This window comes from Gadus morhua, chromosome 4, assembly GCF_902167405.1.
Source record: "Gadus morhua chromosome 4, gadMor3.0, whole genome shotgun sequence".
NCBI classification, from domain to species: domain Eukaryota; kingdom Metazoa; phylum Chordata; class Actinopteri; order Gadiformes; family Gadidae; genus Gadus; species Gadus morhua.
In genome coordinates, this window is record NC_044051.1 from 29,107,772 (window position 1) to 29,231,269 (window position 123,498).

The 123,498-nt window shown below is 43.3% G+C and overlaps 3 protein-coding genes across 5 annotated transcripts; all 3 read right to left on the reverse strand.

Annotated features, from left to right (window-relative positions):
* Nucleotides 1-5,697: 5,697 nt before the first annotated feature.
* On the reverse strand, nt 5,698-25,885 carry LOC115541583 (OX-2 membrane glycoprotein-like). 2 transcript variants are annotated; one of them, XM_030353360.1, is made up of 6 exons: nt 25,716-25,885; nt 10,067-10,414; nt 9,031-9,342; nt 8,212-8,312; nt 7,683-7,731; nt 5,698-7,593 (listed from the first exon to the last, which is right to left on the reverse strand). In XM_030353360.1, the coding sequence occupies exons 1-6, from the start codon at nt 25,753-25,755 to the stop codon at nt 7,520-7,522; spliced, it is 924 nt and encodes a 307-aa protein (XP_030209220.1). In that variant the 5' UTR covers nt 25,756-25,885; the 3' UTR covers nt 5,698-7,519. The 2 variants fall into 2 exon arrangements, with proteins under 2 accessions (XP_030209220.1, XP_030209219.1); XM_030353359.1 differs by having other exon boundaries at nt 25,618-25,753.
* A 114-nt stretch (nt 25,886-25,999) lies between these two features.
* On the reverse strand, nt 26,000-59,270 carry eed (embryonic ectoderm development). 2 transcript variants are annotated; one of them, XM_030353357.1, is made up of 12 exons: nt 59,112-59,270; nt 54,915-55,067; nt 52,288-52,380; nt 51,942-52,007; nt 51,162-51,287; nt 46,558-46,639; nt 46,017-46,108; nt 45,425-45,558; nt 43,552-43,657; nt 38,188-38,346; nt 37,735-37,808; nt 26,000-27,065 (listed from the first exon to the last, which is right to left on the reverse strand). In XM_030353357.1, the coding sequence occupies exons 1-12, from the start codon at nt 59,232-59,234 to the stop codon at nt 26,939-26,941; spliced, it is 1,335 nt and encodes a 444-aa protein (XP_030209217.1). In that variant the 5' UTR covers nt 59,235-59,270; the 3' UTR covers nt 26,000-26,938. The 2 variants fall into 2 exon arrangements, with proteins under 2 accessions (XP_030209217.1, XP_030209218.1); XM_030353358.1 differs by lacking the exon at nt 54,915-55,067 and having other exon boundaries at nt 59,112-59,264.
* A 270-nt stretch (nt 59,271-59,540) lies between these two features.
* On the reverse strand, nt 59,541-84,059 carry pwp2h (PWP2 small subunit processome component). Its single transcript, XM_030353356.1, has 21 exons — nt 83,878-84,059; nt 83,450-83,562; nt 83,033-83,127; nt 82,102-82,201; nt 80,991-81,134; nt 75,707-75,842; nt 74,721-74,950; nt 74,217-74,360; nt 73,910-73,980; nt 73,499-73,635; nt 72,894-73,042; nt 72,156-72,303; nt 71,550-71,700; nt 70,501-70,681; nt 69,992-70,139; nt 69,292-69,400; nt 68,694-68,759; nt 63,152-63,370; nt 62,716-62,866; nt 62,008-62,082; nt 59,541-59,858 (listed from the first exon to the last, which is right to left on the reverse strand). The coding sequence occupies exons 1-21, from the start codon at nt 83,893-83,895 to the stop codon at nt 59,666-59,668; spliced, it is 2,778 nt and encodes a 925-aa protein (XP_030209216.1). The 5' UTR covers nt 83,896-84,059; the 3' UTR covers nt 59,541-59,665.
* Nucleotides 84,060-123,498: the final 39,439 nt, after the last annotated feature.

The following is a 123,498-nucleotide window of genomic DNA, read 5'->3' on the forward strand; positions in this document are numbered from 1 at the left end:
CAAACAAACACACTGGTAAAGCAATAGGAGCCTGCATTGGCTAAAGTTGTTGGGATGCACGTTATTTTATAACAGGCAGGGGCAAAGTTGTGCATTACAATGCAAACACGACAATAATTGGCACCGTTCTTGCGCACTCAGAAGAACATGAACTGAATAAATGCCAGGTATATAGCATATCGGAGACGGGCACACAATCAGTGCACTTGCAAATGAGAGCCTGCAGTATGACCGATCTTGTGACATTATTTAACCATCCATCTACAGCTAATACGATCAGACAGATACATCATTGATCATATAAGCCCACAACAAGCCCAACATCACCACCGCAGGTGCGCTCTCTCTCAGGTTTAGGCCCAGGTTTAAACGGCGGCGCAACTCTCGTGCCTCAGTACACCGCACGACCCCGAGAGCTGCCTTTATTCAAACACACACACACACAACAGAAAACACGGCACAACTGACCAACACACACAACACCCTCACTAATGGTCCCGATCACACTACACATCACAATTAACACACAAACAATAAAGAACCCAAACCCGTTAACCCCACTCAACCTAATAACACAACAAGTTATACAAAGACAATAAAACCCCTTTTCCCCAAACATTATGAATACCCAGACTCCCCAGGGGTAGGAGTCGCCACATTATTTATTAAGCTGAATGCTGAACATTCATAACATTTCCATGTTCATTTCAAGTAGTCATTTAAACAGCTTTACTAATTATTATTATTTTTAAACATGCCATCTCTTTATGGCAATATAACACAAGAAACACACTAAACTAAACACATAGTCCCTTGAAAGGAAGAATGTTAGGCAAAACAGCTTTATACTCAAGGCCGTCCCGTCCATCGAAACATGTTAACACGGCTCAACAACAGTACAGCCAGCGGGACTCACTCGAGCAGACAATAAAACTTCCTGCACACTTGCAGGAAGTATCACTAATTAGAAAAAAATCACAAAGCTTCAGTCCCTCTGAACCTTGACCGAAAGGTTGTGATTTTTTGAATTTTTAAGAACTACTTATCAGGAACAATAAAAAAACAACGAAGATCTTGATAATTTACTCCACCTTATTTCTCAATGCCTGCAACTTAGGTTTGAGCCGCTTTCTACGACGTCTTTCTGTTGGTGTCGGGTCAGCCATCTCTTCTTCGTTCGTTACCAGACTCCGGTTGCATTGTGGGATAGGGTAGTGAACTCCGTGGTTTACTTTGGCGGAAGCGCGGTAGCACCATAGACATCTCATAGTTATGCTGCTATCCATTTGGATGTACGAAGTGGTAAAGTCGCCAATCTCCCAGCTTTCTTGCGGCATTTCACTGAGGCACGCCCCCTTTCGGTCTTGCGTTCGAGTATTCTCTGCGAACCGACTCGGATCTCGGATCTGACGCCACGCCCACACTTCAAGCGTTTTATTATTTCGCTCGGTCGTTGGAGGAAAACATGGACGCCACCCGGAAAGCTGTTGTCGCGGTAGCATTGGCAGAGGACCAGGCGATCCAATATAAGTAGGCTATAGGCCATAGTCAAGTCAAGTCAAGTTTATTTATATAGCACATTTAAAACAACAGTAGTTGACCGAAGTGCTGTACACAAATACAATATATTTGTGTACATAGGCAGAGATACGGATGCAGTAAGGTATTGCAGTAATACGAGTGATTGAAATTACAATTTAAGCCACCAAAGTGGTCCAAGCACAATGAAAACAGTTCATACTTCAAGTCACAATGGGCGCAGCCATCTTGAATTCTGTCTCAGAATATCGCTCGGTCACCACTGAGTTCAACCGAGATGGCGAGATCGCCGTCCGAGGAAAAGGGGCGTGTTTGTGCTTGTCGCTAGGCAACGTCCTCGGACCTCCGAGACGGATGGATATTAAAACGCACCAGTAGTATCTCGTCGCTTTCAAAGTAGAGCGAGCAGATCTGTACTAGCAAACAAGATGGCTGCGCCCATAGTCAATGGGGATTGAGCTGTATTTTCTTTGTATTTGTACCACGTTGGGGGTTGTAATGTCGATTTTAAATCCTCTTACACATTTGATTTCATTGCTGCTTTAATCCGGTCACCAATTTATGGTCTTGCTTTGCGTGAAATTCAATGTAAAGTTGTGTTTTCAAGCTAGTTTGCCAAAGAGGCTATGTTGCTAATGATGACTAGCCCGCTACTACCCCTCGTGGCTCGACAGAAACACGACAGCACTTGTTGAAATAAAAATTGGCGAAAATGGCAAAATATTATTGCAATGTAAAAGGCTTGCAATGTTAATGTTTCTGTAAAGGCTGGCCACCATTATACACTGGATTATTTCTTTTTTCCAAAATAGTTTTCTTAAACTCGTCGGACACAAAGAGCAAACTGGAAGGCTAGAGCAAGGGAAATACGTCACGTTCTCGCTGAAGCTGGTCCAGCCGCCTACCATCAAAATGGATAGCAGCGGAGCATTGGCTGCTGGGACGCGAGAAATACGGCCGCCATCTTGGAGTGGTCAACCGGGAGCAGCAACAGCAGCAGAAACAGGATGCCGGGCTGTTGTTCAGCGTATTCCTGCTCAAATCGGCGGACCATCCACAATAGGAATCGGGGGATTACTTTTCACAAGCAAGATTTAACATTACCGTACTATTGGTATAATTGGTATTGAATAATAAAACACGCCAAACCATGTGGCCTTTATCATATACACGTATGACAAAAAACCGCATGAAAATTAGTGGCATTCAGTGAGGTATGATTCATTAAATGCGCTGACAGTTCATTGCTCCAGCCAAACGGATTACACTGAGTGGAGCGGATGACCACTCCAAGATGGCGGTGTCACGTTAAAATTGTACCGGAGGCGAAAATTGTACCGGCCTACGTCATCAGTTGTTTACATCTTTGTTTAATCGAATAGCAACAGGGAAACGGGCGATCGCGTCAAATGATGTAGGACGCGAATGTTCAAGAACCTTCCTACGTCATTTGACGCGATCGCCCGTTTCCCGGCAACAGACGATCGCGTCGTCTGTTGCTATTCGATTAAACAATTAAATACAATACAAATATAAAGTAAAAACAAGTGTTATCTAGCGATCCGTTATCTGTATTATGTTATTTCGTCTTTTGGAAACATGAGCCGAATGTTTTTTGCAACCTGCCCAGCAACAGACGATCGCGTCGTTTGTTGCCAGGCAGGTTGTCAAGATGTAAACAACTGATGACGTAGGGCGGTACAATTTTCGCAGGATGGCATCCTCCTATATTACAACCGTGTCGTGGTTCCACCGTCCCTCCGTGAAAGAATCCTTCGGCACCTCCATGCCGCCCACCAAGGAGCTTCTGCGTTGGAGCAGCACGCCCATGCCGTCGTCTTCTGGCCCGGGAGGTCGAGGGACATCCGGGCCACCAGGTATGGATGTTTGGACTGTAACCGCAATGCTCCGTCACAGGCAGCCACGCCCCCCCTACCATCCTCACCACCTTCCACTCCATTCGAGGCAGTGTTTGCTGGGTGGAGGTCCTATGCTCCACAGCAGGCACTGATCTAGGAGGCATGCCGGAGGAACATTCGAGCGATGGTGGTCCAGAGTTCAAAGTTAGCCATGCAGAGGACGAATGGGAGGGCAGACGTTGCGGTGAAGACTGCTAAGCGCTGTGTCCAACACTGGCCCAACTGGTGGTCTTGATCATGATCGCTTTTTGTGTGCCATGTTACAGTTGCGCAACACACCTGACCCCAACTGCAACCTCTCACCGGCGCAGATTATATTGGGTCGCCCCTTCGAGACTCAATTTCGTTCGTCAACAGACTAGAAAGTTCTCAAACCCTCATATCCGGCTGCTCTGGCATCAAGCATGGGCGGCGAAGGAGAATGCCCTTCGGACCCAGATGTCCCGCACCACTGAGTCTTTGAGGGCTCACTCAAGACCACTCCGCCCATTGGTACTTGGTGAGACCGTATTCCTCCAGAATCAGCAGGGCCCAAGTCCACACAAGTGGGACAGGTCAGGGGTCGTGGTGGAGTCGCTGGGTCACGATCAGTATCGGGTTAGACTTTGCGCAACCAGCAATTCCTTCACGGCTAAGCTCCAGCCACCCCCTATGCCTGGCAGCAGCCAACTGCCCTGTTGCCGCCACCCGCGACCCTGGACCGCCAGCCCCTGCCTGTCCACCCGGGGCCGGTGATGCCCCAGGGTGTCGTTTAACAGGCAGCAGATGGACCCTGTGACACGGCTTTGGATACCTCCCCGCCGGAGCCCCCTGGTGAGGCATCCTCTGGTCTCGGGGCCTGGGATGTCCCCGTTCCTAAAGGCGTCTGCCCGGATGAATCGCTTCCAGCGTCGCCGTCGTTGTCGCATGGCCCGAGACGGCCCATTGGTTACAGGACTGAGTCCGTTAACCTTGTCCCATTCATAGATTTCTGGACTGGGGGGGATGCAGAGTTTACCACCGATAGTATTGGATTACAGACCGCTGACCGGCTCAGGAGTCTGGTAGGTGCAAGTCAACTTACGACATGCACGTACCAACGTACCATCCAAATGGATTACAGCAAGACTCTTAAGAATGTGATGCTATAGTAACGGTAGTCGGTTCTAGATAGCAAGCTGTTTGCTAGCGAACTTTTATAGCTTACATTACTTTCTTTCAGAGGCTTGGCGTGCGACATTTGAACTGACGTTTAGCTTATGCTATCATATGAAACTAGGTAACCAAACGTATCTAATTCTAACAGTTGTGTCATGAATCCATGTCTAAACGGCTTAATGCTTATTGTAACCTATCTGCTAACTGTTTATGTGGTCAACGTTCTATGTGTTAGTTTATACAGCAAGAAGAAATACCAGCCAGAATAATTTCCAACCATTCCCTGAGGCCATGGAGAAGCCGGATTCGTTTAGTCTGTTTTTTTTAAATGTTTATGTTCAAGAAAACGTTTTTAAAATTAAAAATATATATATTTTTCAAAAGATGTGCTTTACCGCCATAACATTGTATTTACGGCAGTGATTTTCAACCAGTGTGCCAAAGGAGTGAGGCTGCTGGTACACACTGTTGCACATTTGTTTTGTTTGCTTGGAAGATCGTAAAATCAACCTGAAGAAATCTAAATTCACGACTGGACAGTTGACTCTTTCCCCTGCACTGCGTAAGATTCGTCCCCCCTGGTGCCTCAGTGGCTATTTTGATTACGTTGCTTTGTTTGATTTCTTAATTTTCAAGTTATTGTTTTATTGAGGACAAATCGGCACTACAATATGTATTATATGTACTGTGTTAGAGTGTCATTTTGTGTCATTTTGGTTGGTGGTGTGCCCAAGGATTTTGTAAATGTAAAAAGTGTGCCGCGCCTCAAAAAAGGTTGAAAATCACTGATTTACTGTATATGTATTTTTTATTTTATCTTTTATCAAACTTGATAATATATAGTAAATAATCATTAACAGTTATAAAGGACTTATTAACCTTAATAAGCATTGTTCCCACTTTAGATCCCGTACCTGCAAAATGCATAATTAGCAGTTTAATAAAGGATTTATAAACCTTAATAAGCATGGATCCCGCTTTAGATCCTGTACCTGCAAAATGAATGATTAGCAATTTAATAAAGGATTTATGATTAAGCATAGCAAATGCTAAGTAAAGATTTAACAATGACATAATAGGTAAGTTAGTAAGACTCAATAAATGGGTTTGTAATGCGTTTATTAATAACTATAAGAATCTCATTATTATATACAAGACCATTATTAATGTTATGTAGCAATCAATAAATAGTTAACAAGTTTCTTATAAGTGCTTATAAAAGTCTTATAATCTCACGATAGACATGTTTATTATTTTATTATTAACACTTATTGATATTCTTATTAACACAAGCGTATAATAAGGTCTAATTACATATGAACTAAGGCTTAATACTTAATATGAAGCGTTCATAATAATTTAAACAGTCACAAACAGCTCAGTCTAAAGGAAGACCACTATTTCAATAGAATCATTCAATCCTGCGAATGGCATAGCATCTATTTTATAGATCCAGCGACTTTCTTTTTGGTTTAGTGTTTTTGTCTATCACCCTTCCTAGAGGTAAGAGGCACATTATCAATCCCTATAGCGGTGAACAGTATGCCGTTAATTATCATTATTCGCCTCCTTTGAAGTGTCTTGTCATAGCATAATCAGTTTTCTATTTTTGCGGCATACCTATGTTCAGCGAGGCGGTCTTGTAGTCATCGTTTAGTACGCCCAACATAAAAAAAATCTCACAGAGAGCATTCCAAAATATAAATAACATAAGATTATTACGTCTCTAACTGATGTTTCTCAGAATGACCAAGGTACTCAGCTTGCTTCTGGAAAAAAAAAAAGATTGATTGTTTGATATGCAGTCTTATAATTTATGAAATGTTTACACCACTTAACTGTTCCCCCTAAAACAAAATGGTGGGTAGGAACTAGGGATGTAACGATTCACCGATACGAATCGGTGTCCGGTCAGATTAAAACAGATGCGACTACATCATCGTGGGCCCCTGAATGAATTTAAAACGACCAAGAATCTGCCGATGCAACGATCTAAACATTGCGAATCGGTTGAGTGAAGCTTTAGCCTGATATCAAGACAGCATTGTCCATTCATTTCATTCCGCTTCCATACGGATCCGTAAAACGAAACTTAAAGGTTGGGTATGGAATTCTCTTTTTTGGCCATTTTTGCAAAATTATTTGAAATCCTTATCATAACCCACTTACAGCCACTGAGTTAGAAGTACTGACATGAAAATTAAACAAGCCAATCATCTGTGGAACGGGCAGGGCTCGAAAAACTCCAGCCAATGATTTCCAGACCCACCGAGTGGCATTGGACAGTAAGTACGTCAATCAAACGGTCGTACTGCACTCCCCCTCCCCCGATCCAAGCGCGTGACTCCTTCGTGCACGTACTCAAAGCTTGTGACCCAGAGCAAGCTTCTGTTTGTTGTTATCCTGCGGTAGCTAATGGAGCTAGCTAACTAGCTAATGGCTCTCTCTCACGCATCGGTGTTCGCTCGAGCATGATTGCGCGTCCATGACATGGAATGGGTGGAGTCAGAGTCAGCGTTGGAGGAGAGGGGGTAGGAACATTTGAGTTGTGTATTTGCAAAATCTGCTGGCGTTTCGCAAATCCCATAACCAACCTTTAACTATCTATCAGATTGAATCATATTTATCAAATCGCACTGGATCGTTAGATCCAGTGCGATCGTTAGATCCAAATCGAATCGCATCGAATCGTTCCATACTCAAATGTATGGTCCCTGAATCGTATCGTAGCACATGTAGGCCTATCTAGATACGTATCGGATCGTCCTATAAAGGAGAGATGCACACCCCTAGTAGGAACCAATATCTTCTCAACATAACTATCTATTTAAATGTTATCTAAAAATGTATAATTTTAATAACAATAAAATAACAGTATAATTAAAATTAAAATTAAAATAATGCAAACAATGGGAATTATAAGGTTACACTATTTCTGTCCCTCCTTTCAATTCCATTTCTTCTTTCATATGACCGGCCGACTTCTTTCCACATAAACCTAGGGAAACAAATGATAGTTAGTATAAACTTCAACATCGTCCCAAACACTTCAAGTATTTATTTACAAATAGTCAAAGGTTAACTTACACAAGTTTAACATAGATGAAGACATAATCTGTTGTTTGAAAGGTATCCTCTGAAAAAATTAAAAAAGTAGTTTAAGTACAGGAAAATCCAGAAACATTATCTTAAGAAATTTTCTACTTAAGGTCCTGTATATCAGATTAAAGATTGATTATTTGAGAGCAATTTGTAAGAAATGGCCTAGCCATCCGCCAGCTATAACTGATAAAAATCTGACCACACGTGACTGTGTATGAGACCATGTAGGTTTCAGATGGCTCCTGGCTCGTTTCTGAACAATCAGGGCATGTTTTTTGTCACTAGTTTGGTTAGTCCCTCCTGCCAGTCAACCACAGGTGGTGGGTGAACTGCAACATTTCAATAGCATAGAAACGTAGGGAGGGAGGGAGCAGACAGAGAGGGGATGTTTCTTTTTATTATTTACTTTTAAAATCTTGCTCTCTTCTGCTGTTTTTTGCCCTTGATTTCTTTATAACTACTGAATCAACATCTTTCATAACAGGTATGAAAAGAAAATATTGAAATACAATACCTTCTTTCCTTTCCAGACCATTAGAGCCACAATGGCGATAGCAATCATGCTGCATAAAGATAATATGATGCCAGGTATCGTGCCAGCAGATCTTTGACTTCCTGAAAAGAAATACACAAGTCATCAATCTGACAATTATATGGAAGTGGATTAAATAGTTGATGAAAGAGGAGGTCTGTTCCCACGTTATTGGCGGCGCATTGTCTGCTAGTCAGCTGTCCAAGCTATCCCACGTGATTATCCATGAAAACAAGAGTGAAAGTGATTCTACTTCTCTGATACAGGATGCCGGGTGCTCACAGATGGAATAGTGCTAGTTTCATAGACGTGTTAGTGCATCTTCCATGTTTATTAAGATAAACAGGCAATCCTTTTTTTTTCTACCAGTATCCGCCAATGAGTTTGTGACCGTCTTGTGCTCCAAACTCAAAGTGCATCAAAATACCTTTTCATTTACATGATCATTGATGATGCTTTTATCCAAAGCGACTTTCAACCATTCCTTCATGCATTCACAGAGTCAAACACGCAGGGCAACAGCCAGCTCGTCAGCAGCAGCAGTCAGGGTGAGGCGTCTTGCTCAGGAACACCTCGACACTCAGGTAGGAGGAGCCGGCGATCGAACTATCAACCTTTTGGTTACCAGTCAACCTGCTCTACCTCCTGAGCTACTTCCGCCCCTTTTTTCAGGCCCTTAGACCCCATATCCCCCCTGCGCCCTCGGACTCTCTTCCCACAACCCTTCTTACATTTTAAGCCTATAGAGGCCATAATTACCCAATGTTATTGTGTCGATGGTGGTCCTACTATTCTACGTACCATTCTCCACCTCCTTGTCTCCTCCTCTGTTTAAAAGGGGGAGTAAGATCTGCTCCCGCCTCGGCCCGCTGGAGCCACCGTCGACCAGACAGCCCACCGAGTCCGCCGAGGCGGGCAGCACCAGGGTAAGCTCACTGCTGACGGTGACCGTGTTGTCAGTGTTCTCTACCCGGAGACTGGGGGTTTCTGTGGCGTTACCGATCCCGGCGGTGTCCCAGCTGATGTTTGGCGCTGGTTTCCCCGTAGCGGCACAGCTGACCACCAGTTCTCTGGGCTTGGTTTGTTTCACATCCATCGTTATGTTTGAAATACCTGGGTAAAAAACAAGGCAGTCTTGTTTATCTTGTTTGTTTATTACTTCAGAAATGGGTTTGGGTTGGGGGGGGGGGGGGGGGGCATGTGACTGCCCAGCCCTTGTGCATACCCCCCTGTGGCTATGTAGTCAAAAATTGGGCTGACATTTTATGTGTGTGTGAGAGGGGGATTGCTCCAGCCTGCCACTTGGCTTTGTTTTACTGCCTAGAGGATGCCCTTTATCTGCCCTATAATGAGTAACTTGCCCTGACGTTGGGCATGGTGGCAGCTTAGAGAATCGTGAATTGAAGACTACCTCTTCTTCTTTTCTGCGGCTTGAGAGTATTTGCTATGGAAATCTACGGTTCTTTTTTGAAGGGACATAGAGCAAAGGTGTACTTATGGGCCCTGTTTCAAGAAGCTAGATTACCAGGATATGTGTATTCAGGATTCAGGGAAAGGCTGAATTTTCGTTTTCAGATAGCGACCTTAGACTTATCCGAGATCAGTCTAATACCTAAACTTAATTATCTTTAACCCAATACCTAACTTAACCAGATCTAATCTCATACCCATCTCTTAGCATATAATTAAATTTAACCATTCGGATTTACTAATGGTTTAGGCTAGCTTTGTTGTAGATCTTTCATTGATATCGTCTATAGTAAGTTTAGGTATATAGCCTTGTTATTTGAAATTATGTTAAAAGACGGCCAAAAAAATGGAGATAGATGGGTTATACCTTGAACACTGAGACAGGTTTTCTGGATTTGGGAGCCAGTAGTGTAGACATTAAAGGTACATATGTAACACGCCTCGTCGCTCCATGTCACGTTCTTTATGGTGATGGCCGGGGCGGAGGTGGACGGAAGACCCCAATCGACTCTGCCCTGGAACAAGTCAGATATCACCAGTCCATGCCGCTTGCTGTAGCTCCCTATGTACTCAGGAGAAGCGTTGTTGGTCTTCAGTCTCTTCTGCACGTTGACCTGTGCGACGGCATCAGACCCCGGCAGCAGCCAGTTGAGCTCTGCGTCCTGCCCGAAGTCCACCGTTAAAACCCCCGCAGGGTGCAGTGCCTGGACGCCGGCTGTGTATCAAGAGAGTCACGACCGTCGGGTTATCATCACACTAGTCATGCTCAGAAAGTATTTGTGTTGAAATGTATTTCAAGTGTTTTACTTTTTTCATCCTGTCATTTTCGAATGACAATGACTCAGACTTTAATGTACTCAAAGAGGCAATTTGTGGTACAGCACAGAACACACAGACGCATCCATATCAAAAGCACATCAGACAAACAAAAACAACAGTCCCAGATAATCTATAGCAGCCATTATAAACGACATTACAATGCAGGCAGGCATTTGAAGTAAACTGCACCCTATGTATCCGTGTATATCACGTCCCCTAGTCCCATGTATTTCCCCGGACCCACCACTACCACACAGTAGCAGCGCCCAAGAATTATGATTGTGGGAGCTATCATCATATAATAATATAACAGATAATATGGTACGAATCAACCATACAACGGTCAACGTTCATCATCACTTATACAAATCTGAACTTTGATTTTCATAGTTCGGTTTTGTTACATATAAGTCAGTCCGCTGTATTGATAAAAATATATTATTAGATTATTGTGGCGATCACGGCAGTGGTCGCCGAGTGCCACGAGAGGTCCTGGGAGCGTCGGTGGCAGCGCTGCGACCACATCTTGTTTAATTGAGTTGTTGCCATGGGAACAAATAGTTTTTTGCTCGGTTGGTTCTGGTCCTGGGGCATCTATAGAGGGATTATCAGTCTACGTCACTCTACGTCACTCCCCGCTCTACGCGCATGTCGTTTGCAGAAAGAGACGAGAGCGACAAGAGCAGCAATCATGTCTTGTTGTGCGGTTGGTTGCACAAACCCTTTTAATAAGACTGATTAACCCATTTATTCTACTTCTTGCTTGCCAACATAATAAAACAATTCAAATACTTTAATAATTATGCTTTTTCTTATTCGTATTGCATGCTTATTAAATGTATACTCAGTTTGAGTTCATCTCCCTCAAAAAGTAGTCCCCTATTACGATCGATCAAACATGTTTTTGACACCTCGAAGGGCATTATCCCGCTTATACCGGTCATTTGCCAAAGAAAATAAATTAAGATCATTCATTTATATTTTCATGCGTTTTACAATCCAAATATAAAGTTTTTCACATAAATAGTGATCTGACGGTCTATAGCCTACTTTCAACATAAAGTGTACATATTTATAATTCGAAATTCGTCCTAGCCTTTATACCACAGATACGTCTAGGGTCTATAGCATATCCGCGTTGTCTGATTACAGTTTAATTCATTTTTCACAATTGACCAGCTCTCGTTTTGAAGAATAATCACCGCGCCATTTGTTTCAATGGGAATCGCGACGGTCTATTCTTTCAACATAAAGTGAACATATTTATTATTTGAAAGTCGTCCCAGCCTTTATACCACAGATACTATAGGGTCTATAGCATATAACCGCGTTATATGCCCATACTTTCATTTAGTTCGAGGCACTCTTCCTTCTGACAATATTAGGGCAAGGCAAGGCAAGGCAACTTTATTTATATAGCACTTTTCATACACAAGGCAGACTCAAAGTGCTTCACATATAAACATTGTCATACAATAAAATAAAATAATAGATAAGTAAAAGAAAAACATATGCAAAGAAATGGGTAAAATAGAAAAAGGCATTTTAGTATTAAAATAGAAAATAGAGGCAAAGTTAAAAAAGCTTTTTAGAAAGTGCAATGTATTTAAGATTTTAGCAGAAAGCTATAGCAAACATAAAAGTCTTCAGTCTTGTTTTAAAGGTGCTCAGAGTTGGGGCAAGTCTTAAATCCTCTGGGAGTTTATTCCAGCTATTTGTTGCATAGTAACTAAATCCTGCTTTCCCATGTTTTGTGTTTACTCTGGGGATAATTAACAGATTGGTCTCAGAGGATCTTAGTGGTCTAGAAGGCTGATGTAGTGGAAACATATCAGTTAAATATTTTGGGCCTAAACCATGTAGGGATTTATAGGTTAGCAACATGATTTTAAAATCAATTCTCTGACCTACAGGAAGCCAATGTAACGATTTCAGAATTGGTGTAATATGATCAAATTTTTTGGTCTTTGTTAGAACTCTAGCAGCAGCATTCTGAACAAGCTGAAGCTTCCTCAGAGTTTGTTTTGGGAGACCTGTGAGGAGACCATTGCAGTAATCAAGCTTACTAGTGATAAAGTTATGTACAAGTTTTTGTAAGTCTTCGGTGGACATGAGCCCTCTAAGTCTTGCTACATTTTTAAGGTGATAATATGCCGATTTTGTAACTGATTTGATGTGACTGTCAAAATGTAAATCTGAATCCATGATAACCCCTAGATTTCTGGCTTTGATTGAGGTTTTCAGGGACAGAGAGTGAAGGGGTTGGGTTACTTTAAGCCTTTCCGTTTTAGAACCAAATACAATTATCTCTGTTTTGTCCTCATTTAGTTGAAGGAAATTTCGGCACATCCATTCCTTCACTTGCTCAATGCACTGGCACAGCAGATCTATGGGCCGATAGTCATTTGGTGATAGCGATACATAGATTTGCGTGTCATCAGCATAGCAATGATGGTCAATATTGTTATTTTGCATGATTTGCCCTAGTGGGAGCATGTAGATGTTGAATAAAGAGGGTCCTAAGATCGAACCTTGTGGGACTCCACATGTCACGTTGGTTGATTCTGATACAAAGTCGCCAATGGAAACAAAGTAGTTCCTATTTTGTAGGTAGGACCTGAACCAATTTAAGACAGTGCCTGAAAGCCCCACCCAGTTTTCTAACCTTTCCAGAAGTAATGTATGGTCTACAGTGTCGAATGCAGCACTGAGGTCAAGTAGCATTAGTATTGAGGTTTTGCCAGAGTCTGTGTTAAGACGGATGTCGTTTACAACTTTAATAAGGGTGGTCTCAGTGCAGTGCAGGGGTCGAAATCCTGATTGGAAGGTGTCATAGCAACCAGTTGATGCCAGGAAGTGATTTAGTTGCTGGAGGACAACTTTCTCAATGAATTTACTTATGAAGGGTAGATTTGATATTAATAATAATAATAATAATGCATTTTATTTATAAAAGCGCCTTTCAGGTCACTCAAGGACACTGTACATCACACACAATAAAACACACAATGAAATATATTGGTCTGTAGTTGTTAATAATAGTGGCATCTAGGCTCCGCTTTTTTAAAAGGGGTTTAATAACTGCAGTTTTCAAAACTTTTGGGAACTTGCCTGACTGGAGAGAGTTGTTAACTATCTGCAATATGTCTACTGCTAGGCAGTCGAAAACATTCTTAAAGAGGTTGGTAGGTATAGTATCAAGGCAACAGGTGGATGGCTTTAGTTGTGTCACAGTTTCCACAAGATTTTGAGAGTCTATAACATCAAAGCATGCCATCCTTGCCACGTAATTTTTGCCTGAACAGGGTGGTAGTCCAACATTTTTGTTTGACGTGGTGATATTGACGGCGCGTCTGATACCTTCAATTTTATCAATATAAAAAGCTGCAAACTCATTGCATTTCTGCGTGGAATGGAGATCAGGTGGAATTTCTGTTGGGGGGTTGGTCAGTCTGTCAACAGTTGCAAATAGGGTTTTTGCATTATTAGTGTTGGTTTTAATGATATTGGAGAAAAATGTTTCTCTAGCATTTTTTAAGTCTAAATTGTAGGCACGGAGGCTCTCTTTATAGATATCATGGTGAATATGAAGTTTTGTTTTACGCCAGATGCGTTCAACCTTCCTGCATTCTTTTTTCTGTGCTGTTACCGAAGCAGCTTTTCTCCAGGGTGCCTTTTGCTTTCCAGAAATCGTTTTAACCTTATAAGGTGCAATGACATCTATGACTTTCAAAATTTTCAAATTAAAGTTTTCTACAAGATCATCAGCAGAACATGGGTTTAGAGGTGGTAGCAAGGAGATGGCCTTTTTAAAAAGTACATTAGAATCTTCATTGATATACCGTTTTTTGACAGTGTTTGATTTTGTCTGTATGTCGGGAATAAAAGATATGTTAAAGAAAACACAAAAGTGGTCAGACAAGGAAGGATCAGTCACAGAGAGATCAGAAACATTGAGGCCCTTTGTGATAACCAGGTCTAGAGTGTGCCCCTTACAATGAGTAGCCTCTTTCACATGTTGAGACAGTTCAAATGTGTCCAAAATGGTAAAAAGTTTTTTTGCACACTTGTCATTCAAATCATCAGTATGAAAATTGAAGTCACCAGTTATAACTAGACAGTCAAATTCTGTGGAGATGCTAGACAATAATTCTGTGAAGTCATCGAAAAAAATTGCAGAATATGTGGGTGGCCTGTAAATAATTAATAGGAGAACTCTGGGGGAGCATTTCAATACAGCACTAAGGTATTCGAACGATGGAAAATCACCAAATAACATCTGTTTCCCCTGAAATACATTTTTAAATATAGCAGCAACCCCTCCACCTCTTTTTCCAGATCTACATGCATCAAAAAAGTTATAGTCGGGAGGAGCTGTCTCTATCAGAACGGTTGCACTGTTATTTTGTTACAGCCATGTTTCAGTTAAAAACATAAAATCCAGTTTAGAAGTGTTAATAAAATCATTAACTAAAAATTATTTGTTATTAAGAGACCTCACATTAACTAGAGCCATCCTGATGGTGCTGTTGATTGGCTTTAAGGTTGTTTTTGGTTTGGAGGCAATAGATATGAGATTTGTGAGGTTAGCAGTGTGTCTAAGTTTCCCTTTGTTTACTCTCTTAGTGGTTACAGCATGAATGCGAAAGTTGCCCTGCTTTGACGTAGGCAACCTTGGGTTCAGCAGATTATGAGAAACTTCCTTTATACTGTGTCTACGGCTGAACCCTTTTTTGTCTCAGTAATACTCAGGACTACTATCAGTACGGTGGTGGGGGTGGGGCGCCATCCTCCTTGGTGTTAGCAGCCTGCGGCCATGACGTGGCGATGCTATCATTGACACAGATGCAAGTTTGATGCCAGCATATTCCAGTTTCTTAAATTCGGCTGGAAAATCGCAAAGGGAGTCATTGGAGCCGGAGTTGTTGTTGTGGCTATGGGAGAGATGAGGCTGGAGGTCATCGTCGATGGGGGAATGCAGAGGAGGGGGGTGGCCGTTCCTCGCCAAGCCAGCATCAGCGATGGGGGAGGGCACAGTGTTGATGGCGACGGGCGGGCTGTTGTCTCTCTTCAAGGTCTGTGGGCTGTCTGCTATCTGTGTGTCAGATAGTGGCAGAGTAGTTGTGTGGGGGAGGCTGTAGTCTCGCTTCTTCTCAACCTGTGCTCTGATTGTGGCCTGTGCGTCAGACCATGGCAAGATTGTGGCCTGTGCGTAAAGCGAGAAGACAAGATTTTCCCTCAACAGTTTTGAGCCTAACCTGTTTGGGTGTAGGCCATCTGCTCTGAAAAGATATTTGCGCCCCCAGAATAAGTTGAAATTGTCAATAAAGTCCCTTCCTCTTTCATTGCAGACTCTGGAAAGCCATGTATTCAGTGCAAGTAGACAACTGAATCTGTTTATTCCCCTGTCAACTGTTGGTATGGGTCCACTGATGGAAGACTTGATGTGTATTTTGTCCAGTGTATCCAATAGATCAGTGTAATCCCTCTTCAGAAGTTCTGACTGTTCTCTTTGAATATCATTAAATCCTGCATGCACAGTAATCTGTGAGATTTTGGGGTTTTCCAATACGATTTTGGCTAGTTTATGGTTGATATCACTAACCATTCCATATGGGAAGATGCATGTTTTGATCTTCTTACCGGTTATATCCTTGATAGTTGAGTCTCCTATAATCAGAGTGTCTGGTTCATCTGCTTTCTCTGAGATGGGCCCTTGTTGGACGGTGGCAGACACATGCGCAGCCCGCCTCCGTGGCGACTGGTTGTTCCGTCTCTGTCCGCACTGTCCGTCCGGACGCATCTCGGGGCTCAGGGGTGCATCGGTGGCAGGCGCGTTCGTGGACTCTTGAAGTGGCAGGAACCGGTTCTTCAGTGGCAGGGTTGATTTGAGTGACGGGCTAATCCGGCTGATACATGTAACTTTAGCTTTGGGTAGCTTAGCATTTGGTGTTGAGTGAACTTGTTGATTCACTTTGGTATGTTGCTTTGGCTTAGCGCCGACTTTGAGCCAGTGAGACGCAGCTGGAACTGTCTCTCTCTTGTCCAGCTTCGGGAAGGATACAGTGTAGCTTTGATCATCTTGCTGTATCTGAGTGAGCTCAGCAAACTCACCCATCGGCACTGTATCCTGTGATAGTCCTTTGCATTTTTCTACTGCTGCTAGTCTCGTTTCAATTAAAGCCAATGTCTGTTTCAGTTTGGCGCAGTCTGTGCATTTCCCAGTCTCCGTGCCTGAGATATCCGAATACAGAGGCATGTTGGCGATAGGAAAGTCCAAGGCTTTATCTGCGGTCTGATCCGGGAGTAAAAAGTGCCAAAATGTATTGTTGAATCGAGCGATTGAGGACGACGGAAACAAACTATATATTGTTAGGTAAATAAAATAAGATAAAGTAGATCTGAACGATGAATCAAGTAGTTTTTTCCAATGCCTCTTTTACACCCCCCTAGAGGGGAGTCAAACACTCCAAAGATAGAGTGTAATTTTGACTAATTATAAACACTAATTTTGACTAATTAGTGTTTATATTATATCAGAACATCACAAGTTGAGCAACTTATCACAGAAAGCGATGGCATATTTTAGGTTGTACGTTTTAAGACAAACACATCGCAATGGAACCGCCGACGACCCATGTACGCTACAACATTCACGATAATGAACTACGAGAGCACTTAAATGCCTACCCTAGAAAGCACATTTAACTGTGACTGATCCAAAACTAAGGAAATCCTTTACTATGCACGGACTCAGTGAGCACAGCCTCGCCATCGAGAGAGGCCACCACAGGCCTCTCCAGCAATTTCCGACTTGTAGTCTGTCTTAACAGGGGACATTTGGCGGGGGGAGGCTAAATTGCCTGCCAGAATACAACCCCCCCCCCCCCCCCGCCAAATGTCCCCTGTTGTGACTTCACGTCTGAAATTGCTGGAGTCACATCCATTGACCTGAAGATGTAACCCCAATAAATTTGAAGTGTCTCCGACTTTGCAAACAAGAAATAGGAGGGGGGGTTGTATTCTGGCAGGCTAAATCGGCTGGATATTGAAGTATATATATTCAATATACACAAAATATATATTGGATATATTCAATATATATTGAATATATCCAATATCCTTCACTCTCTCGATGGCGAGGCTGTGCTTACTGAGTCTGTACATAGTAAAGGATTTCCTTAGTTTTGGATCGGTCACAGTTAAATGTGCTTTCTATGGTAGGCTACCAAGCAGGGCTGGACTGGCCATCGAGCATACCGGGCAATGCCCGGTGGGCTGGCAGGCCTTTTTGGGCCGACGAGGTTTACTTTTTTTTTTTTTTTTTTTTTAATGGACCCGGCCCGGCCCAGCCCCGTCACACAGCCGAGGGCCGAGGTCCGTTCCTTCCCTCTCGGTCGTGCGGGCTGTCAACTTAACCTGAAAGTTCAATAAAACTTTGGCCCAGGCCATAACTCATTATGATTGGTTGTAGGCTGGCCCTGGCCCTATCACACACACAGCAGAGGGCCGAGGTCCCGCCCCTTGGGCCTCGGCTGTCAATCAGTCACGTCACTAACTGACAGAAAAATGGAGAAGAAACGTAAAGGAGGCGCAGTGAATCTCTCTCTCTCTCTCTCTCTCTCTCTCTCTCTCTCTCTCTCTCTCTCTCTCTCTCTCTCTCTCTCTCTCTCTCTCTCTCTCTCTCTCTCTCTCTCTCTCTCTCTCTCTCTCTCTCTCTCTCTCTCTCTCTCTCTCTCTCTCTCTCTCTCTCTCTCTCTCGCCACTTTGACTTACTGTGTTTTAGTTAGTGGCCCCCCTCTGGCTGCAGGCGGACACCCGCTCGTATAGACGGAATGAAACCGTCCACGATACAACCCCCCCCCCCCCCGTCAACAATCACTGCCCGGGTACGTTCGTTTGTTTTTATTTTTTTCTGGTATGTTTTGTGCCTCTGCATGTCGTATAAATAATCATAGTGGGCTGCCATGGCCAAAAAAGACAGGGCCATTTTTTGGTCCCAGTCCAGCCCTGCTACCAAGAGGTTGTCAAAATGAATACGAGTAAATAACATAATGCATAAATGTATTCAGTGACGGCTGGTGGTGATTTTGGGTGGGTGGGCTAACGAATGCATTACATTTATCAATACTTCACAGGGCTCCAGACGCCAAGAGGTCACCTTTATATCTCTGTTCATAACTTTCATATAATGTGAACGATTTTTAAACAAGAATAAGGTGTAGAGAAATGCGTGTCTTTATTTGAAGCACAATTATAAATAAAAGAAAAATAAGGTGTTTAAAGTGCTTCACTGAGCTGAAATCGATTCGAACTAAACCATTTAGCAAAATATAATTTTTTTTGTGCTTAAAGTATTAAACAATTAAAATGTTGACCGGTCTCCCTTTGCGCAAAATGCGGCTGTAGACGATCACACACTCTTTGGTGGAGACGTCTGTGTCGCCGTCAATCATGAAAGACATGTATGTGGCGTTTCCGACGTTCGCAGCTGTCTTTTGCTTTAAGGTGTCGCCTATTACCGCAATGAATTGTGCACATGCCATCTCATTGCTATGCGTCGGGTTGACCTTTAATCCATTTTTCTTCATGAGAATAATTTCGGATTTAAATTTGGTGAATGGCAACTCCTCTTTGGCAATGTTGAATGCAACATTAAATTTGATCATTTCCGATTCCTTAGAGAACCTTATTGTTACCATAGACATCTTATATGATAGACGGAGCATCGAATGCTACCGCCTACTGGCGCTGACGAGACGCGGGGCCGCCATCTTGGAGTGGTCATCCGCTCCACTCACTCTTTTGCTTAGCAACTATTTGAATTCAAGGGATGATATTTGAATAAAATAAACTTACATCTGTCAGCTATTCATCAATAAAATGTAAGGATGATTACCTTAAGTACATTATTCACAGTTGGCCTTTGAATGTAAGATGCCAACAGCAACTGTCCCCGTAAAGACACCCATGATAAAAACTGATATGCTAGCTTATGATGTTCACCGTTATCAATGCTAATGGATAGGGATTCAAATGCCCTGTATGCCGAATAACACATTTAGAAAGGACAATATCACAAAAACAACATTGAGGGAAAAATTACCTATTCAAACTGCTAACCCAACTCACACACACGTATGAAATTGTTAGGGTGTTTGTGACAGTCTTTCGTTTGTTTACATCTACAGCCAGCTGTCATGGCATCTTACATTCAAAGGCCAACTGTGAATAATGTACTTAAGGTCATCATCCTTAAATTGTATTGATGAATAGCTGACAGATGTAAGTTTATTTTATTCAAATATGATCCCTTAAATTCAAATGGTTGCTAAGCAAAAGAGCCATTATAGCAAAAAGTGTTGCAACTGTCCCAGGTCTCCTCTATTCAATCAATCATTATGTATGACTGGCATAGATAGTTTCATAATTACTCACGGCAACTAAGCGGAAAAAAACATTCCACCCTGTGCTGTTTTTAACTGACTCCAAGTGACCTGCTGCAGGTTACGGAAGAGGATTAGGGCCACACATGTAAAAAAAATTAAGTTCTGACTTTATTCTCAGAATTCTGAGAAAAAAGTCAGAATTCTGACTTTAATCTCAGAATTCTGAGAATAAAGTCAGAATTCTGACATTAATCTCAGAATTCTGAGATAAAAAGTCAGAATTCTGACATTAATCTCAGAATTCTGAGATTAAAGTCAGAATTCTGACTTTAATCTCAGAATTCTGAGATTAAAGTCAGAATTCTGACTTTAATCTCAGAATTCTGAGAAAAAAGTCAGAATTCTGACATTAATCTCAGAATTCTGAGAAAAAAGTCAGAATTCTGACTTTAAAGTCAGAACTACGGGTATCTGTAAGGACCAACCTCCGTGGGAGAGACACTTTGCTTTATGCAGTAGGAGGAAACCTATGGAAGTCCAAGAAAGCCACAATCCGGCCCTAGAATGGCGCGGTAAAAGTGCACGTCCCATAGCCAACTCACCAAGCTCACCAAGTCCAGTATTCAGAATTCAAAGCATTTATTCACAAATACGTTCTATTTTTTTGACAAGCGGAGCCGACAGTCCTGTGCAAGTATGCACATTAGCCATGTGCGCCAAACAGAAGATAGACGCAATGTATAGAACTGATTGTTGTGCATTGTTGTGGATATGTAGGCTGGTTAGTTGTGGTTGTTTGTGGTCTTAGTGAAACAGCTTTGCCTTGGAGTTGGAGAAGTTGGAGTGATTGTGTGAATGTGCGAGAGAGAGCGCATCTGCCGTGGTGATGTTGGGCTTGTTGTTGGCTTATATGTGATCAATGATGTATCTGTCTGATCGTATTAGCTGTAGATGGATGGTTAAATAATGTCACAAGAACGGTCATACTGCAGGCTCTTATTTGCAAATGCACTGATTGTGTGCCTGTCTCCGATATGCTATATACCTGGCATTTATTCAGTTCATGTTCTTCTGAGTGCGCAAGAACTGTGCCAATTATTGTCGTGTTTGCATTGTAATGCACAACTTTGCCCCTCCCTGTTATAAAATAACGTGCATCCCAACAACTTTAGCCAATGCAGGCTCCTATTGCTATACCAGTGTGTTTAACGTGTGTGCGTGTGTGTGTCTGTGTGTGTGTGTGCGTGTGTTTGTGTGTTGTCATGTAGGCTATAGATATAGATTGATTGTCTTGGCTTGCTTGCATCCATGAAATATTGTAATGTTATGGCCTAGCTGGCTACTGCATATCGAGAACAATCTGGGGATGAGGGCATCCCCGAATATTGACGGGTATTTCGAACACTGCCATCTCAATATATAGCCTAACATATACAAATATATCAGTGTACTAGACACAAATGTATTTTCCACTAGCTAGTGGTGGTCATTACATTGTAGTGAAACTAGTAAAGACAACACAGCTTTATGTTACGGCGAAACATGGAGGCACTGCAGCTCTAGTCTCGACAATGCGTTACTCTAGTCTGGTATTTCTCTTCACTGATTGGTTAGACAGCCTTCAAACTTAGTGGTCAAGCAAAGAAGAGGGAGGGCTCGTTCTGCATACCTAATAGCCGGAGTGAATAACTAATAGCCGGAGTTAATAACTAATAGCCGGAGTGAATGACTAATAGCCGCGGCTATTAGTCATTCAAAACCGTACGGAATTCTTGCCAAACCGCACAGGTTTTGCACTTTTACCGCGCCATTCTATTCTTTCCATAGGTTTCCTCCTACTGCATAAAGCAAAGTGTCTCTCCCACGGAGGTTGGTCCTTACAGATACCCGTAGTTCTGACTTCAAAGTCAGAATTCTGACTTTTTTCTCAGAATTCTGAGATTAATGTCAGAATTCTGACTTTTTTCTCAGAATTCTGAGATTAAAGTCAGAATTCTGACTTTTTTCTCAGAATTCTGAGAATAAAGTCAGAACTTAAAGGCCCACTATGCAACTTCGGGCATTTCTTCGCTGTTTTCTTGGTTTTGGCACGCACATTTCTCTACACAGCGCCCCCTAAAGCTTCGTAGTAGATATTTCACAACACTGTCGTAACAACTCGTTGACGTCCCTTCCCCATGCACTTCTACGCGAGCCATGTGCATTTGTTTTCAAAGAAGCCGGCGAATGCGCGGAGCCATGTCCGAAATAGATGTTCATAAAGTGTAGGCAAGGTTATACATTTTTAAAATGGTGTATTTGCATTGCAATAAACATAAATCCATCATTTTTTATAGTTGACGGGGAGAATTTATACCCTTGGTTATAATTATTTTATCTTAGGTTGAACAGAACAATCAGTGTAAGAGGTTTGGCCAACATAATAATCGAAATAAACAAGAACCTGGATTCGGGGATTCAGTCTGTATCTGGGGGACGAGACATACGAACAGCAAAACATCCATGGAAACAAAGGTGTTTATATGGTTGCAACCAAGCAAGCTAGAAACAAACAGGGCTCACAACAAAACGGTCGAGAAAACAATTTTTACAGGGCTCAAAAAAATGGTCGAGCAAACACATGTGTACAGAGACTATCAGAATCAAGAATATTACGCAGACAAAGTTCACCCAAGGGTACTTTCAATTTCAAAAGCAACACGGCCGAGTCGGCGTCTGATTTGCAGTCTTCTTTTTCTTTCAGTTCACGCTATTCCTGAAGAGCTTGCCCAACGTTTACTCGTGTCTGGCCTCTCTGTCGGTCTGTCTCCCTTTTCTCTACTTCTGTTCCTCCGACATTGGGTTTCTCTGTCTCTTTTTAGTCGGCTGATCTATGATGAATATAACAATCCATTAGTTACTTGTGTTTATATCGAGCCGGTTCCGTGTTTGTGGGTCTGTGCCGTAAAGCAATTCGTTACTGTAGTGACCATAGTAGTGACCCTTGCACAGAAGCATACGGCCGACATCTTTCTTTTTTCTGGGTGGAAATAGTAACATAGTTACGCCATTAAATGCGTTTATGGAAACATTTTTAGCGAGAAATGTGCATTTTACTTTCAGAATGTTCGCTCGGTGAATGTGAAGGACGTTTGGTTTGATAGTTATGACGAAGAGTGAACGCTCCGTTCACTTGCATGGACAGAGTCTCTGGCTGCTAAGCAACCTCAACGTCTTGGCGGACTATTTCTCTGCTGATCAACACTACGAATGCTGGAAACACACCAGACACACCATGTGAAGTTATTTAACCCGATTATCGTTATTTATGAGTCCTTAGCCCAAGTGAAGGAGTTCAAGTACCTCGGGGTCTTGTTCGCGAGTGAGGGTACTATGGAGCGTGAGATTGGCCGGAGAATCAGAGCAGCGGGGGCGGTATTGCGTTCGCTTTACCGCACCGTTGTTACGAATAGAGAGCTGAGCCGCAAGGCAAAGCTCTCGATCTAGCGGTCGATCTTCGTTCCTATCCTCACCTATGGTCATGAGGGTTGGGTGATGACCGAAAGGACGAGATCGCGGGTAAAAGCGGCCGAGATGAGTTTTCTCAGAAGGGTAGCTGGCGTCTCGGGATAGGGTGAGAAGCTCAGTAATCCGTGAGGAACTCGGATTAGAGCCGCTGCTCCTTTAGTTAGAAAGGAGTCAGCTGAGGTGGTTCGGGCATCTGGCAAGGATGCCTACTGGGCGCCTCCCTTTGGAGGTGTTTCAGGCACGTCCATTGGGGAGGAGACCTCGGGGAAGACCCAGGACTAGGTGGAGAGATTATATCTCAACACTGGCCTGGGAACGCCTCGGGATCCCCCGGTCAATGTGGCCCGGGAAAGGGAAGTCTGGAGCCCCCTGCTTGAGCTGCTCCCCCCGCGACCCGACCCCGGATAAACGGATGACGATGAGATGAGATCGTTATTTATATCCGAGATTATTTAATCTAACCCGATCTAAACTCTATCATGCACCCAAACACGGCGGCGTTTGGGTTTCCTACCTCGGACAACAATTGCCTCGCAACTGGCTGTTTATATCTAGCCGGTGCCATGTTTGGGGGTGCGTCTGTGCCGTAAAGCATTTTCGAAACTACAATCTGACTACATTTTTGAGGATACTTCCGCTGCGTCACATCCGGATTGTGTCGGTCCGAACAGATCAAGTTGCATATGCGCTTTTTCACTGGAGAGGCGACATGGGTAAATGACACACCCACCAATCAACCCAGAAATGGATGCAGAACCATCAGCATAACTCTCAACCTGCATACTTAATGTAATTTTGGCTAAAAAAGTTGCATAGTGGGCCTTTAATTTTTTTTTACATGTGTGGCCCTAATCCTCTTCCGTAGCAGGTCCTGGCTCCTCTACGTCCGCCATGTTTTAATTCCGTTCACGAAGCATTCGGAATTCAAGATCGGAGAGCGGACGCAATCGGACATGGTCGGAAATGGCATCGACCGTTTCAAATGGCGACGACCGTTTACGAGACGGAAAATTGCGGTGCCGGGTCAACGTCGCAACCAATTCGATTTTGTCTAGAGGGGAGTAACTGAGCGCCCCCTCCCGAATATAGCCTACAGCCCAGGTAGGCCTTGAACTGCGATTGGTCAGAAAGACGTAACAGCTAATGACAACATTGAACTCTCATGCAGGCTCGAACAGAGTGACACACAAACAAACACACACACACACACACACACACACACACACACACACACACACACACACACACACACACACACACACACACACACACACACACACACACTAGTTTTTCACCCACTCCGTATCCAGCTTATTCCATGCTTAAAGCACCCAGGCTATGGGGCGAGCTGGGGCTCTCATGTTCTCCCCTGCGGTGTATTCCTTGTCCGCATCCCCTGCCATCCAGTTGTCATACGATTCATGCAGACTGGTTTTGAACGGCTGATTCCATGGATGTAGCCTACTTTGCGTGTGCCGTGTTTTCCCGGCGATGTGGCTAAGGCGAAGCTGTATGGTTATGCTGTTGAGAGCTTAAATAAATGCACTATATAAGTTGACTATGAACAATTATTGAAGTTTAACATTTTCTTCAGCAAATTTGACAACTGACCGATGCAATATTGTAGCCAGTGAAAATCGCAAAAAAAAAATGAGACACTAAAATAATGGACTTATTTTCTCTAGATGTACCCTCTAGATGGGTAAATTAACTCCATCAATTTAGTATAATGGGATTGGGGACTGGGACTACTAGAATAGTTAGAATAAACTAGTTGTTTTTTCCGCTGCCTGGTAACCATGTCAGTGGTATGAAAAGGCCTAATACTATCAGGTAAAGCCGACTTTAGATGCATAATGAAAACACAATCATGTTTCTGATTTATGGGGCCACCACTATGAGAATTTTGGTCCCAGTCTGGCCACCCCTATAAAATTATTCTGGCTCCGCCACTAGGGCTACAGCTGTGATTCCTGGATACTGTTTAGCAGATAAAATAAGATAAGATTACCACTTTATTAATCCCCGGAGTGGACATTCCTTTGTTACAACAGCCAGCAGCAGTGGAAAACACAAGATACAATAGGCCTACAAAAAAAATGCAAAGTACTAATGAAAACAAAAATAGACGCTAAAGTGAAGGCAAACAGAACAAACAGGGAAAACAAAACAAACGGTATAAAAATATTATATAATATATTACCAGTAGCGTCCAGCTTTAAACCTCCAGCGCTGAGAGCCGTACAGTACATTTTTTATTCTTAATAAAATACTGCTTCAGGTGAGCGTGTTTTGACTCACCCGTAAGCACGGACACGATTAGGTACGCTGCTTTCAACATCAATGCAGTCTTGTAGGGTCTGTTCACTGGGTTTGTCACCGCTGGACCATTTAATATGGTTGGTTCACATCGCTGGAAATTACCGCCTCCCGAGAGCGAAACCAGTCATCAGAATGACGCACATTGAATGACTCGCGTTCTCTTTCTTATCAGGGGTTTGCCCCGCTGGCTATCAATTAAGTTATTCCTACCTGTTAGTAAGTTGGTCCTTCAAGAGGAAATGCCATTCGACAGAATACCTCCATAGAAAAATAGGTTTTATTTGAAGTCAAAATCACAGAAGATACATGTTATTAGTAAAGTGACACACAAGAGACAATGCAAAACATTGACTTTATATTGTATCATGAGGACCTCCAAGCAAAACATAACAAATTGAAAGCAATTGCTTGCCAACGAATGTAGGTGTGACAGATTTAAACACATGTTTGGAAACTCCCAAAACTTACTTCTGGATTCTAGAGAAGCAAAAGCAAAAGGGAAGCAAACCCATGACTAAAATACTGTGAGTGGAATGCAGGTCAGGCCTGAATGTCGAATATTATCAACAAATATTTCCTTTGCGTGTGACATAAAAACATTCCTGTTCTTCCATCATTCTGATAAACAGGAAGTCTCTTTGTGGACAGACTGATCTTCATGGGGTTGTACAATCAAGACGGAGGAGAATGAACCAGAGGACGTATTCAGGTTTAGCATAGTCTATTATTGCGTCATTGTTTGATAAAAAAGAGGGAGTAGTTTTACATGGTATTTGTAACTCTTGGGTGTATAGCGGTTGCGATTTGCTCCTTTCAGAGCAAGACGGTTGGACGCGTGTCTGCTAGCGAAGATATTCTACAGCAAATGAAAAAAACCGAGATGTACATAATGAAAGAAAAAGGGGATTTTATTGAGACAAACTCACCTGAACAGTCTATTTCAATAGCCAGAAAATGGGCGACCTGTGTTTAGCGCTCTGTGACGCGTAATTCCCTTTCTCAAAGGGAAGGGGGTACAGCCCCTCCCAAGACAACACTCATCCAGGGTCAGGTATCAGTTTGTTGAACGAAACATTTTTTAACACACGCTAAAAAATAACAACTGTTTCTGACCCATGGGGAAACGACCCCCGTGGCGGCTGCACAGGGCAGGGACCCTATGGTTGAACGGGTGAAGGTGGCAAGTGGCGGAGGGATGGAGCTCAGCGCTGGCGGTCCCAGCGCCAGATGGAGGCGTCGTCGCACACGGCGATCAGGATGCTGCTGTCCCGGCTGAAGCTGGTCTGGCGGATGGCCGAGGTGCAGCGGGGCAGGGTCAGGGTGATGCACCTGGAGAGAGACATAGCTGAGTGTCAAAGTGTCCCCGAGTAACACTCCTCACCCTGACTGCTCCTGAGCAGCTGACTGCTGTCGCCCTGCGAAGTTGACTCCGCCGTCGGTGTGTGAATGTGTGAATGGTTGTATGTCGCTTTGGATAAAAGCATCAGCAAAATCCCCAAAATGTAATTGCTAAATGGACTGACATTGACCAGGTCGTACACACATTCACACACCGACTGTGTGAACTGATGGTGGAAGGGGTCAACCATGTGAGGGGACAGCCAGCTCGTCTGGAACGGTTAGGGAGTCTTGCTCAGGGACATCCAGACATAGCCAGGGATGGAACTAGCAACCTTCTGGTTGCCAGTAAACCTGCTCTACCTCCTGAGCCATTGCGCCCAGGATTGAGGAAGCTGCCAAATCACGTGCAGTAGAAAAAATGAATATGATCTGATGCCCATAGACCTAGAAAAAGGACACCTGTAGTAGACTACTTCTACTTTCAGTGGAATCTCCTGAGCAACACCTCCCAAGGGGAAGATTCTACGGAAAATTTAAGTCTCCCACCTTTATCTACAAACTGAGTGACTCATTGGGTTCAATAGAAGCAGGTGGGTGAAACAGCCACTGTCTCACCATCTGATGCACGCTCGAGGGAGTGTGATGTGGGTTTTTACAATGTTCGACAACCACCCCCCCACCCACCTGCTTCTATTGAACCCAATGAGTCACTCAGTGCGTTTACATGGGACAGCTAGATCGGGTTAGCTAGAAGGTCACTTGCAGGCATGCAAACTGGCTCGGGGTGAAAAAGGTGAGAATGATGCGTGAGCTGAGAAAAACACAGACCCACTATAGGGTTCCAGGTTTATACTCCGGGGAGTTTTCTTTTACATTTTTTAATGTATTAGGGTTAGTCACAAGCTAAAAAAAATTACAGGACTGCGCACAATTAAGAACAAAGCGTTAATTTATTATGTGCAAGGGCAGCCCCAATAGGTACATAATTTATTACAAAATTAAGAAAGAATATTGAGAAGAATAAAAAGAGGTGGGAGGACAGGGCAATAGGAGTATGCCATTATTTATTTTTCTTCTTGGTCTGGACCAGTGTCTCAAGGGCCCGCTTTCGAGCGACTTCTCTCGGCTATATCGACTAGTATGTATCAACACAACTGGTGACCCGCTGAAAAATTCTCTTTTGGCGCGTTTCAACCGGAGGGTGCGTTCGGTTCGGTTCGCAAAGTTGCGGCACGGTTCGCGTTTCCACCGCCAAAAGTGGGCGTGACATGGGGATAAAAACAAACCGCGAGGTATTATTCTGGACAATGGACATGTCGCGTAAAACGTTAGCTTGGGCGAACAAGGAGGTGGAGCATGGACCTATTAAAGAAGACAATACTTTATTAAAGCATGCAATTATGATGTAGAACAAAATAAAAAGAAAACCAAGGTGCTTGCATGATATTGAAGCCTACAGCGATCGTTACTTAACTTGTGTGGTGGTGCCTTATCATTTGTTTACCCTCGTGTTGCCATGGCAACGCGATTGCACTCTCATTGGCTGAATCGATGAGAACGTTTTAGATAATATAAGGTCGCGGGGAGACGAAGCTATGTTCGTTTGTATGTTTTATTTACGTGACCATTTTTGTTATTTTTGTTTTCGGAATCAGTTCTCGTCGTTCACCTTCGGGATGTTTACGTAGCTGCCGCGGCGATCGACATCCGGCCAACCATGAGGGTACTGTCGGCGGTGGAAACGAGGCATTTAAAGGCTCCGCTGGGCTCACGCTTGGCCGTTTCAGATGGTAGGCGACTTTCCGCTCGCGCTGTCGGATGTCCGCGCGGCTTCGAACGCATGCGAGCGCATGCGTTCGACGAGCACGGAAGCGACAGTTCCACAGGAGTGCGCCCACTTGTCGTGCCGCCTGACAGAATGCTGCGCCTTCTCTCTGTCCACTCGCCTCTCCATTGAGAATGTATTAGCAGGCGCTACAAGGACTCCATGGCTGGCCATCAGACCCCCCCCCCCCCCCCCCCCCCCCAAAATGTTTTCTCAACGGATCTCCACGAATCACACAAGTGGTCAATTTTGTCTTCAAAACGGCGAATTTCGCCGAAAGGTGACTAGTTTGCATGCCTGCACTTGTCTGAATGTACATGGTCTTTCAGAGAATTGAATAATGGGCGGAGCATGGCTGACACCCCTTCGCTAGTTGGCGCTGTAGCCCTTTCAACGAGTGGTAGTAGAGCCACCGGCTGACCTCTTTACGTCACCAGCAACAACAAACTCAGGCGGTGTCACACTAAATTTGTACCGGCTGCCAAATTTGTACCGGGCGCGTCATCCATACGTAATCCATTCCAAACCTGCCTGTCAGCAGATGATCGCGTCGTCGGTTGCCGGGCAGGTTTCAAAAAACATTCGCGCTCATGTTGCCAAAGACGAAATAACATAATACAGTTAACGGATCGCTAAATAACACTTGTTTTTACTTTATATTTGTATTGTATTTAATTGTTTGATCAAATTTAGCTAGTAAACTGAGTGTTTAAAGCGGGTTTCAAAAAACATTCGCGATCATGTTGCCAAAGACGAAATAACATAATACAGAAAACGGATCTAGATAACACTTGTTTTTACTTTATATTTGTATTGTATTTAATTGTTTAATCAAATTTAGCAAGTAAACTGAGTTTTTAAAGCAGGTCAAGGACGAAATAGCACAATACAGATAACGGATCGCTAGATAGAAGGTTTGCGAATGTTCGTGAACCTTTCAGTCATTCGACGTGATCGTCCGTTGCCAGGCAACGGACGAAGCGATCATCTGTTGCCAGGCAGATTTGGAGTAGATTACGTATGGATGACGCGCCCGGTACAAATTTTGCAGCCGGTACAAATTTAGTGTGACAGCGCCATTCGAGAAAGTTGTTTTCAATAGACAGCTGTCAGTTCACTTCGGGTCCATGTCAGCCGGAGGAGTCCGCATACGACCGAGAGGACGGAACAATGGAGCGTCGGAGAAATGACATGGACCCGAAGTGAACTGACAGCTTTCACGCATACGGCAACAATCCCTTTCTCCTCCATGTGGCGTTTAAATCTGGACTTCAGAGAGTCAAAGTTCCTTTCCCCCCCAATTCCTCCTCCACCATGGCCGAGATAACCCTCACTACGAATCTTTGTTGTGGAAGTACCTGAGATTCGGAGAACCCGATACTCTAAGATTCATAATGTCAGAGAATATCCCCGTCGGTTCGGTCCAGGCGCAATGAGTAAAAATAGTATACACGTCAGATAAAAAAAACGTTTATTTTGATAGATGTGCCCGGAGTTACTAGTTTACAACCTCATTGATGACCAACGTTTAGGAAAACATGTACTTTTAATTCAGTCTTGGGTGAAATCGAAGCGTTGTGTGTACTGAATGCATGTTGATGATACACTTTTCGTATGGGGTAATGGCATGACACCAGCTTCCTTCATCTTCTGCGTCACCTTTTTAAATAAATCGCGTTTCTTGTCAACCATAAACATAAAGAAATAATTAAATATTTAGATTTATAAAGAAATAAGAATTGTTTATATATCTATGGCGACAACAACACGACTACCGTCTCCTACTTCCGGCACAAGTCCCCCGGCTACAAGATCTCGAGCACGCGCAGAACGCGAACAGCGATCAGCGATATGATGCTGGTTTACATGCAGGTAGAAAGCGGACTATGAACGAGTTATCTAGGTATTCTTATCTGATTTTGCTTGTCCGTTCATGTACCGATTTCTGTCCGAAGTATATCTGATAAAGGTGTTTACATGGATTTTCAATGTCCTGTTGAGATCTTATTCCACACATCTACTCTGCCACTATCTGACACACAGACAGCCCACAGACCCCCTCCTCTGCATTCCCCCATCGACGATGACCTCCAGCCTCATCTCTCCCATAGCCACAACAACAACTCCAGCTCCACTTTCTCCTCCTGACTTCACAGAATTATTGTCTAGCATCTCCACAGAATTTGTCTGTCTAGTTATAACTGGTGACTTCAATTTTCATACTGATGATTTGAATGACAAGTGTGCAAAAAAACGTTATACCATTTTGGACACATTTAAACTGTCTCAACATGTGAAAGAGGCTACTCACTCTAGACCTGGTTATCACAAAGGGCCTCAATGTTTCTGATCTCTCTGTGACTGATCCTTCCTTGTCTGACCACTTTTGTGTTTTCTTTAACATATCTTTTATTCCCGACGTACAGACAAAATCAAATACTGTCAAAAAACGGTATATCAATGAAGATTCTAATGTACTTTTTAAAAAGGCCATCTCCCTGCTACCACCTCTCAACCCATGTTCTGCTGATGATCTTGTAGAAAACTTTAATGTGAACATTTTGAAAGTCATAGATGTCATTGCACCTTATAAGGTTAAAACTAAAAGTCTTTGGAAAGCAAAAGGCACTCTGGAGAACAGCTGCTTCTGTAACAGCACAGAAAAAAGAATGCAGGAAGGTTGAACGCATCTGGCATAAAACAAAACTTCATATTCACCATGATATCTATTAAGAGAGCCTCCGTGCCTACAATTTAGACTTAAAAAGTGCTAGAGAAACATTTTTCTCCAATATCATTAAAACCAACACTAATAATGCAAAAACCCTATTTGCAACTGTTGACAGACTGACCAACCCCCAAACACAAATTCCACCTGATCTCAATTCCACGCAGAAAAGCAATGAGTTTGCAGCTTTTTATAATGATAAAATTGAAGGCATCAGACGTCCCATCAATATCTCCACTTCAAACAAAAATGTTGGACTACAACCCTGTTAAGGCAAAAGTAACGTGGCAAGGATGGCATGCTTTAATGTTATAGACTCTCAAACTCTTGTGGAAACTGTGACACAACTAAAGCCATCCACCTGTTGCCTTGATACTTTACCTACCAACCTCTTTAAGAATGTTTTCGACTGCCTAGAAGTAGACATATTACAGATAGTTAACATCTCTCTCCAGTCAAGCAATTTCCCAAAAGCTTAAACCCCTTTTAAAAAAGCGGATGCCTCTATTTTTAACAAATACAGACCAATATCAAATCTACCCTTCATAAGTAAAATCATTGAGAAAGTTGTCCTCCAGCAACTTAATCACTTCCTGGCATCAACTGGTTGCTATGACACCTTCCAATCAGGATTTCAACCCCTGCACACCACTGAGACGCCCTTATTAAAGTTTTAAACGACATCCGTCTTAACACAGACTCTGGCAAAACCTCAATACTAATGCTGCTTGATCTCAGTGCTGCATTCGACACTGTAGACCATACAATACTTCTGGAAAGGTTAGGAAACTGGGTGGGGCTTTCAGGCACAGTCTTAAATTGGTTCAGGTCCTAGCCTACAAAATAGGAACTACTTTGTTTCCATTGGCGACTTTGTATCACAATCAACCAACGTGACATGTGGAGTCCCACAAGGTTCGATCTTAGGACCCTCTTTATTCAACATCAACATGCTCCCACTAGGGCAAATCATGCAAAATAACAATATTGACCATCATTGCTATGCTGATGACAGGCAAATCTATGTATCGCTATCACCAAATGACTATCGGCCCCCCCGCTGTGCCATTGCATTGAGCAAGTCAAAGAATGGATGTGCCGAAATTTCCTTCAACTAAATGAGGACAAAACAGAGATAATTGTATTTGGTTCTAAAACGGAAAGGCTTGAAGTAACCCAACACCTTCACTCTCTGTCCCTGAAAACCTCAAAGCCAGAAATCTAGGGGTTATCATGGATTCAGATTTACATTTCGAAAGTCACATCACATCAGTTACAAAACCTGCATATTCTCACCTCAAAAATGTAAGACTTAGAGGGCTCATGTCCTACGAAGACTCACAAAAACGTATACATGCCTTTATCACTAGCAAGCTTGATTACTGCAATGGTCTCCTTACAGGTCTCCCAAAACAAACTGAGGAAGCTTCAGCTTGTTCAGAATGCTGCTGCTAGAGTTCTAACAAAGACCAAAACATATTACACCAATTCTTAAATCATTACATTGGCTTCCTGTAGGTCAGACAATTTATTTTAAAATCATGTTGCTAACCTATAAATCCCTTCATGGTTTAGGCCCAAAATATTTAACTGATATGCTTCCACTACATAAGCCTTCTAGACTACCAAGATCCTCTGAGACCAATCTGTTAATTATCCATAGAGTAAACACGAAACATGGGAAAGCAGGATTTAGTTACTATGCAACAAATAGCTGGAATAAACTCCCTGAGGATTTAAGACTTGCCCCAACTCTGGGCACCTTTAAAACAAGACTGAAGACTTTTGTTTGCTTTAGCTTTCAGCTAAATCTTAAATACATTGCACTTTCTAAAAAGCTTTTTTAACTTTGCCTTTATTTTATATTTTAATACTAAAATGCCTTTTTAACTTTCTATTTTACTCATTTCTTTGCATGTTTTCTTTTACGTATCTATTATTTTGGGTTAGGGTTAGGCACTTTGAGTCTGTCTTGTGTATGAAAAGTGTTGTATAAATAAAGTTGCCTTGCCTTGCCTTATTCGTTTATTTACCCAATTATGACTCTGCACGTAAACGTATCTTTCGTCATTTCCTGGTGAACGCTTTAACCTCTTCGTCACTCAGAGTATATCTGCACAACTACAAGGGCTATACGATTTAATCCTGGTACCAAAGGAAAGATGCACCTGTGAGATTATTGTGCAAGTGAAATAATTAATGTGGTTGTTACTTGCTACTGGGTCAGACTTAATAAAGTTTGAATACAGCATTAGTGGAAGATTTCATACTGCCTGAAATTAATTCAATGTTTTAGAGTGAATAGTACCTGGTGCATTATCAGTCGGTAGCCCTATAGTTACATAGAGCCATCGCACAACATCTGCTGGTTACCAGGGTCAATATTTGATGCCAATAAAGTGAGGTAGATCAAAGATAGAGGTTTTGGTTGATGTAGGTTTAGGTAGAGCCTGTCATTAAACCCATTGAATCATTAACAGTAGGCGTGGTTGTTTTGCTGCCAGTATCTCCCAATTAGGGTTGCCGCGGTATACGGTATTACCGGTGTTACCGGTGTTGAGGCCAACACCGATTACTCGGTGTTGCACACCGGCAACAGTTTTTTTTTGTAATAAAAAACTAATTCAGTAAAAATGAATAATATAATTATGATTAAGAAAATTAAAATGTGTAGAATAGGCCACAGTTCTGCTCTGTGCGGGAGAATTGGCGCGCCGAGAATTGACGCGCTTCCTTAGAAGACCGGTAACCATAGCAACGCCGGTAAACAAACCCAGAGAAGCCCAATCCCTACGTGAGCTCCCCCCGCTACGGCCATCCGGAGGTGCACAGAGCTTTTGGCTGTGAAATTATGATACATAAAATTATGTTATTCTAGTATAGAACGTTATAAGACGCCGAGAATTGGCGCGCTGCCAGCCGCTGTCACCGAGTGTGAGAGGAGAGTTGACGGAGAAGATGGCGGTTGACCTATAGTTTCAAAGTATATAATACCGTTTATACCGGTAATACCAGTGTTGACACGAGCGTATTACTCGGTGTGAAAATGTCCACACCGCTGCAACCCTACTCCCAATCATTGCTCTAAATTTAAATTGAATGTGTCCTAAAAATAATTTAAGTCTTCATCACCCATATATGTACGGGCACTCTCAGGATTAATGATATGGAACAGACTGGTCACGCGAGTAGGGATTGGGATCATTAATATTTATTGATATCGATACCATTTTTGATACTCAACGATCTTAACGATCCGAGTCTTTATCGATACTTTTCTATTAATTGGAGGAAATACGACGTGTTTTTAGTGATGAGGAAAATATTTGGGAAATAAATAATTGTATTTTAAATTAAATATGTAATTCTTAAAGGTCCCATGACATGCTATTTTATGTATTCTTTAATATAGGTATTAGTGGGCAACTAACACAGTATTCAAAGACGTTCCTGAAATTCAGCCGTGGTGCAGAGTTACAGCCACTCCGAGCCAGTCGCACATTGAGCTTCCCCCAAATGCGCTGTTTCGGTGGGCGTGTCAAGGAGGAGGGTGGGGGTGTGGCCCTGAGCAGCTTGCAGCCACGTGCGGTACCATGCGCTCTGTTTACAGTGGATGTATCGCAATGGCGAGGCGCACACAGCCTTTAGCCGTGTTCTGTAAATATTCTAGAACACACGGGAGTCCTGGAGCTCTATATCTAAATATTATCATATAGCCTACACAGATATCTATATCATATAGCCTAATATATATTATCACGGCCAAAAGCTGTGTGAGCCGATATTATGAATCTCAAACGACCGCGTTGGGTTCTCCGACGTTCCTGGTTCTTCAACGTCCACATCAATGTGAATACACACACTGTAACGCAAGTGTTGTACACTTCCTTGTTATTTGGATAACCGTTCTGCTGTTGGTGTGATGGCGCATAACACGTCGGACTCTCGTCTCTGGTATTTCTACAACGAGATTCGTATTGGGGGTTATCTCAGCCAAAGTTGAGAATGAATTGGGGGGAAGGAACTTTGGCTTTGACTCCCTCAAGAACATGAACCAGGACATGGAGGAGAAAGGGATTGTTGGCGGCGAATGTCTCCGCCAACCCCGCTGAGGGACTCCCGCTTGAGCCCCGCTGAGGGACCACCGCCGGAGGCGGAGGTGCCTAAGCGCTGCCCGGCAAAGATCCCTTTCTCCTCCTTGTCGTGGTTCATGTTCTTGAGTTGAGGGAGTCAAAGCCAAAGTTCTTTCACCCCAATTCATTCTCAACCTTGGCTGAGATAACCCCCAATACGAGTCTCGTTGTAGAAATACCAGAGACGAGAGTCCGACGTGTTATGCGCCATCACACCAACAGCAGAACGGTTATCCAAATAACAAGGAAGTGTACAACACTTGCGTTACAGTCCTGGAGCTCTATATCTAAATAATATCATATAATACATAGATATCTATATCATATAACATATTGTGTGCGCCTCCAGACGATATTATGAATCACAAACGACTTTGTCGGGTTCTGCGACGTCTCTGGTTCTTCCACTTTCACATCAACCTGAAGTCGACTGAACCGCGCGCTGCCTGCTGCCGGCTGCCCGCTGCCGGGCGATGGTGGCTCGCGGCAACCGGCGGCATGTCGCAGTTCATGTACTTCAGCGAGTCAAACCAAAGTTCCTTTCCCCCAATTCCTTCTCAACCATGGCTCAGATAACCCCCACGACAGTCTCGTTGTGGAAATACAAGACACGTCAAAGAACCGACAAGAAACACTTGCGTCACAGTGTGTGTATTCACACACACACATGTGCCGCTCGCACGGTCGAGTCTCATTGGCGGGCCAACGTCTCTGGGCGGGCCAGGCAGAGTAAGGGGAGGAGCTGAGATTCCTCATGACGTCATGAGCACAGACATTCCAAATCAGCGCGCTTGAGCCTCCGTTTTTTCCAAAGGCGAGCAGAACAGCTAGTGCTCGTTTTACACCAAACGCAAGTTTTAGCCACTGGGGGACCATAGGCAGGCTAGGGGAACTCATATTTATGTTAGAAAACCTCACAAAGTGAGATTTTCATGTCATGGGACCTTTAATACATCAGTAGTTTTAATTATGTATACTAAAATTATTAGAGCACTATAGGCTATAATTGTATTAGTAATACAGAAACCTGAGTAATACAGTATTACTCATGTTTCTCACCTAAAGCTGAATTTACCATTTCTCTATGTTACATTTGAACACGTCATGATAACCGTCGTTTTACTGAGCCAACCTCAACACATCATCACGCAGCACATCTGAAACTTTGTTTACTTTTTAAGATAACTAGCTTGTATGCTACCGATTATAACACAGATTACACAATTGGATTACTATTTTTAACTGACGGGATTATAGCGACAATGTCTGTGTGCGATTACCTTTCGTACTTTGAGTGGATGATTAAGACAGGCCCGTCTGTGGTGCGACAGGAGACAGGAGGAGACTTTTCAATTCGAAGACAGTCGAAGGTACTGCATTTGGCCTTTATTTGATGCACAATGCTAATGTACTTGGCCATTGAGGTTGTGTTCCCCCCTTTACAATAAATGATTTTCACCCTTTTCGCCCGTTCAGCCACCCTCGGGAGCAAAGTTTACCGCCAGACTTCACTTGTTTCACTTGTAATACATGTTTGCCGTGACGCGACTCGAGGGACACAACATTACGTTACAGGACTTTTTTTTTTTATAAATGAGCGACGGGACTCGATAGTGGTATCGATTAGCCCAAACGTTAATGATTTTCGGGTTTTGAAAAAAGTGGAACCGGGTCCTTGATAGAACCGGGTTTCGATCCCCATCCCTACACGCGAGGCATGCATGGTGTTTTTATCCATCACATGAGGCGTGTCTGGCTTTGCGATTGTACAAGCGGCGAGTACCAGATTAGATTACAAAAACAAGATTAGTACAAAAAAATGTCATCTCTGCTTTCAACCAATCACTCGAAGCGCTAGCAGCATTGGGCAGCCACAGTGCAGTATCCGTGGACCCACTGCGGCGCCAGGGCCATTGGCACTGCAGTCATGTACTGGACGTCTTGCTCCCTGAACGGTCGGGTGACACTTACTTGGCTTTGTGGGGGTCTTCCACCTCCAGGTCCCAGACGTAGAGCTTGCCCACCTGGTTCCCCAGTGCGAGCATCTGCAAATAAGAGGAGGATAGGTTGTTCATTAAGCAGAAAGCATCGGGTCCAAGCACAAATGGAATTGCCAAGATGGTCAAAGCCGGGCTAACTACAGGAAAAACAAATGATCTAAAAGGTTCATCATCGATAGTAGCAGAGGACAATTCCAAAATCCCCTTCGAGGTCCGACCTTCTAAAATAATATTTTAGAGTTAATATTTACAGAGTTTCCGACTTTTGGTTAATCTTTTTCTTTATTCACCTTTGACGGCACCATTATAATTACTAACCGTGATTAATGATCAAGCACTAAATTATGGTTTTTGTACCCCACAAAGGCAGCTTCAAAGTATGAATCATATCCAATAATAATATAAAAAAGGTGTGGATGCCGACCTTCTGCCAGAAGTCCATGGAGAAGCGCATGTACCAGATGTCACACTGGCTATAATCGAAGCGGCCCAGCACCGTCACATTGGACTCGTTGGCCTTGATGCGGTCGATGTCGTCCTCCATCTTGCCCGGCTTCCAGCACACGATGGCGTTCTCACATGACTACACACACACATACACACACAAACAACAGATGGGGACTCGGGTCACACTTAAAGGACAATTCCGGTATTTCGAACATTGAGCCCCCTTTCTTGTTTCAGGGTTTATACAGTTGAATTTACTACCTTTTAATAAAAAATGTAATACCATCACCATATTTTTTAATACCAGCACGACTTCAAGAGAGAGACCATAGGAGTTGGATTAATCAATATGTCACAACGGGACTTGGTCCATAGTTTTTAATCAATATGTCACAAAGCAGACATAGACAGAGAGTATCAGAGAGAGAGAGAGTTTTTGTGTCCAGTGTTGAAGTTAAGTTATAATTACCTCGTTAATATTGTTATTACAGTGTTAAGGTTTTACATGAAATAGTACCCCGTAGTAACGCGTTACACACAACACTAGCCGCGTTTACAAATCTAATCGGATCAGAAGTTTCCATGTAATCGGAATAGATCTATTCCTATCATGCAATCCGAATGTACTGTATATAGGCCTATGGCATAGGGATGGGCCAATAGTTGATTCTATCGACTATCGACGATAGATGGATTCCATCGTCGATCGTCTCAAGTTGCCGATAATAAGGCGATAATTATATTTTAATAATTTTTTTAAAAGCGCTGTGGTAGCTATTTTTACAACTTAAAAAGCCCCGCAAATTGTAATTGAAATTAACTGGCACCGGTGGAAAACATACCATGTAGTGCTGACCTGCCGTATTCACTCACTGCTGCGAGAGGAGAGGGGAGGGGCTCGAAACCTACCGGTCTGCTCGCACGGCGAAATGACATCACACCCCGCTGCACCATTTCTGGGTCACAGCTGTGGTACATGAGCCGTGTTCGAAATCGTTCCTTATTCACTCACTCACTATTCCCTATAGTGTTCATGATATAGTGCACTACATAGGGAACAAACAAACGAGAATTCGGACACTACGCTGAACATTTCTAAACGTAATTTGCGTCAGTAAATGCGTCGGGTATTTGTGTGACGCAGACAGATGCGCCCAGATCATGTAAACAAACCAGGCACTCTCGAGGAAAGCTGGAGGTTGTATTGATGTTGAATGTTACATTTCCTTGAACAAGGTTTTTCTTATTAATTTTGAATGTTACATTTTCTTGTTAAATCCCAAATAAATTGTTGATATTTCTAAACGAAAGCCGGAGACTCCATCATTAAATGTATCGCTTCTTCTTCTCCTCGGAAAAACACGACTGCATTGCATTGTGGTATATGGGAGTAACACGTAGGGAACATCATATGTACACTAACATTTGGGGTATTTTAAGTGCACTATCTATAGGGCATGAAATTAACCAGTGAGAATTCGAACAACACTACAAAATGGCGAGTACCCTATATAGTGCACTATATCCGTGATAGGGAACGATTTCGAACTCAGCTACGAGCTGTGTGTCATCAGCGTGTGTCATCATGACAGCGCCGCCGGCGCCGACGCATCGAAACTTAAATCAGCGGAGGCTCACGCTGGTCCAAGGGGAAGACCATTGTAATCGTTTTTAAGAAAAAATGAGAAAAAAAAAAAACAAAGATTTTTTTCAAAGTGATAAATTATTATAAATAATTAATATTATACAATTATTATAAAGTTGCCCCCCGATAGTATTGACTATCGGCGATCGCTAGGGGGCGCTATCGGACGATGGAAGCTTGTAGACGATTGCCCAACCCTACTATGGCATTTACATAAGTGGTAAGCTTTCGTTCGTATGTCTCTCGCGCACAACCGTCATGCTGGTCTGGACTTATATGATATATGTAAGGGATAATGTTATGGTACAGTACGCCAATCATTATCGGGTAAATAAGCCCAGACAGGGCGAACCGGACCGCGATGCGAACCGGAGGTGTCTTGCTTTGCCCTGAAGGGTATTATTTTAGATAATGACCGGCGACGTTCTATACATTATTACACGGCTCCTTTGCCAAAACAGCAGAGAAGTAGTCCGCCAAAGACGTTGACGTCACTTAGAAACCGGACGCACTGGGGTTGATGAGTTACCGGACTACTGACAGAGTGAGAAGAAAGACTTGAGTCAGGCAAAAAATCCACTTTCCTTGACAGTGGTCAAGTTCGGTATATAATGTTGCTTGCCAACATTATAAAACAATTCAAATACTTTACTAATTATGCTTTTTCTTATTCATATTGCATGCTTATTAAATGTATACTCTGTTTAATTTATTCTCCCTCAAAAAGAAGTCCCCTTTAATTACGTTCGATCGAACATGTTTTAGAGACCACGAAGGGCATTATCCCGCTTATACCATGGTCACTTGCCAAAGAAAAGGAACTAAGCTCATTAATTTATAATTTCATGTGTTTCACAATCCAAATATAAAGTTTTTCACATAAATAGGACAGACTTAGCAATGGGAGGTATTTTAGTCAGCTGAGCTATGAGACAGAGGGCTAACGTTACGGATTGTACATAATTCGAAATTCGTCCCAGCCTTTATACCACAGATACTATAGGTTCTATAGAATATAACCGGGTTTTCTGATTACAGTTTAATGTAACAGTAAGCGGACAACATCGCTAATTAACACAGCAACTACAAATTAACCACACAGAGATAACCATGGCAACCGGTCAAACAAATGTTCTTTTTGCGATCATTCTTTAAAGATTGATTCCTCCAGCCAGATGTCCGAAAATTGCATTTCCCCATTATTGTCTTTCAAATTACTTTGAACTAACAGAAGCGAACTCGCGAAGTGGGTATAACTAAGCCAGCCGGGTATATCCAGTTTGTTTCAGTGCACGCACCACGTGCCATCATTGATATAGCTCAGGTCCTACTCGCAACATAAAAATAAATCTAAAGTTTTAGTAATTTTAGGAGACAGGCCTGCACGTAAATTACACCAATTGAAAACTCATAGGCCTTGTTGGAAATGTAATACCTTGTCAGATGACGTTTATTACTTTTTAATGGCCTTAATTTGGGCTAATTTCATTTACTACCCATTAATACCTTTAACAACCCCGCGGATACCCTGTTATTTGTCCAGGATGAAATAGTGGTTAACAGCGAAATTTTGAATATTGGTCCTGTTTCAGGTATTTGGCTAACTTCAAATCGCCCCTGCCTGCCTTCAAATCCATTGAAACGGAAACCGGACCGGAAAGGGAAAGGGAAAGGAGGGCTGGTCTTTTCGCTCGGTTCTCCGTCAAAACAGTAGGACTAGAACCGAGCAAAACGACTACAACCAGCCCCCCTTTCCGTTTCCGGTCCGGTTTCAATGGATTTACAAAATGCCAAATAAAACACGCCAGAAACTGTATTTCGCTACAATACTTGATTAGGAACACCAACGAATATCATTAAAGGCCCACTATGCAACTTTTTTAGCCAAAATTACATTAAGTATGCAGGTTGAGAGTTATGCTGATTTCTGCATCCATTTCTGGGTCGATGGTGGGTGTGTCATTTACCCATGTCGCCTCTCCAGTGAAAAAGCGCATATGCAACTTGATCTGTTCGGACCGAGACAATCCGGATGTGACGCAGCGGAAGTATCCTCGAAAATGTAGTCAGATTGTAGGTTCGAAAATGCTTTACGGCACAGACACACACCCAAACATGGCACCGGCTAGATATAAACAGCCAGTTGCGAAGCAATTGTTGCATTCATCATGGATCAATCGACTGATAAGGGACCCAAGAGGCGACTGTTGGTGGAACAAAAGAAGAATGGACCAGAAAAGAGATCAGACACGAGTGAAAGGGGAACTATGCAACTCTTTTGGCTTGATTTACCTTAATATAACAGGCTAAGAGTCATTGCGATGGTTCTATTATACATTATTGTTCGTTGTTTCGACTCCCCCTTGCGCATCTTGGCGGTGAAAAGGAATATGTTTCTGCCAGCGACCCGCCGCCCACTCTCGCGGGAGTCTCGGGTCTCGTGAAGTAACGAATTGCTTTACGGCACAGACCCCCAAACACGGAACCGGCTCGATATAAACACAAGTAACTAAGGCAAGGCAAGGCAAGGCAAGGCATGTAACTAAGGGATTGTAACTAAGGGATTGTTACATTCATCATAGATCAGCCGACTAAAAAGAGACAGAGAAACCCATTGTCGGAGGAACAGAAGAAGAGAAAGGGAGACTGACCGACAGAGAGGCCAGACACGAGTAAACGTTGAGCAAGCTTTTCAGGAATAGCGTGAACTGAAAGAAAAAGAAGACTGCAAATCAGACGCCGACTTGGCCGTGTTGCTTTGGAAATTGAAAGTACCCTTGGGTGAACTTTGTCTTCGTGGTATTCTTGATGTTGATAGTCTCTGTACAAATGTGTTTGCTCAACCATTTGGTTGTGAGCCCTGTAAAAATTGTTTTCTCGACCGTTTTGTTGTGAGCCCTGTATGTTTCTAGCTTGCTTGGTTGCAACCATATAAACACCTTTGTTTCCATAGGTGTTTTGCTGTTCGTCTGTCTCGTCCCCCAGATAGACTGAATCCCCGAATCCAGGTTCTTGTTTATTTAGATTATTATGTTGGCCAACACTCTTACACTGATTGTTCTGTTCAACCTAAGATAAAACAATTATAATCTAGGATATCAATTCTCCCCGTCAACTATAAAAAAGGATGGATTTATGTTTATTGCAATACAAATACACCATTTAAAAAATGTATAACCTTGCCTACACTTTATGAACATCTACTTCGGACATGGCTCCACGCATTCGCCAGTTTCGTTGAAAACAAATGCACATGGCTCGCGTAGAAGTGCATGGGGAAGGGTCGTCAACGAGTTGACGACAGAGTTGTAAAATATCTACTACGAAGCTGTAGGGGGCGCTGTGTAGAGAAATGTGCGTGCCAAAACCAAGAAAACAGCGAAGAAATGCCCGAAGTTGCATAGTGAGCCTTTAACCACTCAGTGAGTTACACATTTCTGAAAACAAACGTTTAGGGTAGGTTTATGAATGCCCATAGCCACCCATTGTGACGCAGACGGGGGCGATTTGAAATAAGCCATATACCAGAATGGTTTGATTCTGAAAAATGTCGGTGTTAACCACTCTATTTCATCCTAGACAAACCAGAAAGGGGGTTCAATGTTCAAAATATTGGAATTGCCCTTTAAGTTGTCATCACATCATACCCCATTCCCCGTGGCAACGGGGTGTGTGTGTGTCGGTTGGGGTCCTCACCTTAGAGAGCAGCAGGTCTCCCAGCCAGCGCACACAGTCCACGTAGTTCCTGTGGATGTCTCGCGTTGAGAAGTCCGGGAAGTGAATCTTCTGCGACACGAATGGCCTTGGAAGAGAACGTGACAAACGACAAACCGTGAAACACACAGAGTCGTTGTTTGCAGTAACACTGAGTCTTCAGCTATCACTCTCCTCTGAAGCAACAGGTTAACAATCAAAGCATACAATGGAGACGCCAGGCACTGCATGACCTTGTTTCTCTTGAGGGAAAGTTATTGAATATGATGAGTAGAGGTGGGACAAAATATTGTTGCAGCGATGTAGCGTCGCCTTTTTTAGTGCGATACAAGATTGGATAGACTGGCGCCAAATATACATATTTTCCCAATTTCTCTATATTTTCTATTGCATATTTATTTTTGCATTTTTATGCTTTATTCATGACGAGTTAGACAGGCCCCAAATACAGATTTATTTGATTAATAAATAAGGCGCTCTAAAGTGATTTCCCTGCACCTCGAGGTGCGCTCAATACATGAATGAAGGAAACTTGAAGTTAACTTACCATCGACAAGTAACTGAAAAACTCTGTTTGGACCAAGAATAAAGACCAAAATCCAGCACTTTATCTTTTCAGTCGTTTTTTATTCATCGTTAACACTTGTATCATGATGCATCTTTGTAGGATTGTCTTACTGGTTATTATTGATTATTGCAGAATCGCTTCACGCAACATTATCGGTCTCGCGGGCCATGTATCGTGCCTTGTATCGTGATTCCCGCCCCTAATAATGTCCGTGTAGAACAAAATTAGCCGAGACTGGAAAGACCCTGTATTACCAGACCTCAGTTTACAGTCTGAGTGTTCAGGGTGTGGTGTGTTGTTATTTACAGCTTGTTGTTGTCGTTGTCTTCTTACTAGGGCTGTAACGATACACAAACTCACGATTCGGTTTGTATCACGATTTTTGACCCACGGTTCGATACATCCCACGATTTTTTGAAATTTAAAAAGCATTTTATTTAAACAACACTTATATACCAATTAACTTAATGTAACATTTAATAACAAATAATTTGGAACACTGAACAGATTTGAACAGAAAGAATACTATTAAAGTATAGCTAAATGAATAAAGAAATAACGTGTGGGAGGATGCTTTTTTCAACTGTTTGGTTGGTTTAGTCAAATATCCTTATTAGCACTACTTATTAGGCTATGTAGCTTAAATAATGACATAATCAGGCCGTATAGAATGCAACATGTTTAATAGCCTAACTTTCAATAGATGGAGAAAAACCTGAAGGTCATGAACGTCGCAATAACGAGGCGTTACGAGTAGCATGTGTGTGCGCCAGAATGGCAATGTGCGTATGCGTGTGTGAGTGACGTCAGCGAGTGAGTGGACGAGCGAGGAGAGCGAGCGGTAGCGCGTGTGTCTAGTGAAGAAGCGAACGAGTCCGGTAGAATAAAGTACCCATCCTGTCAATAATCGGTGGCCGCTTCATTCCGACCTATAAGCAGACAAACTGCCAGTCAAATCACACAAAACACTAGAGACAGGATCACACAGGCCCCCTCTGGATAAATGTCGTTCATATCGCATATGAGCACTTCGACGGCTGTGGAGAAATGCGATCCTCCGTAGCCACGGAGGATTGCAGTCGCATACTTACGGCATCGATAGGAGGGGGCGCTGTCAGCAGACTATTATCTAGACAAATTATTAGCAAATTTCAATCGGACAACTTGACCGCAGAGTTAGAAAGGGCGTATCGCGCTTCTGCCTTCTCACACCGCGAGACAGGATCGTGGCTTTGAGTATCGCGATTTTCGGTTTGATACGCGTATCGTTACAGCCCTACTTCTTACCTGTTGGTCTTGGAGGGGTTGTACTCGTAGGATCCCCGGATGGCTTTCTTCATCCTCTCCGAATCGATACGCCACAGCTTCAGAGAGTGGTCCATGCCACACGACATGATCTTCTCCCCGAGCAGGTCAAAGTCCTAAACACACACAAACACCACCACCCAAAATCAACCTCCTGTTTTCTGCAGAAAATTTTGAATAAATTAAAGCAAGGTGGTGGAGAACTAATTTCGACAACTAAAATGCTGGGCGTCAATGGTCCAACTTTTGACCACTTCAATAACAAATAAAGCCTTAACCCTGGCTTAATGTTCCTATTATACTCCACCAGTTGAGCTTCAGAGGACACAGATAGATTCAGACATTAATATACGTTCTTGCTTTCCTCTGACAGGTCAGAGGACCGGGTCCTAAAACGTGGCCTGTGAAGCTCTTTGAGAGACAAGGGGCTGAAAACAAATTACATTTACTTGTTTCCGATCTTTATAAAATGGCGGTGCTCCTGAGGTGAACCGGCAGACTTGTCCCCGGGGCCAGGGCGTCCTTACTGACGACGTGTATTAAGTGATTGATTGAAGGTTTGAGTGCTACTCACGGCACTCAGCACCTCGTCGCGATGGCCCTCCACACCGCCCAGGATGGCCACCAGCGTGTCCGTGTGGATGTTCCACAAGCGGAGGGCGTGGTCTGTGGAGGGAGAACACACACACACACACACACACACACACACACACACACACACACACACACACACACACACACACACACACACACACACACACACACACACACACACACACACACACACACACACACACACACACACACACTTTACAATAGAACTATTGGACCATGGCCATCCGATATCCTCGGCTTATTTCAGGAGGTTGAGCAACTTGTAACCGGAAGGTTGCTAGTTTGACGCATGGCTCCTCCTAGCCGAGTGTCGAGGTGTCCCTGAGCAAGACGACTCACCCTGACTGCTCCTGATGATCTAGCTGTTGCCCTGCTTGGTTTGCTAAATGCCCTAAATGTAATTTAATTGTGTATATATGCTTCTATGTGGAAATGGAACCATGGGGGTGGTTACCGTAGAAACAGGGTAACCGAGGGTTACCTTGGCGTGGTCGCCTTACCTTTGCTGACTGAGAGCAGCAGATTGGGGTCGCGGGGGTGGAACTTGAGCTCGTTGATGGCGTTTCCGTGACCTACATAGTGCTGGATGAACCACAACAGGGAGTCAGTGGTCCGCACGCACCTGGCCCTTCCAGCCTTGTTATGTCAACACAGCTGATACCGTGTCCTTACGTTACCTCATCACAGCACCGTTACTCCGGCACGCAAATGTATCCCACAGGGGGTTATCTCAGAGCCACCATTCAAATTGAAACCCAACACATTTCCTTAACAGCCTGGCCACAATCAGCTGTAGGGATGTAATGAGAACTAGGGATGGTCAACGATTGTTGAATAGTCGAATAGTCAGAGTCACGTACAAAACATTTTTGATAAATCACCGTTGCTAAGCATATGACCGCTGTCAAGGAAAGTGGATTTTTTTTTCTTTTTCCGTCGTATCACTCCCTAAGTAGTCCGCTAACTTATCAACCGCATCATCCTCGGTTGCTAAGCGACGTCAACGTCTTTTGTAGACTATTTCTCTGCTGATCAACACTACGAATGCAGGCAACAAATAAATTGTAAAAAGACACACTGTGTGAAGTCATTTTTTTGGCCAGTTTCCATATGCTTAAAGCCCAGTTCAGACAAAAGATTCACCTTGCAACGGCTTGCAACGGCTTGCAACGAGACGGTTTTAGAACGTCGCAGGGGCGGTGTGAACGGGTCGTTGCAAGCCGTTGCAAGCCGTTGCAAGGCGTCGCAAGGCGTTGCAAGGAGTCGCCAGAGATTGAACATGTCAAATCGCAAGGTCCAGTTTTAGAACGCGGCGATTTAACTATTCCTCTTCAGCCAATCACAGCACAGAACAACTTGTACGTCACGGCCTTACTCCGTCCCGGTACCGTACTGTCGTATTTTGTTGATGTATTTGCACTTTTAATCTTGCTGAATTCTACGACGAATAATTGTGTCCAAATACAGATATGAGGACGACAAATGACCTGAAAAGATTTGGTTGGGGTTTGTCTCATTTTTCCTGCATTTACAGTGGGGGCGCAGAATTCGACGGTGCGCTAGATTGATTGTGGCATCGTTGATTGCGACCTGCGTTGCTTGTGGACTCTGTGATGATCGCAGACACGAATAATTGTGTCCAAATACAGATATGAGTACGACAAATGACCTGAAAACACTTGGTTGGGGTTTGACTCATTTTCCCCGCATTTACAGTGTGGTCGCAGATTTCGACGGTCTGCTGTCATGAATTGTGACCCATCGGGAATTGCGACCTGCTGCTTGTGGACTCTGTGATGATCGCAGACATGAATAATTGTGTGCACATACAGATATGAGGACGACAAATGAACGGAAAATGCAATGTATCCAACAACGGGTAATCTAAACTAACTGTAAGCTCCAGCTATTTACTCCAATGCAGATGTAGTGGAGAATGACAAGACATAGTAACTCTAGCCTACTCTCAAGTAAAATAAAAATAAAACTAATTGCAAACCTAACTAATCGCAAACCTAACTAATCTAACCTAACCTACGCAAATGATGATGTTGCGGCTCTCTGCATGTGCCAGAGCGTTCACAGTTGCTATGGAAACCACCTAACGTCGCAGCCCGTTGCAGCGCGTTGCAGCCAGTGTGAACTGCCCAGTTTTAGAACGTCGCAGCCCGTCTCGCTGCAAGGCGTTGCAGAGAGTTGCGAGTTGCAAGCCGTTGCAAGATGAATCTTTGGTCTGAACTGGGCTTAAGACGTGTCCAGTTCACCGTCATGCAGGCTGTGTTCAGTAAAATAAATAGTGATCTGTTTTCGGTGCATGTAGGCCAGGCCTATTCAACTAGCGGCCCGTGGGTCAAATGCGGCCCCTCTTAGTTTTTTCTGGCCCGCAAGAGGTTGCATGCAAAAAATAAATAAAATAAAGGAGAAACATAGTTGCATGCAAATCAGGTTTTTGTGTGTAGCCGGTGATACTAGCCAGTATCAGTACCCCACAATCAGGAACTGGCATCACTTATTCTGACAAAGTTTGGCTCAACTGATATGTGTGAGTCTAGCTTTTCTCATATGAATGCCATCAGAACAAGGGCACGTTGCTCCATGACCTATGAGAAGCTGCATGAGTGTCTCAGGATGAGCCAAACTAGGCAAACAAGGCAGTGCAATCTTTCTCACTGACTCACTGGCTCAAAATGTCCCATATGTACAGTAGTTCTGTTTTGTGATGATTCAAACAACATTGTTGAATTCTAAATACGTGTCCAAAATATGTGAGAACAAAATCTTTTATAATGATACGATTAAAAGTGAAGAAGGAAGGAATGCGTCTGACAAGTTTATTCCATGTAGTAGCGCTATATATATTAAGTTAACACTACTTTAAGTACGATTTATTTGTAGCAATTCATTCACGTAGTTTTACTCGGTGTGGCCCATGAACCCCCAGTGGTTTTCCCTTTCGGCCCACTTGTTAAGGAGGTTGAATAGCCCTGATGTAGGCCTATCTGACTAAGCCCACTTTGAAATAATTTTGATGTTGAATGTTGGTGGCGCAGTTGTTGAAATAAACAAATTGATTTCATGCAAATCATAAAAGCCTCTCCCTGTGTCATTGTGTGTGCGTGTATACGAGGCGTGTGTTTGGGGGGTTCTTGATTGACCGATTTTCGGATACTATTCGAATACTTCTCAGCGAATATCGAATAGTATTTTTGCCAGAAATGCACATCCCTAATAAGAACCGATACTCCTGTATCAAGTAGATGCCAAAATATATATATATTTTTAAATTGACCACTATTTTTTTTTGAGTAAGGCTACTCCATTCTCTCTTTCTACATGTTTATCTGAATATTGTACCATAATTCAGTTCATGTTAATCGGAATTCAACTAGACATACTGTATCCTAACTGAATTAAGGTTTATCTGAATTCAACTAGACATACTGTACCCTAACTCAGTTCATGTTCAAATTAGATGAAACCAGATGTACTGCATATTAAATTACTTCATGTTAATCTTTTCACTAGAATTGCCACTGTCTGCCTGAGTAACACTAGATACATGCTACTTTCAATGCTCGATAACTCTCCATGTTAAAATAAGTCGATAGATACAGTGATGTTGCTAGGTACGCGTCCTGCGTCTCTGACGCATTAAAATCTGAAAGGACGCACTAAACTCACTATCCATGCATCCCGGGGACGCATCTCATTTTCCCCATGAAAAACGATACATTGTGAACATTAAACAACTCGTGTTTAATCACAGTAACTGGCCAAAGAAACCTTCTTGTGAGCAGACCGGACAACCGCTGTTTCAACCCTCTGCGCATCTACTGGGCGCAGACGTGATCCCCTGTACAAAGTATCGCGACATGCTAATTTAGCCGCTACCAAAACAACTAGCTCGTCACCGCTGATTTCATTTCAACAATTAAAAATACGAACTTCATAGTAAATAAACCCACGTTTCCACTGCTCGATGCTGTGCTCATTCGTGTCGATTATGTTGTAACGTTTAGGGGACGTGCTGTAATGAAATAAATGAAACATAATCCGGTGGTGGTGATAACTACATTGAACGGCAGCTGCCATATTGTTATGCCCAAACGGCGCCTGCGCATACATCGCGCTTCCAACGAGATCCCGTTTTTCTCGAGAAACAGGCAGAGAAGAGAGAACGCAAAAATGCCACCAAAGAAAAAGATGAAACCTATTGCAGGTCAGCAAACTATTGCAGCTGCATTTTCTGTCCCCACTACCTCTGCACTCCTCCCTGATTCTGATCAGCCTAGAGAGAGTACCTCAACATTGCCTGTACCTACTTCTGCCTCCCCCTCTACTGAGCCTGAGGCCTAAAAAAAATTTTTGTTTGGTTCCGGTTTCCGACCGACCCTGTCAATTTATGTGCGACCCAAATTATCTTATGAGTTTTATAAAAAAAAAAAATTTTTTTTTTTTTTTTTTTTAATGTAATTACGTTTTGGTACAGCACCTCTATAATTACGTTTTGGTACAGCACCTCTTCATTCTGTACAAGGATGAGCGAATTTTCTCGTTTTTAAATGAAAACAACCTACCTATCATTCGCTGCCGCTGGAAAAAATAAAATAAAAAAATAAAATAAATTCCCTACCTACCCATGACCTCAACTGACAACCAACAGGAACCAAACTTTTTTTTTTTTAGGCCTGATGAGCCCACTGCAGAAGAAGTGCCTCAACCTTCTACATGTTCCTCCCAAAAAAAGCGAACTTTTCTGAAGCAGTGGCTCACCACATACAAAGAAATAGAATAATAATAAAAAAGAAACACATTTTTTAAACTGGGGAGTCGGGACCCATTGAATTTCTCAGGGACCCACCCAACTCGCTACCTGTAGGTCCCGGGGACTCACTACATTGAAAACCTATCAACATCACTGTAGATATATAGAACAGAAGCAAAAGAAACTTTGGTCAAATGCAAGTTAACATACGTTACGCGAGAAGCATCGCAAACCAAACTTGCGATGTCACATGTGATGGAACCAACCAGGTGAGGCCTGAGTGTCTGCGGTGACCGGTACAGGTTGAAGCCCCCTCCCCACCACCACCCCAAAGCTCACCTTGATGCACTGCATGGAGATGTGGTTGATGATCCGGATGATTCCGCGGGAGCCCGCCACGGCCAGCAGGGGGTGGCTGGTGTTGGTGTCAAAGGTCCAGGCGCAGGTGTAGAAGTTCTCATCTGCCTTTGAGCGGGGGAAGGTCAAAGGTCAAGGGGAAACAGACCCCAATTCAGAACCAGGCGACCGGCAGGCAGAATTTTGTGATGCCAACAGGCCTATCACACACGCACTTCAGCGGTAATTGGGCGGAATGGTCATGACACGAGTCAAAAGGTCAGAAGAGGTGATCCTTGCTTAAAGAGGTTGAATCAAACCATACTTCCTCAAACACCACAAGACTCAAACCATGTTTATAAGTACTTGTAATGGTGACGATAGTCATAGTAACCTCTAGTAACATGTGGTGAGCTGTGGTAACCTTCGTAGCAGCTAGTGGCTCTTTTGTAAACGTATGTATTCTGGTGAAACCATCTCAAGCAGAGCTTAAAGGATGGGAAGAGCAACTGGTTCTGCAGTGTTTGCCGTCGTCTCATCCAGCTGATATTGAAATTACTTTTGAAAAATAATTGCTTTTCATAGATTAATCCATTAACAAGAGCTCCCTAACACCTAACTGATCCTTAAACATATATCTGAACTCACTGCAAGTCACTTTGGACGTTAAATGAGTGTATGTTTGCATGTTAAAAGACAAATAGTGAAGTTGTTGCAAAGAGTTGACTTGCATACGTACAAGGGAAACTAGACTAATGAACGAGTTTGCGGGTGAAAGGATACGTCCGCGTCAACGTAAGACTGCAGCAGTCGGACCTCTCCCTGAGAGTGGCACTCATACAGGGTCACCTATAGAGACGGCAGAGGAACAGTCAGTAAGCCAGGCAGAGAAACCATGTTCAGGTAGGACTTTCCATTGACATTAAACAGTCACATTATTGTAAACCACTTTGGATTAAAGTATCCACCAAAAAGTGTGAATCAAAAAAAAACACATGACTGAGAATTGGCTGCCAATTGACTTCATGTACTTAATAACCAACGTTACATTCTGATGCCACAACGGAAAGTACAACATTAAAAGTAAGCTCCAAGGTGCCCGCATCACGCCGTCTTCATCCCCACTCACCCTGTTGCTGCCCACGGTAGCGAACACCAGGGGATCGCCCTCCTTGCTGTGCCAGTTGAACTGAACCCCGAACAGGGGCTGTCCGTGGTCCTCCTGAAACAAAGACACACACGGAGGTGGGGGACTTTACACACATGCTTCTTTCTATGCTTTTTTTCTCAGATATATCCTGTGATCGTTTCAATGACTTGCTTCCCTAGCATGTAATATTGCCATCTGGCAAGAAAAAAGATACATAAAGTCTGATATAATCTGTAAAACGAAAAAAATTAGGACATCAAATCAAAATCACAATATGGAGATTATCAATACACAATATCTACATCAATGTTATTGATAAATGATATGATTCCATATAGATGCAATCATGTCAATAAGAATCCAAATTAACACCGCGTTGTCACACCAAAATTGTAGCGGGGGCGAAAATTGTACCGCCTACGTAATCCGCGAACAAAACATTACGTCATCGATCAACGCCATTGTCCGTTTCCAGGCAGGTTTCAAAAATCATTTGCGCTCATCAAGATGAAATTACATAATACAGATAACACTTGTTTTTACTTTATATTTGTATTGTATTGAATTTAGCTAGTAAACCGAGTGTTTAAAGTGTATCGTAGTCTAGCTAGCTTGTGTTAATTCAATTTAGATAGACGTCATCGTTCGACACTATCGTCCGTTGCCAGGCCGTATATAATGCATCATGTTTAATAGCCTAACTTTAAAATAGATGGGAAAAAACATGAACGTCTGATTCGCAATAACGAGGAATAGTGTTACGAGTAGCGTATGTTTGTGCGCGAGAATGGCAGTGTGCGTGTCTGTGTGAGTGACGTCAGCGAGTGAGTGGACGAGCGAGGAGAGCGAGCGTGTGTGTCTAGTGAAGAAACAAACGAGTCCGGTAGAATAAAGTACCCATCCTGTCAATCGGTGGCCGCTTCATTCCGACCTATAAGCAGACCAGCTGCCGGTCAAAGCACACAAAACACTAGAGACAGGGATCACACAGGCTATTTTTGTGCGCTTGGACCACTCTGGAAAAATGTCATTCACATCATATATGAGGACTTCGCAGGCAGTGGAAAAATGCAATCTTCCGTAGCCACGAAGAGCTGTCATCACAGAGAGGGCATGTCGTCCCAGACTTACGGCATCGATAAGAGGAGCGGTGTCAGCAGACTATTATTTAGACCGATTATTAGCAAATTTCAATCTGACAATTTGACCGGAGAGTTAGAAAGGGCGTGTCTCGCTTCTGCCTTCTCGCACCGCGAGACAGGTTTGTGGCTTTGAGCGTCGCGATTTCGGTTTCGATACGCGTATCGTTACAGCCCTACTGATTACATAGGCGGTACAATTTTCGCCCCCGGTACAATTTTGGTGATTAAAGTTATTATTAATCAGGCTTCCAAGTGGCTGCAATCACAGGGCTTCGCTGGAAATGCTGCATTGCTTCTTGTCACCTCACCATTATATGTAATGTCTAAATGCCCTTAAATGTAAATGTATTTATGAGCTACACATGAAACGTGTCTATGTACTAGGGATGGGCGTGAGGAATCGATTACTCGAGTACTCCTCGTTACAAATGAACTCGGTTGGTGGACAGGCAAACTCGAGTTTGCATATACACACACAAACAAAGTTTTCTGAAGCGAATGTATCAATTTTCTGTGCGGCGCCACTAACGCATGCCGTGGCGTGGGCACAAAGCAAATGAAATGTATCAAATTTCTGTGTGGCGCGTTCCGTGCCGTGTGCAGGCACGCCAAAAAAGCAGTTGAAGCAAAGCGCAGCGAAGAATTGAAATACTTTAAAGAAATAGCATATCATAAGGTGAAATGTAAAATATGCCAAGCGAAATCGAGCTACCAGAGTACTACAAGTACTATGCGGCAACATATGCTCCTGAAACACAACGGTGAGTTCGGGAAAGCAGACCCGCAGCAACCAAGTGTGTCGGCTATTTTCACCGCCGCAAGATGCAGCTGTAATTCCGGCCGTGTAGAGAAGATCACAACGCTGAGTATTTCCATAGTCCATTTGCTGCCGTTTAATTTGCAGCTTTAAATAATTTGCAATGGTTAGGCTACTTGTTTCGTTTTTTGTTTTTTTTTAACTGTTACAGGCTTGGTTCGACGTGATTTAAATTGTGAGACGCATATTTATTTTTGTAAGGAAAATGTGTTTTGAATGTTTGCAAAAATGAACGAATACTCTGATAACTCTGACTGTTTTGATGGAGAATAAGCATTACATGTTGGTTGGTAATATTGCCGTTCATCATCAGGCCTATTCCTGCTGCAGATGCGTTGCATTCTAAAAATAGATTCGATTAAACGAGTACTCGATTGATCCTCGAGGAATTCCTTCGATCACTCGAGTTTGGAATTTACTACTCGTGCCCATCCCTACTATGTACATTGCAAACATTCTATGTTAAAAAAATTATCTTATTTCATGAGTAAAGTGGCCAGTTGGCTCGAGCTTTCATCACCATTGAGAACTAAATTTTTTGTTGTTCAGACAGAGCTGGTGGCTGTGGAGCCCCTTCCGGTGACCTATACGTCCGCTTTTCCCCGCCAAATGCAAGGTTGGTTATCACATGGGTGACGGCTGCTCACCCTGAGGCTGTTCACACACTTGAAGGAGTATCTGCACTTTTTGGACTTCCACTTCCCCTTCCCCCAACTCCTCCGGCCCGGGGCGTTGGCTGTGTTGGTGGGCGTGTCTGGGCGCTCCACGTTGGTCCCGCTCTCAACGCTGACCGCGTCATCCTACCAATGGGGTTGCAGAGTTAACAACTGATGCCGTCCCGCAGCCAATGGGTTCAAAGCGTAAACAGTGATGGATGAGATGTCCAGCCAATGGGGTCAAAGCATTGATGGTGAAGGGAAAATCTTGCCAATAGGATCGTAACGTAATTGACTGAGATTTTCTTGCCAATGGGTTCGTGGAGTGGTAAAAACCAAGGGCATTGACTGGCCAATTAAATGGAAGTATTAGTGATGCCATCATCAAGTGCGAATGTTTGTGTGAAAGTGTTGCTGCTTGTTCTTTTTGTCTTGTCCTTACTTTTAGCATTTCGTTTACCATTTTCCCTTAGTTTCTACTTTTGTTTGTATCAGCACTTTGTATTCTTATTGTATTTTATTCATCCTGTTTTTTTCTAATGCTGCTTGGCTATTGCAACAAATGAATTTCTCCTAAAGGGGATTAATAAAGTTGTATCGTATATAATAATGACTGCAGCCAATGAGTTTGAGTGTTAAAGGGGTGATATTATGCGACCAGGTTTGAGTGGGATTAGCCATTGCATGCCGTTTGAAAATCTGCCTTTTCCCATGCTCTAGTGACATCACAAGTGGGCGTGTCCACATAGATGTATGATGGACAGATAAGCAACAGTCCACTGGGTAGGCTGGTGGACTGATCTATCCAGCATACATCTAGGTAGACACTCCCACTTGTGATGTCACTAAGGCACAGAGTAGGGCAGATTTTCTAACTGCTTGTAATGGCTAATGGCTGGTTCAGACTACACGATTCTCAGATATTCCACCACGATTTAACATTGTCGGAAGACTGGCCACACAACAAGATTCGAGGGTGCGATGCTCTCTACTTTGTATTATTCACGTTTGCAAGATATTTAGAAAATCTAAGGTTTAGAACTGACATAAATGTTTTTTACATTTGTCATAAAGGTTCCAGTAGTTTTTATATCTGCTCAATGCAGCAACTCCTCACAGTAGTTGCGTTGCACGTGACATGTGCAATACAAAGTACCCGCAGCAACAACGTAGCCTAGCAACAGAGCGTCAACAATGGATCCCGAGTACCTAGCACTAGGCATTATGCTGGCGGTTTGAGGTTTATGATAGGTTATGATAGCTATTAGCACTAGGGCCCGACCGATATTGATCTTTGAGTGCCGATGCCGATTATTTTCAGAGAAAAATTACGATTACGATTTAATCGGCCGATTAAAAAATAATAATAATAAAAAAAAAAGCATATAAAACATAGTTTTTGATACCTAAAATATACTTTAAACACTTTTGACGAATATGTGAATTGAATGCAGAACCTTTGAGTGTTTTAGAATACATTTACAGTCAAAAATGAGTGTAATGTAAAATGTAAAATAAATAACTAACTCACAATGTGCTGCGCTCATGAGCAGTGACTAACACGTGCGTGCTGAGCAGTATGGTCTCTAGGGGTGTAACGATACATCGATGTAGATCGATACATCGATTGATTGGCGAACGATCCAGCTGCATCGATGCAACGCCCAAACATCGATGCATATCGCTGTATTACACGCTTTTATTATTATACATCTCCTTTCGCGGGTGTTGGTGAAACTATTTCTGCGCAAAGCGCCAAGCCGCTCGTATCCATTCACCGGTTAAATGAGGCAACAGCGAGCACATGTGTGAGCGCGAGGATGTCTAGTTTCGCTTTGGGTTGCCAGATTGGGCATACGTCCCGTTCTTCCAGCCTAACGTGATTATAAGTAGCCAAATCGGGCTGAAAAATGTGCCTAATCTGGCAACACGGGCGGCTTATCTTTACAGCCAAGATGATTCCGAGGGATGTTTGTTTTTAGAAGAAAACTATCCACACAGATCGGTTGGGAATGGTCTACGTTCAAAATGAAAGATCATTACAGGCTCTTTAATTTAAGCCATAAAAAACCTTTGGCACCTAAATGCAATTATGTGGCACTTTATTATTTGTATTAAAAATGGATTGTTTTTGTTTTAAATATCCGGAAGAGCAAAGAACGGAGACGAAAACATTGCAGATCGCAAGCATGTCACATGCTTGCGAGACCTCGTCTCGTCGCCGACCTTTCAAAATCGTGTACGACTCGCAAATTTGTCTGCAACGAACGAATCGGGGAAAAATCGGGCTGAAATCGTGTAGTCTGAACCAGCCATAATCAGATATCATACCTTTAGTCAAGGATGGCATCAGCAGCAATAACAAATACAGTGTTTCCCCCAGTAAATGCCTTAGTCAAGGTGGTCAAGGAGCGGGGGGGGGGGTCTCCCTGGTTAAATTCAATTAAAAAGCTTGATGTCACGACCATTGTTGTGAACATCGATGCATTATTGATCTTTATTTTTACACCTGATGGAAGTATGTTTTCTTTCCCTACGAGAGTTTTCTACTTTGTTAATGCATAATAATTAAAAAAAAACAAATAATAAAAAAAAAATTGATAATTTTTTTTATTTATTTTATATACATTGGTAGTCAAGGCGGGGCCCTATTGTTGATAAGGCGGCCGCCTTAACAACACAGTGCTGGGGGAAACACTGAAATAATAACCTTCAATAGTACATCCAATGGGATTTAGTTGCTAAAAGGCATACATAATGTTTTTGAACAGCTAATTAACTTGGAGTGTTTTTAAAGTATGGCATCAAGTGTATCAATGCGTTAACAATTATGGCATAATTATTATGCCTCTACTATAAGGGCAGCTCTGGGGAGATTTTTAAGGTCCCACCATGGCATGCCACCAGGTGTGGTGTGATATGCCGGTACAAGCCGTTTTGGAAATCTGCCCCTTATGACATCACAGTTGGGCGTGTCCACCTAGATGTGTGCTGGATAGATCAGTCTACCAGCCTACCCAGTGGACTGTAGCAAACGTTGTACACCAATCCGTCACACATCTGGGTGAACACACCCACCTGTGATGTCATAAGGGGCAGACTTCCAAAACGGCTTGTAGCAGCTAATCACACCACACCTGGTGGCATGCCATGGGACCTTTAAGATCAAGATGGACATAGTTGTTTCTGTCCAAAGAACACCATCATTAAAAGGAAAACCTCCAAAGATAAACGAAGAAAAAGGACAGATCTAGGACTTCTGAATAACCATCACATTTTGGCATCCCAGCTTGAACGTGGTGTCTTACACTTCACTACACCTCATATCTCCTATCACTGTTTTAGTTTATATTATATATTTAGCTGAGTAGCCTACTGCATACAGCGCTCAACTATTGTTTGTCATAAGTTTTATTCTTACTTTCCTTTGTATTATTCTCAACAAACTTCGGAACCCATCTCCTTGCTCAATTTTTCATTCCATTCAAGACTCGCGCTTTTCTCCGATTTTTTTTAATATTTAATATTTTTGAAGATAATCTACTTTTTGAAATCCTTACTTTTTAACATGGGAGGATTGGACGTTTTGAACTTTTGTTTAAATCCCTTCACTTGATTTAAGCCATATAACGTTTCTTTATGTCTTAATCTATGTGGCTTTATAAAAATATATTTTAAACCTCACTTTGTACTACAGCACTCACCGCATTATCTTGTATGGTTGCTGCTATGTGACTGTTGAGGAGTCAAGCCCAAGAATTGTACTCCTGTGTACTCGTAAATTAAGATGAAATAAATTATTCAAATTATGTGTTAAGAAGTTTAATTTCGGCCAAAAGCAGACAGTAGTATACCTAAAGGAAACTGTACTGTGAAGCAAAGCCCACAACATTTGCTGGACACGCATGGGCACAGATGTGGATTTTATCAATGGAAACGAAAAAGTGTGCTATGAGGAGACTGCTAGCTGTTTAGCACACCCGTCTAGAGGGCTAGATGCAAATCCTTTCAAATCAAGCCATTTCGGCTAGCTAGCCGGCTAATTATGTAGCAGCATAGCCATTCAGTGAAGTCACTTCGGCTAGCCGGCTACCTAGCTCATCGGCTAACTACTTTAGCATTAAGCTATCTAAACGGGCGCTCTGTTGACAGCGTTAACCCCAAACACAAAACGACGAAGATGCTTACGTTCTCGTCTCCCGACAGATCGGGGTTACTGTTCTCATCGCTGCTCAACTTCTGTTTCTTTGCAGGCATCTCTTTTCCCGCCGCCGGCGAAGGGGACTCGACCATGTTCTTGTTTTCCCTCATTTTGCGCGGTCTCAGCCTCTTCCGCCTCAGTCCCCGCCCTTTCCGTCCGTGAAGAGGCTAGTGCAACGCCCACTCGCCCGAGAAATGTGAACGTTTTAACCGGCTAACTCGGCATTCACAGAGTATCTGTGGATACCATATAGGTCCATGGTGGAAACCTATTGTTCTTGAGTTTATTATGTTAACTTTTTTTTTATATTTACCATTTCAAATAAGGTTCTAAAATAATATAATTATATGTTGATATATACAATTCTAAATCAATTTCCTTTCAAATACTACCATTAAAATCCACACATTTGAACATACCCTTTTATACAATCTCTTTAATAAAAAACATTTACAATAACTTTCAACAGTCCAACAAAGCATTTTTTTTCAAATCAGGCATCGCAAAGGAATGAAGATGACTCGAGATTGGACCCAGCCTTTTACATAACCATGACGGTGTTTTCCATAGAGGCCTGGCTCATCCCTTCAAACAAATCCTCATCCTCCACCACTTCCTCCTCCTCCTCCTCCTCCACCTCCTCCCCCTCCTCCAGCTGTTCTGCGCTTCGCTTCAGTCCTCTCTGTTTCGACAGGGCCACTGCGTAACGGATTGTGTAAATGTTCCACTCGCATCTGAAAAGAGACAACAAAAACATTGTCAACGGCCGACGGAAATGTACCATCCATCCAGCAGTATTTATTAAACAACTTTGACCGTCTGTACCTTCATTTTGTTCTAATTAATTATGTTGCCATTATGCCACGCCTGACAACCAACTATTGTGTGTCAACATGAACTTTGAAGTCTCTTTGAACATTTGTAGGCAGAGCAATTGAGTTACATTTCACTCGCAATTATACTTATATATATTCTGTAGCTATGCCTATCTTTATCTAGAATCCATGTTTATTCTTAAAGTGCCGATCTGGGTTGAGTGCAGGGCATGGCTGCCCGCATCTATCAAAGCCTGCTCTGTACAAAAGTCAGTGGCGAGTTTTAGAGCACAACGGACAGCGGTATGTCACTGATAAACCTCCTGACTGCAGCATCGAGTGTACAGCACCGCCCCTTACGCAAACTTCCATGAGATCTGTCAGCTGAGGGGAGATTATTTTTTACACAATGCCGTTAGATGACTACGTAAGGGTATCTTGACTGCGTCAGGAGACTGTGGCCCTTCGCATCGCCCCCAATCAACGTCATTAAACACTGACAGCAGCTTTTTATGGGGAGAGAAACAACGGTGGTGGACCTTACCAAACGCCCTATCCATTGTATCGGCCTGTAAAATGAAAACAAAATAAAATAAAATGTATTTATTCAGCACATTTAATAACAAGAGGCACGGCGTGCCTCGGGAAGAAGCGCCCGACAGCAACCTGCTTTTAATTTGTCATCATATCTGTATCATGCCACTCGGTGCGGAATAGTGTTGGCTCTTTGCGCTCTTGTTATGCCACCACAGAGTCATATCAACCGTTTTACTCCAGCCACTTATCGTGCGGCCAGTGTCACAAAACGAATACCCCCAATTTGAGTGATCGATGACTTTTAAACTCTTAAACTCCTGCATGTTTCTGCACATGAACGACTTCATTCCTGTCAACGCTTCAAACTCGTTCAAGTTGCAGAAAATGTGCAACAGCTCCCCCTGGGGTCACACTTTTCAGTTGGTCGCAGAATTCTCTGTAAAATCCCCTCGCTCTCCTTGATTTACCGCGATCTAGCATCTAGGATCGATTGCTCTTCCTTGGGTTCCCCGATGTTAACGCTGAATTTCTTACATTGAATTTTGCAGCTGACTTTGGCATGTTGAATTTGGGGACGTTGAAAATATATAACTTTAATTTTTTAACGTTGAATATGTGATTTTGAATTTTTTAACATTGAAAAATAAAGCTGAAAATGATTTATTGAATATTTTAAGAGTTAAATTCAGAGGCAAAAAAATCCAGATACTTTACTTCAATGCATAAATATTCAGTGCTAAAAATTCAATGGCTTTTTATTTTAAAAATCCAATGACACAGATTTACTTCCATAGGCTGCACATCAAAACAAACCTAGGATCTAGGTTTGGCATATACTTGAGTCCAGCCTCTCGCATATGAACGCCATCAAAGCAAATCCTCATTCCTCTCTTATAAGTGATCCACTACAGAGTCTAACGTTGCAGTTCCTGCCAGGTCAAATAAGTAATTTCAAGTAACTGATGTTAAGAAAATAAACGCGGCCAAGTGTACCTCTGCAGTGCTTCAGCACAGCCATTCATCATTGATGAATTTTATAATAAATTAATTCACGCATTGTTGATGACAACATTGATACATTAGTGTCTTTTCACGATACCATATAAATGCTATGGATAATTAACATTAAAATGTAGCCACCCCTCTAATTTATTGTTGACTAATCTGTCCCTCATAAGAAACTAGTAGTTGAACCCCTGGCATACAGCAATTACTCTGAGTGAGGATGGCGCTCCACCTAGGGGCCAATAGGAGGCACTGAAGGAGCTACAACAGACACTTTGCAGCCCATGTCTACCAAGACATTCTAATTTCCAGATGCAGAACACATTTGTTTAACCCTTTCAAATTTAAACTGCTAAGCTTTACTAATATAAGCCTGTTTATATAAACCAAGATATTACATTAAGACTCTTGACTATGCCATGTTACGATAGTATACGTTTAACTGACAGAGGGGCATAGGTGGCTTTAAGGAAATTCTAGGGGTGGGTTGTGAGAAAGTAAAGTTGGTTGTGGGTTGAAGGCTTACAGCTTGGAGAGACTTTCAAAATGTCTCTGTAGACTCTTCTGTAAGGACTGGATGGTGGGCAGGATGGCTCCCGATCTGGAAGAAGAGAGAAAAGAGACACAAGAGTTAGCCAACTAGCTGTTAGCCCACTAGTTAGTCCAGGCCCAATAAATTAATACTTTATATTACTTTATAGTTCTATAAGTCTCAATGTGTTTACACAATATTGTAAACACATTACACACATACTGTATATACTATATGCACATTTATTTTATCATGGTACTTTCTGCTGAGACAACCAAGTTTCCCCTCTGAGATTAAAAAAATAGTACCATCTGTATTATAGGATGCTAAGTTACAATATGATGGCATAGTGCTGGCTACATTATAGTAAGTTCCTATATGTTAAGTTGCTATGTGATGGCTATTTGATAATAAGTTGTTACGTGATGGCTATATAATGCCAACTGGCTATAAGATGCTTAGTCGATTACGATGCTAAATTGTTACATGAAGCCTGTAGGACTATAAATTGGTATACATTGGCTATTTAATAGCTATGTGAGGCTTAGTGGCTTTATATTGCCAAGTTGCTCTGTGATGGTAATGTGGCTACATTCTGGGAATATGATGGCTACATGATATATGCTGGCTCAATTACTATATGCCGGCGATATGATGTCATGTAGCCCCAAGCTAGTGCTTCTCTTAAGGGTGAAAGGTCACCTGTTCTTGAGCTTCTGTCCGTGCAACAGCAGCAAGTTCTGGGCCCAGCTCAGGTAGAACTGCAGGTGGGCAGACTTCTCCAGACAGCCCGCCAGGAAGAACAGCAGCTTTTCCACGTACACGTCGGGGAGCGACCCACACACCACGGGGACTAACAGAAACACATACGGGCGCAGACACAAACATGTTAGTGCACACATGGGTAAGATGATCTGCTACCAAATCATTCATTTATTTTAAATAACTACAGTTAGAGTGGAAGGGTTCAAGTTGAATGGGTTAGGAGGATTCTAGGACATTGGGGTTAGGGGTAGGAGGGTTTGAGGGTCAAGTGTCAGGGTGAGAGGGGTCAGGGTGCGAGGGGTTACAGTGCTGGGGTTTAGGCTCGGAGCAGGTTTGAGTCCTTGGGCCGATGCTCTATTAGGCGGGGACTCACTCTCTTTGTGCGGGACCGTCTCCAGGACCTCCTGCGTGAGGGCGTGCTCGTTGAGACGGAACGCCAGCACGATGGCCGACGTCCACTCCTTGAGCCGCAGCTGGCGGCGCACGCTGGCGGGGGTCACGTCCAGGTCCAGGTCGTAGGGGTCGAAGATCATCGAGCCATCCAGAGAGTAGACCAGCAGGCCCTCCGTCGTCGTGGCAGCCCAGCTGCGACCTGGTGGCCCAGGTCAAAAGGTCTTCACGCAAGAACTCACACTTAATCCCGTCTTTGAAGAGCATCCGTTTTTTGGTCGATATGTCGTTACCAGCAATTATAGATCTTGTTTTCTACATATCATATCATGCTTTCTTTATGGTAAATAAATGCATTTGGGGGTAAAACTAGAGTAGGGTTACATGCCTGTATGTTAGAAATACCCCTTATTATTCTCATACTGTTCATTTCTGAAAAAACATTTCAGCATCTTTCAAAAGCTTTCTGTTTTGTATCAAGTCGCTTAAGGCCCCCCTCCCAAGTAGTCCAGTCTGCTGTGATTGGTCGAACGCATTGCACATGTGTTAGCAAATTCGTACCCCCCGAGAAGTTGTAAACATTGCAGGTAGCTGGGAGGCCCGACTCCTGCACTTTAGCAACGCCCACTGCACAGTCTGAGTGACGTCACACTGTTACGGAAGAATAGTTTGAGAGCAAACAAGCTGTTTCACGCACTTAACGAGGGGCGTTCTCGGTGGGCGCAAATACTCCCCCTGGCTCTGACTTAGATTTGACTAGCAGATATCAGGGTATATGCAGGAATCATAGAGATGAATTTACTACCTTTTTTACTACCTCCACAATATTTCTTACTACCAACACGACATCAAGCAGCGGGGCGGAGGGTATGCAAAGCACCACTTACTATAAGGTATAAATGTGACACTGCCGCGATCCCTGTAGCCCTAGTGCTGCTGCTGCTAGCACCGCAAAACAACGACATAGAGAGTAGAGGTCTTCAATCCCGTGGGACGCAACGCAAAATAGTGCAGCGCAGGACAAAAATTAAAGCTCATTGCGGGGGCGGGCGGGATGATAGAGGTGCATTTGCGGGTGCGGGATGATACACTGCACTCCCGCAAATCAAATATGAGGGTAAAGTAAAATATACTAATTATCATGAAGCCCTCATCAATAAGCAAACCTACTTTTCCAACAACTTTTACTTCATGGTCGAAGCAGCAGCTGATTCTTTTACCTTTCATTTTTCATTTAGACGTGCTGGTACTGACCTGCAGAGTTTTTATTTTTTTAATATGTGACTGTTTCGTGTTTCAGTTACTGAGGTATGGAGTCAGTTTCCTGCCATAATTCAAACCTGAAAAAAAAAGTTTCAAAGGCTTGTAAGTCTGGGTTTGAAAACTCAACACCTTGTAAAAAAGGTTTTGCAACACTGAAAAAATAGATTATAACCTGAAAAAAAATAAAACTAAAATTCAAACATCTGTAAACATGATTTTGTGTTCTATTTTATCTTCTTCATCATTTTCAGCAACACATTTTCAAAGTTCAAACAATTTCACCAGCGCATTTGCAGAGTTTCAAATCTGGCACTGTTCTAACGGTGTATTTCATTGTTGCCCGGTTTTGAAACCTTGTAAATGGGATTCTGCAAACAGGTGTTCATACATTGAGAAATACGTTTTGAAAGGTTGAATATTTAGTTTTAAAAACTTGTAAAGGTGTACGTTTACGACATTGCAACGTATTTTTTCAGAACTGACTTTTCAGAGATTTGAGCGCAAGCTTTGAGTCACGTGAATATTGGCAGTGTTCTGACGCCACTCGTTTTGAAACTCCTGACAGTCGAATCTGAAAACGTTCCTGGGGGCGGGACCATTTAGCTCTAAAACTATTGGTTGCTCTCGTCTTACGTACATTCCAATCACATGTGCCGTTCACCGGGCTGTTCGTGATTGACAGTGCTCTGCCGATGACATGAATAACAACGGGTTGATTTCGCGGTTGATTTTGATTTCCATTTTCTGGAACCAGAGTCTCATCTCCATAGGACGCGACTAGCAAGGACGCGTCCTAGCAAGGCTGCAGCCTTCACTTTGGGAAACAGCCATGGTTCCAGAAAATGGAAATCAAAATCAACCGCGAAAGTCACTTGTTATTTGTGTCATCGGCAGAGCACTGTCAATCACGCACAGCCCGGTGAACGGCACATGTGATTGGAATGTACGTCAGCCGAGAGCAACCAATAGGTTTAGAGCTAAATGGTCCGGCCCCCAGGAACGTTTTCAGATTCGACTGTTAGGAGTTTCAAAACGAGTGGCGTCAGAACACTGCCAATATTCACGTGACTCAAAGCTTGCGCCTGTGTGGTCAAATCTCTGAAAAGTCGGTGCTGAAAAGTCAGTTCTGAAAAAATACGTTGTAATGTCGTTAACGTACACCTTTACAAGTTTTTAAAACTAAATATTCAACCTTTCAAAACGTATTTCTCAATGTATGAACACCTGTTTGCAGAATCCCATTTACAAGGTTTCAAAACCGGGCAACAATGAAATACACTGTTAGAACAGTGCCAGATTTGAAACTCTGCAAATGCGCTGGTGAAATTGTTTGAACTTTGAAAATGTGTTGGTGAAAATGATGAAGAAGATAAAATAGAACACAAAATCATGTTTACAGATGTTTGAATTTTATTTTTATTTTTTTTTCAGGTTATAATCTCTTTTTTCATTGTTGCAAAACCTTTATTACAAGGTGTTGAGTTTTCAAACCCAGACTTACAAGCCTTTGAAACTTTGTTTTTCAGGTTTGAATTATGGCAGGAAACTGACTCCATACTGAGGCCTATTTAATGTTTTGTATGGTTGAAAACATGCAGGCTTACCAATAAATTAGTTACTAGGGGTGTAACGGTACACGTATTTGAACCGAACTGTCACGGTACAGGCACTTCGGTGCGGTTACAGAGGTGTACCGCGGTCCGTAAATGTGGCGTACATAGCGTTAATATGGCGAATGTAAAGGCTTGTTTTGCGGTGCGGAACTTAAAACTTGAAGTCGGAGTTCCCCCCGGACCGTTTAGACTTATTAGGCTCGGCTCGCACGTGCGAAAACTCCGCGTAGTAGCAGTAGCAGAGCGCGATCGCGACTGTGTGTGGATTGATGTCTACTAGCGAACTGAGAGCGAACTGCATGGCGAGCGACAACAGAAAACCGGAGCTTGAAGATGCCCCCCTGTCATTTAAATCCCAAGTGTGGGAGAACTTTGGATTCCAGGTTAATTATCACAATGGGGAAAGACGAGTGGACAAGTCGAAAGCTGTGTGCAGACATTGTTCAACAGCGATCGTCTATGCAAATGGAAACACTTCGAACGTGCACAAAATGTTCGCCCCGGTACAATTTTAACGTGACAGCACCATCCAGGTGTTACTGTCACCGCTGCGAAATGAAAAAAAGTTGTTCAAACCGTTCAAACCCAGCTCCCTACACTATTTAATCAACCCCTACACCTGTCTGGGAATTCAGAACGGACAAATGCCATCGCCAGGTCTATTGGTGTTTTCATTGCCTCTGACCTACGAGAGGCAATGAAAACACCAATAGATTATAAAATACATAAGCTGTAATTTAAGTTAAGGCTGCAGTTGCACTTTTATTGAATGATTGATATTTATATTTATGAGAACTTCAGAGCTTTAGAGAGCTGCAGGAATATTTTCTTTAAACCCTTAAAGTTTACATACTCTTTGTTTACATACCAGCTTAAAGAGCCTAGACTGAGCATTAACACTGGATTTTTCATTAATTTTATGTTAGGGTTATTGGAGAATTGCAGCAGTATTTTTTTTATATTTGTTACACATTTTATTTGTATGTTTCATACTGACAGCTAAAACTGTTAATTCGTTACTAATTAAACTTATGTTCGTTCTGTCAAGCAATCAGTTTTTTCACCATAACTTCAACCGTGACTTCAAAACCGAGGTACGTACCGAACCGTGACTGTTGTGTACCGTTACACCCCTATTAGTTACCAATACTGGTAGCCTAATGAATTATGTGCGCGCTCGTTTTTTCCAAGCCAATGGACAGGCCTTTCCTGAGACAGAAAGTAAATATCCATCCTTGCGGGCATTTGCGGGCGGGAGCGGGATATAATATCATAGATGCGGGCGGGAGCGGGACTTAAAATTACAGCTCTTTGCAGGTGCGGGTGGGAGCAGCAGCAGTGGGAGCAGCACTGTACAAGGCGGGAGCGGGAGTGAATATTGTGTCCCGCATAGACCTCTAATAGAGAGCTGCTCCCCCTTCGCACAAAGCCGCTGCTGGTGAATGCTTGAAGCGTTGTGTGATTTAATCGCTTTAATGCCGTTCCATGTCACATTGATCGTTTTTTGCACAACGAGCAAAAAGCTTCTCGGTCATTTCCCATCATGGGTCTTGAAATGTCGTGTCGTCAACCCATGTTTGCGAAAACTTGCATTTACCCATTCTCTCATAGGAATATAAACTCAGCCGTACAGAACCCTGAGGGGAAAAGGCGGAAAATGTTGCTGGTGTTACACCGAATTCTGCGACCCACCGAAAAGTGTGGCCCCAGGGGGCGCAGTTGCACATTTTCTGCAACAAGCACGTGTGCATTATAACAAAATATAAGATCATAAGATCTCCGGTGGGTCTTTCTTTTCTTGATACAAACATTAATTCTAAACAGCATTTTACACAGTAGCCTATAATAGGAAATGCTCAAAGGTAAATCAGCGGAATTTAACCATGGCTGTAGCTTTTTATGGGTAAAGAAGCAACGGTGAAGGACCCTACTAAACGCCCTATCCATTGTATGGGTCTGTAAAATGCCTATCAAATCAATCAAATGTATTTATTAAGCACCTTTAATAAAAAGGTAATTGGTATGGGGGAGATCTTATGTTTTATGTATGCTTTTGTCATGCCTGTCTACGCTTCAAACTCGTGCATATTGCAGTAAATATGCAACAGCGCCCCCTGGGGTCACACTTTTCGGTGGGTCGCAGAATTCGGTGTAACACGGGCGTCGCTATAGCAACCAGCGACGTCAACTCTAACGGCTACTCAGTTCAGGTCCTGTTAGCACCGTATATTGTATTTTTTAGGCTAGATGAAGTTAAAACATGTAAACAAAAAAATGGAAACTCATTTTATATTGAGGTGGTGGTGAAAAATGTACTACCAAGTCAATTTTACATTTTATTTTTTACTACCTTTTACTACTGCGCGGACACCCTGAGATAAGTTTACCAGACATAAAACAAAAAAAAATGCCTCTTATAACAGTCTTAAGCAAAGGGAAAAGTTGAAAAAGCATGATATCACCCCTTTAACGATCAACCTAATTGTGACCTCACAAGTGGGAGTATCCCTCAGATGCATGCTGGGTAGAATCTGACCAGTTGTTGATTGATTGGACAGAGTGGGCCCAGTCCACTGGGTAGGCTGTGAGCATCAACCATCACACATCCCGGGGGGCACTGCCATTTGTGATGTCACAACCATTACTCACCAGTCGGGGAGAACCGCAGAGAGCTGACCCTGATCTCCGGCTTGAAGTGTCTGGAGCTCATATCTCCTAGAGAGAGAAGAGAGAGGGAGAGAGACAGAGATAAATAGAGTGAGAGAGAGACAGACAATAGTCATGCGTCTAAATCCCACCAGTTTACACAAACACAGGATGATTTAAACATCCCCCATGCATATAACAAACAAACAGGCAATGAATGTTGGACATCATTCGACGAATATAACTGACTATATTATTATAATTTATATTGCAGTGTTCCATGCAAATAAAACAGTGCTTCAAATCAGAAATCTTGATTGTGCAATATCCCAGCATCTGAATTATAGTTAAGAGTTTTAAGTTATATTTTGAGTTAATTTCTGTGGATGCCTATTTTTCTATAACTATGCACATTTTTATTACAATGTTTTCGCAAATTTCTATTCTCTTTTTTTATGAAGTTTATACCTCTGAGTAGGGCACTTCTGAGGGTACACTTTCCCCGCGATCATTGAAGTACAAAATCTGATGTTCAGATTTTAGTTATTTTGAACTGAGCGACATGGGGGTTGGTACTTGAGACCCTGGGCCAGCCTCTCACCTTTCCTGACGCCAGGTAGGCTGAGCTGAACTCCGTCTCCGTCCCCTGCGCCCTCGTCCACCAGAGCCAGACTGCCGAACTCTGTCATCTTCCGCCGGTCCAGGAACTCCTGGAGAAGACAACCAGTTTAGATCAGCAGGGCTTCATTCAGATGCGACATCACTTCACAACCCGTTCACATTAGCTTCATTCAGACGTGACAGCATTTCACAACCCGTTCACATTAGCCTGATTCAGACGTGACACCAATTCACAACATGTTCATCAGCAGGTCTTCATTCAGTTGTGACACCACTACAAAACCCGATCCCATTAGCTCCATTCAGACGTCATATCACTTCACAACCCGTTCCCATTAGCTTCATTCAGACGTGACACCACTTCACAACCCGTTACATTAGCTTCATTAAGACATGGCACCACTTCAGACCCTCAGACTAGACCTACTGTGGCGGGCAGAGCCCCAGCAAATTGTGTCAGAAGTAAAGAAAAAATTCATCAATAGGTGGTCTCACTTAATGAATTAAATCATTTGAGGAGATGAGAAAAACGCTGGCAGTCTACGTAAGAAGAGAAATGTGTATTGATCATGTTTAGTTGAACCGATAAGATAAGACGGTAATACCGTATATTAATGGACCAGACATTAACAGTCAGAAAATGCGAGTAAATAGCAAAAGTCAAACAGACGGTACGGTACCTCCATGGCGTCAAACGACAGGTTGCAGGAGACCTCGAACTTCTTCATGAGGATCTGCTCCTTGACGTTGTAGATGCACACAAACCTGGACTGACCGCCTGCCAAGATGGACGCCCCGTCCGCAGAGTAGCACAAAGCCGTAAACGACCTTCAAACAGGAGGTAAAACGCCGTAAACCACTTTTATACTAGACAGAGGACACTTTAAACAGCTTTGAGACTAGACAGAGAACGCTGTAAACTACTTAGTGACTAGACACAGGACACCTTAAACCACTTTGAGACTAGACAAAGAACTCCTTAAACCACTTTGAGACTAGACACAGAATGCTGTTAACTACCTTCAAACAAGACACAGAACGCAGCAAAAGACAAAATGTTGTAAACGACATGAAGGACAGAACGCTGTAAATGGCTTTCAAATAAAAAAAACATCAGCGAGTTACGATGACAAGTCACTCTGCACCAGTTGCGGCCAATCAGAAAGATCTCTTGTGGGCGGGGACTCACTTGCCCTTGGCCGACTGCTTGGCAGTGATCTTCTCCGACTCCTTGCGGCCCATCACCAGGTCGTGACGCCCGGCGATGGAGCCCGTCTGCGTGGCGTCCTGGGGTACCCAGAAGGAGATCTCCCCGTCCAGAGTGGCCACAGCCAGCTCCTGTCCGTCGGGTCGGTAGGAGACGGCCAGACCTGGGGACCATACCAGATCACGCTCATGTTATTGGAACAAAGTGTAGCCGGCACCCATTCAATTGTAGGAAATTGAAAGAGGAAGATGAGTTAAAATAAAAACATAAAACATGTTCAATCTAAAACAGATATTTTTAAGAGTTAATAGCGTAAGCACCTTTTTAATGTTTGGACATTTCTTAAAAGTCAAAAAGTGAGTAGAAGCGCATTTGATTCTGTTTTTAACCTAATGCGACGATCCATGGGCTCTAATCGATTATAGACTAGAGTACATACAAATCGAATATAAACTTGATTAAATAGGAACTATATTTATTCTGAACTATAGTTTATCTATTAGATATAATCTAATGTAAACTAGATTTAATATGAACAAAGTGTTATCTGAACTACATCTAATTTGACCTGGATATAGTTTGTAAAGGGGTAATCCGAATGAGATTTAATCTGGACAAGATTTTAATATTCTGAAATTGATCTAATCTAGACTGGATTTTGAATAATCTAACCATGATTTCATCCGAAATGTTAGATCTAGTACAACCTGAACTAGATCTAAAATAATCTGAACGAGATCTAAAATAATCCGAAATAGATCTGAACTAGATGTAATCTGAACTACATGTTATCTGACCTAGACGTTATCTGAACTAGATTTAATCCGAATTTACGTTATCTGAACTTGTTCTAAATAATCGGAACTAAATTTTAATTAATCTGAATTCGATCTAAAATAATCGGAATTTGACCTAAAATAATCGGAACTACATTTTTAATAATCCGAACTACATCTAAAATAATCTGAACTAGATCTGAAATGGATCTGAACCAGGTGTGATCCGATGCTATCTGGAGGGGTGCACGGTACCGTCGGCGGGGAGTGGCAGCGTCTCCTTGGTCTGCCAGCTGTCAATCATGTCCCAGATGCGGACCGTCTTGTCCCAGGAAGCGCTGGCCAGGATGGACTGGACCGGACTGAAACACAGGCTGCTGACCGGCCCCGCATGGCCCGCCAGCACCTGACGACAGGCACACGTACGGTCAGAGAGCCTTATGGAGACTTCTATGGGAAGTCCCAAAATGCATTGTTTCCTCCCTAGATCCTTGACCTGACTGTAACCAACTAAACTTCACCAAATCTAGTTTAATAACCCGAGGCATTTCCTTCATTTTGATGAAAATCAGGAGCTTCAATGAAACATGCAAGCTGTTCGAACACATTTCATCATGAATAATGGTATATTCAATAAAACACTTTCTTGTAAACTGAAATGTTTGTGTTTTGCTGCATAGACAATTATACGCTTCTGATAATCCCATTGCACGGCCCCCGCATTGATTATTTCACATTGCAATGTCCTCATAATGCAAGGTCCACCAATTGCAGGACTTTAATACATTGCACAGAGCAGGGTTCCTCCCATCGCACACATTTGACCACAGCGCACGGCCTTCCCTGAGACCAGGGGCTCACCTCCAGCAGCCTTCCCGTCTGCATGGACCAGATGAAGATCTCGAAGGAGTCCTGGGCTCCGGCGCTCACCAGCTCACCGCTGAAATCGACGGCCAGGGAGGAGAACTGCACGGGGCGCGGCGAGGTGAACGTGCGGAAGTTGCGGTACCTGTGCACGCAGAGAGACGCCATCGTAACCGAGAGAGCTTATACATCCACTTCAGCATTCACCAATGTTGTTTTTGGCGGCCTGTTTTAAATTTAGTTTGAGTCTAGTCTTTGTGTCAAGCTGTCATTTTAGTTTATTAGTTTTTCGTCACGTTCTTACTCTTTTCAGTCTAGTCAAGTTTCAGTCGACTAAAAGTTTGAGCATTTTAGTCTTATTTTTTTAGACACTTTTTTGTAATGCAATTATATTTAACTCAGTCAATATAGTATAAGTACCTAGTAGTATTGACAAAACCAACATCTTATATTTTTCGTTGACTAAAGCAAAACTAGCATTCACCTCTACTTTTCCTCACTATTTATTACATTCTGGTGCCTCAAATCCTCTCATTCAATAATCCAGAGATTCTGATTCTGATTCCTTAACCATAGCCATTCATACCAAAGAAAGTGTTTGTTGTGATATTTGTACATCACACACACACACACACACACACACACACACACACACACACACACACACACACACACACACACACACACACACACACACACACACACACACACACACACACACACTATGTCCGTCACCTGTGGAGGTCGTATGCCCGCACCGTGCCATCCAGGGACGCGCTGACGATGACGAACCCGCTGGAGGTGAAGGTGACATGGGTGATGCTGCTGGTGTGCTCCGTGAACGTAACGAAGCACAGGCCGCTGTTGGTGTTCCACACCTTCACCTGGAGACGCAACGGGAACACAGCGCTCAGAGACCCAACAGTCTAGCATGCTATCAGACGCAACGCGGTCAGAGACCCAACAGGCTAGAATGCTAACAGAAACAATGTGCCAACGGATCCTAAAGGCTGCCACGCTAACGGACGCATCACGCTCAGAGAAACAATAGGCTAGCACGCTAACGGACGCAATGTGCCAACAGATCCAACAGGCTAGCACACTAATGGACGCATCGCGCTCAGAGATCCAACAGGCTAGCATGCTAACAGACACAACACGCTAACAGTTCAACCAGTTAACAGATTCAACACACTTACACAGTCAACCAGCTAAAACGCTCCAACACACACTCGACACAAGAAACACATTCGACAAGTTCAACTAAGACCTTTGGCAGGTGAGCACAATTGTGTTACAAATACGCTAGGTTACATGGTTACTACAGAGACAGGGCTGACCTTGCCGTCGTCGCCGCCGGTTACAATGTACTGTCCATCAGGGGAGTAGGCCAGGGAGGCCATGTTGTTGAAGTGACCCTGCTGCTTGAAAACGTACGACTCACTCTGCCACTCCCACACCAGCAGCTGGCCCATCCCTACACACAGACACACACACACACACACACACACACATACACACACAGAGGAGAGACATTAGCACAGACCCATGAGACACACATTTGCATATACTGTACAGATATGCACAAACACACTTCCATTCATAAAACACATGCAAATACAGATTAACAAACAAAATACACACAAGCGTTACATCCCACACACGTCAGCTCTCAACATGCACACACACTGCAGAACCACTACAGTGATTCTATAAAGTGAGATCTGCGATGGTAAGTCATGTCATCATACCCGAGCAGCCAAAGCCGATCCAGTCCCCAGAGCAGTTCATCACCACCGAGGATATCCTCTGGTCTGAAATACTGAGCGAGCGAGCAAACACAAACACACACACACACACACACACACACACACACACACACACACACACACACACACACACAGTTAATCCTCAACACATTTAATTATTCAAACAAAGAATACCTGGAACAAAGAATTCTGTATCCAACTTTTCAAAATCTGTGACACTTTTCTAAAGTGGATATTCATTCATAACTTATTGAGGTTGTTTGTGCGTGTGTATCCTGGGTGTGCGTACCTGAGGGAGTGGATGAGGTTAAACTCTGGGAGCTCGTGGAGGTGGAAGACCCCGGAGGCGAAGCCGGTGACCAGGATGTGCGTGTCCTTGTGGAAGGAGGCGCAGGTCAGGTTGTTGAACTCGCCCTCCTTGTTGAAGAAATGCCTGGAAGAGACAGAGGAGGATTTTCGGACTGGAGACCTCCACAGCTTTGATAACGCGCACTATGTTTGATTGCGTGCCGGTTCACCCTAAAAGTTTGTGATGACACCGAAAGAATGGTGAAGATGGTGCTAGTTTTGCATCTTTAGGACACACACACACACACTTGTCCAGTTAAAGTTATATGACAAATGTCAACGTGTTAAGTGTTTAAAGAAGTCTCAATCACCAAATCTTTAACTTGACGGTGTTTCCCAGTTCACGTTAATGTTTGTAACCATGACGACAACCATCAATTCTGCTATATTTCTCTCGAGCCAAAAGTGGTGTTTAATGGAGGTGCGGCCGGTCATCTCTCCTTACTTGCTCTTCTGCAGGTAGCGGACATTGTTGATCTCAGAGTCTTTGGGGCTGTCCGCTTTCCCCCTGATGACCTGGGCCCTGCTCCCGCCCTCCTCCGCTTCCTCGCCCTCCTCCAACGAAGACTCCTTCTCCTCCTCCTTCTCTGCCACCTTCTTCGTGAGGACCAGGCCGCTGGGCTCTGTGTCGCTCTCCCACACACACAGCGCTCCGTCCTGGCTCACCGTGTACAGCTGGAACACAAACACAAACCTTTCAGAGCTGTGTCTGGGTTGCACACCATTGCAAACCTGCACCGTGGTTTAGGGGCCGGTAGGAATTGTTCTAATAATAAATACACAATATATTTGGGGACTACAGCATGAGACAGCGGCCGTTAGGGATTTGAAGGTGGTACTGTGGGTGTGTGCGGCCCTTGTGATGGAGAATCCACATGTTGTTACGTTTTTCTTTATGAAATTAGAACACCCATTGTTCCTGATCCTCACACACTATCAACACAGGTACCTGGGAATAGTAAATGGTTCTCAGTGGTCAACTTTGCAAACACTTTCTTTTGCATACCGGTGGATCCAGCGAGCCAATTTTGGTTTGCTTTTCAGTTTAATGGTAAACCATATGCATGGACTAGGATACCACAAGTGTATTGTGAATCACCGGCTGTTTTTTCCGCAGCGCTGCACGACAATTTGGCTCATTTAGTCCTACCAGGAGGAAGTACGTTGATTCAATACGTCAACGACCTCCTGGTTTGTTCCCCTGACTCCGACGTGTGCGAACAGGAAACTATTGTATTACTACAGTTCTTAGCCAGTCAAGGCCAAAAGGCCAGTGTAGCTAAACTACAGTTTCTATTGCAAAAGGTAAAATTTCTGGGCCACATCATCACGCCGGACGGCAGGTCGCTTAGCGAGGACAGGATAAAGGCAATCCAAAACGTGCCAAAACCCATCACAAAAAGACAATTGATGGGGCTGCGGCCGTCTTACGTCCAGGCTTTCCTTCTCGAAGAAGCAGCCCACCACCAGGTCCTTGTGGCCGCCCAGTGAGTAGTAGATGAGGTTGGCCCAGCGCTCGGCTCCAAACACCCAGGTGGACATGTCCTTGCTGCCCACCGCAAAACACCTGCCGGGAACATACACGCCACATGGTTAACATATCCATCAAAACGGTGGGCGACAGCAAGAGATGTACGATGCTACACACCCGTCGCATCGCTTGTCGGAAGGATGACAAAAAGCACATTGATATCATACAACTCAAAGTCAGCTTAAAAAGTTGTATGAGGGGCGGTTCGAATTCCCCCCTGCTGTGTTTTAGTGTAGTCAAAAAAGCTATAACCTCATTCAGTATCACTGGCGCCGCAATGTGATTGTACATCACCTAATTGGCTACATAGCCAGGAGTAGGGCTGCAACTAACGCTTATTTTAATAATTGATTAATCTGTAGATTATTTTTTCGATTAATTTGATAAAAAAAGAAACATTTGTAATTGCCGCATCTTTATTCAGTGTAAAAACACCAGGTTATGCTCCAACGTCCCGAAACTATTAAAAGTAATATTAAATGATAAAAAAACATAACTGGGATAACACAAAAAAAACATACAATGTATATTAGTGCTGTCAAGCGAATAAAATATTTAATCGCGATTAATCGCATTAATGTCATAGTTAACTATTATTAATCGCAAATTATTTTTCTATGCTAAATATCCCTTGATTTTTTTGTCCCATAATTCTTCTCATTTTAATTCTCTTATCAACATGATGAAGTGCATCGGCTTGCCTTGTGCAAATGATTTTCTATTGATAACAACATTGGCATGTACTGATCAAAACAGGACGATACAAAAAAAGAGCCTGTAGTGCAAATAAACGACTGCTTTGAACAAATGTCATTTGAACATAGCAGTCAGGCTACTGCTTCTTTGTTTTGAGCCAAAAAAAAAAAAATTTTTTTTGAATAAAATAATTACGTTAATCGCGCGATAATTTTTTTAACGCCGTTAAATTTGGTTTGCGTTAACGCCGTTAATAACGCGTTTAACTGACAGCTCTAATATATACATATATATATATATATACATACACACACACACAAATACATACATACATACATACATACTAGGGATTTGACTTTTGCCCAAAAATCCTATTCGAAGTTTGTTATTAATGTTAATATTCCGATATATTAGAATATTTATTAATAATATTTTGACCATTAAATGCCCTCAGTAAGACCTGGATTGGACTTTGCGAGGTTTGTTTACCGGCATTGCTATGGTTACCGGTCTTGCGTGTTTCAACGGTTTATTAGGTTTCTAATAAATCGCTGTCTAATCAATACTTCGTTCACTGCCTCTTCCGTGGTCATTACAATGTTATGAATGGACTGCGTCGGGTTCTCTGACGTCTCTCCCTCTTGGCCTGCCCATAACAGGTTGGAATATTAAGGGCTGCCTAATATTCGTTCGAATTTTGATTTATTTTTTGATATTCTAATTATATTCGAATAACGAAGTTCGGAGTCAAAGCCCTCATACATACATACACACACACACAGTATATAAGGGATGTCCATGGTTAACCGGTTAACCGATAAGATCTTTAACCGGTAAATACTAGCGGTTAAAAAGAAATTTAATCATCTTAATTTCTCTCAGATGTCCGGAGATCGTAAATATTTATTGAAATGGACACCATTTTCGAGACTCCTTAACGATCCAAGTCTTTATTGATACCACTATTGATACTTTTCTATTATTTTGTTGAAATAGAACTTGTATTATTACTTTGATTGCTGATAAAATGATCATAGCTCAAGATAGGACGTTAAACAGATCTTAATTCCATCTTTACTATCTGTTTTATATTGCTGGGAAAACACGTTTTCGCCAAAATCTCAAATTTATTTTTTTGTGTGTTGCATTTGAACACATCAATCATACTACTGAGCCGACCTTAACACACCAAATTTTACAATGTTTGCTACTTTTTTTTTAACTTTTATATAGGGCTACAGTCCAGTGTTAAGATATGACCAAAATAAAAGCTATGGTCGCTCACACTAAAGCTCGCTGCGGACGTGCATGAACCATGAACCAACCTGTTGGTGGCTGGCTGTAAACAGTGCCGCGCACACGAGTGACATATCAATCACGTGACTCAACGAATCGATGACCAAATTCGTTGCCAACGCTTTTAGTAATCTATTTTTATCGATTCGTTGTTGCATTCTAGAACCTAGCTCTAGTCAAGATTTTAGAACCTAGCTCTCATCAAGATCCTAGAACCTAGCTCAAGTCAAGATTCTAGAACCTAGCTCTAGTCAAGATTTTAGAACCTAGCTCTCGTCAAGATTTTAGAACCTAGCTCTCGTCAAGATCCTAGAACCTAGCTCTCGTCAAGATCCTAGAACCTAGCTCTCGTCAAGATCCTAGAACCTAGCTCTCGTCAAGATCCTAGAACCTAGCTCTCGTCAAGATTCTAGAACCTCGCTCTAGTCAAGATTCTAGAACCTAGCTCTCGTCAAGATTCTAGAACCTAGCTCTCGTCAAGATCCTAGAACCTAGCTCACGTCAAGATCCTAGAACCTAGCTCTCGTCAAGATCCTAGAACCTAGCTCTCGTCAAGATCCTAGAACCTAGCTCTCGTCAAGATCCTAGAACCTAGCTCTCGTCAAGATCCTAGAACCTAGCTCTCGTCAAGATTCTAGAACCTAGCTCTAGTCAAGATTCTAGAACCTAGCTCTAGTCAAGATTCATAGAACCTAGCTTCAGTTCAGTTCAGTTCAGTTTAACTTTATTGTCCCGCGGGGGGAGCAGCTCAAGCAGGGGGCCCCAGACTTCCCTTTCCCGGGCCACATTGACCAGCTCTGACGGGGGGATCCCGAGGCATTCCCAGGCCAGTGTTGAGATATAATCTCTCCACCTAGTCCTGGGTCTTCCCCGAGGTCTCCTCCCCACTGGACGTGCCTGAAACACCTCCCAAGGGGCCGCTTGTACCCGCGATCTCGTCCTTTCGGTCATCACCCAACCCTCATGACCATAGGTGAGGATAGGAACGAAGATCGACCGGTAGATCGAGAGCTTTGCCTTGCGGCTCAGCTCTCTTTTCGTAACAACGGTGCGGTAAAGCCAACGCAATACCGCCCCCGCTGCTCCGATTCTCCGGCCAATCTCACGCTCCATAGTACCCTCACTCGTGAACAAGACCCCGAGGTACTTGAACTCCTTCACTTTGGCTAAGGACTCATTTTCTACCCGGAGTAAGCAATCCACCGGTTTCCTGCTAAGAGTCATGGCCTCAGATTTAGCGGTGCTGATCCTCATCCCAGCCGCTTCACACTCGGCCGCCAGCCGATCCAGTGAGTGCTGGAGGTCACAGGCCGATGATCCAATGAGGACCACATCATCTGCAAAAAGCAGTGACGAGATCCTCAGACCACCGAACTGCAACCCCTCCCCACCACGACTACGCCTCGATATCCTGTCCATGTATATAACAAACAGGACTCCCAAAGCTCTCGCTTTGGGAGTACAGAGATTGGATGGCCCTGAGGAGAGACCCCCTTACCCCATACTCCCGCAGCATCTCCCACAGTTTCTCCCAGGGGACCCGGTCATACGCCTTCTCCAGATCCACAAAACACATGTAGAAAAGATGGGCATACTCCCAGGCCCCCTCCAGGATCCTTGCAAGAGTGAAGAGCTGGTCCGTAGTTCCACGTCCGGGGAGAAAACCGCATTGTTCCTCTTCAATCTGAGGTTCGACGATCGGCCAAACCCTCCTTTCCAGCACCTTGGAGTAGACTTTACCAGGGAGGCTGAGAAGTGTGATACCCCGGTAATTGGCACACACTCTCTGGTCCCCCTTTTTGAACAGCGGAACCACCACCCCGGTTTGCCACTCCTTTGGCACTGTACCCGACTCCCACGCGATGTTGAATAGGCGCGTCAACCATGACAGCCCCTCAACACCCAGAGCCTTTAGCATTTCTGGCTGGGTCTCATCAATCCCTGGGGCTCTGCCACTGCGGAGATGTTTGACTACCTCAGTGACGTCCACCAGGGAAATTGACGACGAAACACCAACAACCTCGAGCTCTGCCTCCAACATAGAGGGCGTGTTATTCGGATTCAGGAGTTCCTCAAAGTGTTCCTTCCAACCTCCGACAACCTCCTCAGTTGAAGTCAACAGAGTCCCATCCTTACTGTACACAGCTTGGATGGTTCCCCGTTTCCCCCTCCTGAGGTGCCGGATAGTCTTCCAGAAACACTTTGGTGCCGACCGAAAGTCCTTCTCCGAACTTCTCCCACACCCGCTGCTTAGCCTCCGACACGGCAGCAGCTGCAGCCCTTCGAGCCTGTCGGTACCCTGCAACCGAGTCAGGAGTCCTCCAGGATATCATATCCCGGAAGGCCTCCTTCTTCAATCGGACGGCTTCCCTGACCACCGGTGTCCACCACGGTTTCCGAGGGTTACCGCCCCTTGAGGAACCAAGACACTGAGGCCACAGCTAGCCACCGCAGCTTCAGCAATGGAGGCTTTGAACACCGCCCACTCCGGCTCAATGCCCCCAACCTCCACAGGAATGCCAGAAAAACTCCGCCGGAGGTGTGAGTTGAAGATACCTAGGACGGGGGCCTCCTCCAGACGTTCCCAATTCACCCGCACTACTCGTTTGGGCTTACCAGGTCTATCCGGAAATTTCCCCCATTCCCTGATCCAACTCACCACCAGATGGTGGTCGGTTGACAGTTCCGCCCCTCTCTTAACCCGAGTGTCCAAAACATGCGGTCTCAGATCAGATGACACGATCACGAAATCGATCATCGATCTTCGACCTAGGGTACTCTGGTACCAGGTACACTTATGAGTACCCTTATGTTTGAACATGGTGTTCGTTATGGATAATCCATGACTAGCACAGAAGTCCAATAACAAATTGTCCCAAAAAGGGAAACTTGTCTTGCAGTCAGGTACACATAAAAACATAAAAACACAATATACACAAGGCTCTCGTCAAGATTCTAGAACCTAGCTCTCGTCAAGATTCTAGAAGGTATTTCTATTCAAGATTCTAGAAGGTATCCCTAGTCAAGACGCTAGAAGGTATGTCTAGTGGAGATTCTAGAACCTCTCTATCGACAATATGTATTGAATGTGATGTAAACAGTAAAACATCATACCCTGCCTGTCGGACAGGGGAAAACATTTCAAGAGAAATCAAACCGCGGTGTGAACCGGCGTTTTTGGGGTCAACTCACTTGGAGTCGGTGGTCCAGTCGATGCAGGTGGTCTCGTCGTAGGGGCCATAGTATGTCTTGTCCAGCACCAGGGCGTTGTATTCCCGGTGCTTGCCTGGCGCGTGGTACAGCAAAGCAACATTCTCCTTGGTCACCACCAACTTCCTGTCAAAGGAGGAAGCCAACAGCCACATCTTAACGCTCTAATCGTGTCGCTCATCACTTGTCCGTCTCCCTTTCCTGGAGCGGATATTTCACTTAGTTTATCAAACTTTTTGTTCTGTTTTATTTGACAGATATGACGGCGATGCCAAGTCATACCATAATGGTATGTTGATAAGTAATGTTTACACCTAAAGTCTTAAAAACTGTGTATTTGTAATAAAGTAGGATTTCGTGATATGGGTTTATGAGCCAACTTCCATATTGGCCCGGCCTATTTGCAGGCTGAGGCTCCTCAGGATGAGCCGAGAACTTATTGGCTAGGAGGTGATCGGTTATTAGGTATGGATTGCCCCCTTTCCACCGACAGTACCAGCTCAACTCGCCCAAAATTATTCGTCCAGTGGCGTCACTCTGGCCAATCAGTGGCCAGCAGCCTGTTTACGTCACACAAAAGTATCAGATCCGGTCTCGACAGAGTTGAGTCTAAAAAAAGTACCAGGTACTAGGGCTTTGACTTTGCCCAAAAATCATATTCAAAGTTTGTTTGTTTATTAATATTAGAATATTTATGAATAATATTTTGACCATTAGATGCCTTCAGTAAGACCTGGATTGGGCTTCATGAGGTTTGTTTACAGCATTGCTATGGTTACCGGTCTTGCGTGTTCCAACGGTTTATTAGGTTTCTAATAAATCGCTGTCTAATCAATACTTCATTCACTGCCTCTTGGCCTGGCCATTACAGGTTTGAATATTAAGGGCTGCCTAATATTCGTTTGAATTTTGATTTATTTTTTGATATTCGAATTATATTCGAATAACGAAGTTCGGAGTCAAAGCCCTGCCAGGTACCAGGTACCTAATTTTGGTGATCGAAACGCAAAAAAAGGCGGGCCGAGTCAAAGCGAATTGAGTTGATACTATCAGTGGAAAGGGGGCATAAGTAATGAAATTATTGGCATTTTACCTGCCGTCGGGTGAGAAGCGAATGCTGCTGACAGGTTTGTGGAAGTGGAAATGTTGGAGGACTGCTCTGGTGATGAGACTGATGATCTGCGCTGCGCCATCTGCACACACACACAGTCAGACATTTGCAGTCCCATAATGAGCCACGATTGTGCATATACAGATATGAACACACACACACACACACACACACACACACACATCCATTCATAAAACCAATGCACACAGATATACAAACAAAATACACACACAAGCATCACACATAGGGGAGACATTAACGCAAGGACCCATAGTACACATTGGACTTGGGTGTCTTGAAAGGCGCCTCTAAATTAAATGTATTAGAGCTGTCAAGCGATTCAAATATTTAATCGTATTAATGTCATAGTTAACTCACGATTAATCGCGTTTAATCGCAAATTATTTTTCTATGCCAAATATCCCTTGATTTTTTTGTCCCAGAATTCTTCTCATTTTAATTATCTTATCAGCATGGTGAAGTGCATCGGCTTGCCTTGTGCAAATTATTTTTTGGCATATACTGATCAAAACAGGACGATACAAAAAAAGAGCCTATAGTGCAATTAAATTACTGCTTTGAACAAATGTCATTTGAAAATAGCAGTCAGGCTACTGCTTCTATGTTTTGAGCCAAAGAAAAAAAAAATATATATATACTTTTTGACGCCGTTAAAATTGGTTTGCGTTAACGCCGTTAATAACGCGTTTAACTGACAGCTCTAATTATTATTATTATTATAGTAACACAGAAAGGTCTGAATGCGGTGAGCTTGCATAACAACACAAATGTACAAAAATAAAGCACAAGCACACACACACATCTCCACGATTCTACTGATCAGATTCCACTACTCATTTCAAGTCCATTTATTATAAGTGTATTGGACTAGAGGTTGTGTGGTGTTTCTCACCTTCGTCCACCACGATGGCCAGGCCGCCGTCCGGGGAGAGACCCACACAGGTGATGTTCTTCACAGTGGAGAACGGCAGGGTTTCAGATGAGTTACTAGAGAGGGAAGAGAAGAACACCCTTCATCAGTGCGTCCTTTTCATATGTGCACACACACATCTATGGGGGAGACATTCACAATAGAACCCATAGTAATACACACAGGTGCGTTTGCAGGTGAGCGTGCGCAGCCACACACACATCCATTCATGAAACACATGCATGTACAGATTAACAAACAAAAATACACACAAGCAGATGACACAAACATCAAAACAGTTGCGGTGAAGTCCATGTTTGTTTGCATTGCTTATGATCAATACTAGGTTCACTTTATGGAAAATTAGAGCATATGAACAGGAAAGTGACCCGAACTTACTTTTTCAGATCGAAAACGGAGACGCGGTTTCCGATCGGGCTGATGACATTGTTCCCATCTTTGGAGAAACTCAAGTTGCCCTGGCGATAAACTGCTCCATAAAGATTGGAGAACTGCAATTGGGATACAGCTTGGTTTTATTATCTTATTCTAGGTTCTGACTGAAATATGGACAGTCCACACTGAGGCTGGCTTGGAATCTGCATCAGAATCGGAATTACTTTTATTACATCTATTTGTACTATTACTATTAGGCTTGGTTCCTCAACAGCCGCAACCATACAATATAAGGTAAATAAAGATGTGTAAAAATAAGTAGAAGCATAGTTCACAATAATAAATAATAATAATGTAAAATAAAGTAGGTGATAATAAGTTGAAAAAAATAAGACAGTGGCAATAAGTAATAGCACTGGTGTATTACTTACCCTGTAAGCAAACTTCATTTTTATAAAGCAGTTCCTATACCTTTATACACGCATTTAGAGTAAGCTGGTAATATTTCCTAATACAATTGAATGAAGAACATGGGAAGTGTATTCTTTACTCTTCCATAAGCACGTCGGATGCAGCCGACTCCAGTCCCACACGTGTCCAGGTTGACAGTGTTGACTTCCGGAGGCAGAGATCCACACAACCGCCCTCTGGTGGCGGGGAGGGAGACAACCTCTGGACCGCCCTCTGGTGGCGCGGAAGGAGAGATCCACTGGACCGCCTTCTACCAGAGGAGAATGGGCACCCGCGGGTTAGGCCGTTTCTCAATTCCTAGCACGCGTACTACGGACTCGATGACTTGCAAGCACGTACTTGGCAAGTCCGTACTTCAAGCACATACTTGCGAGCACGCGAGTACGTAGGCCTACCTGCGATTGGAACAGCAGCGGACTCGATGACGTCACCACCTCTGCTCGTCCGTTAACTGTGCTACGGCCTCATTTAGGCATATACTACTGAACAATATAAACAAATGATATAAAACAAAATCCCATCCTCTTTCATTTTCAAATAGTATGTAAATATTCTGAATGAATAAAAATTGAAAAAGTATGCGTGTCCTGTCATGTGTATAAGCTATACACACACAACTTTATATATATTTATATATTATCTTATATTATTATTATTATATTATATAAATATATATATAAGTTAAGAGTAACTTAAGCTACAGTTGTGCGTCTTCTCCATATTGTCCGCCATCGTAGCCTACTGCTGCGAGTGCGAAATGCATCCTGGGATTTATAGCGATTGCAAGCACACTCGAGCCACCTCCGATGCATGCTTGGTGAAACCATAGACATCTTATAGATAGACGGAGCATTGGCTGCTGGGACGCGAGAAATACGGCCGCCATCTTGGATTGGTCAACCGGGAGCAGCAACAGCAGCACAAACAGGATGACGGGCTGTTGTTCAGCGTATTCCTGCTCAAATCGGCGGACAATCCATAATAGGAATCGGGGGATTACTTTTCACAAGCAAGATTGAACATTACCGTACTATTGGTATAATTAATATTGAATAATAAAACACGCCAAACCATGTGGCCTTTATCATAGCTACACGTATGACAAAAAACCGCATGAAAATCAGTGGTATTCAGTGAGGTATGATTAATTAAATGCGCTGACAGTTCATTGAACTCCAGCCAAACGGATTACACTGAGTGGAGCCACTCCAAGATGGCGGCCCCGCGTCTCATCAGCGCCAGTAGGCGGTAGCATTCGATGCTCCGTCTATCATATAAGATGTCTATGGGTGAAACGGCGAGATCGAGCACGCATCAAGAACACTTCCGGGTTTTACGACAGTACCAGAGAATGTCTAATATGAGGAGAACTGGCACTCGCGGGTTAGTTCCGGTTTTCTGGACTGGTTGCAGTAATAATCTTTGACCACGCGGGGCGCTCGTAGGCGAGTCCAGAATGAATGGGAGCCAACGGGGTTTTATCCTCAGAATCCACTTTTCTCACGATGTAATTTTTTGTCAAGTAATTTGAAAGTTGCTATCAAAGGGTGGGGCTACTCAGCTGAATATTGCATTTTTTAAGGTCACGTATCTGCTCTAAAAAGGCGTTAAAAACATGCGATGACGTCACACACTGTAATACTGTCAGAGGTACTGCTTTACGGCAGTTTCTAAAGCACTTCCCTTTTCCCGCAACGATAACACCAGCTGTTGGAGGTAAGGCTTTTTTTTGCTTAATACCCTAGTTACAGAGTTTTAGTGAGCTAATGTAAAAAAAAGAAATGCGCGAATGTTTTACATATGTATGTTACTTACAGAGAGTGTTTTTTCCAATCCTCACTAGTGCCGATGATAAAGCTTTTTTTTTTAGTAACGAAGCCATTTCTTTCTCCTAAAATAGAAACCTGGATTAGAATCATAATTTTAAGACTGCATCAATTTAGTTTACATCAGTAAACAATCTGCTAGAGAGCAGTGTTCTGTTGCTCTCCTCATGCCTTTTCCTTTCTTGATCTCTACAGTCGGACCTTGATGCTGTGACAACGGACAAGTCTTCTTCCTCTGTCCTTTTCCCCTGTAGTACAGCGGATAACCATGAAAATTGTGCACTTTTTGAAAGAAACATGAAACTTCTACCATAGTTAGGTTATACCATGAGGTTCATTTTCAGATTTGGAGGGAAGTCAGATTTGACCTCTGAGGCCCGGTAGAGGTCAAATCCAAAATGGCCGCCAATAATATTCAAAAGTCCCTCACGTTGGAACCAAACACAGTAGAAAAACACTTAAGGGGTCATTTCCCACTAACTTTTGGGTGCCCATTCTGTATCTGATACATTTGAAACCACCAGAATTCAAGAAAATGCATTTAAATCAATATGGAGGTCAAATCATGCAGACATAGGGAGGTGAACGGTGCAAAATGGTTGTTTATTTCCAAAATGACAACAGTAATTGTGATGCCAATAATGATGATGCCAATAATAATGACAATAATAGTATTTATTTATTATTAAAATTAACTGATTTATTATTTAACTTTTAAATAATTCATTTTTTTTATCTTAACAGTCTCCAGAACAAAAACAGTGATCTGTACATTTAAGTGCAGCTTTGAGACAGGAGCACCGTCCAGTGCACCCTTTCTGGCAGTTACAGCGGATCAGCTCATGGCAAGACTTTGCTGCTTCAGGGAGAGTGGTCCAGAGTGGCTGCCAACCAGTGGGTTCCTTTGTCCAGCCCCAGTCAGATGGCTCTGGCATCTCTGGATCAAGGACCAGTGACTGGTTCCAGATGTTCGTCTGAAAGCAAGTACGCTTGATGTGCTGTTTGAGGGCAGCCTGGGTTGGAGGGATGTTTTCTAAACTCCTGGACTTCTGGGAGAAAAGCTGTTTCCTGGCATCATTCACTTCCATGCTCTCGCTGGTTCGGTCATACATGAGCACCACAAATCGTTCCAGCAGTAACATGGACTCTACACTGACCTCACTTGGCATGCATAGGAGTTCCTGGAAAGCATCACTGACCTCTGGGAAAGACTTCCATGTCTCCCAGGCAGTCTTCTTTCCACGGCCAGCAAATGCAGACAAAGTGTCACATCCAGTGAAAGCATGAAAGACAGGGAGAGTCAGGCACTTGATAGGAGTCATTGTGGCAACCATTTCGTGAATAGCGATAAACCGGAAACTTGACCCAACACCAAAGGAAATCCATAGTTCATCAGGAGCTATTTTGCTAAAAGAAGCCACTGCCAACACCACCACATCCTTATCAACGGTACGTATGGTCACCTTCTTACAACCTTTCTGCACAGCATCTGCCACATGCAGAAGTAGCCGAGTGTCAGCCTCTTCTTGCGAACATGGGGCAAGGCGGGCCACACATAATTCAGCAGGAGAGCAGAGGACTCCAGTTCCATCTGTTGCATACAGTTCCTTGCCCAGTGCTACAGGCAGATTAATGGATTCCCGGGCCATGAAGGAAAACAACTCTGTTTTGTTTTCATCACACTGAAGGAAGTCTTTCCAGTTCTTGGGCATCACAGTAAGGGGAGCAACCCTTTTCCTCATGCCGTTTCCCCTCTTTTGTCTTGTTGAGGCTGGCAGATAGGTATACATCCCAGACAAGGTCAAAACGGTCGCCTACCTCTAGTTGAGCAGAGATGTATGGTACAAACACTGTTTCTCCATACTCTTGAAATGTTCTTGATGTGTTTGGATTCAGCATTTGAACCACAACTGCACCATCTAGAATTACTGCATCAGTCTCAGGAACACTCTTGTTTTCGGGCAGATTTGACTCCAGGCAGTGAAGCAGATCTGCTTTAACCCCGAACCGAAGTTTTCCTCCACTTGACAGAGCTGGAGGTGCTGCCTGGTTTTCATGGGAAAAGAAGTGGTTGATGTCTCCATCTCGTGTTTGACATGAAATGTACAGTCTTGAAAAAAGCCCACAGTCACTCTTCAGTGCGGCAAGTTGTGCATTCTCTTTTGTTTTGCTCTTGACAGGTGGTCTGCTGAACAGTGGCAACTTGTTCTTTGGAAGAGGATGTGTGATAGGTGTTGTACACCTTTCCAGCCTTTGGGTCACAAAGTCGGTGTACTGCTCCTCACCAAGGGTAATAATCCTTCTTACAGCATCAGCAACTTGGGTATCAACGATGTCTCTTGTGTCAATGACTAAAAGATCTTGGCTGTGTTCTAGAAATGGATTCCCCATCTCTTCCAGCACTGTGACGAGTGCCTTAACCTCCTTTAGGAATGCTGTTTGCACTCCAGGTTGCTGTTCATGGTGTCTTGAGTCACTGAGTCCATGTTTTTGGTTTGTTGCCTGTTCTTCAAACTCTTGAGTGATCCTGGCGATTTCTGGTCCTGCCACCATCCAGCGTCTGAGTGCTCCTGGATTTCCAGTCAGTCCGATAGCCCCACCAGAACCTTTGACCATGGCATTGTTCTGTTCATGGCACTGGTCAAGTGCCATGGCAGAGAACTGGTTGCTGGTTTTGTGCACCACGAAATGTCCGGACATGAATTCTGCTGGGACTGCTGGGTGTCTGTCTGCAAGAGTCATCATATCACAGATGTGTACAGAAAGCCATCTGCTGTAGTGTGTGTGATCTAGGGCGAACATCCAGGGCATGATCTGTGTCCGGGATTCAACGTACAGCTGGAAGTTGCCTTCATGAATGGACCTGATGTACCGCAGAACGAGAAGCTGCAATGACAGGGTCTTATGCCAGTAGTCAAAGTGAACACTGGCCTTTGCTTGCTGAATGCACCACTCCTCAAAAGATAGACTGATAGGTGGCATGACATCTTTATCATCAGATATGCACTCTTCATTGTACGCTTGTTGCAGGAGTGTATAGAGACTTGCAGCCGTGACCTGGTGTGCATGGCGGGTCTTGGTGACATGTTTGGCATGTATGAAGGAATTGGCTGTTCCAGAACTTGCAATGTCAGCCTGGACCAGGGCATTGGTCCAGCCACTGCCTTCTAGCCAGTCTCCCAGCAACTTCAACATGGCCATTTCAATATGTAGACCACCAAACATGATCACAAAGTGATCTTCTCCATAAGTGTCTGGCCAGGACCACTGTATTTGTTTAGCGAGAGCATACAGTGGTTGGTCAGCAGCAAGGACAGGAATCTGACCAGGGTTCACATTTTGAACTGCTCTTTTAATGATTTCCATAGAGTGCCGAATCATTGCTACTGAATGTGCATTGTCAAGAAAGAGAGGCAATAATGCGTTGATTGAATAATATTATGTAATTTATTATGTAATAATATTGTTTGTTCATAGTCAATCTTTTTACCTGTTAGAATATGTCGGTTGAAGTGCTCTCTAGTACTGTGGCCTTCCATGTTGCCTAGCAACAACGCTCTAAAGCAGGGGTTTTTCAACCAGTGGTCAGCGGTGGTATTGCAGGTGGTCTGTGAAAATGGTCTAGGGGGTCACCTGTGGATAATTCTTTGCTGTGAAGGAATTAAATTAGCCACACATCTCATGAAATAACAACTAATAACTAAATAATACAGAGACAACAAAGAAATTAATTGGGGTACATAAAAAATGAATATTTTTATGTTTTTTATTACATTGACCTTTACATAAATGCATTTTCTTGAATTCTGGTGGTTTCAAATGTATCAGATACAGAATGGGCACCCAAAAGTTAGTGGGAAATGACACCTTAAGTGTTTTTCTACTGTGTTTGGTTCCAACGTGAGGCACTTTTGAATATTAATGGCGGCCATTTTGGATTTGACCTCTACCGGGCCTCAGAGGTCAAATCTGACTTCCCTCCAAATCTGAAAATGAACCTAATGGTATAACCTAACTATGGTAGAAGTTTCATGTTTCTTTCAAAAAGTGCACAATTCCCCTTGATTTGAGGGCTTCAGCATGTTCAGTGTTGTTAAATCATTTCTCTTTTTTTTTATTAGTTACTGTTCTTATTGTGTTCTTGTTAGTGTGATGTTTGAATAAACTTGCAATGTTGGTATAATGTTTGTATAATTAGTTATACAACTGTTACTGTTTCAATTTGACCCAGAAAATATTTCTCATTTAACAAACATGTAGCTTATAATGTGTTGCGTGGCAGAGCAATTATATTCAATGGCTTAAAACAAACCCATCTGTAAAGATCAGTGAATGCATAGAAATCAATGACAAGTGGTGTAGATGGTTTTCCCTCTGTGCAAGGTCATTAGCCCAAGTCCTACAAAAAAATAACGACTGTAATAGCAGATGTTGAAGTTGTTAAATCGTTAACTAACCATGTGTATGGAACAATCGGTTAAGGTATGTTAAGTGCTTGAGTCTCGACACTTTAGAGAATGTCTAGCGCGCAACTTGAATAAGCCATGTGCGATATTACTCGGGCTCCAGCGCAACTATCCTTACCAGGTGAAGCCTCAGGTAGCCTAGGACCATTCATACAGGAGCAAGCAAGAACGTTACCTTTTTCTGTCCTTGGGAAACGAAAAGACGGACAATCCGTTTCCACTGTAAGTGCAGTTTATCATTGCACATTTACGAGGCATTTCTTTTTTAAACTATCTTTATTTTCGAAAAATAGACAATGACAGATTAAATGATATTGAGCGGGATATTGACTGTATTATTTAAGGCGGTCATACCGTACCTACCATGTATATAACACATTGAACATTGAACACAAGAAATGGAAGAAATTCCATTTATGCCCATGTACTTTCACCATACATACTATCTAAAAAATAAAAGGGCCTGCAGGAAAATATAAATACAGTACGCAAAAATTTAGTGAACACGTTTCTGATTGCTCTTCAGCTTCAGATGCCGTCAAGAGGGGTCTCTGGTCGTAATCAGTCGCAAGTCCGCCCCTGACCAATCAGCATTCATTAGCAGAATGCTAGCGTGTATGGCATACAACGGCCTAAACTGTAAGAAATCGAAAGGACATAAGTACTCACTCATTTGACTTTTGAACCATAATCTATATTGAACTTGCGGAATCTACAATAAAATTTGCGATATTTCAACGACAAGCAGGTGAAAGAGGCATAATTAGCCGTTTAGCCCCATAGACTCCCATTCAATCTGGACTCGCCCGCAATCACCCCCAGTGGATGTCTCATGGAACTACAACCGAAATCGGTACAATGGGGGCGTATAGGGAGTGCCCAGGCTCTTCGTAGACGGGCTCTGACAGTACTCGCTTGATGCGTGCTTCGAATTGGAACAGTGCTCGGGCAACGACTGATGACGTTTCACGAGTCCACGAGCACACGAGCACGCACAAGTACGCGAATTGAGAAACGGCCTAACGGCCAGTGCTTGCAATCGCTATAAATCCCAGGATGCATTTCGCACTCGCAGCAGTACGATGGCGGACAATATGGAGAAGACGCACAACTGTAGCTTAAGTTACTCTTAACTTATGTATATATTTATATAATATAATAATAATAATACAAGATAATATATAAATATATATAAAGTCGTGTGTGTATAGCTTATACACATGACAGGACACGCATATCTTTTCAATTTTTATTCATTCAGAATATTTACATACTATTTGAAAATGAAAGAGGCTGGGATTTTGTTTTATATCATTTGTTTATATTGTTCAGTAGTATATGCCTAAATGAGGCCGTAGCACAGTTAACGGACGAGCAGAGGTGGTGACGTCATCGAGTCCGCTGCTGTTCCAATCGCAGGTACGTACTCGCGTGCTCGCAAGTATGTGCTTGAAGTAGGCCTACAGACTTGCCAAGTACGTGCTTGCAAGTCATCGAGTCCGTAGTACGCGTGCTAGGAATTGAGGCCGTTTCTCAATTCGCGTACTTGTGCGTGCTCGTGTGCTCGTGGATTCGTGAAACGTCATCAGTCGTTGCCCGAGCACTGTTCCAAATGGAAGCACTCATCAAGCGAGTACTGTCGTAAAACCCGGAAGTGTTCTTGATGCGTGCTCGATCTCGCCGTTTCACCAAGCATGCATCGGAGGTGGCTCGTGTGTGCTTGCAATCGCTATAAATCCCAGGATGCATTTCGCACTCGCAGCAGTACGATGGCGGACAATATGGAGAAGACGCACAACTGTAGCTTAAGTTACTCTTAACTTATATATATATTTATATTATATAATAATAATAATAATATAAGATAATATATAAATATATATAAAGTCGTGTGTGTATAGCTTATACACATGACAGGACACGCATATCTTTTCAATTGTTATTCATTCAGAATATTTACATACTATTTGAAAATGAAAGAGGCTGGGATTTTGTTTTATATCATTTGTTTATATTGTTCAGTAGTATATGCCTAAATGAGGCCGTAGCACAGTTAACGGACGAGCAGAGGTGGTGACGTCATCGAGTCCGCTGCTGTTCCAATCGCAGGTACGTACTCGCGTGCTCGCAAGTATGTGCTTGAAGTACAGACTTGCCAAGTACGTGCTTGCAAGTCATCGAGTCCGTAGTACGCGTGCTAGGAATTGAGAAACGGCCAGAGTCCCTGGTGAAACGGCGAGATCAAGCACGCAACAAGAACACTTCCGGGTTTTACGACAGTACTCGCTTGATGCGTGCTTCGAATTGGAACAGTGCTCGGGCAACGACTGATGACGTTTCACGAGTCCACGAGCATGCACAAGTACGCGAGTTTCCCAATGTCAAGGAAGCATGCTCAACGGCCGCCCTTTTAAGGACGCTACGTCATAGAACGCCGACAAGCACTGTTCCAATGTTGAGGACACTCGAAAGCCGCGCCATTTTTGCGTCCTTTGTTTTTGAGAATTCCGAGATTTTTCAAGGATGCATCGCTGCATCCTAAGCCGTTTCTGAATTCGCGTACTTGTGCGTGCTCGTGGACTCGTAAAACGTCATCAGTCGTTGCCCGAGCACTGTTCCAATTCGAAGCACGCATCAAGCGAGTACTGTCGTTAAACCCGGAAGTGTTCTTGATGCGTGCTCGATCTCGCCGTTTCACCGAGCATGCATCGGAGGTGGCTCGTGTGTGCTTGCAACCGCTATAAATCCCAGGATGCATTTCGCACTCGCAGCAGTACGATGGCGGACAATATGGAGAAGACGCACAACTGTAGCTTAAGTTACTCTTAACTTATATATATATTTATATAATATAATAATAATATAAGATAATATATAAATATACATATATAAAGTCATGTGTGTATAGCTTATACACATGACAGGACACGCATATCTTTTCAATTTTTATTCATTCAGAATATTTACATACTATTTGAAAATGAAAGAGGCTGGGAATTGTTTTATATCATTTGTTTATATTGTTCAGTAATATATGCCTAAATGAGGCCGTAGCACAGTTAACGGACGAGCAGAGGTGGTGACGTCATCGAGTCCGCTGCTGTTCCAATCGCAGGTACGTACTCGCGTGCTCGCAAGTCTGTGCTTGAAGTACAGACTTGCCAAGTACGTGCTTGCAAGTCATTGAGTCCGTAGCACGCGTGCTAGGAATTGAGAAACGGCCCTAGACGAGCCAAAACTACCCACAATCCTCTGCGTTCACTGGGCGGGTTCTTGAAAATGGCATAGCAGTACACGTTCAAACGAAGGCCGTTTCTCAATTCCTAGCACGCGTACTACGGACTCGATGACTTGCAAGCACGTACTTGGCAAGTCTGTACTTCAAGCACATACTTGCGAGCATGCGATGACGTCACCACCTCTGCTCGTCCGTTAACTGTGCTACGGCCTCATTTAGGCATATACTACTGAACAATATAAACAAATGATATAAAACAAAATCCCAGCCTCTTTCATTTTCAAATAGTATGTAAATATTCTGAATGAATAAAAATTGAAAAGATATGCGTGTCCTGTCATGTGTATAAGCTATACACACACGACTTTATATATATTTATATATTATCTTATATTATTATTATTATTATTATTATTATATTATATAAATATATATATAAGTTAAGAGTAACTTAAGCTACAGTTGTGCGTCTTCTCCATATTGGCCGCCATCGTACTGCTGCGAGTGCGAAATGCATCCTGGGATTTATAGCGATTGCAAGCACACACGAGCCACCTCCGATGCATGCTTGGTGAAACGGCGAGCTCGAGCACGCATCAAGAACACTTTCGGGTTTTACGACAGTACTCGCTTGACGCGTGCTTCGAATTGGAACAGTGCTCGGGCAACGACTAATGACGTTTCACGAGTCCACGAGCACACGAGCACGCACAAGTACGCGAATTGAGAAACGGCCGAAGTGAAGTTATATTAGTTTTCAGAAATATTTTGTGCCGTATTGCTTTTTTTAGATTCATCATGTTAATGCAAATAATCAAGCCTAAAGACCTGTGCCACTTTTCAAACGTTTTTGCAACTTAATGATACGTTGCTATATTTTGCATGGACGTAGTTGGTGTTAAACACCACTGTCACCAATGTCAATTTACTCGCTCACAAAGTTACATTATTTATGTATACCTATTTATGTTTGTGTTGAATCGTTTTTTATAGGGTCAGCCCAGCAAACGGAGGCTTTTGTGCTCCTTAGGGTGGCGCACAAAGATTTGTTTACCGGTGGAAGGGATAGTGCCACTATCCAATGTTGTAAAATTAATGCACAACCGATCATTTGCAATGCTTGTAATTTTTAATGAACGTATATAATTGTATTTTATATGATATACTTATGTGTTCAAAGCACTGGTAGATTGTAGGCATATATGAATGAATGAATCAGATCAGTAAAATAATATATCCAAATAAATACACGTTTATCATCTCTTTCTTTGTCTTTCCCCCCCTGCATAATAGTAATCAACCGTACTGTAAATGTGATGCATGAATTAAGTTCTCAGACAATTTCACTTAGTTTTATAAAAATTGAATGGATTTTCCTTTTAATAAAGACAATTCGATCAACCACAACAAAGCTTTTGTGACTTCCCCAAAGAGGCTCCATGCGAAGGAGACATGACCGCATGCATAACAGACAAAAGTCAAATAAATATCGATCAGCTTGATTGATGCCATGTTTTATTCATAAGCGCACATGTGTTTACAAGCGGACACGCAGTATTAAAAAGCGGAAGCGGAAGCGCTTCCGAGCAAGGTACGTTTTATTACTCTGTTTTCTGGGAATAATTGACGAAAGCAGAAACCAGAAAACAAGCCGTTTTTTCGTTTTTTCGTTTTGACAAGAAAACGAAAATCAAGATTTCAGTTCGTTTATTCGTTTCTACGTTTTGTCAAAAAAACGAAAATCAATATTTCAGTTCGTTTATTCGTTTTTTGGTTCTTACTGAGCGAAACGAATTTACCACTCAATATCTGGTTTCCGCCGGTGGGCGGGTCCTCTTATTGGCTAGCGTGCTTCATTGACCTGTGCTCTTCATAATAAAAGTTCTTCCGTTTGATAATGTCGACAAAAATATTACTTTATCATAGACACTAGCAGACACAGAGGACCACACCACCCACAGTCAAGACTGACACGGCTTCAAATAACAATAATAGTGTACATAATCATTTGACAATGAGAACTTATGAAGTTATGATGACTTCAGTGCAGTTGATGTTTATCCACAGTTAATACATGCAGAATAGACCTGAGGGCTTTACTACGACATCATTGTCCGGCTCTGAACTATGCGCTCTGTACGCGTTCACATCAAAGGAGCTGAGATCGCGGGCTGCTGATTTCCTCACAGCCTGAGAGCTATGAGGAATCCAAGTGATTACAACACATTTCTGACAGCTGCACATTGCGCAGGGCTCTCCGTGAGACGCACGCAATTCAACCCATGCACACGCTCACACGCCACACAACTTGCGCCGCTATTTGACAGTGGAAGGGTAGGAATCAAATGCGTCCGGGTGAAATTTCAGGGATTTTAATAAAGCCTCAATACATGTTGACATTTAATTTGCGTTGCGTTCCTCTGGGTCTGTCACAAACTAGTTGGGCTACGCCCTCCCATACTCAGTTCTGTTCGCTTTGCATTGGTGGAAGTGAGTAGGGGGAGTGGTTAAGTAAAGCCTTCAGATTGGACGGTTTGACTTTAGAGTTACCGTCATGTTTTGTATTATATTTTTTTACCATTATTGTTTTATAGGGACAAACATTAACACATTTCTCCTGCAGGGGATTGATAAAGTTCTATCTATGTAACAGAAGGGAACACTTACTCATACTCCATCAAATATTCATACTCATACTTTGCACACTTTACCACAGCATTGGCCTACTGAATGCCACAGATATATTTTTAAGCATTGGACTGAATGCTGCGTAAATATAATATATGTTTTGCACGTTTGCAACGTTTAAAAGTTCAGGGAAAGTATATGCCTCTACTGGTGTTGCTTAGACCAATATCCTTTTGAGGCAGTGTTGTTTCTGAATATTAGTGTTAAGGGCCAATAAGGCCTACTATCATACATAACATTAGTCACCATGTCTGTGAACAAATTTGTATGCAGTTACATATTAATATATCCCCCCCCCCCCCCCCCCCCCCCCCCCCCCTGGAGAGCCCTGCATTGCGCATCTGTTGACCTTTATCCATTTACCTTAAACAGATAATTTTTTCTTGCTGGAAGATATTTTATATTGTTTTCATATTATTATTTACTGACAGTGATTACAGAATGCGAGTGTGTGTTATATTGAAAGCGAGGCTGGGTGTGCCTATGAATATAGGCTACAGTGAGTTTTTTAAGGTGCTGTACAAGCAAATCATATTGACTACAGTGACAAAGAGTGTACAGTAACCTACTTCATTCAATATTGAATAGGCTACTTTAGCCTACACTATGTACAGATGGTTTTGCTCTTTGCTCATGGCAGTTGTGGCAGTCATTTTAACATGTCAGCAGGCAAGCTTCACTCATTCAAGGATGTATAATGCTTTGTCCTATAGCCTACTTGGAACGTGTTTTGAAATGGATCTATAGTAGCCTATAGAAATTTGCCAGCTGGAATACAAAGCAAACTCCTTCAAATGCACATTCATGGAAGTCTTGTATTGTCATCCCCAAATAATGCTGCAATGTAATAATATACATCTTTAAATGCACAATAATGAATCATTACCTTTATTATGACTTATCCAAGATTTTTATTGGCTCCCAGAATGCAGGTCTGTTAGTGACGCCCATTATCTCTAAAAACAGACTGGGAAGTAGAGCATTCAGTTACTGGGCTCCTTTACTGTGGAACCAGCTCTCCCCATGGGTCAGAGAGGCAGACCCCCCCCCCCCCCCCCCCCCCTCACCTTTCGCACCTTGTAGTTTGGCCTTGGCGTCTCGCAGTCTCTCTGTGTTTCCATATATTCTCCACAGCTCCACCCCCAGTCTGAACCAACTGCAATTTTTCCCCTTGATTTTCCTGGGAGTTTTTACTCAGTCGATGTGAGGGCTTAAGGGAAGAGGATGTTGTTATGATGCTCATGCTATGTAAAGCCCTTTGAGACAAACTGTTTGTAAAAACGGGCTATAAAAATAAAATTGCCTTGCCTTGCCTAACCCGCTTGGACTGTAATTCATATTCATGCTACTAGTTTGATCATTGACTGACTACATGAATAGAGATTCTTATAGAGGTCTTGTAGTCAAACGGTATAGGGTATATACAAATTTCTATGTGTTTAGGCCAGTTATGAGATCTAGTTAACATCATTAAAAGTCATTTCCAAACACATTAAAGAAAAGAAAAAAACAAAAGCAAAGAGATTTTGCAGCAGTAGCACACTTTTACTTAAACAGAGTGGGATAGGAATCAGGTTAACAAAACATAACATCTAAGCTGTCTAACACATTACCAACGCAACATTGAAACATCATAAAACATCACAAAAAAAACAGCTGGAATACAAAGAGTTTGCTTTGTATTCCAGCTGGCCTGTTATGAGCAAATTTCTATACGCTACTATAGATCCATTCCAAAACATGTTCCAAGTAGGCTATAGGACAACGCATAATGCATCCTGGAATTAGTGAAGCTTGCCTGCTGACACGTTAAAATGACTGTCACAACTGCAATGAGCAAAACCATTTGTACATAGTGTAGGCTACAGTAGCCTATTCGATATTGAATGAAGTAGGTTACTTTACACTCCCTGTCACTGTACAGAGTAGACAATATGATTTGCTTGTACAGCACCTTAAAAAACTCACTGTAGCCTATATTCATAGGCACACTCAGCCTCGCTTTCAATATAACACGCACTCGCATTCTGTAAACACCATCAGTAAATAATAATATGAAAACAATATAAAATATCTTTCAACAAGAAAAAATAATTTGTTTACTTTAAATGGATAAAGGTCAACAAATGCGCAATTTTCAGCTGTCAGTAATGTGTTGTGATCACTTGTAGGCCTATTCCTCATAGCTCTCAGGCTTTGAGGAAATCAGCAGCCAGCGATCGCAGGTCTGCTCTGCATGTATTAACTGTGGCTAAACATCAACTGCACTGAAGTCATCATAACTTCATAAGTTCTCATTTTCAAATGATTATGAATACTATTATTGTTATTTGAAGCCGTGTCAGTCTTGACTGTGGGTGGTGTGGTCCTCTGTGTCTGCTAGTGTCTATAATACAGTAATATTTTTGTCGACATTATCAAACGGAAGAACTTTTATTATGAAGAGCACAGGGCAATGAAGCACGCTAGCCAACAAGAGGACCCGCCCACCGGCGGAAACCAGATATTGAGTGGTAAACTCGTTTTGGTAAGAAGAACCAAAAAACGAATAAACAAACTTAAATTTTGATTTTCGTTTTTTTGGACAAAACGAAAAAACGAAAAAACGGCTGGTTTTTGGTTTCTGCTTGCGTCAATTATTCCCAGAAAACAGAGTAATAAAACGTACCTTGCTCGCTTCCACACTACCAAGTCGTTCCCAAAGTCCGACGTTACAAACGCTAGGAAGCACTCGAGCTAGCACTCTAGTCTCATCTCCATAGGACGCGACTAGCAAGGACTCTTCCTAGCAAGGCTGCAGCCTTCACTTTGGGAAACAGCCACGGCCTTAGTTCCGGTTTTCTGGACTGGTTGCAGTAATAATCTCTGACCACGCGGGGCGCTCGTAGGCGAGTCCAGAATGAAATGGAGCCAACGGGGTTTTATCCTCAGAATCCACTTTTCTCACGATGTAATTTTTTGTCAAGTAATTTGAAAGTTGCTATCAAAAGGTGGGGCTAAGATAATAAACTCAGCTAAATATTTCATTTTTTAAGGTCACGTATCTGTTCTAAAAAGGCGTTAAAAACATGTAATGACGTCACACATTGTCATACTGTCAGAGGTACTGCTTTACGGTAGTTTCTAAAGCATTTCCCTTTTCCCGCAACGATAACACCAGCTGTTGGAGGTAAGTTCTTTTTTTTGCTTAATACCCTAGTATGGCGACACATTAGTGCCATAATTCACTAATGTGATAAAAGATGCATTCGGGCGTATTATATTATTCCACACGCGTAGATATTAACTGCGAGCGCGCAAATGATCTCTGCGCGCGCGCAAATTACCTCTACGCGCGCAAAACAGCCTCTCGCGAGCGCAAAATACCTCAGCGCGCGCAAAACAGCCTCTCGCGCGTAACAGCCTCTCGCGAAAGATGTTTTTACGCTCGCTCAAATTTAATTTTGGCACTATGGGGGAGGGAATCAAGGCAGGGCGGGCTTTCCTATGATTGGCCGTTTCTGAAGCGCGATATTTGATTGACAGCCCTCCTCAGCCCTCCTCTCATTAAATTCTGAATTGTTCAGTAAATGGCTGAAACGATAGTTACGTATTGTAACTCCAGATTCTATGAGTATAGGCGCAGCCTTTTAAAGGGCAACTTCACCCATTTCACATAAGCTTTGTATTTTTAGAACCCCCCGCATATTTTTGAATGGTCTAGCATCATTTCCTTATTTTCTGGAGAGACTGGAGAGATCCGTATCGATCTCCAACACTTCCTGTTTTTTATGACGCAATATGACGATTTTTGCGTACAAGAAAATAGGAAGTGTAAGAGGGGATGATTCTCGTCCGACTACAACCACTAGTCCCACCCCCCTCTAGGGGGTGGGACCCACTGACGCTACAGACCTATTAGAGCAGTGCCAGTGGGTGGGACTTCTCCAGCAGAAACTAACATCCACAGCGTCTGAAGCTAAGATAACAGAGGCTGTTGATAAAACTGAAGTAGGCCTACATTGGCGGAGGGTACTCGATCTGACATAGAAGATGGCTCCATGCAAAAGTTCACCATTTCGAAAGAAATAGACGAGGGCTGCCGTATTTTCCGCACTATACGGCACACCGGATTATCAAGCGCACCTTCAATGAATGGCCTATTTTAGAACTGTTTTCATGTATAGGGCGCACCGGATTATAAGGCGCATAGAATAGAAGATACTGCAGTCAAACGTTTGACTGGGGTTGCGTTATGCATCGACCAGACCGAGCTGTGCTAAAGGGAATGTCAACAAAACAGTCAGATAAAGTCAAACTTTATTAAGCGCTCTGACAACTCCGGTCACTCCCATGGTAACGATGTTCAAATGTTAATGTGCATATTAACAATATCTCATCAATATCAATATCTCTTAACCCTTGAATTCTTGTGTGTCCGAATTGAACAGTTTGGCGAGTACGGCATCCAACATGCCCGGATCCCTCTCGTCATTATCCGAGTCAGTGTCGCTGCTGTTGCCTGGCAGTTCAGTGATTATTCCTGCCTTCGTGAAAGCTTAGACCACAGTTGAGACTGTTATATCAGCCCAGGCATCCACGATCCATTGGCAGATAGTGGCGTAAGTCGCCTGGCGCTGTCTCCCCGTCTTGGTGACGTGTGTTCGCCTTCTTGGCCCCGTCCACACGAAGCCGATTTTTTGGGTGAAACCGCATAAAAAGACGCTTTTGGTGGACACGGGCTACGGCCACACCAAACGCGTGTAACGTGCTTAACTTGAAGCTTGATCATTGTGTGTCACAAAAATGGTTCAACGCGCCAACGCGCCTGTGGCTGCGCTGGATTTAGGAGTCCGTGGTAGGAAACCCAAATGCCGCCGTGTTTGGGTGCATGATAGAGTTTAGATCAGGTTAGATTAAATAATGTCGGATATAAATAACAATAATCGGGTTAAATAACTTCACATGGTGTGTCTGGTGTGTTTCCAGCATTCGTAGTGTTGATCAGCAGATAGTCCGCCAAGACGTTGAGGTTGCTTAGCAACCAGAGACGCTGTCCATGCAAGTGAATGGAGCGTTCCCTCTTCGTCATAACTATCAAACCAAACATCCTTCACATTCAACGAGCGAACATTATGAAATTAAAATGCACATTTCTCGCTAAAAATGTTTACATAAACGCATTTAATTGCGTAACTATGTTACTATTTCCACCCAGAATAAAGAAAGATGTCGGCCGTATGCTTCTGTGCAAGCGTCACTACTCTAGTGACGTCGGTTCAAGCTCCACGCTGATTTGTTCCATTAGTAGATGGAACAAGGAGGTGTCCGATAGGCGGAGATGATCAGCGCGAGTGGCCGCCAGCGAAGCTGTGCATGGTGGGAGTTGTCGTCTTCGATCCACAAGCACCAAAAAGTCACTTTCTGCCTTTTCTCGGTCAAGACTGCACCGAAGTAGAATTTTATTTTATTATTCGACTACATATAGGACCCAATTGCAATACATATTCATGCCTCCACCGGTGAAATGCTCCTTTAAGTGTCGGCCTCATTGTCCTTTAAATAGCTGAAGAAAAGCTGTTTATTGGGAGCAGAACGTCCGCCGGCGCCCGACTATATCTGCGAAATGCGGACGTCGTTGATGCACGCCGCACGCGGACGTAATTGAAGCCCACGCTGTTGGTGGTCGGGGATTACACATTTTTCAGTGCTACGGCTCACGCCTAGGGATAACCCAATAGCAATAGCCCAATAGCAATAGCCTTATATAGGCTGTGCCTATATACTCATAGAATCTAGAGTTACAATACGTAACTATCGTTTCAGCCATTTACTGTACAATTCAGAATTGAATGAGAGGAAGGCTGAGGAGGGCTGTCAATCAAATATCGCGCTTCAGAAACGGCCAATCATAGGAAAGCCTGCCCTGCCTTGGTTCCCTCCCCCATAGTGCCAAAATTAAATTCGAGCGAGCGTAAAAACAACTTTCGCGAGAGGCTGTTACGCGCGAGAGGCTGTTTTGCGCGCGCTGAGGTAATTGCGTGCGTGAGAGGCTGTTTTGCGCGCACAGAGGTCATTTGCGCGCGCGCAGAGATCATTTGCGCGCTCGCAGTTAATATCTACGCGTGTGGAATAATATAATACGCCCGAATGCATCTTTTATCACATTAGTGAATTATGGCACTAATGTGTCGCCATACCCTAGTTACAGAGTTTTAGGGAGCTAATGTAAAAAAAAGAAATGCGCAAATGTTTTACATATGTATGTTACTCACAGAGAGTGTTTTTTCTAATCCTCACTAGTGCCGATGATAAAGCTTTTTTTTTTAGTAACGATTATGAGCCATTTCTTTCTCCTAAAATAGAAACCTGGATTAGAATCATAATTTTAAGACTGCATCAATTTAGTTTACATCAGTAAACAATCTGCTAGAGAGCAGTGTTCTGTTGTACTCCTCCTCATGCCTCTTCCTTTCTTGATCTCTACAGTTGGACCTTGATGCTGTGTCAACGGACAAGTCTTCTTCCTCTGTCCTTTCCCCCTGCCTCTGTTCAGTATGTTCAGTGTTGTTAAATCATTTCTCTTTTTTTTTATTAGTTACTGTTCTTATTGTGTTCTTGTTGGTGTGATGTTTGAATAAACTTGCCTGTTGCAATGTTGGTATAATGTTTGTATAATTACTGTTATACAACTGTTATTGTTTCAATGTGACCCAGACCATATTTCTCATTTAACAATCACGTGTAGCTTATAATGTGTTGCAGGGCAGAGTAATTATATTCAATGGCTTAAAACAAACCCATCTGTAAAGATCAGTGAATGCATAGAAATCAATGACAAGTGGTGTAGATGGTTTTCCCTCTGTGCAAGGTCATTAGCCCAAGTCCTACAAAGAAATAACGACTAGCAGATGTTGAAGTTGTTAAATCGTTAACTAACCATTTGTATGGAACAACTTGAATAAGCCATGTGCGATATTACCCGGGCTCCAGCGCAACTTTCCTTATCAGGTGAAGCCTCAGGTAGCCTAGGACCATTCATACAGGAGCAAGCAAGAACGTTACCTTTTTCTGTCCTTGGGAAACGAAAAGACGGACAATCCGTTCCCACTGTTGGTGCAGTTTATCATTGCACATTTACAAGGCATTTCTTTTTTAAACTATCTTTATTTTCGAAAAATAGACAATGACAGATGAAATGATATTGAGCGGGACATTGACTGTATTATTTAAGGTGGTCATACCGTACCTACCATGTATATAACACATTGAACATTGAACACAAGAAATGGAAGAAATTCCATTTATGCCCATGTACTTTCACCATACATACTATCTAAAAAATAAAAGGGCCTGCAGGAAAATATAAATACAGTACGCAAAAATTGAGTTCGACGGAAAGTCGAAGTTAACACGTTTCTGATTGCGCTTCAGCTTCAGATGCCGTCAAGAGGGGTCTCTGGTCGTAATCAGTCGCAAGTCCGTCCCTGACCAATCAGCATTCATTAGCAGAATGCTAGCGTGTATGGCCAACAACGGCCCAAACTGTAAGAAATCGAAAGGACATAAGTACTCACTCATTTGACTTTTGAACCATAATCTATATTGAACTAGCGGAATCTACAATAAAATTTGCGATATTTCAACGACAAGCAGGTGAAAGAGGCATAATTAGCCGTCTAGCCCCATAGACTCCCATTCAATCTGGACTCGCCCGCGATCACCCCCAGTGGATGTCTCATGGAACTACAACCAAGATCGGTACAATGGGGCGTATTGGAAGTGCCCAGGCTCTTCGTAGACAGGCTCTGCGCTCTGCCTCTACTCCAATAGAGCTCGTAAATCGCCATTGCTCATGGGACCTATGAGACCGAAATAAATGAATGGGAGTCAATGGAGAGAAAGTAATTATTTTCTGATCCCAGTCTTTATATGCCCCGGATTACACACATGTTGTTTGTGGATTTATATGATAATTTTTCATGCAAAGAAAACTATAATTTAGCGGGTAGGAGTTTGATACAGTTAGTTTTTGTGTGGGGCGCTTTGTGGACTACAACTCCCGCTGCTCTCGACGCGTATGATATAGGCTACGTCACCAACACTCGCAAACAGATCCCGCAGTCGGAACATGGCTGTGTCTTTGGTGCACTTTACCACCTTCTTTCAAGGAGAGCACAAAAGCCTTGATCGAGGTGAAAACCACTACAAATCTGGAGAGTTTTAGTTTTAGCACTGTGAGTTGAGAAGTGGAGGGAATGTGTATTGATGTGACGTCACATATTACGTCTTTCTCGTTGGGTCTTCTCCACAGCCTTTAGCTGAATAATCATACAATATACTGTCAAACTCTTTACGTACATTTTTAATTTATTTAGACCCCACAAAACATATGTGTAATCCAAGGCATTTAATGACTGGCATCAGAAAATAATTACTTTCTCTCCATTGACTCCCATTAATTTTTTAGTTCCCATGAGCAATGGCGACTTACGAGCTCTATAGTATCCCCAGCGCCTGAGAACCATGCATTGAATGGGAGTCTATGGGGCTAGACGGCTAAATATATCTTTTTCACCTGCTTGTCGTTGAAGTATCGCAAATTTTATTGTAGATTCCGCACTTCAATATAGATTATAGTTCAAAAGTCAAATGAATGAGTACTTATGTCCTTTCAATTTCTCAATAATAAATAATAATAATACATTTAATTTAGAGGCGCCTTTCAAGACACCCAAGGTCAGCTTACAGAGCATATAGTCATCATACATCGTTTAAAAAAAAACAAGAAATTGTGAAAAAAAATAAAATTAAACATAATAAATAGGCCGTGTTCCAATACCCGTACTTCCATGAGTATACTTAAAGGAAGTATACTATCCGCACTATCTACTACGTTAATTTTTCAGATGTGAGTGCTGTTCCAAATCGAGTACTCTGTGGTGCACTAACCGGAAATTACGATCACGACTGCCGCCGTGGCTCCTCCCCCGCAATAAACATCCCCCTTTGAACGGACAACTCTTTACACCTAGCAGCTATAAAAAGCTATAAAAACTACAAAATGACTCTATTAATGCAGGCTATGTGGAAAATGCGCCGGCCTGGCTCCGCCTCTTCCATTACGTAGCTAAGATGGCTGCCGTTGAGTACGGGGAGTGTCCTTCGATCCACACTTCATGATTAGCCCGTTTTTACGGCATCTGGGTCCTTGAAGTATACTTCTTTTCGCCGGATCTGAATTGGAACGTACTGTGTACTCAAATTTTGAGTAGGGTCTATCTGCAGCCGGAGCCACTTGCCAAACACGCCCATTGCTCTGCCAGACACGCCCATTGCTCGGCCAAACACGCCCATTGCCAAACACGCCCATTGCTCGTTCTATGGTGGCCATTAAGGATGAGTCGGTCGCGAGTCTCGCGACCGATTAGTTCAGAACGAACTAATCCCGAAGGTGAACGACAAGAACTGGTTCCCCAAAACAAGAGAACTGGTTCTTTGAATCTTTTTTTTTTTAACATAAAACAAAAATATGGTCACGTAAATAAAATACACAAACGAACAGAGCTTCGACTCAATCTCCCCATTGATTGAGTCTATAACGTTCTCAAAGATTCAGCCAATGAAAGGTAGCAATGGTGTTGCTATGGCACCTGGGTAAACAAATGACAAGGTGGTACCTTCCGCCACACACGTTAACTAATGATCGCTGTAGGCTTCAATATCATGCAAGCACTTCATACGTTTTCTTTTTATTTTGTTCTACAACACAATTGCATGCTTTAATAAAGTATTGTTTTACCTACCATTACGAGTCTTGTTTGGTCTAATATTAATAAGCAGTGCTTAGAGCTACTTGGAAGACGTCATTTAATTCTTACTGCACCGCTTTATGTATTAAGGATATTTATGAAAAAAAAGGCAAGTATGTGCTTTATATATGCTTAATATTTACACTTAAACTGGGTAATTTCGCCAGAACATTAGAAAGTCAAAGTAGTAGGCTACATGCATGCATGTTGAACATTTATTCAATCATTTCATTGACCAACAATATCCCGTCACACTTGGTATGGGCCGAGTTGTTCGGCGCCAAACTTAATGGAGAAAGAGGGGGGGGGGGTCTTGAAGTCTATAACCCAAGCAACCATGTAAATCCTTCCACTGTCAAACATATTTTGCTCGAATTTGCGCGCTTTCTTTGTCTGACGTATCTTGGGTCATGCCATTCGGCGTGAGGCCACTCATATATCCCCCTACATTTCCGAAAATAGACTTGACCTGTTTGGCAGAGCAACAGGCGTTTCTGGCAGAGCAATGAGCGTGTTTGGCAAAGTAATGGGCGTGTCTGGCAGAGCAATGGGCGTGTTTGGCAAGTGGCTCCGGCTGCAGATAGACCTACTTGGAAATTTTGGCTAGTAAGTACGGACAGTACGGGTATTGGAACACGGCATTACAGTTTGGGCCGTTGTCGGCCAGCACGCTAGCATTATACTAATGAATGCTGATTGGTCAGGGACGGACTTGCGACTGATTACGACCAGAGACCCCTCTTGATGGCATCTGAAGCTGAAGCACAATCGGAGGACTTTCCGTCGAAGTTAATTTTGCGTACTGTATTTATATTTTCCTGCAGGCACTTTTATTTTTTATAGTTATGTATGGTGAAAGAAAGTACATGGCCGTATAAATGGAATTTCTTAATTTCTTGTGTTCAATGTTCAATGTGTTACGGTACGAAATGACAACCTTAAATAATACAGTCAATGTCCCACTCAATATCATTTCATCTGTCATTGTCTATTTTTCGAAAATAAATGTCTCTGCCCTGCAACACAGTCTAGTTAACACATGTTTGTTAAATGAGAAATATGGTCTAGGTCACATTGAAACAGTAATTATACAAACATTATACCAACATAGCAACAGGCAAGTTTATTAAAACATCACACTAACAAGAACACAATAAGAACAGTAACTAATAGTAAATAAACAAAAAAATTAGAAATTACACACACTGAACATACTGAACAGAGGCAGGGAAAAAAGACAGGAAGAAGACTTGTCCGTTGTCACAGCATCAGGGTCCAACTAGAGATCAAGAAAGGAAGAGGCATGAGGAGGAGTTTCTATTTCAGGAGAAAGATAGATAATCAGCCGACAGCAAGCTAGCTGATAGCAGCTAGCACTAGATAGAAATCAATAGCAATGTCGTTACTAAAAAAAAAAGCTTTATCATCGGCACTAGTGAGGATTAAAAAAAAACACACTCTCTGTAAGTAACATACATATGTAAAACATTCGCGCATTTTTTTTTTTCATCAGCTCACTAAAACTCTCTGTAACTCGTGTATTAAGCAAAAAGAAAGCCTTACCTCCAACAGCTGGTGTTATCGTGAGGAAAGGGAATGATGTGCAAGTGCCACTTTCAGTTTTGATGTTGGGATGTTCATGGCTGGCCATCGTTATTGCAAAAATTATAATGATAAGGCATTTTTGATACCATTTTAAACTGGTATGTTGCTGCAATATATCGCACCTTCTAGCATGTTCTAGCAATTCGATTGCTGCTGTGATTTCACTTCTGTCTTTCTGTGTTCTTGAGCCCCAGTCCAGCTGACATAATGGATGTATTGCCTTAAAGGCCGTGTTGCAGGGGTTATTTTCCAATGAATTTGTGCAATTTGCTTGTTGGTATTTAAGATTAAAACTGTTATTTATTGTATTTAAGGTTGTTAGGTATCACAAAACGGATTGTTATACGAAAAAGTAGGTACTATTTTAGCAGGTTCCTGTTGATTCTCATTTCCCCCAGAATAATTGGGTAACCAGGGCGCCACGGACGGCAGCCTTGGTGTTTCGGTGCGCATTATGTATCGTTTTGTTTGTTAATTCAGTTTTATGCAACACCCGGTGCTCTTACACCAGTCAATGAGCTTTGGACATTAGAGAAACAACTCCAGAGGATTTATTTCCAACTTTTCTGCTCCCGGGCGTCTGGTTTGAAATGTGCTGGGGACAGAGACGCATTCGGAAGTGCATTTTCAGAAGTGCTGGGTACAATGAGGACGCTCTCTTTTTTTCTCTCTTGAGTGCCGGTAATGAAAGGTTCTGAAAGACGGCATACCCATGTAGCTAATTACTAAGGAATAAAATGTCATCTGTCTGACACGTTTTATGAAGAAAACGTTTCCAAAAAGCATCGGACATATGACCCACTATGTTCTGCTCCATGTATCCAATGTTGAAAACGTGACATGATATGGCTAAGCTAACACCATAAACAAGAGGAGCTAGGAAAGGAATTTAACTGCGTGTTTAAGTTCAGCAGGGCCAAAGGTGTGGCTACACACAGCACTACAAAAGTCATCAAGATTGAAAAAGAAAAAAATATTTGTTGCACAGCTGAACGCTGTATCACATCAGGAGCTGGCTGTTCTCAATTCACAACACGCATTCCATCAAAACTAGCCTACATCAGGCATTCTGACCAAAACTCATGAACCCGCAATTATTCCAGAATTCAAGCAAAGCAAGAATGACCAAAAGTCACTTTGTGTTAAGGTACGGCCACACCAACCACGTTACTCGCGTTAGGGGCGTCGAAAATCGTCATTTTTGCATAGGGAACCATTGGTCTAGGCGCGTTACACGCGTTGAAGCGTTGAAGCGTTGCGTTAGGGGCGTTACGCCTCGTGCCCACTACCTCCGTCCGTTGACTGATCCCCATTGACTTTGAATGGGGACGGACGCGCAATGCATTGTGGATCCGTCCGTTCCGTTGGAGCCTTCGGCTCCGTCAAGAAGTTGAAAAATGTTAAACTTTTTCGGCAGCGACGGATCCGTCATCCAATCAGATCGTGTATGCAAATTTAAGCACTGTGACGCGACTCGGGCTCTGACGATACTGGAAAGCGGGAAAGCGGGTCATCTTGCATCGCAACAAGCAGGAAGAAGCGGGAAGAACCCGGCGAAGCGATTTGATTGGCTGACGGATGCCTCTGCAAAGACTACTCCCCCATCCGTCAGCCACGCCTTCCCACGTCCGTTGACTGACGGTGCAGTGGGCATGTAGGGTAACACCCCGTGCCCACTACCTCCCTCCATTGACTGATCCCCATTGACTTTGAATGGGGACGGACGCGCAATGCATTGTGGATCCGTCCGTTCCGTTGGAGCCTTCGGCTCCGTCAAGAAGTTGAAAAATGATTGACTGACGGTGCAGTGGGCATGTAGGGTTAGACGCGACAGTTGCACGTAATTACGCACGTAAACGCAGTAACGCGCCCAACACACCAACGCCCGGAGTTCAGAAAATTGAACTTTCAACGCTCCAACCCGTGACGCTTAGCCACGATAGCCAATCAGCGTGGAGCTTGACCCGACGTCACTGGCAGAGAGTAGTGAGCTTGCACAGAAGCATACGGCCGACATCTTTCTTTATTCTGGGTGGAAATAGTAACATAGTTACGCCATTAAATGCGTTTATGGAAACATTTTTAGCGAGAAATGTGCATTTTACTTTCATAATGTTCGCTCGGTGAATGTGAAGGATGTTTGGTTTGATAGTTATGCGAAGAGGGAACGCTCCGTTCACTTGCATGGACAGAGTCTCTGGTTGCTAAGCAACCTCAACGTCTTGGCGGACTATATCTCTGCTGATCAACACTACGAATGCTGGAAACACACCAGACACACCATGTGAAGTTATTTAACCCGATTATTGTTATTTATATCCGAGATTATTTAATCTAACCCGATCTAAGCTCTATCATGCACCCAAACACGGCGGCATTTGGGTTTCCTACCTCGGACTCCAGCGCAGCCACGGCCGACATCTTTCTTTATTCTGGGTGGAAATAGTAACATAGTTACACCATTAAATGCGTTTATGGAAACATTTTTAGCGAGAAATGTGCATTTTACTTTCATAATGTTCGCTCGGTGAATGTGAAGGATGTTTGGTTTGATAGTTATGACGAAGAGTGAACGCTCCGTTCACTTGCATGGACATGGACTCATCTAGCTGCGTTGGCGCGTTGACGCGTTGGAAGCGTTGAACCACCACACACTGATCAAGCGTCAGGTTAGGGGCGTTAAGCCCCGTGCCCACTACATGCGTCCGTCGACTGATCCCCATTGACTTTCAATGGGGACGGACGCGCAATTCATAGTGGATCCGTCCGTTCCGTTGGAGCCGTCGGCTCAGTCATGGCTCAGTCAAAAAGTTGAAAAATGTTCAACTTTTTCGGCAGCGACGGATCCGTCATCCAATCAGATCGCGTATGCAAATGTAAGCACTCTGACGCGACTCGGGCTCTGACGATACTGGAAAGCGGGAAAGCGGGTCATCTTGCCTCGCAACAAGCAGGAAGAAGCGGGAAGAACCCGGCGAACCGATTTGATTGGCTGACGGATGCCTCTGCAAAGACTACTCCCCCATCAGTCAGCCACGCCTTCCCACATCAGTCGACGGACGCATGTAGTGGGCATGTAGGGTAAGGCCCCATGCCCACTACATGCGTCCGTCGACTGATCCCCATTGACTTTCAATGGGGACGGACGCGCAATGAATTGTGGATCTGTCCGTTCCGTTGGAGCCGTCGGCTCAGTCATGGCTCAGTCAAAAAGTTGAAAAATGTTCAACTTTTTCGGCAGCGACGGATCCGTCATCCAATCAGATCGCGTATGCAAATGTAAGCACTGTGACGCGACTCGGGCTCTGACAATACTGGAAAGCGGGTCACTCACGTTATACAACGCGAGTAACCCTACATGCCCACTACATGCGTCCGTCGACTGATGTGGGAAGGCGTGGCTGACTGATGGGGGAGTAGTCTTTGCGGATGCATCCGTCAGCCAATCAAATCGGTTCGCCGGGTTCTTCCCGCTACTTCCTGCTTGTTGCGAGGCAAGATGACCCGCTTTCCCGCTTTCCAGTATCGTCAGAGCCCGAGTCGCGTCACAGTGCTTACATTTGCATACGCGATCTGATTGGATGACGGATCCGTCGCTGCCGAAAAAGTTGAACATTTTTCAACTTTTTGACTGAGCCATGACTGAGCCGACGGCTCCAACGGAACGGACGGATCCACAATGCATTGCGCGTCCGTCCCCATTGAAAGTCAATGGGGATCAGTCGACGGACACATGTAGTGGGCACGGGGCGTGAAGGCCGATCCATACCTCCGGATCCGGACGAAAATCGTCCGTCGCCCCAGACGTTGCCCCCGGAACTACCCTTCATACCTCCGTCTGATTTCAGCGTTGTTATGGATGTTACGCAACAAATCCTCTAGAGGGCAGTGACTGTCGTTTCACAAATTAACGGCATCGACAATCGCAATTCGCAAACATGACATCTGTAGAGATGATTTTGCTTTGCGTCATCCGAAATTGGCAAAAGAAAGTGCAAAAAGTGTGTGGTGGCATGTGACACCCCTCACCAACCCACAGATTATCTCCTCAAAATGTTGTTAAATGACCAGTTACAACTCATAAAACGTTAAATACAATCTATACATATCAGATATTATACTACTCTATCTGTTTTCGCGAATGGTCTGACTTTTGACTCTATACTTCCGCCTCGATTTCCGGTGGTATTGCTCCGGTTCTCCCGGAGCACTCCGGATTCTTAAGCTCAGAGGCGACGGACCCATTTACGGACGAAACACCTCCGGGACCGGACGAAACGGCCCGTATCCGTATTTACCGTAGGGTGTGAATGGGCCTTAACGCGGTTGGTGTGGCCGTACCATTAGGGTCAATAGTATCTGTCTGCGTCCTGCAAGACGGAGGCGTAACTTGTAGTAGGAGGCGTAACTTGTAGTAGGAGGCGTAACTTGTACTAGGAGGCGTAACTTGTTCTTTTCTAAATCGCGGTCCACGCGAGATCTTTCTCTTTTCGCGGTAAACAAAAAGCGTTGTAAATCACGGTTCACACGAGATCTTCATTGAAGTTAGGTCTTAAACATGAACATATCTGTTGTAACTCTGCCTTTGTAACTATGCCATTGTATTGTATCAGGCCATGAGCGTGGAAGAGCCAGACCCCAAGGTCAGTTTTCTTTGTTATCGTCAAATAAGGTTTCTAGTCCAAAAGATTCTGAAAATGCAAACAAGTTTGTGTTGTCTGTTTCAGGCTTTGAGCAGGTTTTGCGCGTGGGCACGCCAATCCGGGGCAGAAAGTCATCTACCATTATAGAATGACTATCAGAAAGCCCAGTTTAAATGTATTGTTGTCGCAACACATTCTCACTCCGAACGCGTCGATTTCTGACGAACGGTCAGTGACTTTGGCTTCAGTTTCTGACGCAAAAGGGTACCCTTGCGCTTCTTTTTTCGACGCGGGGGGTTTTCCACTCATTACAATGTAATCCCTCCACGGCAATATATGAAGCTATGAGCATTCATCCCATTGGCTAACGGAAGAGCCGATGGCTGCACATAGAGACGCTATGAGCATTCATCCCATTGGCTAACGCAGGACCATGTGCTTCTTTTTTCGACGCAGGGGGTTTTCCACTCATTGCAATGTAATCCCTCCGCCGCAATGTATGAAGCTATGAGCATTCATTCATCCCATTGGCTAACGGAAGACCCGATGTCTGCACATTAACGGCGATTTTACAGTGAAATCTGTGACATTCCTCAACACAACTACACCAACGTGTTAATTACAAAACATGTATGGGTCAAGTTTATGGGCATCAGTTGTCCTGTTTTGTGCTTTGATTGAGAGAAACAATCGTTTTTTTGATCAGTGCTGGGTAGCTGAGGTCGTTGATATAGAGACCAAGACAGACAGAGCAACCCTTTTTCATCAAAATTACGTTCCCGGAGAACTATTCGGCATTCTCAATTACGTTTGTCTAAAAAATGTATTTTCTCCGTGATTACGTTTAATTTAACGTATTGTAGTGCCGGAGGAAAAGGAGGACGTAGGCAACTTAATTATAACCGATTAATCCAATAAAACAGATCAGAACAATCAGTCAAATTGCATGGTTAGATCACGCGTGCAACCGACTAACGCGTCCCCCTAGCCCCCGTGACTCCTGAGTCCTGACCAGTTCCCTCCCACTCGATCAGTAACAGGGGAACACGAACCCATAATGTAGTCACTACAATATCGTAAATACGAATTCGTTCTCAGCCCATTTTTGACATTTATTTACCGTGTTACTATAGCAGAATAAAGAAAAAATTCATGCATTATCATGGAACTTGAACATGTGTTTTTACAGTATAGAGTGGTGGATGGATGACGTGTGTCGGCCAACCCGGAAGTGAGCGTCGCCCTCGGTTCCGTTCCCTTGACAAAAAGTCAACGGGTTTCTCCATTGGATTATGGATTATTGCAGAAAAATTTGCATCTTTGAAGCCGCTCCTCAAAAACTGAAAATAAATAAATAAATAAAAATAACCGTGCTTCAAAGAACGAAATGTAAACTAATGCATTCTGAATGGGAGTGTTTCTCAGATTTTTCCATGCTACATAGAACGAAATGTAAACCCATGCAAATAAAGACTTCATGGTCCTAATAATTTAAGCATCATTAATCTCCTGATTAATCTCCTGAGTGTGTCGGGTGGTATTCTATTTTTTTCAACGGGGCTGCATCCAGTCACTTGACCGTCATGGTTGCTATCCTCTAATCCTTAAACCACGCGGCAAAGGAGCTGCCGTCAATTGTGTTGTTTTTGTCGTAAACTAGGGTCCGATGGTTAAAAAATAGACAGATATTCCAAGGTATCCTTAAAGGCAGCTTGGATGTTTTTATTTTCTGCAGTTTAGACTTCTTCTATAACCTATTTTTGAAAGCAAAACACCAAGCTCATTGATTTAACGAGGAAGTGTTATTTGAAACAATTTATTAAATGAATATTTGTGAGAGGTCATTCCTTCTCCTAAGTTTGCCTCCTATTTATGTCTAGTGTACATCCCTACTGTCCACAATCATTTCCCCCCCCCCCCCCCCCCATATGGATTTGGAGAATTGTTGCCACGTCCCAGTGGTGGAGGTATCATATATATGAAAGAGGGCATTCAATTATGCTACAATGATCAATTAGGAGACCGAAGCCCTAAAGGAAGTGATGCAATAGGTGACTGAGTCGAGAAAATTTAAGTAAGCTGTACTTTGGGGTCTCTTATATATCAAAGGGGGTCTCAAAGGACGCATACGCTTCAACCTGTGGCTCCAGCCCTACAGGAAATGACTCAGCAAGTGCTCCATCTCGTTGCACTTCTCCCAGCGGCTCGCTTGCAAGATTTTGGCCTGAAGTTCTTCCCAGACCTACACCGTAGCCACCCAACATGCATATCTGAGAATCAGGCCTCTCTTTAATAATGACAAAAAGTTATGAGAGAAATACACATTCACTTTTTGTTATCTCATAAGCGGCGTGGTGCCGGCTCCTTTTGACCTTTTGACCCCAGACTTCAAAAACGTGGCCACAGGCCAGCTGTGTCTACACACCTTAAGCCACAAATGTACACCTCCATCCCACAAAAAATGGGGAGTAGAAACTAACCTCTGTCTTATGTACATTTACTGTACTGTTGGAGGTCACGCCCCTTTTCCGGCCTTTTCGAGATAGCTAGGGATGCTAAAATGTTTACACACATTTCCCGGGGCCCCGAGAACGACATATCCGAGATTTGGAGTTCTAGCCCTTAGAGAAAAAAAGTTTTCCCAAATGGACTGTCATTTGGACAAAGCCCCTCAGAAGTGTTGCCTGCAAGACCAAATGGTTTAGAATGTGGTGAAAAAACAGTTTTTGAGATAGGAAGGTCCTACCGCCCTGAAATTTGAATACCTTATTCTAGGGCCTAACTGGGACCCCCGCACCGAAACTTGGCCCAGTCGGACCCCGAGTGCAGGAGTCATAATCTTCGCTCGGTGAATGTGAAGGATGTTTGGTCGGATAGTTATGACGAAGAATCATAATGTGAATGGGAATATTCTATAAATGTCTTGATATCATATTTCGTCTCAACACTTCTGCTGCAGCCGCTTAAAGTCTCACTCCGAGAACCTTAAAATATGAATCAATCTATTAGAAGTATAAAAATATCACCTTGTTTGCCCCGTAACGGGGCAAACAAGGTGTCCTTTGACATCTACGTTTCGAGGCGATTGCAACAGTGCCAAACATGATCATATTTGAATATGTTTCGGGGGAGTAATTAGCTGTCGATTTTGGAGGCCATTATCAATAATGACCAGCTATAGATTTACTTCCCGATGGAGATTTTTGACAAATTACATGTTATTTAGCATCTACACGTTAAGCTGAGTCCAATGAGATCAAGCTCGCCCTCTTGCCACACCGAGATCATGTAGGTGTTACATGTAAAATACATGTTACCATTTGCTAGAGTGTAATGCTTGGTGTCATTGGACTCAGCTCTACGTGTAGATGCTAAATAACATGTCATTTGTCACAAATTTCTGTCGGGAAGCAAATCAATAGCTGCTCATTATTGATTAAGGCCTCCAATTTCGACAGCTAATTACTACCATTAAACATGTTCGAATATGCTCATGTGTGTCACCGTTGCAATCGCCTGGAAGCGTAGATGTTGAAGGACACCTTGTTCGCCCTCTTACGCCACCGGGAAGATATTTACATACTTCTGATTGACTAATGAATTGATTCAGCTATTCCCCCAGAAGTCTGGGGTCAAAAGGTCAAAAGGAGCCGGCACCACGCCGCTTATGAGATAACAAAAAGTTAATGTGCATTTCTCTCGTGACTTTTTGTCATTATTAAAGAGAGGCCTGATTCTCAGATATGCATGTTGGATGGCTACGGTGTAGGTCTGGGAAGAACTTCAGGCCAAAATCTTGCAAGCGAGCCGCTGGGTGAGGTGCAACGAGATGGAGCACTTGCTGAGTCATTTCCTGTAGGGCTGGAGCCACAGGTTGAAGCGTATGCGTCCTTTGAGACCCCCTTTGATATATAAGAGACCCCAAAGTACAGCTTACTTACATTTTCTCGACTCAGTCACCTATTGCATCACTTCCTTTAGGGCTTCGGCCTCCTAATTGATCATTGTAGCATAATTGAATGCCCTCTTTCATATATATGATACCTCCACCACTGGGACGTGGCAACAATTCTCCAAATCCATATGTGGGGGGGGGGGGGGGGGGGGGGGGGAATGATTGTGGACAGTAGGGATGTACACTAGACATAAATAGGAAGCAAACTCAGGAGAAGGAATGACCTCTCACAAATATTTATTTAATAAATTGTTTCAAATAACACTGCCTCGTTAAATCAATGAGCTTGGTGTTTTGCTTTCAAAAATAGGTTATAGAAGAAGTCTAAACTGCAGAAAATAAAAACATCCAAGCTTCCTTTAAGGATACCTTGGAATATCTGTCTATTTTTTAACCATCGGACCCTAGTTTACGACAAAAACAACACAATTGACGGCAGCTCCTTTGCCGCGTGGTTTAAGGATTAGAGGGGGTGGTCGATAGCAACCACCATAGCAACCACGACGGGCAAGTGACTGGATGCAGCCCCGTTGAAAAAAATAGAATACCACCCGACACACTCAGGAGATTAATCAGGAGATTAATGATGCTTAAATTATTAGGACCATGAAGTCTTTATTTGCATGGGTTTACATTTCGTTCTATGTAGCATGGAAAAATCTGAGAAACACTCCCATTCAGAATGCATTAGTTTGCATTTCGTTCTTTGAAGCACGGTTATTTTTATTTATTTTCAGTTTTTTAGGAGCGGCTTCAAAGATGCAAATTTTTCTGCAATAATCCAAAATCCAATGGAGAAAACCGTTGGCTTTTTGTCAAGGGAACGGAACCGAGGGCGACGCTCACTTCCGGGTTGGCCGACACACGTCATCCATCCACCACTCTATACTGTAAAAACACATGTTCAAGTTCAATGATAATGCATGAATTTATTCTTTATTCTGCTATAGTAACACGGTAAATAAATGTCAAAAATGGGCTGAGAACGAATTTGTATTTACGATATTGTAGTGACTACATTATGGGTTCGTGTTCCCCTCTTACTGATCGAGTGGGAGGGAACTGGTCAGGACTCAGGAGTCACGGGGGCTAGGGGGACGCGTTAGTCGGTTGCACGCGAGATCTAACCATGCAATTTGACTGATTGTTCTGATCTGTTTGATTGGATTAAACGGTTATAATTACGTCCTCCTTTTCCTCCGGCACTACAATATGTTCCATAAAACGTAATCACGGACAAAATACGTTTTTTAGACAAACGTAATTGAGAATGCCGAATAGTTCTCTGGGAACGTAATTTTGATGAGAAAGGGTTGCTCTGTCTGTCTTGGTCTCTATATCAACAACCTCAGCTACCCAGCACTGATCAAAAAAACGATTGTTTCTCTCAATCAAAGCACAAAACAGGACAACTATTGCCCATAAACTTAACCCATACATGTTTTGTAATTAACAAGGACACGTTGGTGTAGTTGTGTTGAGGAATGTTACAGATTTCACTGTAAAATCGCCGTTAATGTGCAGACATCGGGTCTTCCGTTAGCCAATGGGATGAATGAATGCTCATAGCTTCATACATTGCCGTGGAGGGATTACATTGCAATGAGTGGAAAACCCCCTGCGTCGAAAAAAGAAGCACATGGTCCTGCGTTAGCCAATGGGATGAATGCTCATAGCGTCTCTATGTGCAGCCATCGGCTCTTCCGTTAGCCAATGGGATGAATGCTCATAGCTTCATATATTGCCGTGGAGGGATTACATTGTAATGAGTGGAAAACCCCCTGTGTCGAAAAAAGAAGCGCAAGGTCCTCCGTTAGCCAATGGGATGAATGCTCATAGCGGCTCTGTGTGCAGCCATCGGCTCCCCCGTGAAGTTGTTACATTGTAAGGTGTTGAAAACCCCATGCGTCGAAAAAAGAAGTGCAAGGGTACCCTTTTGCCTCAGAAACTGAAGCCAAAGTCACTGACCGTTCGTCAGAAATCGACGCGCTCGGAGTGAGAATGTGTTGCCACAACACACAGCGCACCGCACACCCAACCAACGGTCATGCAAGTCTCGGTAATGGTGGCGGCAACACTACACACAATAAACAACACACAAATAGAGATGTCCGATATTATCGGCCCACCGATATTATCGGCCCGATATTAGCATAAAAATGTAATATCTGTCAATATCGGTATCGGATTTTTTTTGCCTTAAAACCGATTTTTTTATTTTATTTTTTTTTTATAGCTCAAATAAATGTTTTCAAAATTGTGCAGTACAGTGCACATTGTAATTGACTCATATTTGTGCATTTATTCAATTAAGGTTATTGAGTTTTAGTTAAAGAAACATACTGCTATGTTGCACATAGTTGTTCAGGTACAATGTTTTATCATTTGTGAAGTCAAGTTTGCCCTATTTGTTGTGGGCATTGTCAAGATTATCTCAGGGAGAGTGTAATCCAAACTGTTGTCTGAGACCATTAAAAAAATAAAAATAAACATGGCACTTTTCCCTTAAATTAAGTTGAAGTATTTTTCTTATTTTGCACAGACAATGTTAACATTTGGAAAGCCTTGTTGCATTCAAGAATGCATCCAGTGGGGCATCACAATAACATTAAGCATGTTGTGTTAATTCCACAACAGGAGATATGTAATGTTACCTAAATTAGGTTTGAGGAAAAATAACCCAAATATCGACATCGGTATCGGCTGATATCGGAATCGAAAATTTAGAGTTGGACAATATCGCATTTCGGATATCGGCAAAAAAGCCAATATCGGACATCCCTACACACAAACAATAAAGACCCCAAACCCGTTAACCCCACTTAACCTAACAGAAACAAATTGACAAAAGGCAATATAGGCAAGGCAAGGCAAGGCAACTTTATTTATATAGCACTTTTCATACACAAGGCAGACTCAAAGTGCTTCACATATAAACATTGTCATACAATAAAATAAAATAATAGATAAGTAAATAAAAAAAATTCCCAACCGGCATCACAAATACCCCGACTCCCCGGGGGGTAGGAGTCGCCACAATATTTACCATCTTGTAAACATGTCATTGTGCAGTGCATAACAATTGTAACAACAGCAACAACATTGCTGACATATCTGAAGTGGCCGTGTCAAATAAAAATACACATAACCTGTAAAAGCACCTGTGCGGCTCACAACACAGTTCCAAAATGGAACTGTGTTGAACTTGTGATACGTAGCGAAGACCCACGACGTGCAGGAATATAGGTGAAACCCCTAAAAATTCCGTTAGGAAACCCTGTATTTTTCAAAGTGTCGAAATGCGCATGTGCACCGTAGTTGGCCCAGCCTCAGACAGAGTCTGACTTAAACCTGTGTGTCTTGCTAACAAAGATACTACTGTGAGCCCAACTCTTGACCCAAAACTCAACATTGTTGGTTGGACTAAATTGCATTGCACAGTTGACATGAATACTTAATGTTTCACATTCATTTTACTCAGAAATCATAATGAGAACAACAATTTTAAGTTTTCGTTTTTACAGTGCAGAGGTGCTTTTCCTTGCCCGATGGTCCGTCTGCAGAGGCAGTGAACATCCACATCAATGGCGAATGGCTCGGCAGTGGGGGACCTCATGGCTCTAGGGAAGAGTTGCACTTCTCCAGCCTGAAAACAGGAAAAGAGGTGAATGCACATTTGTCCTTGATAGTATTGGACTGTGGTGCTCCTCACCGCTGCAGAGAGCAAAACTGTTGGCAATAGCAAACAGTCCACAATCTGATCCACCTGCCTGCTGCTGTATGTCAGGCCACTGCAGTCGGACACTCTTCCCTGGAAAAGCAAGCAGACCTGTGACCTGTTCAATGAAGACCTCTTTCCTGGTGTGTCCTAGGGAGTCAAAAACGTTTACTGTACTGAACCTCCCTGGCAGCCAATGTCACTTACCGTAACCCAGGGATTTGCAGAAACATTGAGTATCTGTACAAACCCTTGTGCTGGCTCTGTCAAAGTGGACAGCAAGGCTAGGGAGGTGGTGGCGTAGAGCCCGTTGACGTTGGGGTACTTAGCCTTAAGCAGGGCCTGAGCATGGTCCATAGCATGGTCATCCAACAAAGTACTTGGGTTGCTGAGCATGGCCCTGAAGTCCTCCACCCTTTTGCTCAGTGAAGCTGGATAAGCCTGGCCTGGCTGGACACTAGTGATGACAACATCGCAGTCCTGAAACCAAAAAAACAAACATTTCACTCATTTAGCAACAATGTGAGCATGTAATAGAGCAACCAAAGTATTTATTAAGTGAAATTAAGACTGACTGAAATATTTACCTCTAGTGGGTCCTCCTCCAACTCTGAGTCTGCTGACTCAGATTGATTGGACACATCTATATGTGTAAATACTTCACCTTGTTCCAGAATTCACGACCCTGGTCTGTCAAGATGACCTCAGGAGCACCATGGGTGTAGAAAATGTCCATCATAGCCTGTGGAACATCAAAAGAAGCTGAAATCATTCTCCATCCCCCCCCCCCCCCCCCCCAAAATAAATGCAACAACATTCTGCTTTCACAATATGTGGCTACACTGCAAATGTTGCTATGATTTACACACCTGTGATGTGGCAGTTGCAGTCTTGTCCTTGATGGTCCTGGCCTCCACCCACTTGGTGAAGAAGTCAGTTGCTGTCAGACAGAAGCGGTTCCCCTTCTTTGAGGCTTTAAATGGTCCAATTAGGTCAACACCCAGTGTAGGAACAGACATAAACACATGCCCACAGGCCATGACGTTAGAGAGATAGAAAAGGCAATACAGTACATTAAGAAAATAATACAAATTAAACTATGACTTCGAGAGGTTGTAGCCATTTCACAGAACCCAAAAGCAAGATGGGGGGACCCTCCGGACCCGGCACCCCTGGCGTTGGCGGCCCGAAGCGGAATCCCCGTGGTCCTGGTGGGGGAGGACCTCAGCCCGGCCCAGAAGCAGGATCTCGACGACATCGTGATGCAACACCGGGACGTATTCTCGGAGTACCCCGGGCGAACGTCGGCCGCCCAACATGATATCCGGACGGCGCCAGGGGTAACGGTGAGAGTCCCCCCATACAGGGTACCGGAAGCTCGGCGGAACGCCATCAAGGAGGAGGTAGGCCGAATGCTCAGGCTCCGGGTCATCGAGGAATCACGCAGCACCTGGTCCAGCCCGGTCATCCTCGTGCCCAAACCTGACGGGACGTTCAGGTTTTGCAATGACTTCCGGAGGCTGAACGAGGTGTCCGAGTTCGACGCCTACCCCATGCCCAAGGTGGACGAGTTGATCGAGCCCGGTACCCGGTACCTCACCACCCTGGACCTGACCAAGGGGTATTGGCAGGTGCCATTGACCCGGAGAAGACGGTGTGCACGACACCGGGGGGCCTGTACCAGTACACCGTCCTTCCCTTTGGCGTCCATGGAGCCCCGGCCACCTTCCAGAGGATGATGGACCAGCTCCTACGGCCTCACCAGGCCTACGCCGCGGCCTATATCCATGACATCATCATCCACAGCTGCGGGCCGTACTGGGGGAGTTACGGAAGGCGGGCCTCACCGCCAACCCCGCCTCGGCCTGGAGGAGACGGCCTACCTGGGGTACCAGGTAGGACGGGGGAACATCCGGCCGCAGGAGAGCAAGGTGGCTGCCATCCGAGACTAGCCCCGCCCCACATCCAAGAAACAGGTGAAATCGTTCCTCGGGTGGGTGGGTACTATCAGCGATTTATACCCGGCTTTGCCACGATGGCCAGCCCTCTTAATGACCTGACCCGGAAGGCCCTGCCTGATCGGATCAGGCAGTCCGAGGCAGCCGAGAAGGCCTTCGGGTCGCTGCAGGGAGCCTTATGCTCAGAACCGGTGCTCGTAACCCCTGACTTTGCTTCTCCCCTCATAGTCCACACAGACGCCTCGGAAGTGGGGCTGGGAGGGGTACTGTCCCAGATCCAGGCTGGAGAGTAGCACCCAATCACTTACATTAGCCGAAAACTCCTGCCTAACGAGAGAAATTACTCCACAGTGGAGAAGGAGGCCCTGGCCATCAAATGGACCTTGGATAAACTACGGTACTATCTTATCGTTTGGGAGTTTACCCTGGTCACCGACCATGCTCCACTGAAGTGGATGGCAGGTGCCAAGGACACCAATGCCCGGGTGACGAGGTGGTTCCTGGCCCTCCAGGACTTCCACTTCAAGGTGGACCACCGACCGGGAAAGGAGCACGCCAACGCCGATGCCCTGTCACGCCGGGATGCGTGCCTGGGTTGGAACCCAGGCGACCAGAGGCTTCATCAAGCGGTGCAGGAGTGTGACAACCCACTCCCCACCAGGGGGATCCGGGGGCGAGTGGTGGGCATGTACCGCCGTCATCCACTAGCCGGAGGCAGAGAGCACTTCATTCCTCACCCTCATCAGCCAGATAGGGAACACCTGGCAGGAGGAGGGAAAGGAGCGGGCGGACATCTTAAAGGGGAGCTGAGGACTCATTCCAGGGCAGAGACAGTCAGACCTATGAGGAGGAGGCCAACGACACGACCCCGGCTACGAGGCTCTCGGAGACCCTAGCCCAGTGATATATACCGTGTGCTTTTGCCTATTATTCAGAATAAACGCAGACTACGGCTTAAACCAGCATTCCAAGTGTGGTACTTGCTGTGACGAACAGTCCCTATAGGAACCGGGTTGCCACAGTTTAAAACATAACGTCACCTGGGCGAGTGTCGCTGCGGTGTGTGCACGTGCGTGTGTGTTGTTACCTGTATGTGTCTCGATGGCGGAGCCATTATGTTTAAAAACATAACGTCTTAGCTAAATGTCGATGACATCGCAATTCATGACACATTTTTGTAAGTTTGGGTCCTGGGGAGACATCAAATCTCTCTTTTCTGTGAAAAAGGTGGACGATGGTAGTAGTTGTTATCATCACTTATATGTTAGTCATATGAAAATGTGTGGAAATTTGATTGATATAATTTAATATAGTTTCATAAAATCATAAAATGCGTGTTTGATCACATGCAGGCACAAACACAAATTTTTCCTTTAATTTTGTGACACAGTTGGAAAGCACCAGAACAAAGTGGTCTTCATCTGTGCCCTGAACACATGACACCTCTTATACATGTTTAATAGTCCTGCTAAATTATTCAGGAACTTCCATGGTCATGCTTGTGCACCCTTGGCAGTTGGCCAGACTAAGCATGTGCAAAAAGAGCAACTATACCGACCCAAATTAAGGATTACACACAAAATACTTAAGACACGTTGTGTTTATTTACTTATTAAAATATTTTTGAATCAAGAATATAATGTTGATGTGGTCGTTGACTCGTATTGTTTAATTTACTTTAGTAGCATTAGTA

Excerpts from the sequence above, each read along its gene's own strand:
- LOC115541583 (XM_030353359.1), bottom strand. The coding sequence starts at position 25,666 with ATGTACTGTACGGCTCTCAGCGCTGGAGGTTTAAAGCTGGACGCTACT. Across the intron at positions 8,313-9,030 it reads AGACAAGGAGGTGGAGAATG|GAAGTCAAAGATCTGCTGGC; the intron begins GTACGTAGAATA and ends ATTTCTTTTCAG. Across the intron at positions 7,732-8,211 it reads TGGTCTGGAAAGGAAAGAAG|AGGATACCTTTCAAACAACA; the intron begins GTATTGTATTTC and ends TAATTTTTTCAG.
- pwp2h (XM_030353356.1), bottom strand. Across the intron at positions 73,981-74,216 it reads AACCTCATCCACTCCCTCAG|TATTTCAGACCAGAGGATAT; the intron begins GTACGCACACCC and ends TCGCTCGCTCAG. Across the intron at positions 70,682-71,549 it reads GCTGCCACTCCCCGCCGACG|GTCTGGCCGTCTCCTACCGA; the intron begins GTACCGTGCACC and ends TATGGTCCCCAG.
- eed (XM_030353357.1), bottom strand. The coding sequence starts at position 59,234 with ATGAGGGAAAACAAGAACATGGTCGAGTCCCCTTCGCCGGCGGCGGGA. Across the intron at positions 37,809-38,187 it reads CCATGGACTTCTGGCAGAAG|ATGCTCGCACTGGGGAACCA; the intron begins GTCGGCATCCAC and ends TCTTATTTGCAG. Across the intron at positions 27,066-37,734 it reads GAAGACCCCCACAAAGCCAA|GTGCATCACCCTGACCCTGC; the intron begins GTAAGTGTCACC and ends GTCTCTCTCCAG.